The 129,124-nt window shown below is 34.3% G+C and overlaps 7 protein-coding genes across 10 annotated transcripts; 2 read left to right on the top strand and 5 right to left on the bottom strand.

Annotated features, from left to right (window-relative positions):
* The first annotated feature begins 16,745 nt into the window (after nucleotides 1–16,745).
* Nucleotides 16,746–21,462, top strand: LOC112036608 (auxin response factor 18). Its single transcript, XM_024069445.2, is given in 6 exon segments — nucleotides 16,746–16,869; nucleotides 17,148–17,695; nucleotides 17,801–17,966; nucleotides 17,969–18,984; nucleotides 19,854–20,776; nucleotides 20,875–21,462. Coding segments are annotated over 4 exon segments (2,133 nt in total). The 5' UTR covers nucleotides 16,746–16,869; nucleotides 17,148–17,695; nucleotides 17,801–17,842; the 3' UTR covers nucleotides 20,945–21,462.
* Nucleotides 21,463–50,792: 29,330 nt separating this feature from the next.
* LOC112036466 (ubiquitin-like protein 5) lies at nucleotides 50,793–56,548 on the bottom strand. Of its 2 annotated transcripts, XR_010631969.1 has the most exons (3): nucleotides 56,229–56,548; nucleotides 51,018–51,067; nucleotides 50,793–50,968 (listed from the first exon to the last, which is right to left on the bottom strand). XR_010631969.1 is itself a non-coding variant. In XM_065781078.1 (2 exons), the coding sequence occupies exon 1, from the start codon at nucleotides 56,449–56,451 to the stop codon at nucleotides 56,230–56,232; it is 222 nt and encodes a 73-aa protein (XP_065637150.1). In that variant the 5' UTR covers nucleotides 56,452–56,548; the 3' UTR covers nucleotides 50,911–51,067; nucleotide 56,229. The 2 variants fall into 2 exon arrangements, 1 of the variants encoding a protein (XP_065637150.1); XM_065781078.1 differs by having other exon boundaries at nucleotides 50,911–51,067.
* Nucleotides 56,549–61,130: 4,582 nt separating this feature from the next.
* LOC112036465 (wall-associated receptor kinase-like 10) lies at nucleotides 61,131–68,812 on the bottom strand. The gene is made up of 4 exons (XM_024069292.2): nucleotides 68,487–68,812; nucleotides 65,569–66,856; nucleotides 64,716–64,784; nucleotides 61,131–62,451 (listed from the first exon to the last, which is right to left on the bottom strand). The coding sequence occupies exons 2-4, from the start codon at nucleotides 66,458–66,460 to the stop codon at nucleotides 61,373–61,375; spliced, it is 2,040 nt and encodes a 679-aa protein (XP_023925060.1). The 5' UTR covers nucleotides 66,461–66,856; nucleotides 68,487–68,812; the 3' UTR covers nucleotides 61,131–61,372.
* Nucleotides 68,813–85,004: 16,192 nt separating this feature from the next.
* Nucleotides 85,005–85,751, bottom strand: LOC112036480 (ubiquitin-like protein 5). Its single transcript, XM_024069322.2, has one exon. The coding sequence runs from the start codon at nucleotides 85,659–85,661 to the stop codon at nucleotides 85,440–85,442; it is 222 nt and encodes a 73-aa protein (XP_023925090.1). The 5' UTR covers nucleotides 85,662–85,751; the 3' UTR covers nucleotides 85,005–85,439.
* Nucleotides 85,752–95,729: 9,978 nt separating this feature from the next.
* LOC112009392 (wall-associated receptor kinase-like 22) lies at nucleotides 95,730–100,945 on the bottom strand. Its single transcript, XM_065781077.1, is given in 3 exon segments — nucleotides 95,730–97,056; nucleotides 98,996–99,034; nucleotides 100,030–100,945. Coding segments are annotated over 3 exon segments (1,926 nt in total). The 5' UTR covers nucleotides 100,859–100,945; the 3' UTR covers nucleotides 95,730–95,998.
* A 16,291-nt stretch (nucleotides 100,946–117,236) lies between these two features.
* On the bottom strand, nucleotides 117,237–126,908 carry LOC112036470 (ubiquitin-like protein 5). Of its 3 annotated transcripts, none has more exons than XM_065781074.1 (2): nucleotides 126,581–126,905; nucleotides 117,237–117,557 (listed from the first exon to the last, which is right to left on the bottom strand). In XM_065781074.1, the coding sequence occupies exon 1, from the start codon at nucleotides 126,801–126,803 to the stop codon at nucleotides 126,582–126,584; it is 222 nt and encodes a 73-aa protein (XP_065637146.1). In that variant the 5' UTR covers nucleotides 126,804–126,905; the 3' UTR covers nucleotides 117,237–117,557; nucleotide 126,581. The 3 variants fall into 3 exon arrangements, with proteins under 3 accessions (XP_065637146.1, XP_065637147.1, XP_065637148.1); XM_065781075.1 differs by lacking the exon at nucleotides 117,237–117,557 and adding an exon at nucleotides 119,858–120,342 and having other exon boundaries at nucleotides 126,581–126,908; XM_065781076.1 differs by lacking the exon at nucleotides 117,237–117,557 and adding an exon at nucleotides 122,532–123,738 and having other exon boundaries at nucleotides 126,581–126,908.
* Nucleotides 117,647–126,265, top strand: LOC136070727 (uncharacterized). Its single transcript, XM_065781060.1, has 3 exons — nucleotides 117,647–117,836; nucleotides 123,843–125,167; nucleotides 125,243–126,265. The coding sequence occupies exons 1-3, from the start codon at nucleotides 117,647–117,649 to the stop codon at nucleotides 126,263–126,265; spliced, it is 2,538 nt and encodes an 845-aa protein (XP_065637132.1).
* Nucleotides 126,909–129,124: the final 2,216 nt, after the last annotated feature.

Genomic DNA, 129,124 nt, shown 5'->3' with positions numbered 1-129,124 from the left:
TTTAAAACAGGTGGGAATCTAGATTCCCAAGCTTAAAGGAAATTGTATTTTTTATAAATTGACAATTTTAACCATTTTTTTTAAATGACTTGGTAGTTCACATTCAAATCTAAGGATAGAATGGGAAAAATAAATAATTTATTTAAGATTCTTAGGAATAAACCAAACATAGGAATAGCTACATTCTTAGGAATGTGATTCCTAGGAATCACATTCCTAGGAATCACATTCCTAGGAATCTGGATGCCAAGAGTAATGTGGATTCCCCCGTACCAAACGCCACCTAAATGCAGTGGAGTCATAGCCTAGGTAAACCAAATGAGACATGGCCCACTAAGTCTTTTAATTTTAAAATGCTACTTAGCCCCTCATAAATTCTAAATGTTTAAATTCTTATTAGCATAAGTATATTTTAGATAATACCAAAAAAATTAATTCATAATTTTCCTAATATATATTTTAAGCAATGATGCATACAAGGGCATTGCCAAGTACATTAATTTTATTTTTATTTTTGTTTTGACCGCAAAAAAAAAAAAAAAAAAAAAAAAAAAAAAAAAACACCTTGATCCTAATTTCTTTTTTAAAGTTTAACTAAAATTAGCTTGAATATGATCCTCTTAACAATACTTTGGTCTTTTTAAGCACCAAAAAAAAAAAAAAAAAAACACAAAACAAAACAAAACAAATTTGATATAAAATTTATTAAAAAAATTTTAATAATCCCAACAAGAAAAGTAAAAATTTGTTGACTTAAACTTATAAAATAAGATAAAAAAACTCATTTACATCTTAACAAATTTGAAAAAAATGTAGTTTGTAAGATTAATAACAAGGTTATATTGCAACAATATCAAAATATGAATAAGGCAATTGGAACATTTTTATAGATTTTTTTTTTGTATAATTTATTTTTTTATTGACCATCCAGGACAAAATCTTGGAGTGACATATGTATATGTGTGTGTGTGTTTTTTTTAACATAAGTTTTGTTTGTGTTGAGCTATGAGACTCTTTAGTCTTTAAAACTTTTTATCATTTAGACATCGAAAACATACATATCCAAAAAGAGTTTTTTTCCCACCAAATAAAATATTTTTTACTTATTATTACAGGCTGTGTGTGAGGGTTGGGGATAGATATGGAGAGATCTTTGAAAATATGGGGTCGTTTGATAATATTGTTCTAGTAACGTTGTTTGTATTTTTTGAAACTACATATAGGTGAAAAAGTGTATAAAAATACTTGTAATATTATTTAAAATCTGAAAAATATTGCTTAAACTACCCTACCATATAGTCACAACACATGCCCCTCTTCTCTTTAAACTCGAAAGGAGTTTGTTTCTAAAAATAAATAAGAGATTGGTCCAAACCTTCCCTCTCTCTCTCTCTCTCCTGTTTGTGTTGCGTACGTGAATAAATCGGCCCAAGCTCATTATAGGCTATTGGGCTCCTTCCCATTTGGGCTGAAACAGTATCTCCAAATACAGGTCGTGCCACATTTGGTGGGCTAAGCCGTTTGAATCGGATATTGGATCTTTACCAAAAACAAATTAGGATTTAAGGCTTGCTTCTGCAAAAAACACAAAACTAGGATCTGGCTTTCTTGATTCTCAAAAAAAAAAAAGGATCTGGCTTTCTTATTATTATTTATTATTTAACTTGTATTTTTTTATTCTTTTTGTTTCTTAGGAAAACCTTGTATTCCTTAACGAATAAGGAATACTTCATCTCAATCAGGACTTGAATAGGGGGTGGAAATTATTATATTAAATAATGAATGGTTCAAACTGTACATAATTACATACTGAATGAAAATGATCAATTATCAAGTCAGACATAAGATAAGACAAACAATTCAACCCTGTGTGCTTTGCCACGTAAATAACATTGACTCAATATATCAAAATAGCTGTTAATACCATTGTGCAAAATACTGCAAATAACAATAGTCAATTTTCTTTTTTTATTTTTTATTTTTTATTTTTATAACTTTTGCTTCTTTTGGAATTTCTCAACTTACGTGGACTCAATAGATGTTTCCTTAACGAAAGCTATAAAGATATATGTTAACAAAAGCCATTAACTAATACTACATTGTAATTCATATTTACGCAAAAAATATTCAATAATAGTGATAATGACGTGATTTAACTTATGTGAGTAAAATGATCATCTCAACTTTCTCAATATTGAGTGTTATGAATGAATCATTTGACTCTAAGACTAAAAAAAATATTAAATCAAAAATTTGGCGTAAAATCAAACTACATTAGAAGCTAATTTAGATTCTAATTATGCTTCAATTTTAATATATTACAAGATTCTCAAAATGTATATATAATAGTTAGTTTATTAACTATTAATTTAGTTTTTTTTAGATAGTTACAATATGCTGTTAATCTTGTATCTTTAACTTTTTCTCACCTAGATCCTTAAGCACTTTGTTTATGAGTATGTGCCAATTCAGCCACAAGACCCTTAGCAACTATCAACTTAGTTAATGTTCTATATTATTATTATTTATTTAAAATCCATTATTTTTAGCTATCACTTAATTACAACAAAAGTTTATAAACTAATGTAAAAAAAAAAAAAAATGTAATTAGTGACACTTCAACAACAAGAAGAAAATAAATGAGTATTTGAATTACCTATTGAAATCGGTGATATAACAATTTATAAGACTTATATAATCAATTTATAGTATTTTTAACATCTATCAACCCCAAGGGATTGGTTTAATGCTTCCTTAAGCCACATGATATCCATGAGATTCTAAGTTCGAAACCTCTTGCCAACATCTTACGGCCACTCTTATAGGAATCCTCCATATAATAACTTGGTGTGTATGGGTGGAGAGGACTGCATATACTCGAGGGAATAGACAGATACTCAAAGAGGTCTAAACACTCTCGTTTGTCAAAAAAAATCAATCAATTTTTTTTTTTTTTTAGTTTTAAAAATGGAAGGAACAAAAAAAGTACAACTCACTTTTAAGTGGGGGAAAATAATTTATTTCCCATTTTGGGGCCTTTGTCTATTAAGAGGTCTTAAGTTGTGGCTTAAGTGACCTAAACTTAGTACCAACGCTAGTTGAATGAATCTACCGTTATATTGCCAAACTAGATACATATAAAAGCATTTTGATATTCATTGTTTGTAGCCCACTGATTGGGTGTAGTGAGATAGCAAGTGTAGTAGTAGTAGTAGTTTCAAGAAGTGTTGTTTAATGATTTATCTCTAAGCAACCAATCAAGTGGCAGCGCCGCCATCGCCAGCCAAAGAGAAAACGGAGCCGCCTCTTGGCCAAACTGCTGAACACGTGTATGTATATGTGAGATTTAAATGTTCTTCCCATCCATTTCACTATATCCAAAGATTCCAAACCGATATCAGTGGCGTCAATTTTGTTTATTATGTGCATTGTACCCACTACCCACTAAGCATATTCTTTATAAATACATTTTTGTTCTTTTTTCTAAATTAAATGAACCAAGAAGTTCTTTTTTTTTTTAATCAAGATTAAAATAATTTTTATGACAAGATGATAGATATATAACCATTAACCATGATTAAATTTAAACCCTACAACCATATCTCACCTCTATATTATAAAATCAGTCTAATATTATTATTTGATTTTCAAAACTAACAGAAACAATTTATTTATATCATTGGCTTTCAAAATTTATACTTTACACTATGGACCATTAAATGTTGTCATTATCCCTCCAGAAAATGATGTTGATTTGAACAAAGATTTGGCGTCGTTGTAATAATAAGGCATAAATTATAAGTTTTGAAAGTTGAGAGACCAATTCAAAAGTGATCCCAAATTTAGAGGGTGTAAAAAAATATATACCTATCTGTTAAAGCTTCAAAATTTTATTGATAACTTCTTCTTTTTTTTTCTTATGGGAGGTTTTTTTTTTTTTTTTTTTAATTGATAACTTGTTTCGCACATATTTAGTTATTTACATCAATAGTTAAAGGGGATTCTTTTTTTTTTCTTATGGGAGGTTTTTTTTTTTTTTTTTTTAATTGATAACTTGTTTCGCACATATTTAGTTATTTACATCAATAGTTAAAGGGGCAAGAAAACATATTAATTTCTCCAATCACACAACATTGCCGCGGACATTTTTAGCATGAATTGCCAACAGGTTACTGGTACTAGTATCATAAACAAAGCATCAAATTACAATTTATACCCTTAAAGTTTGATATAATTTTAATTTTATCTCTTGAAGTTTCAAATTTTGGATTCAAGTCTTTTCCATCCATGCGCCGTGATGAGATGTCAGTTAAGTGTCATCCCAATTAAAAACGACATAATTTTATGTATCCAAATTTTGAAACTTTTAGAAAAAAGTATATCCCAAACTCTAAGGGTGGAAATTTCAAATTAGCGTGCTTTTGGATTGGGCATTTTGCCCAATTTGCGCGTTCAGCATTTTTTTAGAGAGTCCCATAGGTACTGTTCATGTACCACCAAACTAAGCAAAACATAGATTTCTGATAAATTTGGATACTACAACACTATTCACATCTTTAAAATTTATTTTATTATAGTGTTTTCAGTAATAAGTTTTTAGTTTTCAGCAAATAAGCAGTATCCAAACATACCCTTAATGATTAAAACAATGTATTATATAATTTGAAAAATGACGTCATTTAAAGTTTAGTTGGCATTTAAAGAACACCTCATTACAATAGATCTTAAATCCAAATGATATACAACGTTAAATTACAGAACCAAATTTTACAACTTTAAGGAGCAAAATGGGGAGAGTATGGAAAAGTGAGAGGATAGAAAATATTTTGATTTCCATTTTTTGTGTTTGGTTGGGGGTGGAAAAATTGAGAAATAGAAAACTCTTTTATTTGATTGGAGAGAAAAGCGAGAGAATGAAAAAGATAATTTATATAAATTGACTTATATGCCCTTATTTAAAATTAAAAAGGAAAGAAGAAGTAAACAATCAAAAAAAAAAAAAAAAATCAGGGCAAGTTTATTAAAATAAAAATCATGCCCAAATAATTTTTTTTTTTTTTAAAACCCAATCACACCCAGTTAAATAATAATAATAATAAAATTGAATTAGTAAGATACAAGCATTTATTTACTCCGAGTTAGCAAAAAAGGAAAAAGAAACAACCACCAAAAGAAAAACATAAGGTCACACAGAGTATAGACACACAGTGGAGAAGCTTATGACATGATTATTTTTGTCCAAATATTTTTAGCTCATTTGCTCTCACATTTTATCCCCAATTTTGGGAGATTGTATTTTGGTGGGCTTAGGAAGAAAACTCCTTGGCCCACCAAATAACCACAAACATCATTTTTTTCCTCCTCTATTTTCTATCACTTCTGTAATCACTCCACCAAACCAAATAGGGACCTAAGGATACAAATATTACTAACCACCATGTACAAGAAAGTTTGAGGGGAAGACGAGGGAAATTAAGTGAAATTAAGTCTTTTCTATTGTTTGGATAGCATGAACTAAATTTAATGAAAACCTATTTCTTTGGCTCACATTTTTCTCTTTCCCTATTTTTTTTTAATAAAGTTTCTCTCCAAACTTATCATATACCTTTATATTGAGTGTAAATTTTGAAAATCTAACTATTAGATTACATGTCTTATTACATCTTAAATGTTTACAAAATTTCAAGAAGATCAAATCAATTGATATGTTATCAAATAAATGTTATAATTTCAAGTTTTTGTGATCTAAAATTATATATAAAAAATAAGTTAATTAATCGAATAGTAAATAACATTTGATTTGAACAAAATTTGATATGCATGTTAAGAATATAAAAAATATAAAAATTCAATTATTAGACTTTCAAAAATTTACATCTAAAAAAGAGATATATAAAAAATGAGTTCGGTTAACGTGTATTCTTAGGCCACACATTAAGTTATCAATTTTTATAAATATTTTCTCGAAAATTGAAAAAGTTGTCAATACTTTTTTAATTTCTGAAAAAAACTTTTTCAAAAATAAAAAATAATGTGTGTCTTAAAAGCACACATTAACAAAATCCATAAAAAATTTGAAGGGTTGCTCACTAGACTAATTTGTTTCTATTCTTTTTCCCATCTCTTTCGTTACTTTCCCTCCATCCAAACATGTTTTACCACTGGATTCATCAAAAAAACACTTTTTCCCTAATTCCGAGGAGAATTCAGGAAAAGTGAAAGCAACACCTCTGACAAAATATAATACCTGAAATGACTACGCAATGTTTTGGGGACATCACTGCACTGTAATAACTGTGACCACGCAATTCAGTAAAAAATTCAGAAACGTGTAAGTATTGAACAGTAGTAGGCAGTGAGATTTTACGTGATTGATGCCTTCGGCTTTTGCCTTTGGGCGTGCACATCGTACAGAACCCAAATTTTTTTTTTTATAAAAATTGTCCCTGTCTTGTCCTTCGGTTTTTCGGGGACCAGCCTACAATGTCTAAGAACTCGTACACACTTTTTGGGCCCTATCTATTTGGTAATGTGGGGGCCCCATTACTCACAGTTTTAATAGAGCCAGAGCTGAGCCACCACCACCACTTGATGTGACTCTCCCATCACGTCATCAAACGTCGAAATCACGACACGTGGCATACCCTTATTTTTCAGATAATTTTTAATTCAATGGTGTCCCTTCGTACCCTAAGGGTAACTGCCACGTTTTTGCCTGCTGTTATTGTCTTGTAGCTGTCAAATTAACGTGTTCGTTCGATATATATATATATAAATCTCGAGAAATTCTGGTGTCATGCTTAATTTCATAATTTTATTTACAATTTGTTTGTATAACGTGTTGTGATTGGTGGAGAGTGGTCCTCACATAGACCGATTATCACTCCTCTAGTAATCACATGGTACCAGAATTTTTTATAAACCTCAAGTGTTTTTCTTTCTTAAGCCAATTATGTCTTGACACATAATCGTTGAAATTGGAGTGGGACCCACTTGGTGTGTTGGACAGAGCTTTGTGTTAACGGCAGGGGAGAGTTGAGAATGAAGTGAACAGAGATTTGCAATTGGACAACCAGAAAAAAGTAAAGACTGACAGTAACTGATGGATTGCTCGTGACGACAGCCATGTTTTGTCATTTGTCTGCTTTCCCAGCGTACGGGTTTGGGTCCATTTTTAATCAATGGGCTTTATTGGGCTCTCATAATGGGCATGAATGCGAGACATTAGAGGTTAAAAACCCATATAACCCTTTTTTTTTTTTTCTTTTTTCTTTTTTACATATAAAATATTTCTAAAAATAGTTTATAAATTAATATTTTTAAGGCATCCGTTAACTTTTTTTTTTTTTTTTTTAAATTCAATAGTTTGGGAAGAGGATTTGAACCACAAAATACATGACATTTAACTAATTTAGGTGATTTTTAGCTAATTATGCTACTTATCAAGCGTATTCACCTTTCTTACCAATTAAGAGATACACAACTCAAAATTAAAATACAATTTTTATCTAAATCGGTTTCTAAAAAAATCTTCTGACCTATGAGGTAGAGGTTAAAAACCCATTTAACCTTATTTTCTTGTTTTTACTCAAGATAAAGTGAAAGAGCATTCACCTTCTGATTTTCCTCACTTTTCTTTTTTCACTCTTTTTTTTTTTTGTCATGTTAACCGGTGCCCTTACCATTTTAGAAAAATTTTCATACCATTTTAATGGAAAATAAAAAAAGTTGTCAAAAAATTAATTATTTTTTCATTTTTCTATTAAATATTTCTAAAAATAGTTCCGCTAACATTTCTCAAAATTTTTATTTATTTTTTAATAATTCAATAGCTTGAGAAGGATTTGAACCTCAAAACACATGACATTTGACTAAGTTAGATGATTCCTACCTACTTATGCTACTTATCAAGGGTATAAACCTTTCTCACCAATTAAGAGATACATGATTCAAAATTAAATTACAATTTTCATCTAAATTGGTTTCTAAAAATATCTTCCGGCCTATGATGTAGAGGTTTATATCAACTATTTAATAGTCATATAATTTTTTTTCCAATAGCTCAATGGATTAAGTGATTGAAATATACTTGGGTTGTCTTATAAGAATTTTTAGAACTTTCCCCTCAAATTAGTTTAAAGAAAAATTCTATCAATTAGAGAGAGAAGACACAAACACAAACAAATGCACAGAGACGTGGAAGTAACTAGAAATTAAGAACCCTACAAACCCCTTAAAAAAAGAAAAGAAAAAAAAAAGTGAAGGTGGTTGGACCAAATTGTTGTTATCTAAGTAATAAACATAGAGGATTCTAAAAAAAAAACGTAATAAACATAGAGAAGTATGTAATGATATGCTTATTGAAAATCCTTTACCATGTTCTGGTTGTATTCCGTGTGTTTTGACAAATTAAATGACACTATTATGACAGGGAAAGTGATTTTCAGTGGGTGCTTCAAAAGCATAATTTCCTACCAATATCCCTTACATTTAAGCACAATTGACTCAAACACATAGGAAAGTAAATTTAAGAAGATTTTCACAGAAAGTCTTTAATTGCATTTTACCATGGAATGACTGCATATACTGTTTTTGATTCAAACATATTGAATGACTGACAACTGGGAAAGGACTTTCACTTTTCTGTGGGTACTTAAATGCACACTGATACCCCATTATTCCTTTCAATTCCTTCACATTTAAATACAATTAACCTGATTCTCAAAAAAAAAAATAATAATAAAAATAATACAATTAACCCAAACATATATGGATGAAACTTTTAAAAATTTTACGCTGAAAAGCTTAATTGGGTTCTGACGCCCTTTACAATAATTCATTTTAACTATATACACGTTGTGTGCACCAAGATAGCCAGAAGAATAACTTTATATTAAAAGTCGACATTTTTGTTAGAATTGAGCTGGGTGAGGACCTATGGTAATTAAGATCACGAAGATAAGATATTAAAGATGACTTTAAAACTCCCATAAATGAACCAATAAAGAGCTAGACTTTGATCTATATTTAAAATGTGCTACAAATCATGTAAATTCAAAATAAGAAAAAGAAAAAGAAAAATTTTAATTTCTTTTTGACGTTTATGTTTCTAATGACACTTTTTTTTGTGTTGGCGGGTTTAGACAGTTGGCTTGTACTGCATGTTATAAGCAACTGAGGTACAAAAAATCAAGTGTTTTGACATATGATAAATGGGTTTTCAATTTTAATGATGTTTGGGAAGAAAGAAGGGTTTCTCTCTTCTTCTCTAGTCTCCACCCACTGTGGTTCCATCATCTGCTGTAGGGTCTGTCTGTCTGTATGTATGCAGCTTATGTCTTTGGTTAGAATGTCCCTTTCTATAGGGGTTTCAACTTTCAAAGCATTTGTCTTACGTGGCTTTTAACTTGTAAGTTTTAACATTATGGCCAACTAAGCAAACAATAATGTGTCTAGGTTTGGCAATGGTCCTGGCATATATGGCCATAATTGGGAAGGCCAAAAACATTATAGGTCTTAGAAAATTATTCTATAGCTTCAGACCACAGATCACCTAGAGTACTTTTAGGTTATAAATGATAGTGAGTTCTAATTAGCTCAACTAATAAAGTTTTTTGATGTTAAATAAGAAATCTGGAGTTCAAATTTCGCCTATATCATCGAATGGTGTCTTAGCATAATAATAGGAACAATTATCATAAAGTGGACATCATATGTTAAAATCTTATGTAATATATATCATGTTAACTGCTCTACTAAAGTATCTAATAATAAGTTATCCAAGATTCATTCAGTCGTAGGACGAGTATTATCCACCATTGGACTTGGAGAAAGGGTGGAAGGTTTCGTGCAACATAATTGGGGTAAGGACGAAGGACACACAAAAATGGGCCCATAAATCCCAAAGCACAAGTTAAGGATGGTGATGTAAATCAACTTACCTCATGCCATTATTACATTAAAATTATATAAGCTTTTGTCATATGGTCCTAGCTAGCAGTGAGTACTGGTGTCCCTAGATACAGCTAATTACTTAATGAACCGGTGAGGTTTTGGTTGTTGACTTTTCTTTATTACGGTTTTCAAATGGTATAGTGGGGAAAAAAAATCCTTCATTTATAGTAAAATTGTTAAGGGTAGGCCACAAATGGAAAAGGCACTCAAATCAAAAGCATTCATATTAAACTAATTAATACCGAAAGTCTGACCACTATGATCCTATAAATGTCTAATACTGGCACGTTATTCATTGAGAGTAATGTAATTGTTCAGAAATTGTGTTTACCATTATATGGAGGAGTGGGATCATGTTTCAGTACAGACCCAATTTGAATTAAGGCTATATGACCTAACCTGACAAGACATGCCTATTTCATTTTCCTGTAATCAGGTTCATAGATAATTCATGACAGAAAAATTTAAGCTTGATCAGCCGAACTTTAAGAACATAAGTGACATGTATATTTGGCTCGGTTCAAACTGATTTATATCTCTCAGCTTTAAGCTCAATTAAAATTGTCAAGAGTCTCGTAACTTAATTAGTATTTTCAAATAAAACATTTAAAATTCAAATCTCTTTCCAAAAAAACAGATAAAGTTTGGATTGGCATATTATTATAAAGTTGGCTAGGTAAAATCCAAACAAAAAATATTCACAAAAACTGCCATGATTATTTTCTAATATCAGACTTGGTAAAGAGAAATGATAGGGCATTCCAAAGATGCCGAAGAGATAGGGTGTTTCACGGAAAACGGAGACAAAAAGGTATCTCTAGCCAATAGGCATAGTCTTGGCTGATTGGAGGGGAGCTTAGTGCGAAGCAAATTGCCTAATACACGGGTTCTTTAATCTATAGTCTTTCTGGTTACCATCACTGTCAATCTTTATCTGCATTTGAAGAATGCAATTGGCAGAATCAACATCATTTGATCCAAATTTCAAAAATGACATTATAAATAAGTGCGACATAATTATGATCAAACTACCCTATACCTTAGGGGTAATAATCCCCCTAAAAAAAGACCTTAGGGCTAAAAAATCCCCATACAAAAAACCCTAGGGGTAATAAATTCGTGATCCGAAAAGAAAGACAGTTTTTCTCCTAGTCAATACGAAAAGAAAATGTTTCCAAGAGAAAATTTTCAAATTTGGGTTTTGATGATTTTTAGAAGAGAAAGTCATGGTCGTTGCCTTGTAACTTAAAAAAAATAATAATAATAAAAGAAAGAGTCTTTTTGGTCTACACTCGTCAACTCCATGTCACATAACAATAATAAGTAGTGTCACATATACCACCAAGTCTTTGATGAGGCTATTATTATAAAAACTTTGTAACTTAACTTACATTTCTTGATATTTCTAACAAACACGGACATAATTTAAATCTCTTTTTAGCTATCAAATTATCAAAAAGAAAAAGAAAAAGAAAAGTCTAGAGACATGAGCTTTCTATTAATATCACCACGACTTTAAAGTGAAGATTTAATGTAAAAATAATTGTTTGACATTTACCGTCAATCATCATAGTGGTAGTCTTGTAGAAAAATTACTTTAAAAGATGAGGCTATGTTTTTAAATTTTTATTTTTTACAATGTCCCCACCAAATAATATACACATTAAACATGAGTCCTCAAAATTAAATTAATATAAATATCTTGAAAGAGAAAATGCCAGTTACAGCCATGATAACAACAGTGTATCAAAGTGAAAATAAAAACATAATTAGTCATTGATTGGAAGAGCTTGCATTAAATCCTTTCCTTCTATAGTATCCTATGACTTTGAAGCTTAACAGCTATCACACCAATAGCAAAATATAAATTTTTGGTACATGCCACGTCTCTTCTGTTATGATCACATAATAACATATTAGTCTTTCTATAATCAGAAAATCAATTACACAAGCCCACATGTTTGGATGGATTAAAGTTGACCACCACTTGTACATTGATTATAAGCCAGCACTAATTAAATTAATCAATGAACTAATTAATTAAAAGGGGTTAAAAATGAGCTTAATGGGGTGAACCAAACTTTCACTTTCAAAAATGGGCCAAAGTTCAAATTGACATTGTTTGTTTATTAATTTTTACAAGATTCTATATGAGTGCTCTTCCATTTATGGTGCCTGTGAAAAGAGCGTAAAACTGTAGAGAATTCACCAGAAGTGGAAAAATCCATTTGGGCAGGTCCCAGAAGAGGGCTTTGTTTACCATACACGCTCTACAGAAGAGCGTGGCGTGTATACTTTCTAGAGGAAGGTTGCGTAGAAAACCAACACTCAGTTTCATTTTTTCATTTTTTTATTGGGTCAAGAACCTCAACACTGACTCCTCCGTATAAAAAAATTAAAACAGGTCACCCCGACCAAAAGCAGAGGGGATGCAGTGAAATCCACGCGCCAACTCATTGTCAAACTCAATCTTGGTGTGTTTTAGGTTTGACCGTAGATGAGCCTAGCTGATATTAACAGTTGCGAAAAACACAGCTTGAAAAAGTTTGTTTGCAAACAAGTCAAATCTAATCACAAGCTTAAGCTCGATTATTATATGCGTTAAGCTCAAATAAGGTATTGCGTTGGTGAACAAACTCGGAAGGTGATTTGAGTGTGTATATTTGGAGGGGTAAGGTTTACTCACTAGGCACTTCTATAGGTGTTCCTTTCCGAACTAGGATCAGGCTCGAGTGGATTAGCCCCTCCATACCTATTTCTTATCATGATAGTTGGTTCAAATCTATATGATATGATAGAGCTTGTTAGTAACTACCTTTTGCCTCATTGGGAGTCATAACAGTCACGAATCTTTTTAGTCGACTAAAGGTAGAAAAACAATAGACAAAAGCCATCATTCCATTTATGGGGAATAACCTTAAATAATATGTATAAAATACTCCTTCAATCCTCCTAGGTAAGGGTTGAATAATTTTTATTCTTTTAACTATGGGGTTTTGAGTTACACTAATAAACCTAGGATAGTTAAATGTTACCTAATAAATGGTTAAAACATAAAAAATACCACACGAGCTTTAGGTATTATCCTCAAAACCTCAAGATGATCTGTGTTTTTATGAGAAACCACGTAGAGTTTTGTGTATTTTCTCAATATTAAATTTTTTATTTTTAGTTTATTGATTTTATAACTTGTTTATTTTCATTTAAAAATTACATATGGTTTTTAGCAACACAAATTTTATAACTTTGATTTGTAAAAATTCAAAATGAAAATAATCAATCTAGTTAAATCAACTAACAAAATCTTACTTTCTAAAAAAAATAAATAAATAAATAAATAACAACATCTTAAAAGTAATTTAGTTATTAATCATTATCATAGATTGGTGAAAGGGTAAAAACTAATTAAAGTTAAGGTTGCATTCTTTTATTTATATACAGTGTATATATGTGTGTGCGTGTGTGTATATATATGTGTGTGTGTGTGTGTGAGGAGGCAAAAAGTGAAACAAAAGATTAATGATGGTATCCTAATCCAGTTACTATTCGCTTAAACAATGAATTTATAGAGATGAGATGCAAGTTCAACATTTATGTACCCGTTGCAAAGTTAAAGATGTGAGTCCGATCAATACTACATATGTTGAATTTAATGTTCAATTGAGTAAAGCCTAGAAATGGCTAAGTGTTTGTCCTTGGGTTTAATTCGAGGATGGGTTTCTCTCTCCTTTTCTTCTCTCCAAATTAGATCCCTCTCCCTAATACAAGTGTTTCTTGGCTTTATATAACTTAGCAAAAATGCAGTTGGATCTTACATTTGGAGAATCATGATCAGACCTTTTTTTTATACTTGTCCCATCAAGGCCTTACTAGAAAGTTTTTGCACTAGGTGTGGGTTTGGATCCGCATTTCCAAACCCATGTTTGCATTTCTTTCATTAAGTCTGCGTTTTCCCCCCTTTTTTTTTTTTTTTGCTTTAGCCGCAGTTGTTGACCAAGTCAGCAGTGAACAGTGCACCATGCACTGTTCATGGGTCCCACAAACTTCACTTTTCAGCAACTTTTTTCATTAAAAATGGGTCCTACGGCACTATTTACACGTTTAAAAATTATTTTGCTACAATGTTTTCAGTTTTCAGTTTCAACAAAATAAGTTCTATCCAAACGAACCCTAGAATATGAGCTGGGAGAACACTATTTGTGGTCATTTCTCCATTAATGCGATCAACTAAATGGTTGCAGTGCATTTAATGCGGAGGAGATAGCTGTCTTGTCCTTCCTTTTTATTCTCTTCCTTATTCAATACCTAGTTATCTTTGTCACCCTGGGATTGCACCATGCTCCCTTCATTCTTGATTCTCGGCCTTCTGAGATTAAGTAGGAGCCCTTGGCACCCTCATTAACTACAACATTCCAAACTCCTTATTTGTTAAATATGTCCTTTCTAAGGATACTTCGTGAAGTTCTCCTCCTCAAAAATGCCCTTACCTACTTTATTAACTAATTTGGATCCTTGTCCCCCCGCAATATATATATATATATTGAGAATAATTTATATACAATATATGATTGTATTGAAGATGTATTAAGCTCTTAATGTAAGATAAGAAAAGAAAACACTACCATATATAAAATTTCCCTGGTGACAAATAACCTTTTTTTTTGTTGTTGTTGAATTTTCATTAAAAGTTGTCTATTTTTCTACTATGAGAAAATGATTTTTTATAAATAATTTTATAAGAAGAGTAATTATAAGGTTTCCTACTTCCTACTAGAATAAGGTATTTACTATATACCAATCTATACCTTTTTTTTTTCTTAAAAAAAAAAACCATTATATACTTTTCACATTATAGTTATAGAGAATCAGCAATATGATAAGTGTGACTCAACAACTCAACAACCACATCGGTTTATCTATTGTAAAATTTAGTTTATAACACTATTTTTTTTGTTATCATTTTATAACACTGTTATGTAGTACCAGGACATTTTTATTCTAATAAACTATGCAAAAAAAAAAAAAAACTCCAAAACACTTAACAGACATCTCACCCGTGCATCTAGTACATAGAACATGTCACTAGATACACAAATTAAATTTAAAATTTATATAATACTGTAATTAAATTAAAATTTTATTTTATTTTAAAATTATTTAAAATAAAATCATAGTTGGAGCCTAATTTTTTTGAAACTTAACTAATAGAGATTTACTTAAATTGAATTATAGTTGGAATTGAATTTTAAATTTCTTAAAACTTAGCCAAAGTGAAAAATCTTAAATAAAGAGAATTTAATTATTTCTCATAGAGAGAAAATAGTCATTTGGCGCAACTATAATATGTAGGTCCAATTTCTATACACTTGGTTTGTATACACATTCATTGCTTTAAAATAAAATGTAGTTATTTAAAAAAAGAAAAGGTAAAAGATATGAATGATTTACCATAAATGGCTCACTTTTTGCAACATATTATGAATAAATTCATTTTGAAGTGGCACACATGATTATAGAGTTTACTATTATTTTTTTCAACCATATAAATATATATATATATATATATATTTTTTTTTTTATAGGAGAAATATATTTTTAAGTTAATTAAATTACATAATTAATGTTGATTTTACTCATATTAAAATATATTTGTACTTTGACATGATCACACATTTATAATTTCATTTTACCCTATTTTTAATACTTAATATTGTCTTATTTGTCACATAAAAAAAAATTAATTAATGAAATTTATACTTTTTATTTTTATTTTTTTATATACAAGATAGAAATTCTACTTTAACATAATCTAAATGTCTGTGTGTGTCACTTTTAGAGACTTGAACATTGACCTTGCCTCCTACACTCCACAAGTACTTGTACTTGTGGAATGACCATCGCGCCAAGAGTACACAGTGGTAAGTTCAAACTTTCAATTATGTTAACTTGTCATATCTATCCTTCAATAAGAGCATAGTTTTAAATGACTCATACACTAAAAAACAATCATCATAAAGTATAATTCATATTTTCAAATCTTATCGTATTTTTAAAACTTGTCTAGTTAAAGAAACTCTTTACACTAAGTACCCATTTGGATACAGCTAATAAAGGGGTACGTCTGCATTTTGGCATTTTCAGCACTGGGATCGATGCTGTCGGTGGATCCCGTGCATTGTTCACGAGACTCACAACTTGTCTAATTTAGCAAATTTTTCTTCAAAATTGGGTCCCATGGTACTATTCACATATTTAAAAATTATTTTATTACAATATTTTTAATTTTCAGTAATAAATGGTATCTAAATAGACCATAAATTTTTTTTTTTAGATAAAAGAATAAAGATCTTCTTTCAAATAAGATACAACCCCTACAAAGTCTCACCCGAGTTGCGGCTCAACTGACTTGAAGCGTGGTATTCACGCGCCAAATACGAGAGTGAACTAAACAACCAGTCTCTCTTTCCGGGGACCAAACAATTCAACTTAACTAACCCAACATAACAACGTAACCCCAGAGAGTACAAACTAACCATAGTTGACTCAAAAACGCCGTAACACTCAACCACAGTTAACATCTCTAGTTAATTACTGCCTTCGTTTTTAGAGCAGAAAATAAATAAATTAAAAATTAAAAAACCCGCGATAAATTGAATTTATCGCGATACAGTAAGTAAAAAATGAAAGATGAATCTTAAATGAAGACAAAATTAATCTGTTAGATTAATCAGAAAGGGAATAAATAAAACCATTTGTTAATTCGAAAGCAAATAAAATATTAGAGAAATATATATATGAATAAAAAAAATAAAAAAAACCAAAGTGAAAAGAAAATGGATAGGTTCCTTAAAGATCTTTGTTGTTTTGCTGGCTTCTGAAGATACACAGAGAGTTTCTTCAGATCCGAAGAAAAAGGTAAGAAATCTTAAAATCTTATGTTAAAAAAACAAAACATAAAAACTCAAGACTGTGGAAGAGAGAGAGAGAGAGAGAGAAAAGAAAAAAAAAAAAAAAAAGTAGTACTACTCTGTATTACTACAAAAACCAGTACTAACTAGTTTGATATTTTTGAAAAAGCTTGTCTCTGTTGTTATTTTTCTTTTGTCTCTACTTTTTGTACATCCAAAAAGTTTGTATAATAATAAGAAGTGGTGATTTTATTTGTTTTTTAATTTTGCTTTTTGTGTTTTCAGGATTTTTTGTGGCGAAATTTGGCGGTAGGAAGAGCTTTTTATGTTTTTGTGTTTTGTTTTGAGAGTGTGATTGTGTGAATTTTGTAGCAGATCTTTTTTGTGTGTGATTTTGAAGAAGCTGTTTGAAGCTATAGAAACAAAGATTGTGTGGGAATTGTTTGTTTTTGTGACTCTCGGTGAATTTGAAAAAAAACAAACAAAGAGTGCGTAAAAAACTGTATTTTTTTTTTACTTGTTAGCCTCCGAGTCCAAGCGAGAGTAGTTTTGACTAACAGTGATTTCTTTTGATGGTGGAGGTGGAAGCTCCGTACAAATTTAGTATATGATTATTTTGTGTTAGGGTTTTTTTTTGGTTTCTAAAATGGTGGCTACAGAGTTGAGAAGCACTGAATTCAGAGAAAAATGAAGTTGAGATTCTGTAGAAATTGCTGCTTTCAGATTTCGGATTCGGTTCGAATCCAATTCTGATTATGCGTCTCTGGTCTTTCAAGAAGAAGATTCTGAGTACTTCTTTTTCTGATTCACTGTGGCCAAGTGGCTTTCATACGGTAAAAATCCATTATATCCAAATTCAACACTTTTAATCATTGAACTGGTTTTGATTCTTTTTTTATTTTTGACTAATTTATGGTTTTTGTTTTTGGTTGTGACAGAGAGTTTAAACTTTTTGATTAAAATCGGTTGAATTTTGAATAATGATCACATTTATGGATTCGAAAGAGAAGTTGAAGGAAGTGGATAAATGCTTAGATCCTCAGCTATGGCACGCCTGCGCTGGCGGCATGGTTCAAATGCCTAGCGTGAGCGCCAAGGTTTTTTACTTCCACAAGGCCACGCCGAGCACGCTTGCGGCGCCGTCGATTTCCGCAGCTGCCCCGGCGGGCTTCCTCCTTACGTGTTGTGCAGAGTTTCGGCTATAAAGTTCATGGCTGATCCAGACACCGACGAGGTCTTCGCGAAGATTAGGCTCGTTCCGGTGAGTGGCAATGATCGGGAGTTTGATGATAATGGAATTGGAGGAGGAATGAACGGTTCGGAGCCGCAGGAGAAACCGGCTTCGTTTGCGAAGACTTTGACGCAATCGGATGCAAACAACGGTGGGGGGTTCTCTGTTCCGAGGTACTGTGCGGAGACGATTTTTCCGAGGCTGGATTACTCGGCTGATCCGCCCGTGCAAACCATTTTGGCTAAGGACGTTCATGGGGTTACTTGGAAGTTTAGGCATATCTATAGAGGGACGCCAAGGCGGCATTTGTTGACTACCGGGTGGAGTACTTTTGTGAACCATAAGAAGCTTGTGGCAGGGGATTCCATCGTGTTTTTGAGGGCGGAGAATGGTGATCTTTGCGTGGGGATTCGGAGGGCGAAGAGGGGAATTGGGGGTGGGCCGGAGTCGGCTTCTGGGTGGAATCCAGCGGGTGGGAATTGTGGCGTGCCGTATGGAGGGTTTTCGGCTTTTTTGAGAGATGATGAGAGCAAATTAATGAGAAATGGGGGTAATGGGAGCTCAATTGGGATTGGGAATGGGAATGGAAATGGTGGTGTGATGGGGAAAGGGAAAGTGAGGGCTGAATCGGTTATTGAAGCTGCAACACTTGCTGCTAATGGACAGCCATTTGAGGTTGTTTACTATCCTCGTGCCAGCACGCCGGAGTTTTGTGTGAAGGCTGGGATGGTTAAAGCAGCATTTCAGATCCGGTGGTGTTCGGGAATGAGGTTCAAGATGGCTTTTGAAACCGAGGATTCATCGCGGATTAGTTGGTTCATGGGAACCATTTCTTCCGTTCAGGTTGCTGATCCTATCCGCTGGCCTGATTCACCTTGGAGGCTTCTACAGGTACTAGGAAAAATAAAATTAGCTTAATTTGTGTTTGCCTGATTTCGAATTTCTGAACTAGGTACTCAAATTAGATGGTATGCTGATATTGCTCTGGACCATTGGTTACCCAAGAACAATCAATTTGCCAATTTTCTTAATTTGTGATCTGTTCACTTTGCTAGCCTGTAGTTGTTCTGAGGAAAAGATATGAGGGGTTCCCTCGACTAGGTGTGTGAACATTTTCTCAGATTTGCACTGTGACTCATAATATTGGATTTGGAGATGCCCAACATTGCTGGTCAATGTTACTTTCTGCTGTATAGTTTTAGATGTATTTCCCCATGAAATTTCGATGGACATTCCAATGGCTTGAGTACATAATATGTCTGAAAGTAATGATCTATTCTTTTGGGATTCGTTTGTATAAATAAATGAATGTGTAACTCAAGGTTATTGATAAATGTCAATTATTACTTATCAAAAAACAAATCTGAAAGTAATGATGCCATATCCAGCTTTGCTTTCTGGTTGAACTCTTTATTTAGATCAAGTATATTTTGTGTTAAAATGAACTTTACTAAAGCACACATATGCTTTAGGCACTGCACTCTGACTTGATTGAATTTCCTCCGTTTATACTTTCTATTGATTCAATCAAGGAAGACCTGGTTTATGATCTACATGATTTGATGATGTTGATATGCAAAAACTATGAAAATAATCATATTGAATTTGTCTTGTTTTTATTTGTTTATTGTTGGATGAAGAGAAGTAATGTTCTTTCCGCTGGTTACTCTGTAAACCTCTGGTTTTCTACCCACAGTTCAATGCCCAAGTTGATATCTTTTCCTTCAACCAATTCTAATTGCTGAAGTGCTATGTTGTAGGTTACATGGGATGAACCAGATTTACTTCAAAATGTGAAACGAGTAAGTCCATGGCTGGTGGAATTGGTAGCAAACATGCCCACGATGCATTTGCCCTTCTCACCACCGCGGAAGAAGTTGAGAATGCCACAACACCCAGAGTTCCCCCTCGATGGTCAACTTCAATTGCAGACATTTTCCGGCAACCTCCTTGGGCCCAACAACCCCTTTAGTTGTCTACCTGACAACACTCCTGCTGGCATGCAGGGAGCCAGGCATGCTCATTATGGTCTATCTTTATCAGATCTCCACCTCAATAAACTGCAGTCAAGTCTTTTTCCGGCTGGTTTCCCGCCACTAGATCATGCTGCCACACCCCCTAGGGCCCAAAATATTTCAATGTTTCAAAAGCCTAGCATGAGTGAGAATGCTTCTAATGTTTCTTGCTTGCTAACTATGGCACATTCGACGCAGACATCAAAGAAACGTGATGATGTCAAGACACCGCAGTTTGTACTTTTTGGTCAACCAATACTTACAGAGCAGCAGATCTCGTTGAGCTGTTCTGGCGACACAGTCTCACCAGTTCGTACTGGAAATAGTTCATCAGATGGGAATGCTGATAAATTGACATATTTTTCCGATGGTTCTGGATCTGCACTTCATCAACAAGGCATACCCGAGCGCTTATCCTGTGAAGGCTTCCAATGGTATAAGGATAATCGACAAGAAAACGACCCCAATTTGGACACTGGTCACTGTAAAGTCTTTATGGAATCGGAGGATGTAGGTCGAAGTCTTGATCTTTCATTGCTTGGGTCTTATGAAGAATTGCATAGAAAGCTAGCTGACATGTTTGGCATAGAGAATTCTGAGGCGCTGAACCATGTGCTCTACCGGGATGTCACAGGTGCAGTCAAGCACATTGGTGATGAACCATTCAGGTTGGAGTCATTTGCTTTTTTTTTTTTTTTTTTTTTCTTGCATTAGCTCCTGTTACCAAGAGTTGTCTTACATGATGAACCTTTGTTTCTTAATGCAGTGACTTCATGAAAACAGCAAGGAGGTTGACAATTCTAATGGATTCAAGCAGCGACAATGTAAGAAAGTAGAGAAAGCAGTAAATCTTTGTTTCAATTGTACAGCTGGTTGATCACGCCCCTTGTTCTTGTGCTGACCTTTTATCCTTCTTGAAGTTGTGGGAGCCGGGCTGATCCATTTTTTGGTTTTGTCAAGCTTGACCGCTCCAGATTTATGTTTTTCTTCAATTTTTCAAAGAAGGAATCTTTGGATTTTGAAACTTTCTTTCAAGCGTCATAGATTCGGAATTTTTGTTAATATTGTTTCTTTAATTAGATTTCTTTCTCTTTCCTTTCTTTTTGGTTTTCACAAATCCTACAATTAGTAGCGGTTTGTAGGCAATGCCTCAGTCTTTTGAGATTGTCATTGAAAATTGTTTTGAGAATGGAATGTATCCAAGTCTTTCTCACCTTTTGAGAATATGCCAATGAAAAATTTGTATTGAGCATGGAACGGATTTGAAGTCTTCTGAGAAGCACTTTCATTCATCAAGCACAAGTGCAACTTAATTACTTATATGGGTTTTGGGCATAGCCATCTCCAAATTGGATCCCTTGTTTTGCATTTGTAGTTTGGATTTAAGTAAGTGAAATAATGTATGCATGTATGTATTTTCTTGCTACCTAAATCCATGATTGAAATGAACAAAAGAGTACAAGACATTGCAAATTACTATTGAAGACTTTGACGTAGGCCTTAAAAACTAAGTATGAATGGAAAGAAAAGCACAAGAAAGACAAAGTTGAAGATGATTGCTTACAAGTTACAACTTGTGTTATAACTACAACATGTGTTATTTCCTTTGCAATTTTGTCTTTTTAAAAATATTTTTGGAGTATGGGAAAGGGAAATAAGATGACTTTTTTTTTTTTTTTTTCCATCAAAAAGATGACATTTTTTTTTTTCTAGATGTCATAACAGATAACAAAAATTTGTGCCGTGCGTGACCAAAAAAAAATAAAAATAAATAAACACAATAAATTAGAGTTTGGTTAGACGTCTAATCAATTCATAAAACATAGGTCGAGTTGACCTAATCTGCTCTCACAGTGTGTGGGGTAGTTAAAAGAGTATCAGCTGTTTCACACAGCAATTAGATTATCAGAGATTACATATTAGCAATTTAGCATCCAAGCAAGTAATAATGTGCCACATGGAACACCCAAAAAAATAAAAATAAAAATAAAAAAATTAAATGAGGTATTAAGGGCATAAGTCAGAGCTCCACATGGATAAATAAAAAAAAGAAATTAAAAAAAATAGTCCCATCCTGGTGCCGCAAGTGTGGGGATTACTAAGTAATCAAATCAATAAACTACTACATCATTGGGATTGCCAAAACCAAAAGTTGTCAAACACAAAAGTCAATAATTTTGAGAAAAAAAGAAAACAACAAAGAAAGAACAAGTGGAGAGAGATAAAGAGGCGTGTCATGGCTCATGTGCGGCCAAGTTATTATTAGAAGAAGTTATAGAAACAAAGCACAACACATTCTGTCTCTATCTTTATAATCAGCCGCACGTGAGAATGATGGGGTCCCACATGGCAGGTTTCGGTGATTGTGTTGTGGGGGTTTCAATTGGGTGTGGAGAGTAGAAAAAAAAATAAAAATAAATAAACACAATAAATTAGAGTTTGGTTAGACGTCTAATCAATTCATAAAACATAGGTCGAGTTGACCTAATCTGCTCCCACAGTGTGTGGGGTAGTTAAAAGAGTATCAGCTGTTTCACACAGCAATTAGATTATCAGAGATTACATATTAGCAATTTAGCATCCAAGCAAGTAATAATGTGCCACATGGAACACCCAAAAAAATAAAAAAATAAAAAAATTAAATGAGGTATTAAGGGCACAAGTCAGAGCTCCACATGGATAAATAAAAAAAGAAATTAAAAAAAATAGTCCCATCCTGGTGCCGCAAGTGTGGGGATTACTAAGTAATCAAATCAATAAACTACTACATCATTGGGATTGCCAAAACCAAAAGTTGTCAAACACAAAAGTCAATAATTTTGAGAAAAAAAGAAAACAACAAAGAAAGAACAAGTGGAGAGAGATAAAGAGGCGTGTCATGGCTCATGTGCGGCCAAGTTATTATTAGAAGAAGTTATAGAAACAAAGCACAACACATTCTGTCTCTATCTTTATAATCAGCCGCACGTGAGAATGATGGGGTCCCACATGGCAGGTTTCGGTGATTGTGTTGTGGGGGTTTCAATTGGGTGTGGAGAGTAGCAATTATAGGTTCACGTGTGGACAACGTCAGCTTTGTGTTTTGCATGTGTTGCGGCGTTTCGATGACTGGGCTGCTTGTTTTTTGTTTCTTTCTTTGCTTTTTTTTTTATTTTATGTAAGAATTTTCTACAACCTCGTTGCTTTTTTTGCATTGTGAGCTCTGAATAACAACACAAACAAAAACCCACCTGTCGGATCCTACCCACTTTTGCTCTCTCTCTCTTTCTTAATTTCAACGATTGTGATTTCATTATACAGTGAAATTTTATATATAATTATTTTGTTTTCTTTTTACGTACATTTTAGGACAAATACCCAATAATTCTCATTTGATGTGTACGTGTTCCCGCGTGATAGAGCAAGTTGTGTAATTTATTTAAAAAGAAAAAGACAATTTAATAAACCAACAAGTTTTTGTTTAATTGGATTTTTTGTCTTGTGATATGGTCAAGTTCTTAATCTAATTTGATTATTATCGTGAGATTTTGGTTTTTTGTTTTTTAGCATTATTATACATAGAAAATGCATGTACAGAAACTGTATGTACGACTGTGTGCAATAATAATTAACCTACGAAAAAAGGCAAAAGGTAGGTTTAAGTCCTATGATTGTTTTGAAACCTACCATTGATTAGTATGTCTTGAAGGAAAAGAAAAACATAAAACCCACATCATCAAAGTAGCGTTCACATCAGAACCTGTCCAACCACTTTCTTATTGTTTTATTCTAACATTTTCCATGACCTTAACACAGTTATAACTCTCTCCCTATTGGAAATCCGAAAACAAAAACACATGGACATGGTGCACCAAAGTAAACAAAAAATAATAAATAAAAACCCTTTGATGACCAAAAACACAACCCGAAACACAAGCATCCTTTGATGACCAGATCCTAAGTTGGATCGTGTGAAATTTTGCAGAAACCGTTTGATCAACGGTTTTTCTTTCCCCTGGTTTCCTTTTATATATATATTTTTAAGTTAATATTACTACTCTTACCGACATCTTTCTCTTACCTTTTTTTTTTCTTTATAGTAACTTGTAACTACATCAACTTGATTTGCTTTTGAACAAAATTTTTTGTTAATATCTACCTATTATACTGTTCAAGCTAATTATTGTTGATAATATGATAATTTTTCCTTATAATCTAATCATAAAGTACCCATCATTTAATAATTGTGGCTACGGTGCAATTTTATAATTTGGAAAAAGTTAACAAAAACGTCACCAACATTGTATGGATGTTGAAGTAGAATAAATGATACCAAAATTAATTGATCTAACTAGCTTTTATATATGTATATATGTAAGGACTCCATCCCCAAAGTTGGCAAAACAGTAGTACTAGAAAAACAAAAAATGAAAACCCATTAAAGTTGGCAATTGACTTGTTGTGCAAAATAGAGATAAAGGGGCCAAAAGATTAGTTGGAAAACATAATAATAATCCTGTACCTTTTTCTTTTCTTTTCTTTTCTTTGCAATTAAAAACAATCTCTATCTCCTTGCTTTCTTCAATTTTTTGCAAGTGGGGTTTGTTCAATTTTGACACCCCAATACCAAATTAGGAGGAAACAAACTAGAGCTATAGGAGCTAGTCAAAGAACCAGTGGTCAAATCAGCACACGGGGAAAAGAGAAGCAAAAAAAAACCATTTCCCAAAGCATTGTTTTTTAAAGTTTGGTTTACTTTGTTTTCAGTTCCCACCACCATGTATGGCATAGTTTCTACCTAGAAAGATTAAACAATAGCAAATAAAATATACATTTATAGCATTATTATGGGTGTGTCTTGCAAAGGAGTACTTACTTTTCTAATAAGGGTTTAACTTTTGGCTTGAGAAAAACGTAAAGCAAGAAAAAAAAAAATGTGAGTTATGAAACACAGAGATAAAATGGAGTGATGGACTTGTTTGAGAGATCCAAGTCACGTAAAAAAGGGCGGGGTACATGGAACAGCACAGCAGGTACGTCATCCACAATGAATGAGTATGGTTAATTTGTCTGCTCCATTATTATCAAACCATTGTTATTAGCACCCTCACTATTTGATTCGTGCACCACTCTCTACCACATTTTCTCCTTCTTTTTCTCCATACTCTGTGGAATCATTTGACACCAGACAATTACGAAGCATCCTTTGCTTTTTCTAGGTCAAAATTACACTTTCCCCTTATATATGTGTGTGTGTGAGAGGTCAAAATTACACTTTCCCCTTATATATGTGTGTGTGTGTGTGTGTGTGTGTGTGAGAGAGAGAGAGAGAGAGAGAGAGAGAGATGTAATCATAATTTGTAATGTTTCTTAAAAGGTTGGATTTTGTTAACATTCTCTTAAAAACATTTGTTTAGAAATTTTTTATAGAAATTTTTTATAAAAAAAAATAAAAAATAATTGAATTTTTGACATTTTTTTTTATATTTTTTGCAAAAGTGATATTAAAATTTTTCTAAAATAGTTTATTAACAAATGATTAAGGGTACCCATTAACAGGACATTTATAAGTTAGGTAATAGTTTTGTTTCTATAAAAATGAAAGTTAGGCAATATTTCTTCAAATTTATTTGAAATAAATATTGTGTGTGGGGGGAACCAACATTACCACCTCGTGGACCATGGGCCGAAGAAAGAATGCCATAAACATTTCCAAAATGTGAAGACGATCCAAGATCTCAACATCGAGAGCCCAAGCCTATGGAGTAGTAGGACGACCTAGACAGCCCACCATGGTAATTAGAGAAGTGCCTAACCGAGGAGAGAATCCAACTGGATTGACGAGGACATTATCTTGGTCCTCTTTTCTCAAGGAACATGAAGAGAATGGCGTAGAACCCAAAGTAATAGCCACCTCCACATTAACTAGGTGTTCTTACCTAATATCAGCTACATTAAATGATGAATGACTGGCCTAAACAATAAAAACACCCTAAAAGTCTTTCTTTATAATCAAGAAATGGTAGGAGGAGTGACTGATGAGACAAGTATCTTTTGTCATCCATCTAGAAAATGCACAAGAATGGAGGAATGAGGAAAGAAAGAATAGAGGGAAGAGTTAGCCCACAGAGTTGGGGATCTAGAATAATTGAGGAGAATGAGAGAAATAACAAGAGTTTGTAATCCTTTTTGATTTATACCAGTGGCGGCTCCATGATTTTTTTTTTCTTGGGGGTCAATAGTGTTGGAGTTAGGAATTTGTTGTGGGAGGAGTAAAATATATATATATATATATATTTGTATATACAATAATCTAAAATAGTATTATTAATACAATTTAGTATACAATACAACTATATTGTACAATAGTCTAAAAAAATTATTAATAGTTTAAAGATCAACCATTGAATGCATAAATAAATAAAATTAAATAACTAATTGAACATTTTTTTGTCAAATTAATAATAATTAATTATATTTATATCTACTATTGATTAAATAAAAATAATGTAATGCACATAGGATTTGGTCTAGGAGTAAATGTGAAACTAAGAAAAAAAATTGTAATTAATATAATTTTTTGCTTTTGAAGTATCTGATTTTTAACCATACACATGGTCATTCTCTTAGAATTGGAGCAAGTACTAAAAGACTTCTCGGACTTGGAAACTTACAGAGCACTGATCAAACTACTTGATTAAACAGGAAAAAAAATATAGAATAGAGAAAGAGAGATAGAGAGAATGAGGAAAAAATCACAAATATAGATATAGATTGGTTTGTTGTAGAGGTGGTGTAATTTTTTTTTTTTTTTTTTTTTTTGTTGTTGCTAAAAGTGGTGTAATTTTTTGTCGATGAAGAAGAAAAAATGCAAGGAAAAATAGTTTCATTTCATCGTCAATAGTAAAGTATGCTAGAGTTTGAAGACAAGGTTTATTCATTTATTTATTTAATTATTTTGAGAAATAATTACAACATGCTACTAACCCTGCAGTTCAAACCATTTTCCCCGTAGACCCCCGAGCACTTTGTACATGGAGAGGTACCAATTCAGCTACAAAGCCTTTGGCAGGTTTATTTATTTATTTATTTTGAAAAAATGAGCAATTTTAAGAGTTGTGCTGCTAACACAACATTTTTACAACAAAATTTAGGTGACAAGTTGTTAAAAATATGTAAAAAAAGTAACGTCAATTGTAATAAAAACCAGTTACAACATAACATTTATTATAAAATTATTGTGAAAATATTGTGAAACTAGCACTAAATTGAGCATATTCAAGATTTTTTCAGCTAGGTTTAAGTAAAATTTATGCTTAGGGTGTTCAAAATTTTATTTAGGGGTAAAAAAAAAAATTAAAAATTTTATATAAAATTTCTTTTTTGCCCAAGTCAGGGGGTTCATTTGAACCCCATGGGCTAGCCCTAGAGCCGCCCCTAATTTATACTTTGTATATCGGGAGAAAGGTTTTCTTAATCTAATTTGTTTTGTACTTCAATTCTTGTCCAATCTTTCTATTGTGGATTTTTTAAAATCCATTCTTAGAAATTATTTGTGTTGATCAAGAATTTTTGGCCTATTCATCACAACCCGTGTTTTTGACCCCCACAATAATCAACTTTGGTGTGTATTTTTCTAATTTCAACTTAACAAAACTTGAAATTATTCATTGCACATATGATTTATTACATCTTCTCATATAAAGATAAGTTTTACATGTGGATCTAAAAGTCACATTTATGCGAGACTTGGTGCATCTGATGCCATTTTGTTTTTGACAATATCTCATAAATGAATATCATGTTTCTTTTATGTGAAGGAAAAGTTAGTCAATGACTCAATGTTAATTAGAAGCTTCTATGAAGTTCTCTTCAATACACCAGATTAGGTGCATTAAATGGTCTGACTCATTGTTTTGCTTATTTTCCTCTGGGATATTTTCCCATTCTTTCTAATTATGCTAGCTCAAATAAATCCTCGATTATACAAAAAATATAGATTATTAAAAAATGATGAATTTAATCATTTTACTATCATTCTAACACTCTCATTTAAGTGTAGATTTATATTCTTTCTTGATAAGTAGGTAGTCTAATATATGAGACTTTTAAATTTTAAAATAGGAGATGAAGTTAACGCTCTCATTCATGTACTATTAAATAGAAGATAAAGTAAATATTTATTTTGAATTTAAGACCATGATAAATTATCTATTGTTCTAGAAGTTTAATTTATTAAAATAATTAATTATTTAAAATTTTTTAACAAGCACCTATACTTGCTCAGCATCAAATACCAAGCATAAATGCATAACTCAGAAAATGGTTGGCTTGCCTGGGTCTTTGATCCTCATCCAATTATCAAATCCATGGATCTCAAAAAGGAATTTCAAAATTGAATTGCACGTATCTTAAATTTGGTTTGTCATTGAACATAATAATGTAATAGAAATTGTTCCCGATATTTAAGGTGAAGTTTTAAGATTCCACTAGAACATTTAGCAACAAGTTATGGGTTAGGTTTTGCGATAGATCTCACTTAAAGCATAATTGACCAAGTTTTGGTTAAGTAGGTAGCTGAAGTCCATCCGAGGACTAATAAGATAAGTTAAATAGTTTTAAGGGTATAATTTAAACACTTAATAAAGCTAATAATAAACTAGCTCTTAGATGAACAAATTATTTCTCTGCATATGACCATCGGTATCTCTATCCAATCAGACTTAATTTATATTTTTCACAAAAAACAAAGACTTAATTTAATTGTACTATGATAAAGAGAGTAGAATTCAACCAAAAAAAAAAAATTCTCTTAATAAAAGTATGTGATCATGGTTGTCAAGAAAGTCATTGTTAAAATTTGCAGTTCAAAAAAATCCTTAAATTTAGAGAAAAAAAAAAGAAGAAGAAGAAGAAGGAGACAAATATGAGTGATAGAGAGGTGGCAGTCTCTTGAAATCAATTAATTTTATAATTGTGGTAATAACACAAAAATAAACTTTTTCTTATTGGAAAAGATTGTGCAAAAAATACACACAAAAAATTGTGCAAAAAATAAAAACTATTAAAAAATTAGTGTCACCAACTGGGTGTAAACTACAAACCAATTGATGTTTAGCAGAAACATAAACAAAAAGAAGTCTAATTTTGTGTGCGTTTAGCTCCAAATTAAAAAATCAGCTTATTTTGCTATTCAACTTATTTTTACTACTATTCATAAGCTCCACTGTATTTTTTGGTACTATTCATATATTTCATTGTACTATTTTAACTAATTTTTACATTTATTTACAGTACTTTTAGCAAAAAAAAAAAGTTTCAACAAGGATTTCAAACCGAACCTTATTTAAAATACAAACAAGAAGTTGAAATTACTGTTGAAATAGTGACATTAGAATTGAGTAATGTTGGACAAACAAAGAGGACCCATCAATATGACACAATCAGCTCATATAGTCATATGCATTTATCATCTTTATTGTCTGTTTTGGGGGAGTTTTATTTTTATTTTTTTTGTTAGTTTCAATTTTTTTTTCTCTTCGATGATGCCACATTATCAAAGAAAAAATTGCAGTGGCACTTTTAAAATCTTCAATACGTCAAAATAGCCACTTTCCACAAGGGTGAGAAAAGTCAGAAGTGATGAGATGAGATGATAGAAGTGAAAAAAAGCAAAGCAAAAGTGGGCAGTGGGTACAGCCCAAACCCAACAACACCCGTGTGCGTGAGTGTATGTAAATTTCTCTTTCTTTCAGTCTCTGTCAAAAAGTCAGTGTTTTTTTTAACCAAAACAAACAAAAAATAAGAGAAAGAGAGAGACAGACAGAGATTCTAATGAGGTGGCAGTTGTGTGGGCCCCCACAAAGGCCCACTAAAACCATGATCATCACGACCGACATTCAATTGTACGACTGCTAAACGTCACTCACTGACTGTGACTTGACAGTGACATCTCACTGTTTTTTTTCAAACGTACCCGCTACAGTTTCGTATTCCCCTATTTCTCTTCAAACTTCTCGATTATTAGATGTAAATTTTGAAAATTTAATTGTTAAATTGTATATTTTTATTATATCGTTCATTTTTGTAAAATTTCAAGAAAATCAAAAATCAATAAACAGTAACTATATTATTAATCAAATATTTAAATTTTAAATTTTTGTAATATAAAATTATGCATAAAAAATAACATTTGATTTGAATGAAATTTGAAATATTTGTTAAAAATATAAAGAACATGCAATTTGATAGATAGATTTTCAAAATTCACATATAATAAAAAAAAAAATAGTATGGATTTGAAAGATTTATTTCTAGACAACTTTCTTTCTTGTTGGAAGTTAAAGCTCAAAGGGAATTTTACTTGATAATTTGATAGCTTTTTAAATTGTTTTTATTGAAATAATAATTATATATGTAAGCAAAGCTATCAGGCTAAGCCTACTTAGAATAGAGAGTTTAGGTAAGATAGCCCAATACAATTAATTTGTTAAATAATGGGTTTCTGAGGTCAACTTTAATGCACTTGTACAGTTAAGCTTTTAAGTTAATGGAGAAAACATTAGGTGATTCATAAGAGAGGAATAGATCTAGGGATTAATACTTCCTCAGGTTTAGCCTAGGAGCAGTTGTTCATATAATATTCAAGTCTCAATTATATGATAATGTTACACAGTGTATGTATTTTCTTTCAGGTTTTTGTCCCCTATTTTGGGAGAAATTATACAGTTCTTATGATGGACCACGTCACTTGTCCACTATTCCACTAAAAAACTCTCAAAATTGTTGAGTCAGTAATCAGTTTCAGTTTTAAAAAAAAAAATTGACTCAACAATTTTAAATAGATGTAAGTTTTTCAGTGGAATTGTGGATCATGTCATTTGTCCACCATGAGGATTTTATAATTTCTCCTATTTTGGAGGGGCTTCATTTCTTTATATAGCCAGTTGAATTGCACACTAGCCCTCCACTTGTATAGTTACTAACCTGCCTTTAGATGTTTGTCACATCATGGTTTTGCTGGAGGTGGTAAAATGTGTTACAAGTTGTGAGGATATTGTTTAGGGGTCATTCCTCCATTAATGCGATAAGTTGAATTGATGTTGTGTATTGAATGCAGAGATGATGGCTACTTTATTTGGATATTTCCCTTCTTCTTTGCTTGTACGTTTCTATTGTCTTCTTCGGTATTTAGTATTTTGGTTTAAGTGGCCTGCTCAACGCTTCTCGAGGAATGCTCACTATTCGGGCTCCTTGGGGAGTCTGCCTCTTTGTCTTTCCTCCTTAGATTCTCATCCGTGTATTAGGTCAAGATTGATGTGTGGGTGGGCCCTTCCATCTCATCGGATTGGGCCCACAAGTTCTATTATGTACTTGAATCTTACCCCTCCCACAATATACTTTAATACACTTTATTTTTGAAATTAAATAAACCCATAAAAATAAGGTCATCCTAACAAAATTTTTCATCAGTTGAGCTACCTTTATCTCTTGAAATAGACCCCCAAAAAAAAAATCCTTAATACTTTAACATTGAACTAACTTATAATCCATCTGGGACATCTAGAGTTTTTCCCATATAATAGGATTTAAAATATACAGTGTCTTTTGACATGGTTATTATTCTTTATTATGGATTTCTTTTGGATTAGACAGGATTGAAACTTGGAAGATTAGATCATTTATTTAACAAAAAAAGACTATCAATTCAGCTTTTTGAAACCTACGTTAATACATCTAAAGTTGCGGTGAGGGAAACATAGCTAAAAAGGAAATGGGCCTTCAAGCTCAGGTAGCAATTCTGTTGGGTTTGAAGGAAATGGACACGTTTGAAAATCCAGAAACCATTGGGCTTTGGGTTGGGCTCCCCACTTCATCCAATCGCTTTAACACGGGCCAGAGGCATCTGTATCATTGTTGTCTATTTCTTTTAGAGGTATCTGTATTTTGTTAAAATAAAAATAAAAATAATAAGAGAGACATCTGTATTGATGCGTTAGAAAATGACAAACATATAGGGTTTGTGATTTTATTTAGTAATATATCAAATTACATAACCTTTTTTTTTTTAGAAATAAAAAAGGGGCTTGCGTGTGTAATCATTTTTCCACAACTTATATGACGTCAAAATAGCCACTTTCCACAAGGGTGAGAAAAGTCAGAAGTGATGAGATGAGATGATAGAAGTGAAAAAAAGCAAAGCAAAAGTGGGCAGTGGGTACAGCCCAAACCCAACAACACCCAACAACACCCGTGTGCGTGAGTGTATGTAAATTTCTCTTTCTTTCAGTCTCTGTCAAAAAGTCAGTGTTTTTTTTAACCAAAACAAACAAAAAATAAGAGAAAGAGAGAGACAGACAGAGATTCTAATGAGGTGGCAGTTGTGTGGGCCCCCACAAAGGCCCACTAAAACCATGATCATCACGACCGACATTCAATTGTACGACTGCTAAACGTCACTCACTGACTGTGACTTGACAGTGACATCTCACTGTTTTTTTTCAAACGTACCCGCTACAGTTTCGTATTCCCCTATTTCTCTTCAAACTTCTCGTACAAATTTTTATTTTTATTTTTTATTTATGGTCTTATTAATTATTTATTTTAGAAACTTTTTTATAAAAAATTTAAAAAACTATTTAAAAAGTTAGTTATTTTTTCATTTCTCAATAAAAATTTTCTCAGATTTGTTTTTTTATTGATACCCTAAAGGCATATTAGTAAAATTTATCTTTTTTATTAGATGTAAATTTTTAAAATTTAACTGTTAAATTGCATATTTTTATTATATCGTTCATTTTTGTAAAATTTCAAGAAAATCAAAGATCAATAAACAATAACTATATTATTAATCAAATATTTAAATTTTAAATTTTTGTAATATAAAATTATGCATAAAAAATAACATTTGATTTGAATGAAATTTGAAATCTTTGTTAAAAATATAAAGAACATACAATTTGATAGATAAATTTTCAAAATTCACATATAATAAAAAAAAAATAGTATGGATTTGAAAGATTTATTTCTAAACAACTTTCTTTCTTGTTGGAAGTTAAAGCTCAAAGGGAATTTTACTTGATAATTTGATAGCTTTTTAAATTGTTTTTATTTAAATAATAGTTATATATGTAAGCAGAGCTATCAGGCTAAGCTTACTTAGAATAGAGAGTTTAGGTAAGACAGCCCAATACAATTAATTTGTTAGAGAATGGGTTTCTTAGGTCAACTTTAATGCACTTGTACAGTTAAGCTTTTAAGTTAATGGAGAAAAAATTAGGTGATTCATAAGAGAGAAATAGATCTAGGGATTAATACTTCCTCAGGTTTAGCCTAGGAGCAGTTGTTCATATAATATTCAAGTCTCAATTATATGATAATGTTACACAGTGTATGTATTTTCTTTCAGGTTTTTGTCCCCTATTTTGGGAGAAATTATACAGTTCTCATTATGGACCACGTTACTTGTCCACTATTCCACTAAAAAACTCTCAAAATTGCTAAGTCAGTAATCAGTTTCAGTTTTTAAAAAAAATTTCTGACTCAACAATTTTAAATAGATGTAAGTTTTTCAGTGGAATTGTGGATCATGTCATTTGTCCATCATGAGGATTTTATAATTTCTCCTATTTTGGAGGGGCTTCATTTCTTTATATAGCCAGTTGAATTGCACACTAGCCCTCCACTTGTATAGTTACTAACCTGCCTTTAGATGTTTGTCACATCAAGGTTTTGCTGGAGGTGGTAAAATGTGTTACAAGCTGTGAGGATATTGTTCAGGGGTCATTCCTCCATTAATGCGATCAGTTGAATTGATGTTGTGCATTGAATGCAGAGATGATGACTACTTTATTTAGATATTTCCCTTCTTCTTTGCTTGTACGTTTCTATTGTCTTCTTTGGTATTTAGTATTTTGGTTTAAGTGGCCTGCTCAACGCTTCTCGAGGAACGCTTGCTATTCGGGCTCCTCGGGGAGTCTGCCTCTTTGTCTTTCCTCCTTAGATTCTCATCCGTGTATTAGGTCAGGATTGATGTGTGGGTGGGCCCTTCCATCTCATCGGATTGGGCCCACAAGTTCTATTCTATACTTGAATCTTACCCCTCCCACAATATACTTTAATACACTTTATTTTTGAAATTAAATAAACCCATAAAAATAAGGTCATCCTAACAAAATTTTTCATCAGTTGAGCTACCTTTATCTCTTGAAATAGACCCCCAAAAAAAAAATCCTTAATACTTTAACATTGAACTAACTTATAATCCATCTGGGACATCTAGAGTTTTTCCCATATAATAGGATTTAAAATATACAGTGTCTTTTGACATGGTTATTATTCTTTATTATGGATTTCTTTTGGATTAGACAGGATTGAAACTTGGAAGATTAGATCATTTATTTAACAAAAAAAGACTATCAATTCAGCTTTTTGAAACCTACGTTGATACATCTAAAGTTGTGGTGAGGGAAACATGGCTAAAAAGGAAATGGGCCTTCAAGCTCAGATAGCAATTCTGTTGGGTTTGAAGGAAATGGACACGTTTGAAAATCCAGAAACCATTGGGCTTTGGGTTGGGTCCAATCGCTTTAACACGGGCCAGAGGCATCTGTATCATTGTTATCTATTTCTTTTAGAGGTATCTGTATTTTGTTAAAGTAAAAATAAAAATAATAAGAGAGACATCTGTATTGATGCGTTAGAAAATGACAAACATATAGGGTTTGTGATTTTATTTAGTAATATATCAAATTACATAACCTTTTTTTTTTTTTTTAAATAAAAAAGGGACTCGCATGTGTAATCATTTTTCCACAACTTATATAGTACATTCTCACTTAAGCTTTTTGGTAAACCCATGAATATCACTTTGCGCACAACATAATATGTTAAAAACTACTCGAACCTACGACTTCTTGGCATTTTGTTCTTTTTGAGGACTTTCTACCACTACACCACATTTGCCAGTGGTTGCATAACCAAATGATGGTAACGCTAAACTTAAAATTAAATCGGTGAGCTCACAATAATTAGTAACATGGCGTTTCTCTTATATATTTGACTTGGTAACCAATTTACACCTAATCTATGCTTCAAATTCCAATGAAGTCATATTCATATCATAGTCGAGATAGTTGAAAATACTGGGTTTAATGTCTAGTTAATTAGGAACTTGAATATTATAACACAACTTGTCTCCCATCATGAAAGCTCTTCATGACAATTGAAACCACGGAATTGAATTCTCTCATTTTTGCCACAATTACCGGTGCCATATATGCACACCAGTGTCCAATTAAGATGATGATGGCTTTTAAGAGATTGTCAAAGTATAAATCCGATTCAGTTTTTTGACAATTTACAGTTTATCAAGTGAAATTGTCCAGAAACTTTTGCCACGCATTTCTTCTCCTTGGAGGAAAAAGTCATCATACATTATCACATTTCAATTTCTTTAGTGGAATTCCATTATGTTTTACTTGACCAGTGCTCTTTGATCAATTGCTCTAACCACAGCAACGGGTGAGCTTGGGAACTGTGTAATCCAAATCTACAAGGCTCATTCTAGTATTCAATAAAAAGCCAAAGGAGAAAAAGGAAACTTTAACTAGTGGATAATCATTTTGAGAAGCTAAATCATGACAATAAGAATAGGGACACTAATATTTTTCATAATTACTGACTTGATCTGATGTGATTAGTGTATAATAAAGGTGGTTGTAGTGGTTTACTCAAGTAAAATCGATATTGCTCAATCATAACAAAGCCATAATAAGAATCACTATAAACAACTACTTCTCAGCACGCGCTTTTAAAGCTCCAGATCATTCCAACAGGAACATAATTTCTTGGCATCAGCGTAATCTTGCCACATTAATGGTGGCAGGACAGTTCTCATCTTCAAAACTTCACTTTTTTAATAAGTAGTTATTTTCCCAAAATAGTTGCTTATACACAAATGATTGAACTGATATCATCATGCTTAAGCATCCCAACTCCCAAGAGTAGTATGCCATCATTGCCATCATAATCAATCACTTTGAGAATTTATTAATGACATAGGCGTGAAGATACAATCAAAGAAACAAGCTGCTTTATCCCAAGTGATGATTTGGCTCCAGCTTAATTTTTTTTAATTTATTCAGTAAGGTAGCAGTAAGTATATATAAATGGCACGAGGTTAATGAGTACACATTTGAAGACTCTTTTTTTATTTAGAAAAAAGAAAAAGAAAAAAGAAGAAGAAGAAGGTAACTAGTATACATATCCCACAACTTCTTCAGGTCAAGTGAATAGCTAGTTTAGACATACATGATACATGCCACACCATTATTGGTCCAGGAGAAAAGCAAATCACATAGAATGTCTCTTCTAAATATTAAAACACTTCGACACCCTTAGATAGAACACCTGAAAAACAACTTATCAGTAAGCTAGAGTGAGAATCCAAAAGAGCAAACAATGAAACTTCCATAAACCAGGTATACAGATGGTACTAGTATTTAGGCTAAGTCACAAATTTTGGGGAGAACAGATTGCCAAGTCTTATTAATAATGTTGAAGTTTCCAAGGCTTTTATAGTCTTTTCATTGGAGTACTATTATTGTTGTGAAAAATGCAGCCTGAGCGATAAAATAGCAAGCACCACAAGATAACATGGTTAGGCTAACTCACAAATTTTGGAGAGAATGGATTGCCGAGTCTTATTAATAACATTGAAGTTTCCAGAGTCTTTACAATCATTTCATTGGAGTACTATTATTGGTGTAAAAAATACACCCAAAACAATAAAATAGCAAGCACTACAAGATAATGTGTTTGGGCTAACTCACAATTTTGGGGAGAACGAATTGCTGAGTCTTATTAATAATGTTGAAATTTCTAGGGCTTTTATAGTCTTTTCATTGGAGTACTATAATTGTTGTGAAAAATATACCCCGAACAATAAAATAGCAAGCACCACAAGATAACATGGTTAGACAATGTGAACTAACTCACAAAATTTTGGGAGAATTTGGATTGCCGATTCTTATTAATAATGTCAAAGTTTCCAGGGCCTTTATAGTCTTTTCATTAGAGAACCCCAAACAATAAAATAGCAAGCACCACAAGATAACGTGATTAGGCAAATATTTAGGCTAACTTACAAATTTTGGGAAGAACAGATCATTGAGTCTTATTAATAATGTCAAAGTTGCCGGGCCTTTAAAGTCTTTTCATTGGAATACTATTATTGTTGTGGAAAATACACCCCAAATAATAAAATAGAGAGCACGACAAGACTAAATAATACGTGCAAATTTATCTTTCTTTTAGTCCTTGTATCATGTGAAGCAATATAAGAACTCCTATTTCTCTCTAGACCAAAATTATACTTTCCCTTTAGATATGATGGAATTCTAATAATTTGTAATATCTTCCTACTTTTTGAAGTAAGGCAATATTTGTCTCTATTAAAATAAAAAAGAAAGTTGGGCAAAATTTCTTCTAATTTATTGTTAGAATTTTTGTCAAATTTCATGGAAAATTCAAATTCCTATTAGATAGTGCTTCAATTAACTCCTTTGCTAAAGATAATCAACCTTAATGTGTATTTTTCTAGTTCTAAGTTCTAACTCAACAAAAGGTGAAATTATGCATTGCACCAAATGTGATCTATTACACTGTCTTCTCACATAAAAATAGGTTCTACATATGGATCTCACACATAAAACTCACATTTATGTGAGACATGTAGTGCATTAGATGCAATTTTGTTTTTGACCATATCTCATAAAAGAATATTGGGTTTCTTTTATGTGAAGGAAAAGTTGGTCAATGTTAATTATAAACTTCTAGGAAAATTTCTTCAATTCACCAAATTAGGTGCATTAAATTGGTAAACTCATTGTTTTGCTACTAAAATTACATAGTCATAATTCAATAGTCTTTACCTACTGGTTTTTTCCCCTGCTTTCTAATTTTTAGTAGTACAAATAAATCATCAATTATTCCAAAATTTTAAATTAAAAATTAAAAATTTAATCATTTTACTATTATTCTAATACTCCCATTTAAGTGTAGATCCATACTCTCCCTAAATAAGTGGGTAGTCCAACATGTCAAGACTTTTAAATTTTTAAATATGACATAAAGTTAACACTCCCATTCATGTATTAAACGGAAGGTAAAGTAGAAATTTATTTTGCATTCAAAACTATGATAAATTATTTATTGTTCTAAAAGTTTAAACTATTAAAAAATAGAATATTGAATTATTTAATCATTAATCTAACAAACACCAATATTGGCTCTCGTTAAGACTTGAGAGCATGAAATACCGAGCATGAAATATCAATCATGACTTTAAAAATGGTTGGTGTGGGGCCCAAGAATCTAGCAGCCCTAGCCCACTTTATATTAAGCCCAAGGCCCAAGCCGAGGATGAAGAAACGTCCGAACATGAACGTAGAAAGTCCAAGTTGCCAAGAAGCATCGCCGAGGACGATCCTATCCTTGGCTAGCCGAGATCATAGAAGGGAAGAGCAGCACGCCATCGAAGGCAGCCGCCCTAAGCACCCCAAGAAAAAGACAAGTACGATGGGTCATCCATGGAAGCATGGTGGAGGAGCAATTCAAGGAGAAACTGTCACCATCACATTAAATGCCCACAACTAACGTCCTGACCGTATTAATGAGGAAATGACCTCTGAACAGTGCTGCCTTGGTTGCTGCAACTCACAGGAAGTTTGGTAAGGTGGCTGATGGGACGGGCAGTCAGGTATAGGCTTGGATGATCAACAATTGGAAGGCAAAGATCATTTAAAAAGGACTATATAATAGGAGAAACCGACCATAGAGAAAGGGGAGAACAATCTGAAGAATTCTTGTAACCACTCTCATTCAATAATTATTAGAACAAAGCTCATCGGATTGTGCTGAGGACAAACTTTCTTAAATAATCTCAGTTTATCTCTGTTTGATTGTCATGAATGCCATATTGACTGTTGTCCATGCACTAAAGTCTAGTTCTTTGGCCTACTCTCTACAAATTCATTGTATTGAGTTAGTTGGGTCTGAGTCTACTCATTCAAAAGCAGTAGTGCTCAAACCTAGTCCTTACAATTGGCTTTCCATGGTTCTTTGACTCTCATCCAATTATCAAGTCTATGGATGTCAAAAGCCTTGTAACTGAATTGGTATCTCTCTATGCACAAAGTGTTTGGGGGGAAAGGGTTCAAGCTACGGGATTAACAGCATGCTGTAATTATCTCTCAAAAAAAAAAAAAGTCTATGGATGTCAACTTTCTCAACAAAAAAGAAAAAAAAGAAAAAAAGAAAAAGAAAAAGGTCTATGGATGTTTGTGGGGACTCAACTTGGATTGGACCCAGAGTATGAATGGGTTTTCAGCCTAACAAGCCCAAACAATAAATTTTTAGAGAGTGGATCGAAGGTTTAGGCGATGGTCGGCGTTCAGGGAGCATGAACTCTTTTCTCTTATTAAAAAAAAAAAAAATACTTAGAACCATTTACAACTGAGGGATGCTCTTCGGCCCATGGCCGAGGAGGCCTCCTTTTTCCCCCCCTCTCTTACTTTACTCGCTCCTCTTTATATAGTCTTCATTGTCCTATCTCGTTCTTCCATCTGTTAGTCATCCATTCGCCTTTCCTCTGACCGTCCGTCCCATCAGAGGCCTTATCAATATTCAAGTGGTTCACCCTGATCAACGTTGCCCTGCTAAGGGGTTGCATCCCCATTAATGCGGCCAGAGGGGTTAGGTAAATGCATTAATTGTGGAGGTGATAGCTTGCTCTGGGCTTGTCCCTTCCCAAAATTATCCTTAGTATGCCGAGGACGAAGAGGTCCTCGGCGTGGATCCAAAAAAGAGTCTCTCCCTAATTTAGCCTTGGATGGTCATCCTTCCTCGGCGTGGGCCTTGGGCCTACTACACGATGGGTTGAGGCTATCAAGCCCACAGGCCCCACAATAGCCCCTCAAAATCCTGCTGCACGTTCCCTCGGACGGGGAGGAGGGTTTTGGTATCTACAGGCCCTTTAGATGAATTGCCCCACTTCGGTTCGCGTTAATGCTGGCGACTTTTCGACTGCCCGATGTACGTTTTGGCGTTTCAAGACTCAGTGTGCGCCCACATTAAATTTTGGCAGCTCCACGTTTCCCACTTTCAACGGTGTGATGGTAATTGTTCGGTGGGGATCTCCTGCTTCTATGGGCAGGCGGTTACATTTAGGGAACCTAAGGGGGAGTATAAGTACTTGTTTTGAACCGCTTGGTTTCCTCATTTTCGCGCTTACGACCATTGATGCGTATAATTTGAATCTGGTTCAACTTACACACTGCCCGAAGAGGATCTTCATATTTCTGTAAGTCTTCTTCTCCCGATAACACCAAATTTTCTTTGATTCTACTCCTTCTTTTCTTCTTCTGGAATCTTTAGTCGTCCTTGGGGATGGGCAAGTTTAAGAAGTTGGTTGAGTCCGACGAGATGATGAACAAATTCATTGTTGACTATGGGATACCCAATAATGTGAGTTTAAGGTACTGTGAAGAAGGGGAGTGGTACATTAAGAGGAGAGAGGGTGAAGTCGTGATCCCGATAGTAACCTTGCCAGGTGCTTATCCATAGTGTGAATTTAAATTTGAACGGGGAAGTGAAAGTTTTTTTTTTTTTTTTTTTTGTCCGGAAGAAGTGAAGAGTCTTTGTTTTTTGAGTGGAAATAAGTGAAGAGTTAGGAGAGAGGAAGAAGTGAATTGATTTTTGATAAAGCAATAAGTGCTAAACATAAAAGCTGCATTGTTTTAATTTTTGAGGTTAGAAAACATCGTTTCATAATAAAGAGGATTGCAAAGAACTCATATAGAATGCCACATGGCAGAACCTTATGCACTCTCGCATGAGGCCTCTGCTTTTATATATATATATATATATATATGTGTGTGTGTGTGTGTGTGTAGGGTCTGATTTGGCAGCCCAAGCCCAAGAGGGATGGGTTACAAGCCCGATGAACTCAAGACAATGAATTTGTAAAGAGTGGGCGAAAGAGCTAGGCTAGGTGTGAATCAAACAGAGGTTAATTATAGCGTTTGAGGATTCATTAACATAAGATTATATTCATCATCCTTTACAAATGTCTGTCCGAAGAGGCTTATTATTGAAATGTGAGGTGGTTACAATTCTTGGAACTACAATGAAATTGTCTAATTCCTCTCTCCCCCCTTTTTCTCGATCCCCTTTATCAGAGACCTCTCTTACTTATATAGCACCCATTTCTCTCATCTCCATCGTCCATTTGTTTTTCATCTAAGCATCCACTTAAGTGCATGTCCCATCAGGTACTCTCTTTGCCCCTCCGTGAGTGGTAGTAGCTAAGATTACATTGTTCAGGGGTCTTCTCCACATTAATGCGGCCAGAAAAGCAGCTACAGTGCATTTAATACGGTGATGGCAGCTTTTCCTTAAGATATTTTCTTGTCCCAATCATCCTCAGATACGCCCAGAGCTTATCTTTGTCGTTGGGATTGCCCGAGAGTACATTCGGACCTTCTATTCACTAGTTGGGTCAAGACTATTTACGTCCGAGGAGTGTAGACTCTTCGGACAAAATGTGATCTCTTCGGACGTTACTCTTCCTTTACTTCTGGGTTGGCTGCGTTCAGATGAATTCTACCCCGACCTGCTATTACTCTTCGAACGTACAGTATTCCTTAGAACAGGGCCCACAGCCCAATAAGTATGTCTGGGCTTTCACCCCCCACAATATATATTTGCAAAGTTACATTAGATTTATACCGTTATTGTAGTTTTATATATCATTTTTATTTTCACTTGTCTCATCAAACTCTCTCTCTCTCCTCTCAAAATAATACTTATTAAACAAAGAATAGAAAAATGATTATTTTAATAAAATAAAATTGAGAATAAATAATTTGATCTAGGTAATTTTGAGAAATAGTTGTATAAAATAGAAAAAATAAGTTATTATACTAAATAGACAAGATTTTTCACACAAACTAGTGCGAATACTCTTGTATCATTATCACATCACATCAACCCATTTGTTACTTTGTTAAATTTTTTTTAATTAGTTCAACTTTTCCCATTTCTGTTGGTTCCCTTTTTACCTTTTTTTTTCCAATAATTTATTTAATTTGTTTAGGTATATTTTTATTAGTTATCCTTTTAGAATAATTTACTTTGTATTATTAGTACTAATTTCTTGAGCTATGTGATGAGTAAATTATTATTTATGCAAATTTAGAATATAAAATGATCACATCGTTTAGTAAAGTTGCAATTTTGTTTTTGATAAATCATGTTCAATTGTTGTATAATTTCAATTTTATTTTATTTAAATTATAATTTTTTATTATAAATTGTAGGGACTCAATTTGAATTGGACCCAGAGTATGAATGGGTTTTCAGCCCAACAAGCCCAAACAATAAATTTTTAGAGAATGGATCAAAGGTTTAGGCACTGGCCAGCGTTCCATGAGCATGAACTCTCTTCTTTTATTAGAAAATACTTAGAACTATTTACAACTAGGAGATGCTCCTCGGTCCATGGCCGAGGAGCCCTTTTTTCTTTTTTTCTTTTTTTTCACCCCCCTTTTACTTTAACCGCTCCTCTTTATATAGTCTTCATTGTCCTATCTCGTTCTTCCATCTGTTGATCATCCATTCACCTTTCTTCTGACCGTCCGTCATATCAGAGGCTTTATCAACACTCAAGTGGTTCACACTGATCAACGTCGCCCTGCTAAGGGGTTGCATCCCCATTAATGTGGCCAGAGGGGTTAGGTAAATGCATTAAGTGTGGAGGTGACAGCTTGCTCTGGGCTTGTCCCTTCCTAAAATTATCCTTAGTATGCCAAGGATGAAGAGGTCCTCGGTGTGGATCCAGAAAAGAGTCTCTCCCTAATTTAGCCTTGGATGGTCATCCTTCCTCGGCGCGGGCCTTGGGCCTACTACACGATGGGCTGAGGCTATCAGGCCCACGGGCCCCACAATAGCCCCTCAAAACCCTGCTTCACGTTCCCCCGGACGGGGAGGAGGGTTTTGATATCTACGGGCCCTCTAGACGAACAGCCCCACTTCGGTCCGCGCTAATGTTGGCGACTTTTCGACTGCCCGATGTACGTTTTGGCGTTTCAAGACTCAGTGTGTGCCCACATTAAATTTTGGCGGCACCACGTTTCCCACTTTCAACGGTGTGATGGTAATTGTTCAGTGGGGATCTCCTACTTTTATGGGTAGGCGTTTACATTTGGGGAGCCTAAGGGAGAGTATAAGTACTTGTTTGAACTGCCTGGTTTCCTCATTTTTGCGCTTACGACCATTGATGCGTATAGTTTGAATCTGATTCAACTTGCACACTACCTGAAGAGGATCGTCATATTTCTGTAAGTCTTCTTCTTCCGGTGACCCCAAATTTTCCTTGATTCTACTCCTTCTTTTCTTCTTCTGGAACCTTTAGTCGTTCTTGGGGGATGGGTAAGTTTAAGAAGTTGGTTGAGTCCAACGAGATGATGAACAAATTCATTATTGACTATGGGATACCCAACAATGTGAGTTTAAGGTACTGTGAAGAAGGGGAGTGGTACATTAAGAGGAGAGAGGGGGTGAAGTCGTGATCCCGATAGTTGCTTTCGTAGAGGGAGGGATGAGAATCCCTATGAGGCCAGTGACTCTCGGTTACCTTAGGCATTTCCGTCTGGCTCCTACCAAGTGCGCCGTGAATGTATTTAGGATGTTAGGGTGTGTAGATACCTTGAATGAGAAAATGAGGATGAGACTGACTCACCACGATGTGAACTGGTGCTACAACCTTCATCACCAGAGGGGTAAGACGTACTATATGAAGACGAGGGACGATAGGGTCCGACTCATCCAGTGTCTTCCTGATTCTAATAAGGGGTTGACTCAAGATTTCCTCATAGTGTCGGGCGAGTGGCACAACGATTTTCACTGCCCAACAGTTGAGGGGGAGCCAAGTAGGGTATCCGAAGTAGGAGACGATCTAGGTTTCAATATATTTTTTTTTTTTTATAGCTGTATATCCGCTTTGATTGATTAACCACAGGAGTTTTGCTTTTCTTTTCGCAGATCCGTACGCCTTCGCACGTCATTTCCACCTGGTCAACAAAGCGGATTTGAAAACCGTTCTTAGGTCAGAACTTTTTCTAAACGAAACTGATAACCAGGTTAGAGCTGTTCACAAAATTCTCGGATGCGACCCAGCTCAAGAATCATTCCCAGTCCCGAGATACGTAATTAGAGCTCGTAATCCTCGGCTTACGCAGATTACCGTGGTGGAGGACGGTTTTGCATTTTCCGAGGGATCTCACATACCTGAAGGTATTCCGCTAGCAGGTCCCTCATCATCCCACCAAGTAACGGTGGCCGAGGAAGGACAATCTAAGAAGGCAGGGGAGGTGGTTGAACTGAGCTCTTCTGAGGACGAATATAGTGTGTTCAACCTAGCTGATCAGTCCGAGGATCCTCCTGGTGATCTAGGAGACCCTCATCTGTCCGAAACCGACCTCCGGTCCCTAAGAGTTGGTACTCAGGCTGAGATGGGTTTAAAAAGACAACCCCAAATCAATCTTCTTGACCTGCTTGAAGGCGGCTCCAGGAAGGGTGCACCGGAAGAGTCGCAGCCCATACCCTCAACACATCCGCCCCAAATTTCAACTGTGCAAACCAGGTCATCCTCTGTCCCTACAGTATCAGACCCTCAGACCGAGTCTCATGACCCAAAAAGGAAGAGACTTTCCAAGGGTAAGGAGCCAATGGATAGGAGCAAATCCCACTCCTCGCCCGAGGAGGGTGGATTTCGCAGACTTTCGAAGCAACTGAAGCTCGGTGGTCAACGGAAGGGTAGGAAGATCATCCAGCAGTCCGAGGCCCAAGCTTGGCTGCCTGCTGCCATGCTCCATGATCAACCCCTGATGGATGACGCATCGATACGGGAATCTCAAGGAGTTGAGGGGGCTCTCGTAGCCGATGCCCTGGAGAAGTCTCTTCTCCTTCCCACTAACATGGCCGAGCTAAGAAATATGAATGGGACAAAAGTTGTCCTTAACCTTAAGAAATATCTAGGCACTGTGGGTCCCTTGGTACCTATTTACTTTATTTGAACTTTGTTGCTTCGTACCTTCCCTTCTCTTTACGGAGTTACTTGTTTTTATTGGCAGGCTATCCAGGCTCTTTTCAGGTTAGACGAGGAGGTTGATGGCCAAAGCAGTGCCTTAGCACAAGAGCGTGACAAGTTCTTGAAAGCTGCCAGTACTCTCAAGAAATCTGAGGCCAACCTAAAAACAGCGACCGAAAATCTAGAGGAGATGACAAAGGCCAGGGACATTGCTGCCTCCAACTTAGCCGCGGCTAGGAAGCAAGCTGAGGATCAAACCAATCGATTGCAAGACGTTGAGGGCCAACTACAGACTGCCAAAGGGGACATTGCCTACCTGAAGAAAAAGTTGGCCGAGGCAATCCATGAGAAAGGTATTGTCGAGTATGCCCGGGACGAGTCTGTGAGAGCCAAAGATGAGGCGATATTTGCAAAAATAGACGCTGAGCGCTCTGTAGAACAGGCGGAGGAGGAGGCTTTTGCAGATGGGGTTGCTAAGACTGAAGCCACCCTTCGGGCTCATGTTCTTGCAGTATGCAGGCATTATTGTTCTGCGACCTGGCATGAAACCCTCAACCAAGCAGGGGTTGATGCCTCATCTGACCTTAAGAGGGAGGAGAGGGTATATTACCCTATTGCAATTCGCGAGACTGCCCCTGCTGCTCCCGAAGAGGGGTCCGCATTACCAGCGAGTAAGAGCCACAATAAGACCGCCGAGGCTACGTCTTCAGCTGACCAACCCCCTGAGGGGGTTGAACCCCAGAGAACGTTGGGGGGAGTTAGAACCGAGGGTCAGGAAATGCCACAAGACGTGGCGAGGCCTCCTGCGGACCCTCCGGGACAAAGCCCTTAGACCTTGGCCAAAGCCTTTTGATCTGCTTATCGAATTAATTTGCCTACTAAGTTGGGGAGACTGGTGTATGACATAGGATAATTCTGTTTATTTTCTTTTTTATTTCATTTTGTTTTTTGCCTCGGTGGCGTTGTAAGGAGACTGTATATTTTCTGTTTGAACTGAATACTCAATACTTTGCTTCCAACTATAGATATTTTCTTTTACTTGCTTTACTCTAATATTATACTCAATACTTGTATTCTATTCTGGAGTTAGTCTCCTGAGATCACCTGTTATCCTTTAAATATAAATCTAAGGATCGTATTATAGCTTGACTCTAGGTAACACTCTGGTTTTTCTACAGATAGTTATTTTCTCCATAGGTTCGAGTCCTTAGACCATGCAATAACTTGGTTCTGTCTAGCACTTCTATTTTTCTGTAAGTATCTAGTTTCCCCATAGGTTTGAGTCCGAGGACCATGCAATACCTTAGTTCTGTCTAGTACCTAGGTATAATGGTGTGATTAGTTTTCCCATAGGCTTGGGTCCGAGGACCGTGCAATGCCTTGGTTCTGTCTATCACTTCTATTTTTCTGTAAGTATCTAGTTTCCCCATAAGTTTAAGTCCGAGGACCATGCAATACCTTGGTTCTGTCTAGTACCCAGGTATAATGGTGTGATTAGTTTTCCCATAGGCTTGGGTCCGAGGACCATGCAATGCCTTGGTTCTGTCTATCATTTCTATTTTTCTGTAAGTATCTAGTTTCCCCATAGGTTTGAGTCCGAGAACCATGCAATACCTTGGTTCTGTCTAGTACCCAGGTATAATGGTGTGATTAGTTTTCCCATAGGCTTGGGTCCGAGGACCATGCAATGCCTTGGTTCTGTCTATTACTTCTATTTTTCTGTAAGTAGGGGTTTATCCTAGGACCGCTTTACTGGAGACGATTCCTCCTTGGGTCGGATTATGATCTTTACACGTGGCGTTGATCTCGCCTCCAGCTCGAGCCCCCATCTTTTTCATTTACGAAGCGTCCCTTGGCCGTTCGTATTCCGCGCTTGATGCTTCAGTGCATGAGACGCGCCTTCATTAATGTCCTCATGAATTAACACGAGTCCAACGGTCTACGGCCCCCTTGGAATTTGGTAGCTTCATTATTAGCCCTGCTGATAACTCTCTTTTCGAATTCTGTGTGAATTAATTCTCACCAACCCTCATCCTCTATATAAGGCTTTTCGGGGGGATGGTTTCTCCATACTCTATGAACCTCCCAACACAAACAGAAAGAACACACCCTTTCAGCTCCCCAAGCCCCTTTAATAACCCCGCCGGAATTGTGACCGGAGTTGGTAGCTATGGGGCGGCTTTGGGCGGGTGCGAGGACATCCGTGCCAAGAGCCGTTGTGGCCGCAGCCCCCACTGGGCTTCCGGTGCGGCAGAATCTAGGCGTAACCCAGAGGGATGTCGTTGAAGTACCTAATGTCTCTCCTCGGAGCGCACCCCCGATGAAGGAGACGTGCGAACTCATGTCATGGGTGGTGCTCGAGTGTTGCCGTCCCCAACGGCCAACGCTCATGAGGATTGGAGAGAATCAAGGGAACATCACGGGGGAGGGCGTCCCGGAGCCCTTACATCTGCTCCTCGCTTTGTTCAAGCTCCGTCGCTCCGAGAAAGGAGTTGTTGGTGGCTTTGAAGCGAGCCAGCCTCAGCCCCCTTCCGCCCTCTTATTGTCAAGTTCTCCCATTCTCTTGGTGCCAATAAGGGAACGGGTTGACACTTCCCTCTAGCTAGTTCTAGGACGGGTCCACCTGGGCCTCTGATTGTAGAATTAGCTTGTAAATTTGTTTGTAAAGCACGCCTGCCTGAGCCTCTGATTATATTTTGTACTTTTCTATTTATGAAATAATATCAAGTTTTCTCTTTTTGCTGTCGAATCTTCCACTTTCCTGTGATTTTTTTTTTATACGTCGCCAACCTACTGTAAAACGACCACTTAGAACAATCGCCTGGTGCGCCGTCCAGCGCACTAATCCTCCCCACAGACGGCGCCAATTGTAGGGACTCAACTTGGATTGGACCCAGAGTATGAATGAGTTTTCAGCCCAACAAGCCCAAACAATAAATTTTTAGAGAGTGGATCGAAGGTTTAGGCGCTGGCCGACGTTCAGGGAGCATGAACTCTTTTATCTTATTAAAAAAAAAAAAATACTTAGAACCATTTACAACTGAGGGATGCTCCTCGGCCCATGGCCGAGGAGGCCTCCTTTTCCCCCACCCCCTCTCTTACTTTACTCGCTCCTCTTTATATAGTCTTCATTGTCCTATCTCGTTCTTCCATCTGTTGATCATCCATTCTCCTTTCCTCTGACCGTCCGTCCCATCAGAGGCCTTATCAACACTCAAGTGGTTCACCCTGATCAACGTTGCCCTGCTAAGGGGTTGCATCCCCATTAATGCGGCCAGAGGGGTTAGGTGAATGCAATAAGTGTGGAGGTGACAGCTTGCTCTGGGCTTATCCCTTCCCAAAATTATCCTTAGTATGCCGAGGACGAAGAGGTCCTCGGCGTGGATCCAAAAAAGAGTCTCTCCCTAATTTAGCCTTGGATGGTCATCCTTCCTCGGCGTGGGCCTTGGGCCTACTACACGATGGGCTGAGGCTATCAGGACCACAGGCCCCACAATGTTAAAAAGGGATTAATTTTAATTTCAAAATTGAATTACATGTATCTTAAATTAGGTTTGTCATTGACCAAAATAATGTAATAGCAATTGTTTCCGATATTTAAGGTGAAGATTTAAGATTCCATTATAACATTAGCAAGAAGTTACTAGGTAATGAGATTTAAGACCTTCTCCCATCTCCCTGTGTGTGTGTTAAAAATATTTAGTATTATAAAAAAAAAAAAAAAAGAGGTCCATCTGAGGACTAATAAGATAATTTAAACAAATTTTAAGGATATAATTTAGGCACTTAATAAAGCTATAAACTAACTCTTAGATGAACATATTATTTATCTGCATATGATAATCGGTATCTCTATCGAATAAAAATTAATTTATATTTTTCACACTTTTTTTTTTTTTTTTTTTTGTTTGACTTAATTTGATCGTACTATGATAATGAGAGTAAAATTCGGCTATCTTTATTCTCTTAATAAAAGTATGTGATCATGGTTGTCAAAAAGGTCATTATTAAACAAAAATATGGGTGATAGAGAGGTGGTAGTCTCTTGAAACCAAATGATTTTATAACTACAAATATAATTCAAATAGATTTGAGGAGAATTATAGTAACTACACAAAATAAAAAATTTCTTATGAGAAAAGAATAAAGAGTCCCCAACATACACAAAAATTGTGCAAAAAACAAAACTAGTAAAAAAATAGTAATACAAAATTAGAGTCACCAACTGGGTATAAACATCTTCTTAAAAAAAAAAGAAGGTATAAACCAATTTATTAGCACAAACAGAAACAAAACAAAGTTGATTTGATCGCAATCAAGAAGTTGAAAGAATGACAATAGGATTGTGTTTGGTTTGACGGGAAATATTTTTTGAAAAAAAAAATAAAGTATTTTATTGTGTTTCTAAAAATATTCCGAAAAACATTTTCGAGTGTTTAGTTGCATTTCATGAAAATGCTATGAAAAACATATTTTCTACTACTTTTCTATAATTTCTCACTTTCCAAGCACATATATAATAAAAAAATGTAAAATTTTTAATTAAAAAAACTTGATTAGGGACTAGTGGTGGCAACAGCCACCATAGACTAGGGTCGTTAGTATGGGGCAATGGTTGGGTGGCAGACTATGGGGGGTAGGAATAAAGGTTTAGTTGATGACTTTTTGGTGAAGTGGAAAATGGTTTGCCACAATTACCAGTGTCATATATGCACACCAATGTCCAATTAAGATGATGATGGTTTTTAATTGTCCGTTCGGATTAAGATAGAGTAGAGCATAGGTGACCCAAAATAAACCTATTTTCAGTTACCTCTACTCTACTCCCCCCATTCCCCCTTCAATTAACATCCGATTATGTTTTTTGACAATTCACAATTTATCAAGTGGAATCATCCAGAATCATCCAGAAACTTTTGACATGCACCTCTTCTTCTTCGAGGAAAATGTCATCATATGTTATAACAATTCAAATTCTTTAATGGAATTCCATTATGTTTTACTTGACTAGTGCTATTTGATCAAATTGCTCTAACCACAACGATGGGTTAGCTTGGGAACAGTGTAATCCAAATGTAGGCTCATTCAAGTATTCAAAATGTTTTACAATCATTTTGAGAAGCTAAATAATGACAATAAGTATAGGGCCACTAATATTTTTCACAATTACTAACATAATCTACCATGATTAGTGCATGATAAAAATGGCTTTAGCAGTGAACTCAAGTAAAAAAGATATTGCTAAATAATAACAAAGCCATATCAAGAATCGCTAAAAACAACTGCTTCTCAGCATGCCCTTTTAGAGTTCCAGATGATGGCAGAACAGGTCTTATCTTCAACTCCGCCTTCCCCCCAACTCTCAAATGTAGATTTCACTTTTTTAAGTAGTTATTTTTCTCAAAATAATTGCTTATGCACAAATGATTCAACTAATATCATGCTTAAGCAACCCAACAGTAGTATGCCATTACCATCATAATCAATCATTTTAAAAATTTACTAATGACATAGGTGTGAAGATACAAGCAAAGAAACAATCTGCTCCCAAGTGATGATTTGCCTACAGCGCAATTTTTTATTTATTCAATGAGGCAACAGTAATTAGATATGCATATCCCACACCACCATATCAAGTGAATAGCTGTTTTAGACATACATACGTGATACATGCCACACCATCATTGGTCCAGGTGAAAAGAAAATCACATAGAATGTCTCTTCTAGATACCTTTTTTTTTTTTTTTTTTTTTTTTTGGACAAGTGTTTCTTCTAGATACCATAACACTCAGACACACTTCCAGTGCATTTTTTCTAAGAAATAGAACACCTGAAAAACAAATATATCAGTAAGAGTTAGAATCAGAAAGAGCAAACAATGAAACTTCCATAAAATTAGTTTTAGTTATTTAGAGTTAAAATGTTTCAGAGATAGAAACAGGAGTTAACAAGAGAAAATGCAACATTGAATTTTTCAAACGGGAAAACCAACATAAAAATATGTGGTTACACCAATTGCCCTACTGCGTATTTAACTGAGTCAAATTTGGAAAGAGGTTCACAGAAAGAACATACTTGTTTCCGTTCTGCACAGCAAATAATTCAAATGGTACACTGCCCCACTAAATCAGTTAGTCTTGGTAACTTTCGGTGTAACACTATCAAGTAACCTATGCTTATGACTTTAACCGCAGATTGTGTATTTTACTAAATTCATTTTTAAGGTGAACTTGATTTTCTTCTGGATATCCCTAACAAGAACCACAATGATATTCTGTTTGACCAGAGGAGTTGGGGACTACAAAAAAGAACCTCTCCATTGTTTTAATTTGTACTAACAGATGTCACACCAAAAACTTCTCAAACTTCTAATTATAGGAGATAGTCCATTGTTGCTAATTCAGCAAGAGTCCGGCTTAAATATTGCCCAACAGAACCAATGAAGTACTAGATCCCCAATCTCCCCCACACCCCCCCCCCCCCACCCTCCACAACCCAAAAAAAAAAAAAACAAAAAAAAACAAAACAAAACAAAAACAACAGAGCATCACCTCACATATAGGATCAGATCTGCTAGTAATGATTATTGCATAAACAATCAACTTGCACCAATTTGAATCTCATCACCTTAATAATTTGCTGGGATTAATCTCTACTATGAAAACAAGAACTTGGCATGTAAACGTTCTTCTAGCCTACAGAAAAGGTAACATTGAACTTTAACCCCCTTCTTGGAGAACTGAAAAAATTATTGGAACAGCAAAAGCAGAAGGTTGGGAGGAGAGAGTTATGGGGTAAAAGCGGCTTTCAAATCAAAGGAGAACTATTGGTAACATAGCACAGTAACCACCTGGTCAAACTGTTGAGTTTGTGATTTCGACAAATGATTGTATGTGGATTTTTTTTTTTTTTTATATAGATATTACATAGCAGTACCATAAAAAAAAAGTAGCAAAGGGCTTGGAGGTTAACAATTATGAAGTTTTTTTACTTAAGGTGGAACAAACAAATTGATTCAGCACTTAACAAAGTCAAATTTTGACAAGTCAGAGAGTCTGATTCAGTGTTCATTGTTCTACTGCCAAGGACCTCCACAATTAAGAGCATCTTGAAAAACTCTCATTGACAGAATGGAAATACAGAAACAGTCTTGACTACTGTGAAATACATCAAAAAATTGGAAGAGCAAGTACCACAACATCCAAAATTTAATGTGGTTCGGTAAACACTATGCCTTCATCCACAAGCAACCAACCAAAATCCACTATCAATAATAAAGATTACAATCATCAATCACATCTCACTAAATCTCACAAATATAAACTAGCCCAAATCAACAATACAAAAAAGGCAGCCTCACATTCATACATAAGTGAAGATTTTTCCTTCTAATTCTCACACATAACAAAAATTACGACGCCCCTCTATTTATAGGGAATATCACACCTCAATGCTTTTTTTCTTATCACCATGAGATTAATGCTCTTAATAGAAATAAAGTATCACCTTGTTATTCTTCTAAACCATGTGGGATTCTAAAATTAACAAGAAAACCTCAGAACTTATCCCCTTATGGGCTGGACTTAACAAATCCCAACCTCCAATTCATGAGGTGTTTTTACTAGTACGTATATATAAATAAATAAATTAACATATCTTCACTAGTAGCCACTTGGGTATTTCCCTTTACACCCCCCCCCCCCCCCCTCCTCTTTCCCTCCCTTGGGGGTGGACTTGTGGGAAGCAGTACTCCTCCACATCCTCAACAGAGGATGCAATCACTAGAATTTAGCTTTGCAACCATATTAATTACATTCTTCACAAATCTCACTTTCTTCTATTCATTAGTGCCCTTTCCCTATGGCATTTTAACGAATGAAAGGATCCTCCCTACCTTTTGCTCCATTATATGCTCCACTTTTAACTGTCTCTCCAATCAACTTATACAAAATCTCGAAAGTTGAAAGTTGACCCTTCATTGCCACCAAAATATCTTTATTGACTTTCATAACTACATCTCTTAGATAATATCCATAGTCTTAAGTATCTAGCTGACCTAAAAAAATCAAATTGCTTCCAAGTTGGAGTATATGTCTCAATTACTAAAGTTTTCACATTCAGAACAAACATATTAAAATTTACCGTACCTATTCCCACATTACACATTATTATTAACCTAGCAGAACCTACATCACAAGCTTTGTACATGTCAAATCAATCTTTATTCGAACACATATGAAAGGAGTAAGTAGAATATAAAACCCACAAAATTTAATGGAACCTTTTTACTAACAATTAGAACATCACCACTCTCTTCATCCTCACTATCTTTCATAACAATTAATGCATTTACAGGATATGCAACAAGCTTTTGTTTACTACAAATTTAACTCGGCTCAGTATTTCTTACGTTAATATTGATAATGTCCCAACTAATGACAATAAATACATTCCATGTCATTAATATCCATTTTGGGTCTAGACTATGATTTTGATTTCTTTCTATTAAAATTCCTCCTACACAATACACTCCCACCATGACTTGATTCAAACTTTACCACAAATGCCCCAATTTCAAAATCATTCATTGACTTATTGAGCTTCTCTTTCTCCAATGAAGTTATTATCATAGTATAGTTACAAGGGTATCATATGAAAGAGGGAGTGAGGTTAAGAGCAACAAGCCTTACTCCTACTTGATCCAAATGACCCCTGATGTCAATACCCTACCTCCATGTGCAATTGATACAACTCATCTGCAAAAATGAATGTTTCTAAGTGATTTTGACATTTGTATCTTCTTTAACATTAATCTTAGGTATAAGTTTCATTCAATACACTATCGTTTACCTATGGGAAGATATTCAAACAGAGAGTATTCATTACATTCATCTCAAGCTATTCCCATTCATCATCAAACACAATGGCCAGTTTTGTCAACTTTCTATACAATGCCTTAATTAATATTTGCTTCTTTAATCAACCCTTCCTGCTGTAGGATATTGTTGATAATAATTTGCCAAATACTAAAATTTGGGTTGTACATGGATTGGATTTGGGATTGGGGTATTCCCAGCATCCTTGGATTGAGAAATTCCTAAATCAACCCAACACATGAATCATGATAATGCTAACAACCAACCCCATCCAATCTAACTTGAGGGATTGGGTTGGGTTGGGATGTAAGTCTCAAAATTCAAAATAAATCACAATATATAAATATATATATATATATATATAGATTAATCTATTAATCGTGTGGGTTAGGTTGGGTTACTTGGGTTGAAATTTTGCTAACCTAAATCTGAGCCAACGCAAGCTTTGGGGGGAACAAAATTTAGAACCCAACTTAACCCATCAACCCATGAAAACCCAACATGAGGTAGTGGATTGGTTCCCTCAAGTCGGTAAGTCGAATGCATGCCCTTAACTAAAATTATAATTATCAACAAAAGGCTCTACCTCAAAGTTTGTCCTCACCATCTTCAATAACTTGAAATATTCTTATACTTATTTGTTGTAAGAAACACTCAAAACAAGAAAATAATAAGCACCATAACACACCAAATTTAACATGATTTGGCCAATTCTATGCCTACATCCGCAAGCAATGCCAACCAAAATCCACTATCAATGAAGGATTACAGCCACATTCAATAATCTTATAACACTCATAAATATAAACTAACCCAAATCCCTATTTACATCCAAAGGTGCTCTCGCACAAACACACATGGTAACACTTTGTCTTCTAAATCTCCTATACACAATAAAACTAAACCACCAATCCATCCATAGGGTATACCATTCATTTCTACTTCTTTTCTTATCAGTGTGGGATTATAACTATTCACAAGAATTTTTTTTTGATAAGTAACTATTCACAAGAATTAGTGCAGCTCTTTGTTATTCTTCTGCATAGCGCTGTGAGATTCCAAACCAAGAAAACCTTTAAACTTCTATCCTCATGAATTGAACTTCACACCGACAAACAAGCATCAAAAGAAAATATTGGGGTTAAATTTCATCTAGTCACTTTTGGGAGGTACCACATAAACCTATCGGAAGAACTGAATGCATAAGATTAAACTATGATTGCTCAGCTCTTCACAATATCATGAAGATTAATATCACAAATTTCCTTTTAAAATAGATGATGAAAAGTTATACTTTGTCTATGGGGTTTTTTATATGGTCATATATCTTCCAAAATATTTTCTTTTCTTACTTTTCCAAAATCTTATTTTCCCACAGTTTCTTTTTCTATGCTAAAAGCCTGCACTAACAATAGTTCTTCCCCTCAGTGATGAAATTACCACCCCCAATTTCCCAATTGAACATAGATCAGCCTACTCCATATGAAAAACGGGAATAGAATAAACTGAGATATATTATCAATTTAAATAACACAGAAGTAAACAACCAACCCAACAGAATGGAAATGCTCGCATTATAATAAAAAGTATAACCAAAAAGTCACTCATGTATATTGTAAATGAAATGTACAAACTCACTCCATCATTAAGCAAAACTAAATATAAATTAGTCGTGGGGTTTTTAGCATAATCAATGTGCAAGGAAACATCCAAGGTTTTATTCAATAGTGCAAAGAAATTCACAATTCCTCTGTTCAAAATGAAACTCACACATCCCTCACTAAAAATTCACCAATCTATCCATCACAATAAACCAAACAGTATAAACAAGCACCTGCAATTTGCATACAGACACACGCGCAAACATAATATATAAGAAGGTCTATCAGGTAAAAGAGCAACACAAAATCCCAGAATCAAAGCAGTATATCCCAATTTCAGACAAAATTAAGCACGACCCAGAACTTCGAATCCCTCATATAACATAGCTATGTGTCCCAGTTGTCTAAATTGGATAGACAGTAATAGTTATCAAAGAGAAAAAACAAGAAGACAGGACAGCACAGTGTTTTTTGTTTTTGAAGAAGTAGAGGAAACAAAGACTGGGAATTTAACCTTAGTTGTAGTAGAGCTCGAGGCCCATGCCATCGTGAATCTCGTAATCCTTGAGAGTGATGTGGTTTTTGTAGATGTTGTACCACTTCTGGATCCTAATCTTGTCGGCCCTCGTACCAGTCTGAGCCGCCACAAGCTTCTTCAGATCGCCTATGGTGTCATCCTCGTTGCACTTCACACGTACCTTCTTCCCCAACCGATCGTTGAGCACCACCTCTATCATCTTCACACTTCACAAATCAACAACCCCTTCTTTAGTCACTCACACAAATTTTGGGGAGGACGATTGACGAGTCTTGTTAACAATGTCGAAGTTTTCAGGTCCTTTATAGTCTTTTCATTAATTATTAGTTTATTGGAGTGTACTATTCTATTATTATGCAATATTGTATTTTTATTTTTTAAGTCCTTTCTTAAAAGTGTAATAAATTATTAAAGCTTGAAAGTCAAAAAAATAAAATAAAATAAACGAAATCTTGAGTTTCAAATTTTCAATAACATTTTTTTCTTCATAATGAAATTTTCAATAACATTTATGCTATGTTTGGAAGTTTAGAGAGGAAGGAGAGTAGAGGGGAGTAGAGGGAAGAGGAGTAGTGGGGAGGAGAGTAGAGGAGAATGATTCACCTCCACCTTATTTGGATGTTTTTAAAATTAGTAAGGGGGAAGGGAGTAATTAGCCCTTTCCATTGTGTAATTTTGTTAATATAATAAGGGTAAATTAGGTAATTTACTTGGTCAATAGTTTATGTACTCTACTCTCCCTCCAAATCTCTCCAATTTGAGGGAATTAAAATTGGGGGGCTAGAGGGAGTCCAAACCCCTCCAAACTCCTCCAAACTCCTCCCCCTCATTTTTTAAAAAACTTCCAAATAAGGTAATTGCATTACTCTCCCTCCCTCTACTCTACTCCCCCTCCTTTTTTAAACATCCAAACATGCCATTAAGGAAGTAAGGGGGAAGATAGTAGTAGAAAAAAGAGTAGAGAGAAATGGTTATCCTCCAACTTATTTGGATGTTTTTAAAATTAAGTAAATGGAGGGGAATAATAGTCTCTTCATAATTTGTAATTTTCTTAATATAGTAAAGATAAATTTGGTAATTCATTTGATCAAGCATTTCTATGTTCTACTCTCTCTCTAAATCTCTCTAATTTTGGGGAATTAAAAATGAGGATTAGAAGTAATTAGAACTCCTCCAAATTGCTCCAAATCCCTCCCCTCGTCCCTTAAAAAACATCCAAATAAGATAATTTAATTTACTCTTCCTCGCTTTACTCTACTCCTCTCTACTCCCCACCCATCCAAATAAGCTATTAGATTTGGAAATTTGTTGTATTTGGTTAAAGGAATTGTTTAAATATTGTGATTTTCAAGTAAAAGTGAAAAATGCTATGTTTTTTCTACATTACTTAAGATTTATTGTGAAAATATTGTTGATGCATCACTTCAAATGTATTAAATATAGTGTATTTATAAAAGGAAACCCAGCATCCATAAATATGGATTTTACTTATTTTTTATAATGTGATTTAACTTTTTTTATTTGATTAATGGAATTTTATAATATTGAACATTAACACGTTTTGGAATGAATATTTAAGATAGTAGTATTTTTTTAAAAATAAGTATTTAACATAAGAGTAGTTAATTGGCAAAATCTCTTATTTTTAAGAATTCAAACCAGGATAAAGAACAATCATCATGAAGTGGATACCTTAGGTTGCTACTAGCTTTCATTTACAGTATGTTTGGATCGGTTAAAAATAGGGATAATGGAAAAGATAGAAAAGAAAATTGAGGAGAAAATATCATTTATTCTTATTTGGTTGAGTTGAAAACATGAAGGAAAGAAAATAATGGAGCTCGGTATTTTTCATATGAGCTTACCAAAATGTATCTCTCCGAATTTGAGAGAAAACCAGGTAGAAAATGAAAGAAAAATTCCAAATGACTTTTTTACCCCTGTTCCCTGTTGTCTTTCCGTTGCCAAAGTTGTGTTTTTCTTTTGGATGCCAAGAACTTTCCTTCTTCTTAACACAGCTGCAGATATGAAAAGAGAATTTGGGAAGCTGCTGCGCAGAACTGCTAATGGCGAATTAGTGAGATTAATGAATAGTGAAATAGAAAAAGAATAAATTGCTCAAAGACAAAATAAATAGGCCAAAAAAAAAAAAATGCTAAAACGTGGAGGCCATGCAAGGCTCCACGTATGAGAAATTCAACACAAAACTTATGAGAGCAGAATATCCTTTGTATTTTGTGGAGGAGTAATGCTACATATACAAACTATTTTACAACATTTTTACAAATTGTTAATATGACAAATTCTTACTATTCTAATATGGGCCCATATTAGAACTAATATGTGATGTTAGTGATGGCCCATATTAAAACTAGTAAAAATTCGCCACATCAGCAATTTGTAAAAATATTGTAAAATAGTTTGTGTATTTAGCATTATTCTTCTGTGGATAGATCATAGATGAATTGATTTGAAAATTTACATTTGCTTAATTCTAATATAGTGTGCGCTTGGTTTCAAATTAAAAAACTAGCTTATTTTATTATTCAACTTATTTTTGCTACATACATAGGCGTCACTGCACTTTTTGGTAATATTCATAGATCTTACTATACTATTTCAACTAACTTTTACATTTATCTATAGTATTTTCAACAAAAAGTTTTTAGTTTCAACAAAATAAACGGATCCCAAATAGACCCATAAATTGTCTTTTTTGGGTATTTGTATCCAATTCAATAAACCTTTGTATCTTATTTATTGTATCCATTTCAATAAACCTTTGTATCCTATTTATTTTTTCTTGCATTAGTTTTAACATTGTCAATAATATTGATTCAGATAGTTGTAGAATCACTCTGAATCATCCCAAATCAAACACGAAAATCCCTATGGAAGAAATCACTAACAGATCAGTAGTAGGATTATCACAATAGTTCATGTTGTTTGAACTCAAAACCAGCATTAACATCAAACGTATTCAGGTCATGCAGCAGCCTCTGCTGGTTTCTAATGCTATTGTAAATGGGGTAAAACAAACAGTTGATACGAAATTGCTAGCACCGAACAAAGGCCATGCCTGAAACAGTTACAAATTTCACATATACAACGCCTACCCAATTACTAGAACATGTAATTGAAAAAGACTTTCTGGCTATTGTGAAAATTACTAAGACTCCATGATGATTTAGTTACAACTGATACTAATTTGTTGTTTTTGTTCTTATTTTGTTGGTAGATTGATTGAAGTGACACGTGGTGGGTGCAAAAATTAATATTAAATTTAGTCTTTTTAAGAGTTAAATGAATTGTCTATATATTAAAATTAGAATTAATTTCTAACCTTGCATATACTTTCTCATAATGTTTCTCAGATCCACTTGAAGAAATCAGTGAATCAATATTGCTAAGAAGGGAAGATCTGAAAAAAAGAAAAAGATAAATCTTCCATGGGTTACTTGATAAGTCTTATGGTTTATTTCATTCCAGATTTGCCACTAACATTGTTTCCTAGAAAGGTTTCATGTTTTTGATAAGTAAAAAGGAGTTTCATTTTTTTGTTGTTGATAATCTTAAAAAAAGAAAAAAAAAAAAAAAGAGGGGGTGTGGGAATGTGCCAAAAATTATTAGGACTGATTGTGATAATAATGTGGTTGACTAACATATAAGTCATCTAATTCCTATTATGACTTCAAAATTCTACGAGAACTTAGTGGTTGAATGCATCTTTAAGGTTTTAATTCCTTTGAGGGGTGATTATTTTTACGTGAGTAATGATTATTATACCATTATGCAAAATTTTCCCATGCATCACTAGAGTCAGGCGACTATTCCTAGAAAATTGAGATCAAATTACAACACATGAGAAAATCATATATTGAAGTTAATGTATATTCAAAATCCAAATTAGCTTATAAATATAGTTTAATTTTGTGTCCAGTGACCTATTTATATTACTCAGTAAGAAAGCTAAAATTACCTTCATTATTACTATTATTCAATATTTTTGTGTAGAAGTACAGGTTACAAGCTAGTTAGTATAGTGTGTACTATGTAACAACATAAGAGTAACCTTACTTAACTTGAAAATGTCCAAAATTCATCAAAACAAAGAGCTTCTAATGCATTACCAAACTCTATAATTTAATGTTCGTGCTTTATAAATCCAAGCCTTTTTTCTTTTTTTTTTGTAGATAATTTGATAGTTATAACAATGAGGGATGAGATATTTGAACTCTAGATATCTTCTTTGGAAACATCAAGATATTCTAATTAAATTACAAGGCTCTTGCCTTAAATATACACAAATTTAAAGAGCAAAACACTCAAATGCTAGAGAATTGTCAATTGAAATTCTAACATAAAGCAAAAATCTACTAATAAAGCTTTACAATTGAAACTCTACTTACTACACCAAGGCCAAAAGGAACATAGGGGTTCCTTAAAGGCTAAAAATAGTTTTGGCTAATGAAGTAAAATGTTTAAATGTTAGTACTAAATTTCTTAAGTGCGCTATTCCATTTTTTTTTTAAAATAAAAATAATGTGTTGGCATAACTGTCCATTCTTTTTCTTTTTTCTTTTAAGATACTCAATGACTACTAATTTTTAAGAGAGAGAGAGTGAGAGCAAAATAATAAGAATAACAATAAAAATTATTATTATTATTGAATTAATTAGGTTTAAGTACTAATATATAAAACATCTTTTGTCATCTTTTGTCATTTCTCGCATCTAAAAAGCTTTTTATCAATTTGGTTTCCAGCTGTGTAAAATAGTTTCAAAACACTTTACAACCAAAGTTTGCTAAACCCTCTAAACACTAAAATTATACTATTAAAATTATTTTAAAAGCTAACAATTAAAATTATACTTCCCATGCCAAACAAAGATATAATATCATTATTGCAACTCTAGTAGTAGGAGTTTAAAAATAGGAATATGATTTGATAATAGTTTACAACATGAAACAAAGATGAATAAGTACATAGTTTTTAATCAATCCGATTGGATGGATAAAAGTGGTAGGACGTTCGATGATGAAGCTGAACCAGATTCTAAGCATGAACTTGTTGAAATTGAAACATCATTCCGTGGCCCCATTTTTTCATTTCTAACATATTAAATTTCTTCCAAATTTGGTTGATGAGGAGAAACTTTTTGAACTCCCTCTAATTCCATCATGATCTCCATCATTGTAGGTCGTTTCTTTCCATTCAAGTGCAAACATCTTTTTGCAAGGTTAGCAATTGTTATGACTTCATCTTTATTACAGACCTTACTTACTTGAGTATCAAGTATATCAAAGAGGCGGTTTTCTTTTAATGAATGAACAAAATATGTAGATAGATTCCGACCTTCTTGTGATCTCATCAAAGAAACTGGTTTTTCCCCTGTTAAAAGCTCAATAAGGACTACTCCAAAACTATAAACATCACTCTTTTCTGTATATTGGCTCGTTTGAAAGTATTCTGGATCCAAATACCCATAAGTGCCATATATTAGTGTGGTTACATGAGTTTGGTCAATGGCCACTGATCTTGAAGTGCCAAAGTCTGCCACTTTTGCTCTATATTTCTCATCAAGGAGAATATTCGACGATTTTATGTCTCGATGATAAATGGGTAATGAAGCTGCTGAGTGTAAGTATGATAGAGCTCCCGCGATTTCTATGGCAATTCTTAAGCGCATATCCCATGTTAGCAATGGAAAATCTTCATTTTCTTTGTGGAGATACTGAAAAAGTGTGCCGTTAGGAATAAATTCATAAACTAACAAAGGAACTTCTGTTTCTAGACAACACCCCAGTAGTTTAACCACATTTCTATGATTGATTTGTGAAAGAATGAAAATCTCATTAACGAATTGTTCAAGATTTCCCTCATCCACTCTGTTGCACTTTTTAATTGCCACAATTCTTCCATCAGTTGACATTCCTTTATAAACTGTACCTTGTCCACCTTTACCAAGTATTCTATTTTCATTAAAATGATCAGTTACATTTTCCAACTCCTTTGAATTGAATAATTTTGCCTTCTGAACGTTGTTTTCATTTGAAGACAATTGTTGTTGTAATAACAAACCACCATTCCTTTCGAAGAATTTTTGCTTGAGCTTGATTTTGTTTCTTTTCTTTATCACTTTGGATAACCACCAAATAATAAGGAGTAGAAACAATAGCACAAAACTTGGACAAATAACTGCATACATCAAACAATAAAAATAGAAATATCACATCAATTTTTTTTTTTTTTAAGGTTAGAAACATCTGCCTAAATTTAAGCTATATAAAAATATGAATAAGTATAAATAAGAGTCTGTTTGAATATCGCTTATTGCTGAAAGCTGAAAACTCAAAACACTGTAACAAAATAATTTGTAAATGTATGAATAATACTGTGAAACTCAATTTTAAAATTGATTTTGCTGAAATCCGTACTTGTAGATCCTGTAAACAATACATAGGACCCACACAAAAAAAGGTCAAACGCACTGTGAGACGCTATCCAAACCCAGCCCAAACACGTCGGGAGACACTATCCAAACCCAACCTAGATTTGAACATAATTATGATGATTTGAAAACATCTTTCCTACTAAAAGTTGCCAACTTTTTTTAATTTACATTAATATGTTCTCACAATATGCAGAGTCTAAATTAGCTTTACCTCCTAATTAATTTCTTAAAAAAAGAAAGTTGCTGTTAAGTACTTGATTTTCCAGGAAACAGTTGAATGGTGTAATGCTTTTTTTTATAAAATGGCACGGTAAGGGACTTATGAGATTGGGATATGTTGTCGATTATCTAACTTTTCAACATGTCCCTAGGTCAGTCCTCTGCCATAAATTGATGAATTCTTATAAACTTATTTTCTAAAAACAAATTATTTGTATACTAGTGCTCATCACTAAAATCAACCTTTACAATTTCTTGGGACAAACCAAAGTCCTTCACTCATTTACCCTTTATCCTTTCTTCCAATATTTAATACCACCCATCTTCTCCTTAATCTTTCCTTAACATAACCCTTTTTTAATGAGAAATTATTAGATCTACCAAAAGAACTGTTGACGTAGTCCTCCCAACTAATGAGATAATGTAATTTATACAAATGTATGAGTGAATTTCCTAATCAGCATAAAAAATAAAAAATAAAAATTACCAGGTGATGTCATATTTGCATAAATAATAACATTTTAATGGTTGGAAGATTAGGAAGGACCATATTAGCAATCTTCCTAGTGGATCTAATAATTTCTCTTTTGTAATAAGGTCACATTAAGGGATGTCATTAGGGTAATTGTTAATAAATTATTTTAAGAAAGTCTTGATACCACTTTTATGTAAAATAGAAAAAACTGTTAAAACATTTTTTTTTTCTTTTCCCATAAAAACTTCCCTAAAACATTTCCCTAAAAAATGTTCTTAGGGCATATGCTAATTTTTCCTTTCTTGATACACACTTTAAGATTCATCTCTTTCCCCAATCGCCACCAGTATGCTATGTTTTCAGATATATGTTGACTATTATCAAAACAATAAGGGAAATTTTTTACCCCTTTCTCATGAACAATGAGTGAAAAAGATGAGGCTGTCAAGGATTACTTATGGTGCAGTGCAGCTACTTCATTTTGCATGCAGTTTTAGTTAGTTTGGGTGTGGTGGTGCATTTGAGCAATTTGGTAAACGCCCCTTGTGCTCTCTTATGCAGTAGTAAGGTGTACAATAAAAATCTATATAATAATTAATAGATTCAAAAATCTAAACTAAAATGAGGAATTGTACAACTTTAAAGAGAAAAATTATTTTTTCTAGATAGATTTGTAATTTTCGTGGAAAAATATAGAAGAGTGATGAGTAATGCAATTCAACTAACAGTGTGAAACTATCAAGTTATAGGAGGTAATGCGGTATGCCTGTATCTTTTAGTGATAGATTGCCAAGAGAACAGAAATTTATAGCTAATTGACCTTTTATGTGCTTCATTTTCTAGACGTGCATTTAATTTAGTAAACTAAAAGTGTATGAAATATAGTCTTTAAAAATATATATATATTATTTTTTATTCCATTAACTATCTCGGAAAGTACAATCAAGTCATTCCCTGTCTGTCATGATCTTTTGAGTTAAGAAAAACCAATAAACTAAAAGTAATAATCAGTTGTACCGTCCCGCTTAAATATCATGAATCTTGTGCTATTGGCTATAGCACATCTTAGTAACACATCTTAGTAACATATCAAAGATCTTGTTATTATTTTTGGGTTATGTTAACCAGTCTATAGGATTATTGTTAATAAAGTATTTTAAGAAAGTTTTAACTTTATGAAAAATATAAAAAAATTATTAACAAAATTAATTACTTTATCATTTTTTCATAAAATATTTCAAAAAATGGTTGCTAAACTATTAATCTTAAAGTATTAGTTAACATCTTTCAAATTTAACGGGTATACGAACATACCTATAATGGCTAACATCAGTCGAGATTTGCACCTGAAAATGCCTTCTATACTCTTGTTGTCGCATTCAGCTGATAGGAATAGGATTACACGCAAATTAATAAATTTATTAAAAAATAAGTTTATGAATTGACACAAAATTTGATATGTGCGTTAAAAATATAAATAATATGTAATTTAAGATTTTCAAAATATATAGACATTACGTTTTTTTTATAGTGGAAGTTGTAGCCCAAATTTATAACCAAACTTCACCTATCTTTTAGCATCCACCAGTTGATTATCTTTTATCCCCCTTCTCGACATAACCAAACATGATTTTATTTAACATAATTACTCTTTAGTAACCATTCCAACAAAATATACCAAGCATTGTCTTTTCAAAAGCAAAGGTAATATCCAGAAAATAGCTATTAGGCTTTTTTAATGGTCCATGAGTTAGGCAAGTTATTATGGGGGCGTAAAATGGATTACTATTAAGAAAAAGGGTAAAATATTATTTTTGTTCCTAAATTTTAACAAATTTTTTTTATTCTTAAATTTTAAAAACTTATATTTTTCATCTTTGTATTTTTGTAAATAGTTTTTTCAATAGTTTTGAAATAAAAGTAGGGATTAAAAAAAGCTTTTTTAATAATTTAAGGATAAAAAAAATCTTTTTTAAAGTTTTAAGAATAAAAATATAACATTTTCAATAGTTTATGAATGAAAGAAGAACTTTTTAAAATGGACAAAAAATAAATTTCGTCAAGTTTATGGATGAAAAATAAACTTTTTGTAAAGCTTAGGGCTAAAATAATATTTTATAAAAAAAATTGAAGAAAAAACAAAGAAATATAAAACTGGTTTACTTACCTTGACATCCGCTGGGAAGATAAGGATTTCCTTGGTATTTGTAAGCACACTTGCATGCAAAGCTGTAGAAGTCCTCGTCCTCGTCCTCGAAAGAACACCTGACATGAGGTCGTTTCTTGAGGGATTTAAACATGTCTCGTGAGTCTTTGGTCCGTTTTGATATTGCCCAGTCCAGCACTATGGGAACGGTTTCCCAGTATTGCACGGAAGAGGGATCTGGTTTGTTTGACTGCAACCAATTTTGGTCCACTAGGAAAGCATACTTGCACGCTTTTTCCTCTCCTGCTGGTGATCCATCGATCCTTTTGAATTCTACATGAAATTCTTGCTGGTAAGGGAAATAGGATGACTCGCAGCAGTTGAAACCGGAGGAGCAATTAGTTCTTTCGACAGTCTTGCTTTTATTGCAATGCGTTTCGCACCCAAAAACCACAGGACCAAGTCCGGTTATTTTTGCAAAGTTGTAGCAGCCAACAGAAATGAATGTGTTTTCAATGAAGGAGAAGTTAAAGGGACTTCCTGAAATGTTCAAAGCTGCACCACTTCCCAAGCTCCTACAATTGTTCGAATATATGATTGGCATTTGGACCTGAACCGTAGGTTCAAAATAATAGTAACTATTACTAATATTGATTTGCAGCACCTCCTTGTCAATACTAATTAAGTAGGCTTTAACAGAGCTGCCAGTTCCATTGCAAACAACTTCGAACATCTTGTCCATGTAGCAATGAGGTCCGATTCCAAACGGGTATGGAATGTCAAGATTTCCACAACTACCATTACAATCGGGTTTTGCTACAATTGCTGCTGCTGCTGCTTCTGCCTCTGCTAATTCATATGTCAGCAGAACTAAAATAGTAATTCGCATTACAAATTGCACAGCCATTTTCATTTTTGGGTGTCTAGGTGTTCGGATGGGAAGTATCTGAAAACTCAAAACTTATAACACGAAACACAACTCAAAAACATCACTCATTTCTCAAAACTCTATCTCACTCAAAACCCAAAACTGAAAATTTTTGTTTGGCTCCAATATCTCAAAACCATGCCCCACATCTCAGTACTTGATTTTTTCACTTTTTGGTGGAGCCCACAGCCTGCACAGGTCAGAAGGTTGGTTTTCTCTCGGGCATGTCCTCTTCTCTCTCCTTTCACCCAAAACACTGTTTTTGTCTTCCTATCTCCACAGACACACACACACACACACCGAATGTAAGCGAAAGATTTGTGGTTTTCTTTTCCTTTTCCTTCTCTATACTTCTGCCTCCATATCCTGAAGACCCATCACCTGCAAACAGCATTACTAAAATATCAACATTTTCACAAATGTCACCAAAACTATTTTATAAACTCATCAAATACATAAATAAAGAGGCCTTAATTGCTTTAATATTGATATCTTCACATACACGTTGGATATATATATCAAATACATAAATAACCTGTGCATTATCAACAATGCTTTGACATAAATAAACTAATCAAATACATAAATATCAACATTCTAACATAACCTGTGCATTATCAACAATGCTTTGACATAACCTGTGCATTGTAAACAATCTAATTTGTTTACATATCCAGTAAACAATATATATATATATATACAAAAAATTAAAAAAATAAAAAAAAATAAAAAAAACATTTCTTGTAATTAATAAACTATAGTTTAATCAAGGAAACAATATGTATCATTTCTTGCCTGAATCCAGATCTGCTACCATGCAGCCTTATTTTTCTTTAATCAAATAAACTATAGTTTAATCAAGTAAATGGCAAACATGTTATATTTAATTTAAACACCATGTTAGGGAGTAATGCATAGAAACTAATCCAAGTTAATTGTCATTTATAATCCCAGGTTGTAATTAATACATTCTATCCAGTTCTGAGCTTCAATCAAATTTTCTTTAGAACTATTTTAAGTGGTGGTCTAAACCAACTAGACCCTTATTGGTTCTTCATAGGAAGTGGTCTCTCCACCACTGTCTACTCTCAAAACTACAAAATCTTGCAACTTCAGGAAACAATTTCCACAAAAACCTGTTGCTGTGTATGATAACCTTGGTCAGATTTACGCTAGGAAGTAAACATGACACTTATGCTAAAAACTACAAAAGCAGACACTCTACGAGAGAGAATAAAAATCATTTCCTGACTAAGATAACTTTCTGAAATCTGTGAGGCTACAAAGTGTAACAAATATGTATCATTCAATATTACATGCTCAGATATTTTCTCAGTTGGATAACTTTTAAAATTGCTGCATAACAAATCCAGAGGATGCAACCTCAAGTTTTATAGAATTACAAAACAAAGTTACAAAATAAAAGTGATGACTCAATCTGATCCAAGAGAAAGAATAAACCCAGTTGTACACTTTGTGATTAGAAAGAAAGCAGCCACTCTTGTCAAGAAGAAATGACCATAGACATTGAATTTATAATAAATCACACACAGAGTCCCTTCAAGTGATTATAAAGGAGTGCTTCAAAATATGAAATTTTTGATAAACCATCAATATAAAGAAAAGAAGGGAGCAGGGAGACAGAAGCAACGAAATCTTTATTAAAGACTCAGCACACACAATCGCAAACAAAGTCACAAAAAGATGGGATTTTTAGCATAAACCAGTGCTGACCCATACAATAACCCATAACATATACCCGAATCAAAATTTATCAGTCCACATTTCATCACAGACAAAGTCGATTATTTTACAAAACCCATCAGACACAAATTTCATTATTTTACAAAAGCCCATCAAGGTTTAGAGAAATTGAAAAAAACATTGAAACACAAACAAAATCAAAACAGAGCACCTGAACAAAAACTTTGAAATACAAACATTGAAATTTAGAGGAACACAAAATAGAGCAAGGTGGGTTTACGGAGGGAGAGAGAGAAAACGTGGTCACCTGGGCAGAGGTCGGAGCTGATGAACTGACTGATGTCGGCGCCGGTGAGAGATGAGGGTGTCGGTGGTGCTAGGTCTTTGCTTGGATGGGTTCTTCTATCAACCGTGCCCCACGCGTGAGATTATAAGATGAACAACACCACTGGAGTTTGATATAAAGGCTGGGTCTCAGAAAAAGTCAAGGAAGTGATTTTATGTTGGTTCAGAGGGGTGTGTGAGATGAGATGAGTGAATGGGGAGGTTGGGTTATGGGTAATGTCATCTGAAGGAAGAGATCAAAAAATGAGGGAAAAGGTAGAGTTAAACTCTTGCTTGCCAGAGAGAAGCCAAAAAAAAATAAAGAGTTCCAACGGTCTGAAATTTGATGTGATTATACACTGCACCGGGTCCCACAAGTTGAAGGTAATAACCAAAATGCCATCCTTCTCTGTTTTTGAAACTGAAAACACCGTGGAGCTGTCGGCAAAAGTTGCCAAATAGTAGATTTTTTGAAAAATTTTTGCAAAAATGCTTGCTGATGAAATATTTTAGTAAGTTTGACTCTTTTTTTTTTTTTAAGTAGAAATCAAGTTTTTTAGACTCGAATTCCAAATTATACACAAGGAACTCGAGTTTAAAAAACTCAAGTTCTGTTCAAATGGAACTCGAGTTTCTTAGACTCGAGTTCCATGTTTTTTTTTTTTTGGGTCCATGTCAAACTTCACGCAAGAGGAAATTGAGTTTGAATGGGTTGGAACTCGAATTTGTTAAACTCGATTTCCAAAAATAGTCCAGCTTACTAAAATGTTTTATCCGCATGCCGTGCACCAAAAAATTTTCTAAAAATCTACTATTTGGCAAATTTTGCCGAAAACTGTCCTCAGTTTTCATTCCTATATCTCAAATTTTTGAGGAACAAGTTTTGGAATCAAGGAAAAGTCTTGTGCCACTAGGACTCTGGAAATAATGACGGAAAATAACGCCAAACAAAATGCAACTCAGTGGGGCCACGAAATTTGAGTTTTGAGTTATATAACTCAAAACAACCCAATCCAAACACCCTCTCAGAGCATCACCATCAGGTGTGCTAAATGCCAAATATTTAACATTTGGCACACCAAACACCAAAAATAAAGCATCATAAGGTGTGTTAAATGTGTCAAAATTTTGAAACATACTACAGTACCATCTCAACTTTGACACGATACAGAACAAAACGGTGTATGGTTTTATTATTTTTTATTCTCTTTTCTCTTTTCTCTCTCCTCTCTCATCACTTTATTCCTTTTTTTCCTCTCCTCTCTCATTCTTCCTAAGACATTCGGATGTGACCTATCACGCCACCCGATGCCGATCAGTGTTGCTGTGGGTTTTTTTTTTTTGGCAGTAATTTGATGGGTGGGTTCGGTAGTGAATGTGTTCAGATGGTGATGGGTAGATCGGTTGGGTTATGGGTGCAAATTCGGTGATGGATGGGCCGGTCTATGGATGGGTCGACGGTGGGTGGATGCAAATTTGATTGTGTTTTTTGTTTTTGTTTTTGTTTTTCTATGGTGGTTCTGGTGTGAGACAGTGGTGGGGTGGGATGTGGGGTGTTGATGGGTGGGTGAGTCAACGACCGGGGGGGGGGGGGGGAGGGGGGTTAGCGACAGCAGTGGGTGGGTCGGCCTCGCCATGGAGTTTAACTCTTTTTTCTCATTTCTCTCTGTATATTGGCAGCTAATGGATTTTTGTTGGTGGTGGTGGGTTGTACCTATGGGTGGTGGTGGCAAGCTGTGCTGTGTAAGGTGGTGGGTTTGTCACTAGTTGTGTTTGGGTATGTAAGGGGTTTTTATTTTGTATTTTTTTATATTATGGTTTTTTAATGTTATTTTAATATTGGTATATATTATTTTAATGTATAGAATTGAAGAATAGAAGATGTGATAAATGGTTAATTGTAAAATTGTGTGTTAAAATAATAAAGTAAGCTTTTAGCGTGTCAAAATGACATTTTAAAAAAAAAAAAAAAAAAAACGGATGGTGATGGTGATGCTCTTAGAGTTCAACAAATTAAACATGTTGTAATTATCTCAAAAAAAATGCATAATAAAATTCCAACTTGCACGCATTAATTACTATCGATGGAATTTGTTGGGTCCCAAAATTTATATTATTACAAAAATTATCAATTCAAAATAGCAATCACACACCAGAACACAAATATTTACATGGAAAATCATTTATCTTTGAAGAGAAAAACTACAAGACAAACTTCAAATCAATTTACTATTTATCAAATTAATTACAATAATTATTGTGTATATCTCATGGCTAAAGAAAAATGTCTCTTATTTTTCTTTACTCTCATACATACTAGTTGTCTCTCTCAAAGGCGGCAACACTTTGTTCTCTCCTTTCTATTTTTTTCTCCACACATAACTCTCTCTTGACTGTCTTTTTTTCTCTAAGCGGTTGTACTCTTGGCTGTTCTCTCACCTTTTTCTTGTGTGGCTTCCTCTTTTTTTGTTCTTGCACATACTCTCTTTGTGTTTTCTTAAAGAGCAGTAAGTGAAAAGAAAATGAGAGTTTTTTGGGCTTAAGTTGTATCTCTAAGTGTTGTTGTCATGCCTTGAACCCAACAATATAGATAGGCACGTGACAATGGCCGCACGCTCATAAAGTTTTCACTCTATAAGTGTGCAAGGCCTTTTTAACAACTAAAAATTATCCCAAAAGAAAATTTCATCAATAAAGCCACAATCATCCTCAATAATGCAATTGTCACAAGATCTCCAAAGTACCAATTGTAACAACAATGCAAACCTCGTGATCGTTAAACAAAATATATACTAATTATTACAAGATCATCTTATTTCAAAAATTCATAATCTCCTTTCAAGCGTACACCATTAGCAAAAGTCTCAAAACTTGTTATTCTTCATAATTTGAAATTGGAGGGGAAAAGGGGGGGGGGGGGTGAGTTGGCAACTCAATGAGTAACTAAAGTCCTAATAAGTTATATCAAGCAAATAGATCTGTAAAATAATAAGTTGTACATAGATCGAATATTTTAATTTTATAAATATATCATAGATGGATTAGAAAATAATCAGTTTCCCATATATTAAAAAGCTGTAATTTACAATAGGTTCCAAAAACACATAAACAATTTCAAGGATTCAAAATAGTTCAAATACTCAAATATAATTCATATTCTTAGCAATCTTTTATGACTATGGTCACGTTATATCCTCATGACTAAGCATCAGATTCAGAAGAAACTAGTTCCATGCTAATATATATCCCACATTAATTAGGTCCAGAAACATGATGAGCTTGTGATGCCCCAAATAGAATTAGTTTCGGTAATAATGAATAACCCTCATTGGCTGGGTATCAGAGTCAAAATATAATCAGATTGTCCAAAATCATATATATATCAAAAATATATCTCATTCAAATATATATATATATATATAACCATATATTTAGTAATAAAATATATTTGTGATAAATTCTTTATTCTTCACTTTAAATCAACAATAAAATTGAAATAAAAAATGTAACAATTATAAACAATATTTAGTAGTTAAAATACAGTAGTATAAGCAAAATGAATCCAATTAAGATAAGATTACTTATCTCAACTAACTTACTACAAAAGAATTTATCTCTAACACTTCCTCTAAAATTCTTAAATATCAACCAATATTTTTTTTAAGTACTATTTACTCAATAATTAAATAATTTTAAAAAAAACTTATAAAAATAACCGACCAAGAGAAAAACTACAAAAAATATCTAATAATGTTTCATTATTAACCCTCCTCATAAATGACAAAAATAGCATCACAAGAGACTTTTTTTTTTTTTTTTTTCAAAACTAACATTAATTTATATATATAAATTCTTTCTCCTTGAATGTTGAGATGTTATCGAGCCAACCTCGATCGATCGAATAGCTATTGAGAAGCTATCGAGGGGACAAGAGGTTTCTCGATCGATCCACCTAGTTATGGAGAGGTATTGAGATTGCGATAAAAATTAACTGAAGAGCTCGATAAATAAGTCAGGTGTCGAGGAGGTGTCAAGATTGCTTAAAAACAATTTTTCAAGAAGAGAAAAACACAGATATGAATGTAATCAAGCATGCAACTCAACCAATGATCTAATCAATATATATAAAAGTTAAGCACAATGTATGTAATCATGGTCACAAGATCGGTGTACAAGAAGAAGGAGGGAAGCACTCCCTTTAACAAGGGCATGTATTTCTCCCCCTAATATGTAGAATCTAAAAAAGAAACTATATATTCTCCACAATTTCTCCCCCTTTTTGTCATGATTGACAAAGGGTATAAGAATCTAGAAAGCTTCACATGAGAAACATAAAGATGATTAAAGATGATTGAGGGGGCAAAGAAATCCATATAAATGCGTGAATGTAATGAAATAAGATGCTATGGATGACAAGATAATAAAAAATATGCAAAACATGTGAAAAAAAATGCATGCAAGAGGATCTCGATCGATTGAGAGATGTTGAGATGTTATCGAGCCAACCTCGATCGATCGAATAACTATCGAGAAGCTATCGAAGGGACAAGAGGTTTCTCGATCGATCCACCTAACTATGGAGAGGTATCGAGATTGCGATAAAAATTAACTGAAGAGCTCGATAAATAAGTCAGGTGTCGAGGAGATGTCAAGATTGCTTAAAAATAATTTTTCAAGAAGAGAAAAACACAGATATGAATGCAATCAAGCATGCCAACTCAACCAATGATCCAATCAACATATTTAGCTCTCAAAATCATCTCTCAACAACAATTTTAAGCATATGGATCCCAAAAACACACAACTCAACAAATCTAACTAATTTTAAATTTCAAAAATAAGTCAAGACAATTTAGTGAGCATACAATAACACATGTAAACCTTGTGATGGCCAAATCACATTGTACCTGCACATGTATCAAGAGTAGCAAAGAATATTGCGTGTTATGTGTGACAAACATCGCAAGATTGCATAAGTGTATACATGTTATGATGATTTGAGATATGAGAAAATCACTTTAACTCACACACAATCATAACTGTTTAATGGGTACTATCACATTTGAGGTACATCCTATAACTCTCACATCTCCTAAAATACAGGCTTGCATTCATTTTTAAAAGTATTTTTATTCTTTTTGCTTTTTATTTTTCTTTTTTTAATGAGCATATCATGCATGGAATATAAGAGAGAGAGAAAAATACCCNACACTTCCTCTAAAATTCTTAAATATCAACCAATATTTTTTTTAAGTACTATTTACTCAATAATTAAATAATTTTAAAAAAAACTTATAAAAATAACCGACCAAGAGAAAAACTACAAAAAATATCTAATAATGTTTCATTATTAACCCTCCTCATAAATGACAAAAATAGCATCACAAGAGACTTTTTTTTTTTTTTTTTTCAAAACTAACATTAATTTATATATATAAATTCTGTCTCCTCACCAGTGTACTGTTTCTCACACTAAAAATCCGCAGTCATAATATTATTATTATTTTTTCTTTACTTTCTGCCACTAATAATTCCCAGTAATAAAGCTTATAAAATAAATGATGTAAAGGACAACCAGCTGCACCAATCTTCTTCTAGACGTGTGTTCCTCTTCTTCTTTTTTTCTTTCTTTTTTCCCCACCAATGATTTTCTTGAGATGGGGTCAAACAAGTACTGTATCATAAAAAATTAAAGCACCTGACACTTACGAATGCACCATTTTTTTCTCTTTTTTTTTTACGAATTATGCTGGTGTCGGCACGAGTTGTGCCACAACGCGTAACACTTTTTTTACATGTGATAATTGATGACTTGTCAGACTTCAGGCCTAGACTAGACTTTTTTTGAATTCCCAACCTCCCCTACTCCATCACTTCAGTACTATTTCTTAAAGAAAGGAATTTGCAGAAACTTAACGCAAAAACAAGGTAGTCATTAGAACCGGCTCGTACCAGTAGGGATGTACCTACTAATATGTATACCGATATTAAAATATTAATATTTTGTACTAAATTAAATATTGGCCGTATCGGTTATATACTGGCCGATTTGAGTAATATCAAGCGTACCAGTTGGTATAATTTTTTTTTTTTTTTTAAGTTTTGTAATTTTTAAATTTTTGTTATGGTAAAATAGTAATTTATTTGTATTAATTCATTAGTATTATTTGTTTTTTAGTATGTAATGGTAACTTTTAAACTTTCTATTTTTTATAATGTGTTTTTTTTTTTTCTTTTAATTGATACTAAAGTCTAATATTATGAATAATTAGTTCTGAATTGAGGAAATGTTTTATAGTAAACTTTTATATTTATTATAATATATATACACACAAACATACATACATACATACATATATATATATATATATATAAAATAGCGGTAAACCTAAAACGGTACACCGGTATTGACCGGTATTCGAAATATATCGTACTGCTGGCCAAACCGGTATAGCCTCCGATACGAAATTGACTCCCTTACACCAAAATCATATATAGTCCAATCGTTTAAAATCATATATATATATATATATCAAATTCTAAGTCAAATAAAAATATATTTTATTCAAATATATATATATATATATAATCATATATTTAGTAATAAAATATATTTGTGATAAATTCTTTATTCTTTGCTTTAAATCAGTAATAAAATTGAAATAAAAAATGTAACAATTATAAACAATATTTAGTAGTTAAAATACAGTAGTATAAACGAAATGAAACCAACTAAGATAAGGTTACTTATCTTAACTAGCTTACCACAAAAGAATTTCTTCCTAACATTTCTTCTAAAATTCTTAAATATCACCTAAAATAAGTTTTTTTTTTTTTCAAATACCATTTACTTAATAATTAAATAATTTAAGAAAAACTTATAAAGGTACCCGATCAGAAGAAAACCTACTAAAATATCTAATAATTTTTTATTATTAACTCTCCTCATAAATGACAAATATAGCATCACTGGAGACTTATCTTATATTTCAAAACTATCATTAATTTATATATATAAATTATGTCTCCTCGCCAAGCCTAACAAGTAATGCACTGTTTCTCACACTAAGAATCTGCAGTCATAATATTATTATTATTTTTTTCTTTACTTTTTGCCACTGATAGTTCCTAGTAGGAAATTCTAGTCTTTTGTCCTTAATTTTTAAAAAATTTAGCAATATACCTCTGTGGGGTCAGAGAATTTAGCAACCCCGGCCCATTTTATACTGAACCCAAGGCCCACGCCGAAAAAGAAAGAATATCCGAGGACGAACGAAAAAGGCCCAAATGGCCGAGGAACATCGTCGAGGACAAACCTGTCCTCGATCAACCAAGATCATAGAAGGGAAGAGCAGCGCGCCATCAAAGGCAGCCTCCCAAAGCATTCCAAAAAGAATGACAAGTACAAAGGGCCAGCCGTGGGAGCATGATGGAGGAGCAGTTCAAGGAGAAACTGTCACCTCTGCATTAAATGCCCCAAACTAATGTCCTTACTGCATTAATAAGGAAATAACCTCTGAACAACGTTACCTCGGTTGTCGCGACTCACAGAACGCTAGAGAGAATGTCTGATGGGACAAGCACTCAAGTATAGGCTTAGATGATCAATAAGTGGAATGCCAAGATCATTTAAAGAGGGATATATAATAGGAGAAGCCCACCATAAAGAAAGGGAGAAAGAAAACGGGAAAAAGAGAAAAAGGGATGCACGATAGCGATCTCAAGAACTCTTGTAACCACTGTCATTCTGTACATACAAGAGCAAGAGCTCCACGGATGGCGCCGAGGACGAATTTTCCTTGATGAGCTCAATTCATTTCTGTTTGATCGTCATGAACCCCCACGCTAACCGTTGTCCATGCACCAAAACTTAGCTCTTTGGCCCACTCTCTACAAATTTATTGTATTGGGCTCACTGGGGCCAAGATCCCACACATTTTGGGTTTGGTCAAAAAATCGTGACCCTACAGCCTTTATTTCGAAACTATATAGGGATATACCCATATTTCGATACTCAATTACTTTAAAATTGAGTTTCAATGAAATACTCGATTCGTAGAAAATCAAGTTATACCCGATCAAACTAAAAAAAAAAAGGAAAACATTTGCATGGAACTCGAGTTCCAAAACGCCACTATAGGGCTTAAAAACGCTACTATAGGGCTCCCTGAACCTGGTATGGGGTGATCACACTTATAAATTTTTTTTATTTTTATTTTTTGCAGAAAAACGCCTCTATAGGGTTTTAAAACGTCACTATAGGGCCTAAAAACACCACTATAAAGCTCCCTAAACTTGGTATAGATCACATTTATAAAAAAAAAAAATGAGTTCCATGCATTTTTTTTTTTTAAAGTTTGATCAGGCATAACTTGATTTTTTACAAATCGAATATTTAATTGAAACTCGATTTTAAGGTAATCGAGCATCAAAACGAAGGCACGCCCCAATATAATTTGCAAATAGGGGTATATTGCCAATTTTAAAAAAATTAAATGTAAAATGCTAGAATCTTCGTTTCTAGTAATAAAGCTTATAAAATAAATGATATAGTGTGCGACCAGGAAGCACGTTTGCACTTTCCAAACACTCGTTTTGCGTTTCAGTAGTTTTTTTTTTTTTTTTTTCTTTTTGAGCTGAAATCTTTGATTTTTCTTGTGAATAGTATATGGTGTGTAATGTTTATAGACTTATAAATTTCACTTTTCAATTACTTTTTTATTAAAAATAAATCTTATAATATTATTTACATATTTAAAAATTATTTTACTATAATATTTTTAATTTTAATTTTTAACAATATCCAAATGAACCAGTAAAAAACAACAGGCTGAACCAATATTCTTCTATACGTGTGCTCCTCTTCTTCATTTTTTTTTCTTTTTTTTTTTTCCGCCACCATTGATTTTCTTGAGATGGGGACAAACAAGTACTGTATCATAAAAAATCGAAGCACCTGACACTTACGAATGCGCCATTTTTTTCTCTTTTTTTTTTTACGAATTATACCGGTGTCGGCACAGAGTGGCACAAGGCATAACACTTTTTTTACATGTGATAGTTGATGACTTGTCAGACTTCAGGCCTAGACTAGCTACTAGACTTTTTTTGCATTCCCAACTTCCCCTACTCCATCACTTCGGTACTACTTCTTGAAGAAAGGCATTTGCAGAAACTTGACACCAACATCATATATAGTGATCGTCTAAAATTATATTGGAGAATGTTAACCCAATTACATATATATATATATATAAAGTCTGATTAATATGTGTTCAAAAGACACATATTAGAGGGTGTTTAGTAGAGTAATTTGAAAATTGTTGTTTATTATTTTTTGAAATACGTGTGGGTAAAAAAGTGTGTTGAAATGCGTGAAATGCTGTTTAAAAACTAAAAAATGTTGTTTAAAATGGCAAACCAAACGGGGCCTAAGTCTTTTATTTTTGAAAACTTTTTCTCGAGAATTGAAAAATTGTTAATATTTTTTCAATTCTCAAGAAAACTTTTTCTAAAAATGAAAATTAATATGTGCTCTTAGGGCACATATTAGTAAAATTCATATATAAAATTATAGGTCAAACAAAATATACCTCATTTAAATATATATATATATATTTATATTTAATTATATATTTAGTAATAAAATATATTTGTGTTAAATTTTTTATTCCTCACTTTAAATTAGTAATAAAATTAAAATAAAAAATGTAACAATTATAAATAATATTTAGTAGTTAAAATACATTAATATAAATGAAATGAAATCAATTAAAATAAAGTTACTTATCTTAACTAGTTTACACAAAAGAATTCCTATCTAACACTTTTTCTAAAATTCTTAAATATCACTTAAAATAATTATTTTTTTAAGTACTATTTATTCAATAATTAAATAATTTAAAAAAAACTTATAAAAGTACCGACAAGAAGAAAAACTACTAAAAAAATATCTAATAATTTTTCATTATTAACTCTCCTCATAAATGACAAAAATAGCATCACAGGAGACTTGTCTCATATTTCAAAACTATCATTAATTTATATATATAAATTATCTTCTCACCAAGCCTAACAAATATTGCACTGTTTCTCACACTAAAAATCCGCAGTCATAATATTATTATTATTTTTTCTTTACTCTCTGCCGCTAATAGTTCCTAGTAATAAAGCTTATAAAATAAATGACGTAATGGACAACCAGCTGGACCAATCTTCTCCCATACGTGTGTTCCTCTTCTTCTTCTTCTTCTTCTTCTTTTTTTAATTTTTTTTCCCGCCACCATTGATTCTCGTGAGATGGGGACAAACAAGTACTGAATCATAAAAAATCAAAGCACCTGACACTTACGAATGCACTATCTTTATCTTTTTCCTTTTTTTTTCTTTTTTTTTTTTTACGAATTATGCTGGTGGTGTCAGCACAAGTTGTGCCACACGGCATAAGTGCATCCACAATGAAACTAAAAATTTAGTTATTTAATTTGACCAAAAATTATTTTATTTATTTTATTTACATATATATTGCAGTAGTTGATCTATTTTAGCTTTTAACACAATAAAATAATATAAAAATCGTAATAAAATAATATAATCACTACAATAAAATAATATATCTCATTACCCGAAAAACATCTACAGCACCAACCACAACCATAACCACAACCACAGCCATAGCCACAACCACCACGACCAGTCCACCAAAAAAAAAAAAAAGTGCCACAGCCACCACCAACACAGCATCACCAACAAACTCACAGCCACCACAAAACAAACTCACAGCACATCACAAAACAACTCACAGCCACAAATTACAAATCGAATCCACGCCGATACGACCCACCACCACCATCATCTCCACCGTAACTCCTGAAATCTAGCAACCCAAACGCCGAAACCCACCAAACCCAAATGTCAAAACCACACACCGATCTCAACCCTGATACCAACGCACACTGATCTCACCGTTTGCTTGAAAGAGTTTTGACATCGATCTCATTGTTTGCTTGAGAGAGTTTTGAGAGATGAGATGAGAGCTTTCGAATGGAGAGAGAGAGAGAGAGAGAGAGAGAGAGAGAGAGAGAGAGAGAGAGAGAGAGAGAGAGAGAGAGAGAGAGCGCACGGCAACGTGGGTGAGATGGGTTGACAGCGTGGGATGGCAATGTGGGTGATGACGATGAAGATTAGCGATGATGAAGATCCAGAATAGATTGGCGAAGCAAAGAGTAGATGAGAGAGAGAAAAAAAAATGAGAAGAAAAGAGAAGAAAGAAGAGAAGCTGGAGAGAGAGAGAGAGAGAGAGAGAGAGAGAGAGAGAGAGAGAGAGAGAGAGAGAGAATATTTTTTTAATGGAAGAGAAGAGAGAAATTTAATAAAATAATATTTTTTTAGCTCTTATGAACAGTGCACATCTATCTATAGATGTGTACTGTAGCAATAGAGCTAAAAAAAAATAGATTTAGCTCCACTACTAGGTGCTGATTTTGGGGTTTGAGGAGTTAAAATATAGCAATATAGCACCACTGTTGTGAGTGCTCTAACACTTTTTTTACATGTGATAATTGATGACTTGTCAGACTTTAGGCTTAGACTAGCTACTAGATTTTTTTTTTGCATTCCTAACCTCCCCCACTCCATCACTTCGGTACTATTTCTTAAAGAAAGGCATTTGTAGAAACTTGACACCAAGCACAACAAATCTTGACACAAACATAGTAACCTGTAATTTCCATCGCAGTTAACGCAATAAAGGGCATAGAAAAGATTAACAACTATTTTTAGCGTCCAAAATACCAAAAATATAAATCTAAACTCTTCTTCAATTATGTCATAAAACTTATTGGATATTTAGATAGTGTTATTATTGACAAAAATACTTATATAAAAATATTTTAATTTCATATAAAGTTTAGATTTTGTTGAAAAATTTAGACCCCGGTTATAGAATTAAAAGGTTTTAAATCCAATTGTTAATTAGATTATAATAAATAAAGATAAACAATGATATTTGACATTCAAATTTTGCTATGCCGAAGCACACAAATGTCATTGGCATTGCACTTTTACTATGCCGAAGCATACAGATATCATTTCATGATTGGTGGGCAACAGTGGTGAGATGGTTATTTATACATTTCTCTTAGGATTTTCTAGTCATTCTCCTAAAAAAGAGTGATATGAGTGTTAAGTATAAGAGATTACTTAATTTTACTCATCACAAACACAAGCCATAAAACTCACTTACTTAGTTATGCATAGAGATGCTCATCTAAGCTACAAACGATATAAAGTTTAGAAAATTTTGTTTCAATGGCCATTCAAGGTGCATAAGTACCAATGTAGATAAACACACACTGTTTTTGTATTTTTATGATATTTCATTTTTATTTTTATTTTGAAAACAAAATAAAATAAAAACTAAACAACCAAACAAAAACAGACAAACAACATGAAAGTATGAAAGAAAGATGCATATGCATGAAGGCATGATAGAAGGGTGTAGATGCATGAAAGTATAATTCCAAAAATAGATAAGAAATCAAACAAAGAGAGCCCTGCTCTAGATAGACAGAATTAAAGCAAAGGACAAACAGAAAAGATAATTAAGTCTTAGGCTCCTTTCTCACCCACACAGCACAAGTCTTTGACCATGAAGATGAAAAGGCATGTGTCCTAGTATGTCTACTAAAGGACATAGAAGAATTAGAATTCTCCTAAAATTGAGTTAAAAAGCTCAAAAATTTTAATAGCTCTCCAAACAAAAGTGTAGGTCATTGAGAGGAAACCTGTGACCGTTTGGACACTTGTTTTTGAAGATACAACTTAAAGCAATTAAGACGAATGTGTCCAGGCACACCACAATGGTGACAAACATGAGGTCTAACAAAGGATTTAGAATTAGCCAAAACAATTTTGGATTTTATACCTTTATCACCTTTTTCAGATTGGGACACAAAGATAGTCCTTGATCCAGAAGCCGTGAAAGAAGAGGGGCTGGAGGAAACAGCATATCCTAAGTCAGTCTTATCAAAACTAGGCTTTTGAGCACTCAAGACCTCATCAAATTTTGCACTAGACATCCTTTCCATTTGAGTCCTAGCTTGACTAAGCTCAACTTCAAGATTCTTGACATTCTTTTCTAATGAGGTGTTCTCCCCAACAAGAGTCTTAACTGATCTGTTAGTCAAGTCTTAACTAAGCTTGTAGTCTCATCTAGTTTGACTAACAGATCAGTTTTTTTAGTTTTTACCTCGTTAAGCTATTTTCTACAAAGATGAGAAGTCTTTTCATATTTTATGAATTCAGTGCATAGCTTATCATAGGCTTCTTGAAGGGTCAACTTCTTGGGTACTTCATCATCAGAAGAATCCTCACTGTCACTAGCACTCTTCATAATCACCATATCGGTTGAGGCAGCAAAGGTCATAACGTGACTACATTCATCCACATACTCATCAGAAGAGTCATTCTCAGTATCACTCCAATTAGCAACCAACCCTTTATCTTTTAACTCTTTGGTCTTTTCTTTCATGAGGTAGTTTGGACACTCTATCCTCATATGACCAAAACCTTTGCACTCATGGCATTGGACGAGGGGTTTCTTATTCTTGCCATTCTTTGAGGATTTAGATTTTCTAGGAGGTTTGCTTTTATTCTTTTTCCTAAATTGAAGAAGCTTAATAATCTCATCAGTTATGAAAGTTAGATCCTCATCCTCATCTTCATCATCATCTTTATCATCATCTTCATAGTCCTCAATCTCTTCCTCTATACCTTTAAGAGCCAAGTTTCTAATCTTTCCACATTTTCCCATTAAACTTAATCACATCTCATAGGTTTGAAGGTTCCCTATAAGCTCAGTCAAAGGAATTTCATCAATGTCCTTTACTTTTTCAATGATAGTGATCTTGGCATAGAATTTTTCAGGTAAGGACCTAAGGATTTTCCTAACAATTTTGGATTCTGCTATAGATTCTTCAAGGTTGAAGGCAGAATTCACAATATCCTTGGGTTTAGCATAGAACTCATCAAATATCTCATCCTCTTCCATTCTTATTTCTTCAAAACTACTAGTGAGTCTTTGAAGTTTCACAGTCTTTACTGCCTTAGTACCTTCATAGGTGGTCTCAAGAATGGTCCATGCTTCCTTGGCAACTTCCGTTGATGATACTTTCTTGAATTCCTCATTGATCACCCCACAAAACAAAGCATTCAAGGCCCTACTATTGAAATTTGCCGCTATGATTGTTGCATCATCCCAATCCACCAACGCTTTCTTTGGCTTAATCTAGCCAACTTCAATAGCTTGTCATACCTGTTCACCTAGAGCTTGCAAAAAAATTTTCATACGAATTTTCCAGTACGCATAATTAGTTTCATCAAATAAATGAGGAATCAAAAGAGATTGTCCACGATCCATGACAACGGGGGTCAATGATCACATTTAAGAAATTAATCCAATCAGAGTGTACTTGCTCTGATACCATTTGTTGAGAAATTTAGACACCGGTTGATAGAATTAATAGGTTTTAAATCCAAATTGTTAATTAGATTTATTACAAATAAACATTGTTAAAACAAATAAACATTGTTAAAACAAACAAACATCAATATCATGTCAAAATCATGCAATGGAAAAATAAATAAGACAAGATATGATGACCCAGGAATACCAATGAAACAAACTAGTTTCACATTAAAAAATCTGGAGGGAAACCTTCCAGAAAAGCAATCTACTATAGTAAAGAGAAGTTTCAGATCTAATACAAAACCTTTGACCCTAGACTCTATAATTCCCGTAAATGAACTTACAGCAAAAACTTTCTACTGCTTCAGAATCTTTGAACTCTTCAACATATGAACGCCACCCGTATTGCATGGATCCCAGTACGTGACTAACCAATGATGCACGACTCCTAGTACGTGACTAACACACCAACTTGAAGAAGATTGTTGACTACAAAGTTTTTCACTTTATCAACAATAAAAATCAAGAAGCACTTGTTTACAAAATCCTAAGGCGCAAAGACGCAGTAACTTCTTTTAGAGAAAATAAAGCATCGGTCGCCTTTTACATATGTTCTTTGTATTCTCTTATATAACGGCCTCTAAAATAAGCCTTATATATGTATAGGATTGTGAGAAAAGAAACCCTACATAAATACATAAATATGGGCCGAAAATCAGATCTGGAAATCTGAATTCTAGTGACCTCGATAGATACCCTGATAGATAGTATTTGTCAAGCCTCATTAAACCTCGATAGATAACTATCTGTCGAGCAGCTGTCGAACTATATGTCTGTAAGTGTCGAGCTATTTGTCCAGCTTTAGTGAACAGCTTTTCTTCACTTGTTTTTTGGTCCAATTTTCATGACTCTAATACTAGACTTGAACAACATGTTTCTTGAAGTATTAAACACATTCTAGATCTACCCAAATACAAGTAAAGTGCGTTTTGTCAAAGGATTAGCCAATTACATAAAATATGTCCTTAACAGATTTAACGAAGAATGAGATTTCTTAAGCTCTTACCTTAAGTATGCCGTCAGGCTTTTTCTACTTGAATATTCTAAGTAATCTGCTTCAAAAAATATCTATAATTATAAAGTGATTTAATTAGTTTATATATAACTATGGTTTCAACCTAATTTTTTAAAAACTCCCTTAATAATACTTGATGTGTCTAAATTAAATTTAGTTCGTCTATGGTAGTCGTCCATGACCAGATCACGTCCAAAGATGTTTTACAAGGAAGGAAGCTCAACATAAGCACCACAAACATGAATAGGATTCGTTCATGAATATCGTGATCGTCCAAATTAGGATGGTCGTCCATGGCATGCAAGGGTATGGACGACCATACAACATTTAGCCAATTTTAAAGGAGCTCTCTACAAGCTCTATGCAATCATACCACGATCTGTCATTCCAGAACATGGTGAGGATTTTCTGAAATTTGCTCCATTTTCTCCATTAACTCCACACATCCCTCATGATGATGGTGGATCCGAATAAGTAGACTCACTCGTAAGTCTTTATAAACCAAGGTAAGTTCTAATACACTAATTCACAATCCTTGTGTTCTAGTGAGAAAATTGACTTAACTATCGGAGGGTCCTTGGCCGGTTCACACTGGTTACCCTTGTCGTCTTTTTTTTTTTCTCTCTTTAGGCCATCAAGCTATTACCGTGACCTGGAGCATTTAGCCTACTAATTCTTGTACATCATCAATATTAATTATAAAATTGAACCCACAAAGAGATTTACTTAAATACCCCCACCTTTGTAGTCTTTTTCTCTTTTTGTGAGTATTACAACTGTAATTTCTATTTAATATAGTGAAATTATTCAGAGTTTGTCCCGTAATTTTTACCTTCAAGAAGAAAGAGTTTTCTATGAAATTTTTTGTGTTTTTGTGTTGTTGTGCTTCAACTGTGCCTTTTGAAATTTATTGACAATTATATAAAATTTTTCCCAACAAGAGAGCATTTCTCTATTGAAAGAAGACGGTGTTATATTGCTTAACTTACAAAATGATCATGATTTGTACAATATATACTAGCAGAAAACAAAAACGGAAAAGATCAAGAATCAATTACACAATCTGAGATATTTCTAGAAGATGTTAATAACCACCTCTCCCACGTGCACACGAATGAACACTAATAGGTTTAATATACAAGTCCTTAAAAACGACATCGTTGCACTTATAAGAAACGGCATCGTTTCCTTTTAATCAAGACACGCATTTGGCTTTCTTCTTAGACGACACCGTTTTCGGTGTTATCGTTGGAACAGTGTCTTCATCTTCAATTTCTTCAATGCTGCAGCTTGGGCTTTCAAGTAGTTATCAAAGAGGCAAAACAAGAAGACAGAACAGCACAGTGTTTTTTGTTTTTGAAGAAGTAGAGGAAACAAAGAATGGGAATTTAACTTTAGTTGTAGTAAAGCTCGAGGCCCATGCCATCGTGAATCTCGTAATCCTTGAGAGTGATGTGGTCTTCGTAGATGTTGTACCACTTCTGGATCCTAATCTTGTCGGCCCTTGTACCAGTCTGAGCCGTCACAAGCTTCTTCGGGTCACCTATGGTGTCATCCTCGCTGCACTTCGCACGAACCTTCTTCCCCAACCGATCGTTCAGCACCACCTCTGTCATCTTCACACTTCACAAATCAACAACCCCTTCTTTAGTCACTCACACAAATTTTGGGGAGGACGATTGACGAGTCTTGTTAACAATGTCAAAGTTTTCAGGTCCTTTATAGTCATTTCATTATTAGTTTATTGGAGTGTACTATTATTATGCAATATTGTATTTTAAGTCCTTTCTTAAAAGTGTAATAAATTATTAAAACTTGAAAGTTAAAACAATAAAATTAAATAAAATAAACAAAATCATGAGTTTCAAATTTTCAATAACATTTAGGTTTGGAAATTTGTTGAATTTGAATAAAGGAATTGTTTAAATATTGTGATTTCACATAAAAGTGAAAAATGCTACTCTAATGTTTTTTTTTTACATTATTTAAAATTTGTTGTAAAAATATTATTGACGCTTCACTTCAAATATATTAACTTTATATATACAGTGTATTTATAAAAGAAAACCCGGTAAGTATGGATTTTCCTTTTTTATTTTTAATGTGATTTATTTTTTTTTATTTGATTAATGGAATTTGTTATAATATTGAACATTAACATTGTAGGGTTGGTATTTGTGGCCCAAGTCCAAACACAATTAATTTGTAGAGTATGGGTGAAAGAGCTAGGTTAAGTATGAGATTGATAACAATGGATCACAGCTTTCAAACACAAGCCAGCATTAATTTGCATGTAAAATTTGATAATCCGAAGAGCTACACTATTTGTTTTTCTGATGAACAAAAATCTTAGGGTTACAATCAAGTTCTCTCCCTCCCCCTCTCTTGTTAGGAGCTTCCTTCCTTTATATAGTCACTCTTCTCCTCATCTCCATCGTCCACGTATTCCTCATCCATGAGTTTGCTGAAGTACATGTCACGTCAAGCATCTTCTTTTAGCTCCGTGTGAGTGCCGGTAGGTTAGGATGCACTGTTCAGGGGTCTTCTTCACATAAATGCGGCCAGAAAAGTTGCTGCAGTGTATTAAATACGGTGGCAGTAGCTTTCCCCTTAGATATTTCTCCATCTTTATCATTCCGTAGCATACTCAGAGCTTATCTTGATCAGGTGGAGTCCTCGGAATGTCATTCTGGCCTTTCACACATTCAATTGATTTATGATATTGCATCAGAGGATTACAACCTCTTCGGACAGGAGACATCCTCTTTGGATTGTGATAATTCTTCCTTTTGAGGGTCCCACTTCCAGCCGGGCCCTGCCTTTCCCATTTCCTTCTTCTCGGTCGCAAAATAGCCCTCCTATGGGCCTTGGGCCCATTACGTTGGGCTAGACCATTTTTCCCCCCACAAACACGTTTTGGAATGAATATTTAAGGTAGTAGTATTTTTTTAAATAAGTACTTAACATAGGAGCAGTTAACTAGTAAAACCTCTTATTTTTAATAATTCAAATGATGATAAAGAGTAATTATCATGAAGTGGATATCTTATATTACTGCTAGTTTTCATTTACAGTATGTATGGATCGAATTAAAATAAGGAGAATGAAAAAAATAGAGAAGAAAACTGATGAAAAAATTGTTTGGGTGAGTTGAAAACACAAAGGAAAGAAAATGGTGAGGCCTGGTATCTTCCATCTGAGCCTACCAAAATACATCCCTCTGAATTAGAGAGAAAACCAAATAGAAAATGAGAGAAAAAAAATCCAAATGACTTTTTTACCCTTTTTCCCTGTTATCTTTCCCTTGGTAAAGTTGTGTTTTTCTTTTGGATGCCAAGAACTTTCTTTCTTCTTAACACAAGTGCAGATATGAAAAGAGAGTTCGAGCATTGGGAAGCTGCGGTGCAGTACTGCTAATGGCGAATTAGTGAGATTAGTGAATAATGGAATAGAAAAAGAATAAATTGCTCAAAGACAAAATAAATAGGCCAAAAAAAAAAAAACATGAATTTCTAAAACGTGGAGTATTTATTTCAATAAACCTTTGTATCTTATATATTTTTTCTTGCATTAGTTTTAACATTGTCAATAATATTGATTCGGATAGTTGTAGAATACTCTGAATCATCCCAAAATAAACAAGAAAATCCCTATGGAAGAAATCACTAACAGATCAGTAGTAGGATTATCACAATAGTTCATGTTGTTTGAACTCAAAACCAGCATTAACATCAAACGTATTCAGGTCATGCAGCAGCCTCTGCTGGTTTGAAATGCAGTTGTAAATGGGGTAAACAAACAGTTGATATGAAATTGCTAGCACCGAACAAAGGCCATGCCTAAAACAGTTACAAATTTCACAAATACAACGCCTACCCAATTACTAGAATGTAATTGAAAAAGACTTTCTTGCTATTGTGAAAATTACTAAAACTCCATGATGATTTAGTTACAACTGATACTGATTTGTTGTTTTTGTTCTTATTTTGTTGGTAGATTGATTGAAGTGACAAGTGGTGGGTGCAAAAATTAATATTAAATTTAGTCTTTTTAAGAGTTAAATGAATTGTCTATATACTAAAGTTAGAATTAATTTCTAGTTAACCTTGCATATACTTTCTCATAATGTTTCTCAGATCCTCTTGAAGAAATCAGTGAGTCAATATTGCTAAGAAGGGAAGATTTGAAAAAAAGAAAAAGATGAACCTTCCATGGGTTACTTGACAATCTTATGGTTTATTTCATTCTAAATTTGCCACTAACATTGTTTTCTAGAAAGGTTTCATGTTTTTTATAAGTAAAAATGAGTTTCATTTTGTTGTTGTTGATAATCTTAAAAAAAGGAGTTTCATGTTTGTATGTATTTGTCTTCTTTATTTGGTTATTGATCATTCTCAACATTTCAAGTGGTTAAATTGCTATTACTTTATAATTAATGTTGTATATAAAACTTTGAGGTTGAAATTGATTTTGTGTAATGGCTTATTTGCAAGAGTATAGTCTACCTTCCAGAATATTGGGTGCCAAAAATTAATAGGACTGATTGTAATAATAATGTGGTTGACTAACATAATGCATGACAAGGGGTAAGTCATCTAATTCCTATTATGACTTCAAAATTCTACGAGAACTTAGTGGTTGAATGCATCTTTAAGCTTTTAATTCCTTTGAGGGGTGATTATTTTTACGTGAGTAATGATTATTATACCTGTGGGGGGAGAAAAACCCAGCCCAGCTTATTCGGCCCAAGGCCCTAAAAGAGGAACATTCTTCATCCGAGGAGATGAAGCCTTCAGTCGGAAGCCCACGCCAATGGGGGATGCCTGGAGACGAACACGTATACCATCCGAGGAGATGCTCATACGTCCGAGCAGTCATGAGTCCTCGGATCCGAAGAGGTTTGATCAAACGCGAGTATGGGAGGTTCAAGTGATCTATTTGACAAGTGTAAGGAGGGAGAGGAACCTCGAACACACATGAAGATAACAGCAACAGGGGACTACTCTAATGTTTTTTTTTTTTTATATATATATTATTTAAAATTTGTTGTAAAAATATTGTTGACGCTTTATTTCAAATATATTAACTTTATATATACAGTGTATTTATAAAAGGAAACCCGGTAAGTATGAATTTTTATTTTTTTATTTTTAATGTGATTTAATTTTTTTTATTTGATTAATGGAATTTGTTATAATATTGAACATTAACACGTTTTGGAATGAATATTTAAGGTAGTAGTATTTTTTTAAATAAGTACTTAACATAGGAGCAGTTAACTAGTAAAACCTCTTATTTTTAATAATTCAAATGATGATAAAGAGTAATTATCATGAATTAGATATCTTATATTACTACTAGTTTTCATTTACAGTATGTTTGGATCGATTAAAAATAAGGAGAATGAAAAAAATAGAGAAGAAAACTGATGAAAAAATTGTTTGGGTGAGTTGAAAACACAAAGGAAAGAAAATGGTGAGGCCTAGTATCTTCCATCTGAGTCTACCAAAATACATCTCTCTGAATTAGAGAGAAAACCAAATAGAAAATGAGAGAAAAAAAATCCAAATGACTTTTTTACCCTTTTTCCCTGTTATCTTTCCCTTGGTAAAGTTGTGTTTTTCTTTTGGATGCCAAGAACTTTCTTTCTTCTTAACACAAGTGCAGATATGAAAAGAGAGTTCGAGCATTGGGAAGCTGCTGTGCAGTACTGCTAATGGCGAATTAGTGAGATTAGTGAATAATGGAATAGAAAAAGAATAAATTGCTCAAAGACAAAATAAATAGGCCAAAAAAAAAAAACATGAATTTCTAAAACGTGGAGTATTTATTTCAATAAACCTCTGTATCTTATATATTTTTTCTTGCATTAGTTTTAACATTGTCAATAATATTGATTCGGATAGTTGTAGAATCACTCTGAATCATCCCAAAATAAACAAGAAAATCCCTATTGGAGAAATCACTAACAGATCAGTAGTAGGATTATCACAATAGTTCATGTTGTTTGAACTCAAAACCAGCATTAACATCAAACGTATTCAGGTCATGCAGTAGCCTCTGCTGGTTTGAAATGCAGTTGTAAATGGGGTAAACAAACAATTGATATGAAATTGCTATCACCGAACAAAGGCCATGCCTAAAACAGTTACAAATTTCACAAATACAACGCCTACCCAATTACTAGAACATGTAATTGAAAAAGACTTTCTTGCTATTGTGAAAATTACTAAAACTCCATGATGATTTAGTTACAACTGATACTGATTTGTTGTTTTTGTTCTTATTTTGTTGGTAGATTGATTGAAGTGACACGTGGTGGGTGCAAAAATTAATATTACATTTAGTCTTTTTAAGAGTTAAATGAATTGTCTATATACTAAAGTTAGAATTAATTTCTAATTAACCTTGCATATACTTTCTCATAATGTTTCTCAGATCCTCTTGAAGAAATCAGTGAGTCAATATTGCTAAGAAGGGAAGATTTGAAAAAAAGAAAAAGATGAACCTTCCATGGGTTACTTGACAATCTTATGGTTTATTTCATTCTAAATTTGCCACTAACATTGTTTCCTAGAAAGGTTTCATGTTTTTTATAAGTAAAAATGAGTTTCATTTTGTTGTTGTTGATAATCTTAAAAAAAGGAGTTTCATGTTTGTATGTATTTGTCTTCTTTATTTGGTTATTGATCATTCTCAACATTTCAAGTGGTTAAATTGCTATTACTTTATAATTAATGTTGTATATAAAACTTTGAGGTTGAAATTGATTTTGTGTACGTAATGGCTTATTTGCAAGAGTATAGTCTACCTTCCAGAATATTGGGTGCCAAAAATTAATAGGACTGATTGTAATAATAATGTGGTTGACTAACATATTGCATGACAAGGGGTAAGTCATCTAATTCCTATTATGACTTCAAAATTCTACGAGAACTTAGTGGTTGAATGCATCTTTAAGGTTTTAATTCCTTTGAGGGGTGATTATTTTTACGTGAGTAATGATTATTATACCATTATGCAAAATTTTCCCATGCATCACTAGATTCGGCGACTATTCCTAGAAAATTGAGATCAAATCACAACACATGAGAAAATCAATGATATATTAAAGTCAATGCATATTCAAAATCCAAATTAGCTTATAAATATAGTCTAATTTTGTGTCAAGTGACCTATTTATAATACTCAGTAAAAAAGCTAAGATTGCCTTCATTATTACTATTATTTAATATTTTTGTGTAGAAGCATAGGTTACAAGCTAGTTAGTATAGTGTGTATTGTGTAGCAACATAAGAGTAACCTTACTTAAATTGAGAAGGTCCAAAATTCATCAAAACAAAGAGCTTGTAATGCATTACCACAAAAGGAAAAAAAAAAAAAAAATTTAAGACTCTTAGATTCATTTAGCAAAAAAATTTCAATCTTTTGCAATTTTTTCAAAGTGAATTTAAAGGTGGGAAAAGAAGGGGGGGGGGTGTTCTTTGAACGTGAAAATAGGTTTAAGAACTTTTCTATAGTTTAATGTTCATACTTTATAAATCCAGACCTTTTCTTGTAGATAATTTGATAGTTATAACAATGGGGGATGAGATATTTGAACCCTAGATATATTCTTTGGAAACATCAAGATGTTCTAATTAAATTACAAGGCTCTTGCCTTAAAAATACACAAATTTAAAGAGCTAAACACTCAAATGCTAAAGAGTTGTCAATTGAAATTCTAACATAAAGCAAAAATCTACTATTAAAGCTTTACAATTGAAACTCTACTTACTAATGCCAAAAGGAACATAGGGGCTCCTTAAAAGCTGAAAATAGTTTTGGCTAATGAAGCAGAATATTTAAATGTTAGTACTAAAGTTCTTAAGTGCGCTATTCCATTTTTTTTAAAAATAAAGATAATGTATTGCCATAACTGTCCATTCTTTTCTTTTCTTTTTCTTTTTTTCTTTTAAGATACTCAATGACCACTAATTTTTAAGAGAGCGAGAGCGAGAACAAAATAATAAGAAAAAAAAATTATTATTATTATTGAATTAATTAGGTTCAAGTACTAATATAAAAAACATTTTTTGACAATTTGATAGTTACAACTTACAATAGGAAAGGAAAAATTAAACTTTAGCTGTCTTTATAGAAAAAAGCAAGAGGTGCCATTTAAGCTAAAAAAACTCTTTACATCTTGTTATGCCATCTTTTGTCATTTTCTCTCATCTAAAAAGCTTTTATTCAATTTGGTTACCAGTTGTGCAAAATAGTTTCAAAACACTTTACAATCGACGTTTGCTATTCCCTCTAAACACTAAAATTATACTTTTATTAAAATAATCGTAAAAGGTAACAATTAAAATTGTACTTCCCATGTCATTACCAAAAGGACATAAACAAAACCAAACAAGGATATGATATCATTATTGCAACTCTAGTTGTAGGAGTTTAAAAATAGGAATATGATTTGATAATAGTTTACTACATGAAACAAAGATGAATAAGTACATAGTTTTTAATCAATCTGATTAGATGGATAAAAGTGGCAGGACGTCTGATGATGAAGCTGAACCTGACTCTAAGCAATAGGCATGAACTTGCTGAAATTGAAACGTCATTTTGTGGCCCCATTTCTTCATTTCTAACATATTCAAGTTCTTCAAAATTTGGTTGAGCAAGAGAAACTTTTTGAACTCCCTCTAATTCCACCATGATCTCCATCATTGTAGGTTGTTTCTTTCCATTCAGGTGCACACATCTTTTTGCAAGGTTAGCAATTGCTATGACTTCATCTTTATTACAAACCTTACTTACTTGAGTGTCAAGTATATCAAAGAGTTGGTTCTCTTTTAATGAATGAACAAAATATGTAGATAGATTCCGACCTTCTTGTGATCTTGTTGAAGAAACTGGTTTTTCTCTTGTCAAAAGCTCAATGAGGACTACTCCAAAACTATAAATATCACTCTTTTCTATAAATTGGCTTGTTTGAAAGTATTCTGGATCCAAATACCCAAAAGTGTCATATACTAGTGTGGTTACATGAGTTTGGTCAATGGTCACTGATCTTGAAGTGCCAAAGTCTGCTACTTTTGCTCTATATTTCTCATCAAGGAGTATGTTTGAAGATTTCCCTTGCCAAAGTTGTGTTTTCCTTTTGGATGCCGAGAACTTTCCTTCTTCTTAACACAGCTGCAGATATGAAGAGAGAATTCGAGCATATGGGAAGCTGCTGCGCAGTACTGCTAATGGCGAATTAGTGAGATTAGTGAATAGTGGAATAGAAAAAGAATAAATTGCTCAAAGACAAAATAAATAGGCCAAAAAAATAAAACATGAATTGCTAAAACGTGGAGGCCATGCAAGACTCCACGTATCAGAAATTCATTACAAAACTTATGACACAAAACTTATGAGAGCAGAATATCCTTTGTATTCTGTGGATAGATGACTTGATTCGAAAATTTACATTCGCTTAATTCTAATATAGAATGTCCTTTTTTGGCTTATTGTATCCATTTCAATAAACCTTTGTATCTTATTTATTTTTTCTTGCCTTAGTTTTAACATTGTCAATAGTATTGATTTGGATAGTTGTAGAATCACTCTGAATCATCCCTCACCAAACAAGAAAATCCCAATGGAAGAAATCACTAACAGATCAGTAATAGGATTATCACATTCATGTTGTTTGAACCTAAAACCAGCATTAACATCAAACATATTCAGGTCATGCAGCAGACTCTACTGGTTTGAAATGCTATTGTAAATGGGGTAAAACAAATAGTTGATATGAAATTGCTAGCACCGAACAAAGGCCATGCCTGAAACAGTTACAAATTTCACAAATACAATGCCTACCCAATTACTAGAACATGTAATTGAAATAAACTTTCTTGCTATTGTGAAAATTACTAAAACTCCATGATGATTTAGTTACAACTGATACTAATTTGTTGTTTTTGTTCTTATTATGTTGGTAGATTGATTGAAGTGACACGTGGTAGGTGCAAAATTTAATATTAAATTTAGTCTTTTAAGAGTTAAATGAATTGTCTATACATTAAAATTAGAATTAATTTCTAATTAACCTTGCATATACTTTCTCATAATGTTTCTCAGATCCACTTGAAGAAATCAGTGAATCAATATTGCTAAGAAGGGAAGATTTGAAAAAAAGAAAAACATGAATCTTCCATGGTGACAAGTCTTATGGTTTATTTCATTCCAAATTTGCCACTAACATTGTTTCCTAGAAAGGTTTCATGTTTTTCATAAGTAAAAAGGAGTTTCATTTTGTTGTTGTTGATAATCTTTAAAAAAGAAAAAAAAGAAAAAAAAAAGGAGTTTCATATTTGTATGTATTTGTCTTCTTTATTTGGTTATTGATCATAACAACGTCATAGAAATTTCTGTAAGGTCTAAGGTGGTCCATTCTCATCACAACACATGAGAAAATCGATGATATATTAAAGTCAATGCATATTCAAAATCCAAATTAGCTTATAAATATAGTCAAATTTTGTGTCAAGTGACCTATTTATATTACTCAGTAAGAAAGCTTATAAGATTGCCTTCATTATTACTATTATTCAATATTTTTGTGTAGAAAGCACAGGTTACAAGCTAGTTAGTATAGTGTGTAGCGTGTAGCAACATAAGAGTAACCTTACTAAACTTGAGAAGGTCCAAAATTCATCAAAACAAAGAGCTTGTAATGCATTACCACCAAAAAAAAAAGAGACTCTTAGATTCATTTAGCAAAAAATTTCAACCTTTGCAATTTTTTCAAAGAGACTTAAAGGTGGGAAAAAGAGGAGGGGGGGGGGGGTGTTCTTTGAACGTGAAAATAGGTTTAAGAACTTTTGGTTATTTTAAGACAATTAAACTCTATAATTTAACTTTCATACTTTATAAATCCAAGCCTCTTTTGTAGATAATTTGATAGTTAAAATAATGGGGATGAGATATTTGAACCATAGATATTTTCTTTGGAAACATCAAGATGTTTTAATTAAATTACAAGGCTCTTGCCTTAAAAATACACAAATTTAAAGAGCTATACGCTCAAATGCTAAAGAGTTGACAATTGAAATTCTAACATAAAGCAAAAATCTACTAATAATTAAAGCTTAACAATTGAAACTCTACTTACTACACCAATGCCAAAAGGAACATAGGGGTTCCTTAAAAGCTAAAAATAGTTTTGGCTAATGAAGTACGATGTTTAAATGTTAGTACTAAAGTTCTTAAGTGTGCTATTCCATTTTTTTTTTAATAAAAATAATTTATTGGCATAACTGTCCTTTTTTTTTTCTTTTAAGATACTCAATGACCACTAATTTTTAAGAGAGAGAGCGAGAGCAAAATAATAACAATAAATTATTATTATTATTGAATTAATTAGGTTCAAGTACTAATATATAAAACATTTTTTTTTTGACAATTTGATAGTTGCAACTTGCAATAGGAAGGGGGAATTTAACCTTAGCTGTCTTTATAGAAAAAACTAGGAGGTGCCATTTGAGCTAAAAAACTCTTTACATCTTGTTATGCCATCTTTTGTCATTTCTCGCATCTAAAAAGCTTTTTATCAGTTTGGTTACCAGCTGTGCAAAATAGTTTCAGAACACTTTGAAGTTTGCTAAACCCTCTAAACACTAAAGTTATACTATTAAAATTATCGTAAAAGATAACAATTAAAATTATACTTCCCATATCATTATTGCAACTCTAGTAGTAGGAGTTTAAAAAAAGGAATATGATTTGATAATAGTTTACAACATGAAACAAATATGAATAAGTACATAGTTTTTAATCAAACCGATTAGATGGATAAAAGTGGCAGGACATTCGATGATGAAGTTGATCCTGATTCTAAGCATGAACTTGCTGAAATTGAAACGTCATTCGGTGGCCCCATTTCTTCATTTCTAACTTATTCAAGTTCTTCAAAATTTGGTTAAGCAGGAGAAACTTTTTGAACTCCCTCTAATTCCATCATGATCTCCATCATTGTAGGTCGTTTCTTTCCATTCAAGTGCACACATCTTTTTGCAAGGTTAGCGATTGCTATGACTTCATCTTTATTACAAACCTTATTTACTTGAGTATCAAGTATATCAAAGAGGCAGTTCTCTTTTAATGAATGAACAAAATATGCAGATAGATTCCGACCTTCTTGTGATCTCGTCAAAGAAACTGGTTTTTCTCCTGTTAAAAGCTCAATAAGGACCACTCCAAAACTATAAACATCACTCTTTTCTGTAAATTGGCTTGTTTGAAAGTATTCTGGATCCAAATACCCAAAAGTGCCATATACTAGTGTGGTTACATGAGTTTGGTCAATGGTCACCGATCTTGAAGTACCAAAGTCTGCTACTTTTGCTCTATATTTCTCATCAAGGAGTATGTTTGCAGATTTTATGTCTCGATGGTAAATGGGTAGTGAAGCTGCTGAGTGTAAGTATGATAGAGCTCCCGCGATTTCTGTGGCAATTCTTAAGCGCATGTCCCATGTTAGCAATGGAAAATCTTCATTTTCTTCGTGGAGATACTGAAAAAGTGTGCCGTTGGGAATGAATTCATAAACTAACAAAGGAACTTCTGTCTCTAGACAACACCCGAGTAGTTTAACCACGTTTCTATGATTGATTTGTGAAAGAATGATAATCTCATTAATGAATTGTTCAAGATTTCCCTCATCCACTGTGTTGCACTTTTTAATTGCCACAATTCTTCCATCAATTAACATTCCTTTATAAACTGTACCTTGTCCACCCTTACCAAGTATTCTATTTTCATTAAAACAATCAGTTGCATTTTTCAACTCTTTTGAATTGAATAATTTTGCCTTTTGAACATTGTTTTCATTTGAAGATAACTGTTGTTGTAATAACAAACCACCATTCCTTTTGAAGAATTTTTGCTTGAGCTTGATTTTGTTTCTTTTCTTTATCACTTTGTATAACCACCAAATAATAAGGACTAGAAACAATAGCCCTAAGCTTGGACAAATAACTGCATACATCAGACAAATAAAATAGAAATATCACATCAACCTAATTTTTATTTTTATTTTTAAGGTTAGAAACATCGGCCTAAATTTAGGCCATATAAAAATATGAATAAGTGTAAATAGATTTGAACATAATTACGATGATTTGAAAACATCTTTCCTACTAAAAGTTGCCAACTTTATTTTTTTTTTTTTTTTTAAATGGCACAGTAAGGGACTTGTGAGATTGGGATATTTTATCGATTATCTAACTTTTCAACATGTCCCTAGGTCAGTCCTGCCTTAAATTGATGAATTCTTATAAAATTAATTTCTAAAAAAAAATTATTTGTATACTAGTGCTCATCACTAAAATCAACCTTTACTATTTCTTAGGACCAACCAAAATCCTTCACTCATTTATCATTTATACTTTCTTCCAATATTTAATACCTCCCATCTTCTCCTTAATCTTTATCTTCTCCTTAATCTTTTCTTAACATGACTCTTTTTTAATAGAGTTATGTTAATGGGTGTTATTAGAGTAATTGTTAATTAACTAATTTAAAAAAGTTTTAATACTATTTTTATGAAAAATAGAAAAAGCTATTAAAACATTCATTTTTTTTTTTAAATTTTCCCATAAAAACTTCCCTAAAACATTTCCCTAAAAAGTATCCTTAGGGCATCTGCTAATTTTTCCTTTCTTGATACACTCTTTAAGATTCATCTCTTTCCCAAATTGCCACTAATATGCTATGTTTTCTGATACATGTTTTTTTTTTATAACCCGATTTCTGATACATGTTGACTATTATCAAAACAATAAGTGAAATTCTTGACCCCTTTCTCGTGAACAAGAACAATGAGTGAAAAAGATGAGGTTGTCAAGGATCAATTGAGGTGCAGTGTACAGCTTGAAATGAGGAATTGTACGGCTTTAAAGAGAAAATTTATTTTTTCTAGATATATTTGTAATTTCGTGGAAAAATATAGAAGAGTGATGAGTAATGCAATTCAATTAATGTTTTGTTTGTTTTGATGGAAAACATTGTGCAAAGATAGTTTTTTCAATTTTTTAATGTTTGGTAGCATTAGAATAAATGAGTCAAATGAAAATTATTTTTAGTCAACATAATAAGTATGACTTATTTTAAGAGATTTTTTTCCACTAATTTTTTTTTTTTTTTGGAAAACAACTCTGTCTCATAATAAACTAAATAAAGAAAGTTATGAGATTGTTTTTATCCACTAATTTTTTTTTTTTTTTGGAAAACAACTCTGTCTCATAATAAACTAAATAAAGAAAGTTATGAGATTGTTTTTCAACTCATATAAGTTTGCTACCAAACTTAAAAAAATAATATAATTTTATGAGGAATATTTTATGAAAAAATGACTCATATTTTCTAAAAAAGTCATTGCTAAAACAAACTGGGTGTAATAGTTTAAAACTATCAAGTTATAGGAGGTATGCTTATATCTTTTAGTGATAGATTGCCAAGAGAACAGAAATTTAAAGCTAATTGACTTTTTACGTGCTTCATTTTCTACACGTGTATTTAATTTAGTAAACTAAAGGTGTATGAAATATAGTTTTTTTTTTAATTATTTTTTATTCCGTGAATTATCTCAGAAAGTGGAATCAAGTCATTTCCTGTCTGTCATGATCTTTTGAGTTAAGAAAAACCAATAAACTAAAAGTACAAATCAGTTGTACCGTCCATTTTAAATGTCATGAATCTTGTGCCATAGGCTATAGCACATTTTACATAGAGTAATTATTAGTAAATTATATTAACAAAATTTTAATATCATTTTTATGAGAAATATAAAAAGTTGACAATAAAATTAATTGCTTTATCATTTTTTCATAAAATATATTTCTAAAAATAGTTACTAAACCAATACATTTAAAGTATCCATTAACATTTTCCAAATTTAACGAGAATATGAACATACCTATCATGGCTAGCTTCAGTAGAGATTTTCGCTTGATCACTACAAGAAAAAAGACACAATACAACAAGTATTATTGCAACGACAAAAATAATGGAGGTAATACTACCCACCCCTTAGCACACCCTTTTTTTTTCCTTACCTAGATCTATCTTTCTCTCTTTCTCCCTCTTTAGTCTCAATTATCAATGGGTTAGGCAACAGGCTAGTGTGGTTTCTATTCTTGTTGTTCTTCAAATGGGGAGGGACGAGTCGTTTGCTATTTTAATTTCTGATTTTTTAATTAATGTTTTTAAAATTAATAAATAAATAATATAATTAAAAATAAATATTAAATTAAGGGCAGGTTAATGGCAAGAATAAATGGAATGTTAACAGTGGACTAAATTAAGGATGATTGAAGCTTAGAGGACTGAAATGACAAAATGCAAACTTAGAAGATTAAAATGAAAAGTGGTGAAATTTAGAAGCTGTGTTTTGCATTTTGGCCTCAATATAATTACTCTTTAGTAATCATTCCAATAAAATACCAAGCATTATTTCTCAAAAGCAAAGTTACAGTAATATACAAAAAATAGCTGTTAGGCTTTTTTTATGGTCCATGAGTTAGGCAAGCTATTATGTGGGGGTAAAATGGATGACTATTAAAAAAAGGATAAAATATTATTTTGTCCATAAATTTTACCAAAAATTTATTTTTTATTTATAAACTTTAAAAAATTCTTTTTTCATCTGTGTATTTTTTAAATAATTTTTTCAATAGTTTAGGGATGAAAAAAGAAATATTTTTTTAAAGTTTGAAGACAAAAACAAATTATTTTCAATAATTTAAGAATAAAAAAAGATGAGTTTTTTAATAGTTTAAAGACGAAAAATGAACTTTCTAAAATTAAAATTTAAGAATGAAAGACAAACTTTTTATAAAGGTTAAGAATTAAAATAGTATTTTACAAAAATAAATAAATATAAAGGTTAAGAAACAAAATAGTATTTTTTTTATAAAAAAAATAAAGAAATATAAAATTGGTTTTACTTACCCTGACATCCCCCGGGAAGATAAGGATTTCCATGGTATCCGGGAGCACAGACGCAAGCAAAGCTGTCGAAGTCCTCGGCCTCGTCTAAGAAGGAACACCTGACATCGCGTCGTTTCTTGAGGGATTCAAACATGGTCCGTGAGTTATTGATCTGCTTTGATATTGACCATTCCAGCACTATGGGAACGGTTTCCCAGTATTGCACAGAAGATGGATCTGGTTTGTTTGACTCTAACCAGTTTTGGTCCACTAGGAAAGCATACTTGCACGTTTCTTCCTCTCTTGCATTAGTTGCTTAGCAGCATTTGAAACCGGAGCATCTAGTTCTTTCGGCATTCTTGCTTTTATTGCAATGCGATTTGCATCCAAAAACCACAGGACCAAGTCCGGTTATTGTTGCAAAGTTGTCGCAGCCAACAGAAATGAATGTGTTATAAAGGAAGGAGAAGTTAAAGGGACTTCCTGAAATGTTCAAAGCTGCATCACTTCCCGAGCTCCTACAATTGTTCGAATATATGATTGGCATTTGGACCTGAACCGTAGGATCTATAGAAGAGTAACGTTTACTAATATTGATTTGCCGCACCTCCTTGTCAATATTAGTTAAGAAGGCTTTAGCAGAGCTGCCAGTTCCATTGCAACGAACTTCGAACAACTTGTCCATGTAGCAATCAGGTCCGATTCCAAACGGGTATGGAATTTCAAGATTTCCACAACTACTATTATAACAATTGGGTTTTGCTATAGGTGGTGCTGCTGCTTCTGCTTCTGCTAATTCATATGTCAGCAGAACTAAAATGGTAATTCGCATTACAAATTGCACAGCCATTTTTATTTTTGGGTGTCTTAGAGTTCAACAAATTAAACATACCCATGTATTTATGTAGACTCACAGGAAAAATATAGGTAGGTTGAGATATTTCTCCGCACCTTCCGTCTTTGTTCCTTCGTTTACCTGGACTACATAAAAAGGACAGAACCAATGCATTTTAACCACATAATAACATTCCAACTTGCACGCCGAAATTGCTGTCAATGGAATTTTTTGAAGTGTTGAATAATCAGCCAGGAATTTTCTTAAGTGTTGAATAATCAGCCATGAAACAAAACCATATTATTCAACTTCATGTAAGCTTCAAGGATAAAAATCCCTTTTAATATGTATTTTTCAACTAATTTTTACCTTTATTTAGTATACTTTCAGTAAAAAGTTTTTATTTTCAGCTACGTAAACCATTCCCAAACAGACACTGAATATAAGATTTAAAAAAAATATTCATTAAACTCCATACCACAAAAATATAAATTGACCAAAGCTGCACATCCCAAAATCAAAGCAGTATATCCCAATTTCAGAGAAAATTAAGCACGAGCCAGAACTTCAAATTCCTCATATAACATAGCTATGTGTCCCAGTTTTCTAAATTGGATAGATAGTAGTAGTGTAAGAACACAAAGAGAAAGAAAGAGAGAGATGTTGGGTGCATTGCACCACGTGAGTCCAGCCCACATTTTGGCTTTAGCTCATTAAGGATCTGTTTGGTTGGAGGAGTGGAAAAGTGGAAGGATAGAAAATTAGTAAGAGGATGGAAAAGTGGAAGATAGAAAAGATTTAGTTTTCCCTCGTGTGTGTTTGGTTAGAGGGGTGGAAAAGAGGGAGAGTGGAAATCTCTTTTGTTTGGTTGAAAGAAAAGTGAGAGGATAGAAAATGTAATTTATATAAATTAACTATTATACCCTTGTTACATAATATGTAAGAAATAAATTTATTTATACTTATTAAATAATATAAAATTTATTACATCATACATATAAATTTATATTATTATTTTTATTATTATAATGTAAAAATTACAACAGTGTACATATAAATTTAACTAGGCAAAAGATTTTTATAACCAGGGTATTCTTATATTCACTGTTCAACTAGTGAATATAACGTGGGCAACAAATAAGCTAAGCAATTTAACTAGGCAAAACTTATAAATCAAAACTTGCACTAATAATTTAATTGGGCAAATCAACTTGCACTGATTTATATAAATAAAAACTTGTACTAATAATTTAACTGGGCAAATCAATTTGCACTAAAACTTGTATAAATCAAAACTTGTAGCAATAATTTAACTGGGCAATTGGGCAATAAAAACATGGTCAACAAATTTACACTCATTAAATAAAATGAATAAAGTGAGGGGTAGGTGAGATGAATAAGCTAAGCAATTTAACTAGGAAAAACTTATAAATCAAAACTCGCACTAATAATTTAATTGGGCAACTGGGCAAATCAACTTGCACTGATTTATATAAATCAAAACTTGCACTAATAATTTAACTTGGCAAATCAACTTGCACTAAAACTTGTATAAATCAAAACTTGAACTAATAACCTAATTGGGCAATTGGGCGACAAAAACGTGGGCAGAAAAAATGTGGTCAACAAGTTTACACTCATTAAATAAGATAAATAAAGTGAGGGGTAGGTGAGATGAATAAAGTGAGGGTATTTGTATAAAGTATACCATTCAACACTTTTTCCTCCCCATTTTCCTCCCAAATTGAGAGGATAAAAAAAGTGGGTCCGGAGGGAAAATTTTCTTCCCCATTTTTTGTCTCTCTTGTTTTTTCTCTTGAAACAAACAATGAAAAATGTCATTTTTCACCCTATTTTTCTCTCCCTATTTTTCATTTTTATCCCAACCAAACATACTCTAAATGGAGCTAGTATATGGTGTACCTGGCATATGCCAGGTACAAGATATAATTTTCACATTAAATGAGCTTGTTGAACAAGCTGTCAAGAAGTCAGCAAATTTAAGGAAGCTTCCTGGAGAAACTTGCCAAAAAGGAAGAAAGAAAGTCATCTTTGTTGTGTACAAAAGTCAAGGAGGTTGGCTTGTATTTATTGTGAATTGAAGACAAACGTGTGGAAGGAAGAAAAGAAGAAAAAGATGAAGAAATAAAAGGAGAGGCCATTTGGCTTGTGAGCAAGAGGAGTGGAGAGAAGTCCAAGAGTGTGAGGACCGGTGTAGTCTTGGAGAACTGCATGAGTGAGGGCAAGCATAAGAGAAGAGAAAATTTTGAGAGATACACGGTGAGAAAGAGAGCAGTTGGTAAAAAGAAAAAGAAAGTTTTTTTTTTTTTTGGCTTAAGTTGTATTTCTAAGTGTTGTTGTCACGCCCTGAACCCAACAATACAGATAGGCACGTGACAATGGCCGCATGCTCATAAAGTTTTCACTCTATAAGTGTGCAAGGCCTTCTTAGCAACTAAAAATTATCCTTAAAAGAAAATTTCATTAATAAATCCACAATCATCCTTAATAATGCAATCGTCAAAAGATCTCCAAAGTACCAATTGTAACAACTGATAGTCCCAAAAATATAATCGTTCATACAATAAGGACAATCTGTAAGCACGACCCCACTGTCGACGCAGTCTAAGGGGATTGCCTGACAATGACCTGGCCATTGTCCTTCAATCAAGACAAGCCGTTACAAAAATAGCTATGAATATCGATGCCGTTGAAGGTGTATCTGTCAACTTAACACCTGGCACAAGCATTACAGATTCTGCAATAACGCCATCATTATTATAGAACCAACAGCTAGAAGGAAAAAGAAACCACCTATATATATTCATAAACAAGAGTCCAGAAAGGTACAAAAAAAACACTTACTAGAGATTTCATTTTACTAAAATTATATCATCTTCCTTTGCTTCAAGGCTTTTTCTAACTTTGGCATCGGAGGCTCTGTGGCTGGAGCCATACCGGTGACCACATTCTTCGTAGTTTGAAGTGTTTCAGGGTCTTGAACGATTGTGGACAATCCCGGTCTGGACAAACATCTCTACTGACGGTCCTAGCATGTGGCGCTGTTTGTGGGGACATTATTCTTAAGCGTTCAGTTCAAGGACATTGTTCTATTCTAATGAGATGGAGTCCAGTTCTAACCCAAATCCTGCTGCATTGGCCCTACAAATTCAAGCACTCGCAGCCACGGTGGAAGAACTCACCAAGCAAAATCAAGAGATGAGACAACGACTACAATAGGGAGATAACCACATAGAAGTCAACAGAGATGAGAACGGAGACAGTCATAGGAGATGAGCAAGCACTCCGGAAGAACCAAACTCGAATTTCCTCAAGGAAATGAGGAAAGAGATGGACGAGCTGAGAAACGCTATTAGGGGAAAGATGGATCAAGGATTGGACAGAATCGTTAGGAAGACTGACTCTCCTTTCACTGCAGCCGTCCAAGAATGCCTGGTGCCTTTTAAGTTCCTCTTACCCTAGCTCGAACCCTTTGACGGATTAAAAGATTTGTTGGATCATCTGAATACTTTCAAGATGACTTTGGGACTTCAACAGCCCCCTAACGAGATTCTATGTCGATCCTTCCCCACTACCTTAAAAGGGGCAGCCCCGGAATGGTTCACCAAATTGCCCACATCGTCCATTGATAATTTTGAGCAATTAAGTAGTTCGTTTGTTCGTCACTTTGTTGGCGGACAACGTCCAAAAAGGACAATTGATCACTTGCTCACAATTAAACAAGGAGAAAAAAGAAACTTTGAGGTCCTATGTAACGCACTTCACACGAGGAATGCTGGAAGTAGATGAGTCAGACGATAAGGTACAACTTACAACCTTTAAAGCTGGATTGAAGTCCAGAGACTTTATGGTTTCTTTGGCGAAGAATCCTCTCAAGACGATGGCAGAAGCGCTCCTAAAGGCGCAGAAATATATGAACGCTAAAGACACCTTGGCAACTATAGATGGGGTAGAAAAGACAAAGGAGAAAAAGAAGGAAAAAGAAGACGATCGGCAGGGGCAGAAGAGAGATCGAGCTGACCGACGTAATGATGACGGGAATAGATGAAGAGATGATAAAAATCCTCGACAAACGAAGTTCACACCATTAGTGATGCGCGTCGATTAGATTTTGACAGAGATTAAAGACGAACAATGTCTTGAATGGCCTAGGCCACTCCAATCACCACCTAGTGTGCGTGATAAGAGGAAGTATTGCCGTTTTCACAAAGACCACGGGCATTACATAGAGGGTTGCCGAGATCTGAAGGAACAGATAGAAGAACTTATCTAGAAAGGGAAACTTCAAAGATATGTGAAAAGGGGAGAAGCCAATAGATATGGTAAGAAGGATCAACACAGACGTTTCCAAAGAAGTGAAAATCAACCACCTCGTCCACAGAATGCAAAAGGAGAGATAAAAACCATCACGGGAGAACCATCCACAGGAGGGTCGTTCAGATCCCTCAAAAAATCACACCAATGGCAAATAAACAGTGTTCATAGCTTACCACCTTCAAAGCAACAACGAACGAACCAAGACATGTACTTCTCAGAGGAAGATGCCAGGGGAGTAAAGCAACCTCAAGACGACTCACTGGTTATCATGGTCATGATCGAAGGTTTCAACACAAGGAAAGTTCTAGTAGATAATGGGAGCTCAGTGGACATTATTTACCTGTCTGCCTTCTAGCAATTGAAGGTAGACCCAAAAAGACTTCGTTCGTTTGAATCACCCCTTGTCAGCTTCAGTGGAGACAAGGTGTACCCCCGTGGAATAGTGACATTGACGGTCACTACCGGCTCATATCCCCTTAAGGTAACCAACAAACACAATTTTTTGGTTGTAGATTCACCTTCGTCTTACAATGTGATCATAGGACGACCTACCCTTAACCGCTGGAAAGTTGCTACTTCCACATACTGCCTGAAGGTAAAGTTTCCAATAGAACAAGGGGTCGGAGAAATAAAAGGAGATCAAGTGTTGGCAAGAGAGTGTTACCAGGCCATCCTAGCCTCAAAAGAAAACCATATGTGGGTAATCGAAGATAAGACACCTGAGATTGTGAAGAAGCTAGAAACAGTAGAGCTGGTCGAAGGGGATCCATCAAAGACGACTCAAGTAGGGACGGATCTAACTCGAGGACGAAGGAAGGAATCATCAATTTCCTGAGAAAAAATCTCGATGTATTTGCTTGGAGCCATGAATATATGCCAGGGATTCCAGCAGACATCATCCAGCACCGCCTAAATGTAGACCTGGAAAAGAAGCCCATCCAACCGAAAAGAAGGGTCTTTGCCCCTGAACGAAACAAAGCGGTGATGGACGAAGTGAGCAAACTACTGGCTGTAAACTTTATTCGAGAAGTTTACTATTCGGAGTGGTTAGCCAATGTCGTCATGGTCAGGAAGGCAAATGGGAAATGGAGGATGTGCGATGACTTCAAGGATCTAAACCAAGCCTGCTCGAAAGATAGCTTCCCCTTGCCCAGACTCTATCGCCGGGCATAAGCTTCTCACTTTCATGGATGCATTTTTGGGGTATAATCAAATACAGATGGCTGAAGAAGATTAAAAAAAAATGCCTTTATCACTAGCCAAGGGCTTTATTACTACAGGGTCATGCCTTTTGGTTTGAAGAACGCAGAGGCTACATACCAAAGATTGGTAAATCAAGTGTTCAGCAAACAAATTGGGAGAAATGTGGAGGTGTACGTCGACGATATGCTCGTTAAGAGCAAAGAGGAAAAGGATCACCTGGATGACCTTCAGGAGACATTCAGCATGCTCAGACAGTACAACATGAAGCTAAACCCCTCCAAATTTGCTTTCAGAGTTTCCTCAGGGAAGTTCCTCGAGTTTATAGTTTCACGAAGGGGAATTGAAGCAAATCCTGAAAAAGTAAGGGCCATCCTCGAGATGTCTTCGCCAAGGACGACTAAAGAGGTACAATCGCTCACAGGAAGAGTAGCAGCCCTCAACAGGTTCGTCTCGAGGGCAACAGACAAGTGCCTCCCTTTCTTCAAGACCTTGAAGAAGGTATTTGCCTGGACGGAGGAATGCGAGATAGCATTCCAAGAGTTGAAGTGATACTTGAGCAATCCCCCACTCTTGAGTCCGTCCAAAGAAGGTGAAGATTTGTTCTTATACTTGGCAGTGTCTGTCACGGTAGTGAGTGCAGCCTTAATCAGGGAAGAAAACAAGATACAACTTCCTGTGTATTACGTCAGCCAGGCCTTCCAGGGAGCTGAGGCTCGATATCCATGAATAGAAAAGATCACCTTCGCCCTAATAGTGGCCTCAAGAAAACTTCGTCCCTACTTCCAGGCTAACCCAATCAAAGTAATGACGGACCAGCCCATCAAGAAAGCAATGAACAATCTCGAGGCAGCTGGACAAATGGTGCAATGGGCAATCGAACTTAGCCAGTTCGATATCGAATACCACTCGCGAACGGCCATAAAAGCTTAAGCATTGGCGGATTTTATAGCAGAATTCACCACCAACGAGCAGGAAGAAGATTGGGAAGAAGTTTGGACAATCAACACAGATGGATCGTCCACACAAAGGGCATGTGGGGCAGGCATCATTATTGTCTCCCCCCAAGAAGATGTTCTCAAATATGGGCTCCAACTGAAATTCCCCGTAACCGATAACGAAACTGAGTATGAAGCTCTACTAATAGGGCTCAGACTAGCTCAGGCACTGGGAGCTGAAAATATTGTGATCAAGAGCGACTCACAGCTCGTCATAGGACAAGCTAGAGGGAATTTTGAAGCAAAGGAGACATGGATGCAAAAATATCTTAAACTGATGAATTAGCTAGTAAGCAACTTTAGTAGTGTGGAGTTCATACAGTTTCCACGGGAACAGAATGCATAAACCGAGGTAGCACAGAAAGCATCAGCAGATGTCCAGGACAAGACAAATGATTGGAAACTAGAAGAAAAAAACCTCCTCAGCGTCAAAGAGTTACAAACCTTCTCTGTGCGTGCTCACCAGGGATGGACGAGTCCAATTTTGTCTTTCCTTAGGGATGGACGACTACCATCAAACATTGAAGAAGCCAAGAAAATTCGAAAACGAGTTGCCCGATTCACAATATTGAATGATCAACTTTATAGAAGAGACTTCTCTCAACCCTACTTGAGATGCATAAAAGAAGAAGAAGCCAAATATGTCCTTGAAGAGGTACACGGAGGAGTTTGTGGAGATCATATGGGGTCGAAGTCCCTCGCCAGAAAGATCATGAAGGCAGGATACTTTTGGCCCACGATGCAGCAATATGCAGCAGACTTTGTGAAGAAATGTGATAGCTGTCAAAGATATGGGAATGTTCAACGAGTCCCAGGAGAAAGAATAACGAGCATTTAATCACCCTGGCCATTCACACAATGGGGGATCGATATCATGGGCCCCCTACCACAAGGAAAGAGACAAATGAAATTCATACTTGTCGCGATTAATTATTTCACAAAGTGGGTCGAAGTAGAAGCTCTTGCAACAATCATGGAAGCTAAGGTACGAAACTTTGTGTGAAAAATATTGTTTGCAGGTTCGGGATTTCAAGGACGATCATCTCAGACAACGGTCGTCAGTTTGACTGCTAGGGGTTTAGGTTATTTTGCTCAAACCTAGGTATCAAGAATAAGTATTCGTCACCAGGACATCCTCAGGCCAATGGACAGACGGAAGTAACAAACCGAACCTTGCTCAAGATTATCAAGTCTCGGTTAGCGGGGGCAAAGGGAGCATGGCCCGAGGAACTACCAGGCGTCTTATGGGCTTACCGGACGACGACAAGAACACCAACAAGAGAAACTCCTTTCAACCTAACGTACAGCACAGAAGCAGTCATCCCAGTTGAAATAGGGCTTACTAGCATCAGGAGAGAGTTTTTTGACGAAGAGATCAATGACAACCAATTAAGGCTGAACCTAGATTGCCTGGACGAAGTTAGAGACCAAGCTTCTCAAAGAATCGCCAAGTACCAGCAGAAGATGGCAGGATACTACAATCACAGAGTAAAATTGAAAAGATTCAGCATCAGTGATCTCGTCCTCTGGAAAGTAACTCCTGCCACAAAGGACCCTGCACAAGGCAAACTGGGCCCAACCTATGAGGAGCCTTACCGAGTCATTCACTATTCACAGCAAGGAAGTTACCACCTGGAAGACCTAGAAGGAAATAAGTTACCTCGTCCATGGAATGCTGAACATCTAAAAAGGTACTACGAGAAAGAATCCATGGTCTAATTGTAAGATAAGTTGATTCCGTACTTTCTATTAACGCAAATTGATTCTATGCTCTCTAATACAAGTTATGTATTGAAGTAAGTTATTATTCAGCAAATTGATTTTATGCTCTCTAATACAAGTTATGGATTGAAATGAGTAATTATTCAGAATTGCATAAGTAATCATTCAGGATCACTCAGCACTTCACTGACATCATTTAGTGGTTTTATGTCCTAATTACGTCTTTTCAAAAATCCAAAAAGGGTCGATCGTCTAGATCAAAAAGACGATAAAAATCCTTCAAAGGATACACATTGTCCAGATCGAAAAGACGATAAGAATTCTTCAGATCGAAAAGACGATAAAATCGTTTTAAGGATGATCATCATCCAGATCGAAAGGACTATAAAATTTCTTCAAACGAGACACATCGTCAAGATAAAAGGATGACAAAAATCCTCAGAGGGCATTGCCCAAAAATGCCTCAGCAAAAAAAAAAAATCATCCAAGTCCACTGAGAGACGCAGAAATAGTTTCAACCCAAGGCTTAACACAAAAATTCTCTAAGTCCACAGAAGGACGAAGAAAAGTGCATCCACAATCAGAACAAGAAAAGAAAAGGCAACAAACACATCATATAAGTTAAACGTGCAAATTGTTCAAAAACCCCTAAACATATAGGGACCAAAAAGAATGTTCATCCAAAAGCCCCAAAACACATAGGGCACATATAAAAAAAAAAATAAATAAATAAAAAACGGTACAATCACGCTGAAGGAACATCATCACCACCTTTGTCCGCTTCAGAAAGGTCCTCGCCAGAAGCCATAGAAGCCTGAGTAGCCAAAGCAGTCTCGTCTGCCTCAATTTCTTTATCTACAGCTTCAAAATCTAGTTCGTCTAGATTAACTCCTTGTCCATGTTTGATCACATATCTTCTTAACAATTCGAAACCCTTGAAGTACCACTGGAACAAGATCGTGTTGTATTCATCTGTTGTCTGGAAGGCGAGGACAGCCTTGGCCACTGCAGCCTTCATCCTTTGGCCTGCTGACTCAAGGAGCTCGTCCTTCTGCTTTATTTCTAGCTTTGCAGCTTCCAGTTGCTCGGTCAGAACTTTGACTTGCTCCTTGGAAGTGTTATACGCGTCCATGGCAGCAATCAGATCATTCTGTAATCTAGAAGCCTCAGCCTCTAGAGCTTCTACTTTTGAGGAGGCTATGACAGCCTTCTCCTCATTTGCCAAAAACTGTGAAGTAAGATGCATCGTTTCCCCCAGAACCTGACGGTAAAAACGTGAATAAAATAAAAAGAAGAATATATATATAATAATAATTTTGATGATTGAAGCAAGAAAAGGTTACCTGCATGAGCTTGTGAACGTGCTGGTTCACCATCTCATGAGAAGGAACGAGGGAAAGCTCATTTCTTTCTTCAGGAGTGAAAAATTCATTTGCTCGAGACACGGCGGCCGCAACACTGTCCCAAACATTGGAACCCACCTTCTCCTTGCCTTTATGTCCCGTTGTCTACTTTTTAAAGGCAGGAACCTCCTCCACGGGGAGTGCAGGAGAAGCTGTTCGTCCTTCATCTAGAGTGGGAGTGGACGAGCCCCTTTCAGTCGTCTCCTTCTCTTTCTCTTTCTCCCTTTCTTTGTCAGTAAACTTCAAAGTCTTCTGACCAATGCTTGAAAGGGGCTCATTCTTCTTCCCCCTGATTTTCGCGTACATATCTTTGTTGAATTTGCTCGTCATTTGTACAGTGAAAAGCAAAAGAAAGAACCCCCGTCAAAATGGGTAAGTAAAAAAGAACAGTTAGGCATATCAAAAACTACTCACGTTTTCGTTGTTCACGATGAAGTAGTCGAAGCACGTAGAGAGAAGGCTCAGGACCCAAACAATGACGGGCCAAAGTATGCGGGTCAACGAGATCGTCAAAATCGTCAATCGTCCTTGCGTATCTAATTGCCTCTTGAACTCTTGCCTCGAATTGGCTATCAAGATCAGGGCACTCCTTCACTGCACAACAAGGAAATCAATTGAGATTAAAAGGACGAGCTAAGAAAATAGCCATTATGCTAGAAAGAAAGGAGACATAATAGGCAAACGCACCAAGACGAGGGGTCTCCCACCGGCGCAGCAACCTAGGGACATTCCCCCAAAAGTTATCTGACAAAGTCTCCCAACCATCGCCTGACACAAAGAAATATCTAGACTTCCAATAACGGAAGGACGAAGGAAGGTCAACTATGAGACGAGATCTCCTATCCCAGGGAACAAGGTCATAATACCCAAATTCCTTGGACTCTTTTAGGCGATAAAGATGGGTAAGCTCATTCATAGTAATCATCTCTCCATCTGCTATGGTCGTCCAGATCACCATACAGCTTATGACAATCCTCCAAGAGTTAGGCATAAGCTGCCCAGGGGCAATCTGTAGGTAATCTAGAAGCTCCATAATAAATGGATGGATGGGAAATCTTAGACTGCTCAAAAAGACTGCCTTATAAAAGCAAACCTCACCATGGGCGAAGGTGCAAGCCTTTTCGCCTTTTCTGGGAAGACGAACCTTAGTTTCCTCGGGAAATTGAAACCTATCCCTAAATTTACTGAAAACGTCTACCTTCAAATCACATTTCTCCTTGAGGGCATGGAAAGGACGAGGAATGGCAATAGAAGTAGAAGGAAGGGTAGACGAAGAAGGAGGCATGGAAGTGGCTGTATCCATAATAGACCCGTCCACGGCCACGCCAGAGGACGAACCCCTCTCCTGCTCATTAGATCTCATAATAGAACCTATGTTTTCCCTCCTAAGGACCCCTCGAATGGATTTGAACCAAGAAAAAGACTGTAGCAGCAATGGGTACAGGTCACCCAACACTAATTCCAAACCACTACCCCCTACCACAAAATCCCCAATTTGTGGATATCGATCACCAGAAGAATCTAATAGTCCTCCTAAGCGGGCAAAAAGAAAGGGGATGGAGGGAGAAATATGTCTAAACTTAGTGTAATCCACCATTAAGAAAAGATATGCATTTCGAAAAAAACAAAATAAGAACAGTATTTCGAAGAAGGAAAGTACAAAGCAAAGAAATGCAAAATGGCAAAGAAAAAAGGAAAGAAAGCATAAAGGAAGGGATACGCACTTGAAAAGAGGAAGAAAATCGTAAATAGCTAGGCAACAGCAACAGTGAACTCAGAAAAATCAAACAACAGAGAAAACAAAAGGAAAAGCTGAAACACAGAGAAGCCAAATATGAGAGGAAGGCAAAGAGATAAAGGGAAAAGAAAAACAAAGTATTGAAGTATGCCTTCGAAATTGCGGGAAACTGAAAGGGTGTTCACCGGGAGCAAAACCTCTTTGCCGATCAGAACTGGACACGTGGCCACAATGTGTGCCACGTCGCCATAAGGCAATTAATGCGGAGAACACATCCCTAAGCGTAAAAAAATAAAAATAAAAAAAATAATTAAAAAAAATAATAATAATAAAAAAAAACTTCTCACATTCCTAAGACTGTTCGAATTATGGACGATCTTGGAATGAGGGGGGGTAGCTGATAGTCCCAAAAATATAATCGTTCATACGATAAGGACGATTTGTAAGCACGACCCCGCTGTCGACGTAGTCTAAGGGGATTGCTTGACAATTACCTGGCCATCGTCCTTCAATCAAGACAAGCCGTTACAAAAATAGCTATTAATATCGATGTCGTTGAAGGTGTATCTGTCAACTTAACACCTGGCACAAGCGTTACAGATTCTGCAATAACGCCATCATTATTATAGAACTTATTATAGAATCAATGGCTAGAAGGGAAAAGAAACCACCTATATATATTCATAAACAAAAGTCTAGAAAGGTACGAAAAAAACACTTACTAGAGATTTCATTTTACTAAAATTATATCATCTTCCTTTGCTTCGAGGCTTTTTCTAACTTTGGTATCAGAGGCTCTGTGGCTGGAGCCACACCGTTGACCACATTCTTCGTAGTTTGAAGTGTTTCAGGGTCTTGAACGATTGTGGACAATCCTGGTCTGGACGAACATCTCTACTGACGATCCTAGTATCATCAACAACAATCCAAACCTCATGATTGTTAAACCAAAGATATACTAATTATTACAAGATCTTCTTATTTCAAAAATTCATAATCTCCTTTCAAGTGTACACCCTTAGTAAAAGTCTTAAAACTTGCTATTCTTTATAATCTGAAACTGGAGGGGAAAAGGTAGTGAATTGACAACTCAATAAGTAACCAAATTCCCAATAAGTTCTATCAAGCAAATAGATCTGTGAAATAATAAGTTGTGCATGGATCGAATATTTTAATCTTATAAATATATCATAGATGGATTAGAAAATAATCAATTTCCCATATATTAAAAAACTGTAATTTACAATAAGTTTTAAAAACACATAAGCAGTTTCAAGCACTCAAAATTGTTCAAATACTCAAACATAATTCATATTCTTAACAATATTTTATAACTATGGTCACTCTATATCCCCAAAACTAGGCATCAGATTCAAAAGAAACTAGTTCCGTACTAATGTATATCCCCTATTAACTGGGTCTAGAAATATGATAGGCTCATGATGCTCTAGATAGAACTAGTTTTGATACCAATGAATAACCCCCATTGGCTAGGTATCAGAGTCAAATCATAGTCAGATTGTCCAAAATCATAGTTTAAACAAAAATATATCTCATTCAAATACATATATATAAAATCATATATTTAGTAATAAAATATATTTGTGATCATTTTTTTATTCTTTACTTTAAATCAGTAATACAATTGAAATAAAAAATGTAACAATTATAAACAATATTCGGTAGTTAAAATATAGTAGTATAAGCAAAATGAATACAATTGGGATAAAGTTACTTACTTCAACTAGCTTACTACAAAAGAATTTATCCATAACACTTCCTCTAAAATTCTTAGATATCACTTAAAACAATTTTTTTCAAGTACTGTTTACTCAATAATCAAATTATTTAAGAAAAACTTATAACGATATTCGCCGATGTCGATGCCGCCTGTCGATGATGTAGATTGTAATGGGTAGAGAGAGAGAGATAGATAAATTGATCTGGGTTGGGTTGGGGTTTGGTTTTTTAATTTAGTATATGGTGTGACAAGTCCTAACTCGTCCTAACTTACGAGTTGGTTTTGGGTTGGGTTTGGTTTTTTAAATTAGTATAGTATACCACCAAAAGAGAGCTTCAATCTTTCTTTCTTTCTTTCTTTTTTTTTTTTTTTTTTTTGGTGAACAGAGAGCTTCAATCTTTAAAACTAAAAAAAGTAATTTTTTTTTTTTGTTGAACAATGGCACTCCATTTGTCACGTAGGAGGTTCCTATTAGTAGGTTGACGGACATGACCAAAATAGAATTGATTTTCTTTTTTTAGGGACTACATTAGTACAAAATCAATTTTAAGACCAAAATGAGAATTGACCTAAAATGTAGGAACCAAAAGTGCATTTTTACTCCTTTTTTTTGGGATAAAATTTCAATTTATGGTGACTGCTCTTTTTTTTTAGAAAATTTCAACTTATGCGTCCGCTCTTAATAATAGCTCTTTATCATCAAACAAGAACTAATCAGTTTTTTTTTATCAATTTTAAGACCAAAATGAGAATTGACAAAAAATGTATGGACCAAAAATGCATTTTTGCCTCTTTTTTTTTAGGGATAAAATTTCAATTTATGGTGACTGCTTTTTTTTTTTGGAGAAAATTTCAACTTATAGCGTCTGCTCTTAATGATAGCTCTTTATCATCAGACCAAGACACTAATCATTTTTTTTTTATACAAAATTTCAACTTATGGCATCCGCTCTCAATAATAACTATTTATCATCAGACCAAGACACTAATTAGTTTTTTTATAGAAAATTTCAACTTATGGCATCCGCTCTTAATGATAATTCTTTATAATCAAACCAAGACATTAATCAGTTTTTAGTGCAAGCAGGAATTGAACCCCAAATCTCTTATATAACAATAAAAACTTTACTAGTTGAGCTAACATTAAAACTTGAGAGCATGAAATACCAAGCATAACTTTGAAAATGGTTGGCTTTCCATGGGTCTTTGACCCTCATCCAATTATCAAGTCTATGGATGTCAACTTTCTCAAAAAAAAAAAAAAAAAAAAAAAAAAAAAGGTCTATGGATGTCAAGTATGGATTAATTTCATAATTGAATTACATGTATCTTAAACTAGGTTTGTCATTGACCAAAATAATGTAATAGTAATTGATCCCAATATTTAAGGTGAAGATTTAAGATACCTTTATAACATTAGCAAGAAGTTACCGGGTAGGTTTTGTGATAGCTCCCACTTAAAGCATAATTGACCATGTTTTGTTTAAGTAGGTTGATTTTTTTTTTTTTGGATAGGGTTAAGTAGGTAGATTATGTCCATCTGAGGAGTTTCTCAAAAAAAAAAAAAAAGTCCATCTGAGGACTAATAACATAATTTAAACAATTTTTAAGGATATAATTTACGCACTTAATAAAGCTATAAACTAACTCTTAGATGAACAAATTATATATGTATCTGCATATGATAATCGGTATTTCTATCCAATTAAACTTAATTTATATTTTTCACCAAAAAATAAAAAAAGACTTAATTTAATTGTACTATGATAATAAGAGTAAAATTCGGCTTAATAAAAGTATGTGATCATGGTTGTCAAAAAGGTCATTATTAAACAAAAAATATGGGTGATAGAGAGGTGGTAGTCTCTTGAAACCAATTGATTTTATAACTACAAATATAATTCAAATAGATTTGAGGATAATTATAGTAACTACACAAAATAAACATCTTCTTATGAGAAAAGAATAACGAGTCCCCAACATACACAAAAATTATGCAAAAAACAAAACTAGTTAGAAAATATTAATACAAAATTAGAGTCACCAACTGGGTATAAACATCTTCTTAAAAAAAAAAGGTATAAACCAATTTATTAGCACAAACGTAAACAAAACAAAGAAGTTGAAAGAATGATATTAGGGTTGTGTTTGGTTTGACAGGAAATTTTTTTTTTTTTTTGAAGTATTTGATTGTGTTCCTAAAAATATTCTGAAAAATATTTTCAAGTGTTTGATTGCGCTTCATAAAAATGCTATGGAAAACATATTTTCTACTACTCTTCTACAGTTTCTCATTTTCCAAGCACATATATAATTATTAAAAAAAAAGGATTAGTGGTGGCGACAGCCACCGTAGACTAACGGTGGCTAGGGTCGTTAGTGGGGGGTAATGGTTGGGTGGCAAACTGTGGGGGGCAAGGATAGAGGTTCGGTTGATGACATTTTGGTGAAGTGGAAAATTGTTTGACACAATTACCCGTGTCATATGTGCACACCAATGTCCAATTAAGATGATGATGGTTTTTAATTGCCCATTTGGATTGAGAGGGAGTACATTAACCTATTTTCAATTACTTCTACTCTACTCCCCCCCACTCCTCCTTTAATCCAAACGGGTCTTAAGAGATCATCATTATACATTCAATTTGTTTTTTTTTTTTTTTACAATTCACAGTTTATCAAGTGGAATCATCTAGAAACTTTTACCATGCACCTCTTCTTCTTCGAGGAAAGTGTCCTCATATGTTATAACATTTCAAATTCTTTAATGGAATTCCATTATGTTTTACTTGACTAGTGCTATTTGATTAAATTGCTCTAACCACAACGATGGGTTAGCTTGGGAACAGTATAATCCAAATGTAGGCTTATTCAAGTATTCAATAAAAAGCCGAAGGCAAAAGGAAACTTTAACTGGTAGACAATCATTTTGAGAAGCTAAATAATGACAATAAGTAAAGGGACACAAACATTTTTTACAGTTACTGACATGATCTACTATGATTAGTGCATGATAAAAATGGCTTTAGCAGTTAAGTAAAAATGATATTGCTAAATCATAACAAAGCCATATCAAGAATCGCTAAAAACAACTGCTTCTCAGCATGCCCTTTTAGAGCTCCAGATGATGGCAGAACAGGTCTCATCTTCAACTCCACCTTCCCCCCAACACTCAAATGTAAATTTCACCTTTTTAAGTAGTTATTTTCTCAAAATAGTTGCTTATGCACAAATGATTCAACTAATACCATGCTTAAGCAACCCAACAGTAGTATGCCATTACCATCATAATCAATCATTTTAAGAATTTACTAATGACATAGGTGTGAAGATACAAGCAAAGAATCAATCTGCTCCCAAGTGATGATTTGCCTACAGCGCAATTTTTTATTTATTCAATGATATGCATATCCCACACCTCCATATCAAGTGAATAGCTGTTTTAGACGTACATACGTAATACATGCCACACCATCATTGGTCCAGGTGAAAAGCAAATCACATAGAATGTCTCTTCTAGATACCATAACACTCACACACACTTCCAGTGCATTTTTTCTAAGAAATAGAACACCTGAAAACAAATATATCAATAAGAGTAAGAATCCAAAAGAGCAAACAATGAAACTTCCATAAAATTAGTTTTAGTTTTTTAGAGTTAAAATGTTTCAGATATCGAAACAAGAGTTGACAAGAGAAAATGCTACATTGAATTTATCAAACGGGAAAACCAACATAAAAATCTGTGGTTACACCTATGGCCCTACTGCGTATTTGACTGAGTCAAAATTTGGAAAGACGTTCACAGAAAGAACATACTTGTCTCCATTCTGCACAGCAAATAATTCAAATGGTACACTGCCCCACTAAATCAGTTACTCTTGGTAACTTTTGGCGGAACACTATCAAGTAACCTATGCTTATCGCAGATTGTGTATTTTACTACATTCATTTTTTAAGGTGAACTTGATTTTCTTCTGGATATCCCTAACAAGAACCACAATGATATTCTGTTTGACCAGAGGAGTTGGGGACAACAAAAAAGAACCTCTCCATTGTTTTAATTGGTACTAACAGATGTCACACCAAAAACTTCTCAAACTTCTAATTAAAGGAGACAGTCCCATTGTTGCTAATTCAGCAAGAGACCAGCTTAAATATTGCCCAACAGAACCAATGAAGTACTAGATCCTCAATCTCCCCCACCACCCCCCCCCCCCCCCAAACCCAAAAAAACCAAAAAACAAAAAACAAAACCAAAAAAAAAACAACAGAGCATCACCTCACATATAGGATTAGATCTATTAAACAAAGTTTCTTTCCAAACTAGTTTGGAGAAAAACTCTTCAAACTTTTCATATATTTCTTTTTTGGGTGTGAATTTTGAAAATCTAACTGTTGAATTTTATGTTTCTTATGTTTTTAACATGTATATCAAATTTCGTTCAAATCGGATATTATTTACTATTTGATCAATTAGATTGCAAAAACTTGAAATTATAACATTTATTTGATGACATAGCAATTTATCTTTGATTTTCTTGAAATTTTGTAAGATTAAGGATGTAATAAGAACATGCAATCTAGCCNTAGTGTTTCCCAAACCACGTTAAATTTTGGATGTTGTGGTGCTTGCTCTTCCAATTTTTTGGTGTTTTTCACAGTAGTCAAGACTGTTTCTGTATTCCCATTCTGTCAATGAGAGTTTTTCAAGATTCTCTTAATCGTGGAGGTCCTTGGCAGTAGAACAATGAACACTGAATCAGACTCTCTGGCTTGTCAAAATTTGAGTTTGTTAAGTGCTGAATCAATTTGTTTGTTCCACCTTTAGTAAAAAAAACTTCATAATTGTTAACCTCCAAGCCCTTTACTACTTTTGTTTGATCTAAAAAAAAAAATCCACATACAATCATTTGTCGAAATCACAAACTCGACAGTTTGACCAGGTGGTTACAGTTCTATGTTACCAATAGTTCTCCTTTGATTTGAAAGCCACTTTTACCTCATAACTCTCTCCTCCCAACCTTCTGCTTTTGTTGTTCTAATAATTTTTTCAGTTCTCCAAGAAAAGAGGAGAGAGAGGGGGGGGGGGGTGGTTAAGTTCAATGTTACCTTTGCTATAGGCTAGATTGCATGTTCTTATTACATCCTTAATCTTACAAAATTTCAAGAAAATCAAAGATAAATTGCTATGTCATCAAATAAATGTTATAATTTCAAGTTTTTGCAATCTAATTGATCAAATAGTAAATAATATTTGATTTGAACGAAATTTGATATACATGTTAAGAATATAAGGAACATAAAATTCAACAGTTAGATTTTCAAAATTCACACCCAAAAAAGAAATATATGAAAAGTTTGAAGAGTTTTTCTCCAAACTAGTTTGGAAAGAAACTTTGTTCAATAGATCTAATCCTATATGTGAGGTGATGCTCTGTTGTTTTTTTTTTTGGTTTTTTTGGGTGGCTATGGCGTTTTAACGAATGAAAGGCTCCTCCCTACCTTTTGCTCCATTACATGCTCCATCTTTAACTGTCTCTCCAATCAACTTATACAGAATCTTGAAAGTTGACCCTTCTTTGCCACTGAAGTATCTTTATTGACTTTCATAACTACATCTCTTAGATAATATCCATAGTCTTAAGTATCTAGCTGACCTAAAAAAATCAAATTGCTTCCAAGTTGGAGTAGTGTCTCAATTAACTAAAGTTTTCACATTCAGATCAAACATATTAAAATTTACCGTACCTATTCCCACATTACACATTATTATTCACCTAGCAAAACCTACATCACAAGCTTTGTACATGTCAAATCAATCTTTATTCCAACACATATGAAAGGAGTAAGTAGAATATAAAACCCACAAAATTTAATGGAACCTTTTTACTAACAATTAGAACATCACCACTATCTTCATCCTCACTACCTGTCGTAACAATTAATGCATTTACAGGATATGCAACAAGCTTTTGTCTACTACAAATTTAACTCGGCTCAGTATTTCTTGCATTAATATTGATAATGTCCCAACTAATGACAATAAACACATTCCATGTCATTAATATCCATTTTGGGTCTAGACTATGATTTTGATTTCTTTCTATTAAAATTTCTCCTAAACAATACACTCCTACCACGACTTGATTCAAACTTTACCACAAATGCCCCAATTTAAAAATCATTCATTGACTTATTGAGCTTCTCTTTCTCCAATGAAATTATTATCATAGTATAGTTACAAGGGTATCATATGAAAGAGAGAGTGAGGTTAAGAGCAACAAGCCTTACTCCTACTTGATTCAAATGACCCCTAATGTCAATACCTTCCTCCATGTGCAATTGATACAACTCATCTGCAAAAATGAATGTTTTCTAAGTGATTTTGACATGTGTATCTTCTTTAACATTAATCTTAGGTAGAAGTTTCATTCAATACACTATCGTTTACCTATGGGAAGAAATTCAAACAGAGAGTAATCATTACATTCATCTCAAGCTATTCCCATTCATCATCAAACACAATGGCCAGTTTTGTCAACTTTCTATACAATGCCTTAATTAATACTTGCTTCTTTAATCAACCCTTCCTGCTGTAGGATATTATTGATAATAATTTGCCAAATACTAAAATTAGGGTTGAGCATGGATTGGGTTTGGGATTGGGGTATTCCCGACGTCCTTAGATTGAGAAATTCCTAAATCAACCCAACACATGAATCATGATAACTCTAACCAACCCTATGAAGCACGGGTGCGTTTTGGGATCCGGATGCAGGTGCAGGTGCGAGACTCGGCAATTTTTGAAAAAGTAGGGTGCGGGTGCGGTGGGGTGCGGCAATTAAAAAATTATTAAAAATATTTTTATTTATATTTTCTATATATTTTTCCTTTTAAAATATTCTTAAAAAACATATTACTATGGCCTTGGTTTACAAAACAAAGAAAGAAGAAAGCAAGAAACACAAAACAAAACATAAAAGAAGCAACAAATATTCAAAATAAAATTGAGGAATAACAGATTTAGGATGTTTTGGCCTCATTCAAAGCTAATTTCGGCCTTTTTCGGCCATTTCGGTCAGTTTTAGCTGCCAGTCAGTACGATCTGATTCGGCCGATACGACTTGATTCTAGCCGAATCGGCCCGGTTCGGCGCAAATTGGTGCAAATTGGAGCCAAATCGGCGCGAATCGGGGCTGAGTTGGCACGAATCCAAAAAAAAAAAAAAAAAAAGGCATCGACGCACGGGCAGCGGTGTTGGTGGCAGGCACGAATCCAAAAAAAAAAAAAAAAAAGGCATCGACGCACGGGCAGCGGTGTTGGTGGCCGCACCCTGCATCGGACTCCGGTGCGCCACCCTCCTAGCCACGTCAGTGCTTCCTAGAACAAACCCCATCCAATCCAACTTGAGGGATTAGGTTGGGTTGGGATGTAAGTCTCAAAATTCAAAATAAATCATAAAAAATTTAAAATAGATATATGTAGATTAAATTATTAATTGAGTGGGTTAGGTCGGATTACTTGGGTTGAAATTTTGCTAACCTAAATCTCAGCCAAAGTGAGCTTCGGAGGAAAAAAAAAATTTAGAACCCAATTTAACCCATCAACCCATGAAAACCCAACACGAGGTAGTGAATTGGTTCCCTCAAGTTGGTAGGTCGAATGCATGCCATTAACTAAAATTATAATTATCAACAAAAGGCTCTACCTCAAAATTTGTCCTCACCATCTTCAATAACTTGAAATATTCTTATTCCGATTAGTTGTAAGAAACACTCAAAACAAGAAAATAATAAACACCATAACACACCAAATCATTCTATGCCTACATCTACAAGCAATGCCAACCAAAATTCACTATCAATGAACAAGGTTTTCAGACCTGGACCGTTCAATGAACCATAAAAGAGAGAGGTTCAAGGTTTTTAAGGTCAGACCGAGATCGAATCGAGGTCAAACCGTGATGACGTCATAATTATTTTAATAATTTATTAATATAAAAAAAATAAAATACATATACAAAATTTAAAAATTTTAATGAAAATAATATATATAAAGAGGTTAAAAAATATTTTAATTAAAGAAATGATGATATTTTTTGAAATTTATTACAAAAATGATAAAATATCTCTTATATTATTTAAAATATCTCAATTTTCTTTCATTTTATCTACCCGGCCCCACTCCCCAATACTTTTTCTTCTCATTCTTATCTGATTCACGTGTTCCCCTTCTTGCCTAATTCTCTCTAGTTTTTATTTTTTATAAATTGTTCTCTCTAGTCTTATCAATTAACAAATCCCAATATTCTCACATTCAAATCTTCATCCTCACCATCAATTCAAAATGATATCTTTACTTCTTCAGCTTTCCTCACCACAAACCAGACAGTTTGACCGGGGTTTGAACGGTTTGTTGCAAATCAAAGAGTTCCGGTTTTTTATGTTTAAAAACCCGGATTGATGACCGGTTCCCGGTTAATCCAGTCCGACCGTACAGTCCGGTCCGGGTTTCAAAACCATGTCAATGAAGGATTGCAGCCACATTCAATAATCTTAATAATGCTCATAAATATAAACTAACCCAAATCCCTATTACATCCAAAGGTGCTCTCACACAAACACACATGGTAACACTTTGTCTTCTAAATCTCCTATACACAATAAAACTAAAACACCACTCCATCTATAGGGTATATCATTCATTTCTACTTCTTTTCTTATCAATGTGGGATTATAACTATTCACAAGAATTAGCGCAGCCCTTTGTTATTCTTCTGCATAGTGCTGTGAGATTCCAAACCAACAAGAAAACCTTTAAACTTCTATCCTCATGAATTGAACTTAACACTGACAAACAAGCATCAAAAGAAAAAATTTGGGTTAAATTTCAACTAGTCACTTTCGGGAGTTACCACACAAACCTATTGGAAGAACTGAATGCATAAGATTAAACTATGATTGCTCAGCTCTTCAGAATATCATGAAGCTGGATATCACAAATTTCCTTTTAAAATAGATGATGAAAAGTTATACTTTGTCTATGGGGTTTTTTATATGGTCATATATCTTCCAAAATATTCTCTTTTCTTCCTTTTCCAAAATCTTATTTTCCCACAGTTTCTTTTTCTATGCTAAAAGCTGGCACTAACAATAGTTCTTCCCCTCAGTGACGAAATTACCACCCCCAATTTCCCAATTGAACATAGATCAGCCTACTCCATATGAAAAACGGGAATAGAATAAACTGAGACATATTATCAATTTAAATAACACAGAAGTAAACAACCAACCCAACAGAATGGAAATGCTCGCATTATAAGAAAATATATAACCAAAAAGTCAGTCATGCATTTTGAAAATGAAATGTACAAACTCACTCCATCATTAAGCAAAACTAAATATGGAATCAATCGTGGGGTTTTTAGCATAAGCTATGTGCAAGGAAACATCCAAGGTCTTATTCAATAGAGCAAAGGAAATCACAATTCCTCTGTTCAAAAAGAAACTTACACATCCCTCGCTAAAAATTCACCAATCCATCTATATCACAATAAACCAAACAGTAGAAACAAGCACCTGAAATTTGCATATAGACACACACACACACACACATAATATATAAGAAGGTCTATCGGGTCAAGAGCAACACAAAATCCCAGAATCAAAGCAGTATATCCCAAATTCAGACAAAATAAAGCACGACCCATAACTTCAAATCCCTTATATAACATAGCTATGTGTCCCAGTTGTCTAAATTTGATAGATAGTAATAGTTATCAAACAGAAAAAAAAAAAAAAAAACAAGAAGACAGGTCAGCACAGTGTTTTTTAGTTCTATAGGCAGCTCTATTCAGAAAATGTGGCTCATAGACCTGTCCTAGATGATGTGGAATTCTCTAGAATTTCGGAGGAAGATGCTATTTGGCTAGAGAGGCCTTTTGATGAGGAAGAGGTGTTTGGGGTGATTAATAGTTTTAATGGCGATAAGGCTCCTGGCCCGGATGGTTATTCCATGGCTTTCTTTCAATCTTGTTGGAGTATTTTGAAGAAAGAAGTTATGGAAGTGTTTCAAAACTTTCATACTCAAGCTGTGTTTGAGAAGAGCCTTAATGCTTCTTTTCTTGCCCTGATTCCTAAAAAGGTAGATGCTGTGGAGATTAAGGATTTCCGTCTAATTAGCTTAGTTGGTGGGATGTACAAGATTATTTCAAAGGTGTTGGCTAATCGGTTTCGAAGGGTAGCACATGGGCTTATTTCAGATTCACAGAATGCTTTTGTGAAAGGTAGACAAATCTTGGATTCAGTGTTAATTGCTTCTGAATGTATTGATAGTAGATTGAAGACTGGGATTCCAGGAGTGTTGTGTAAGTTGGATTTGGAGAAGGCGTATGATCATGTGAATTGGGGTTTTCTTATGTATATGCTGCAGCGCTGTGGGTTTTCTGATAAGTGGAGGAAATGGATTTTGTGCTGCATTTCTACTGTTAAATTTTCCATACTAATTAATGGGAGTCCTTCGGATTTTTTTGGAAGCTCTAGGGGGCTTAGGCAAGGGGATCCCCTATCTCCATTGCTTTTTGATGTTGTTATGGAGGCTTTGAGTCGTATGTTGGATGTGGCTGCAGCTGCTGGGCAGTTTTTGGGCTTCTCTGTAGGTTCGACAACTAGTACATCAATGATGGTGTCTCATCTCCTATTTGCGGATGACACTCTTATTTTTTGTGATGCTGATCCTAATCAATTAGTTACTTTGAGGGAGATTTTGAATAGATTTGAGGAGGTTTCTGGGTTAAAAATTAATTTAGGGAAATCAGAGTTGGTTCCAGTTGGAGAGGTGCATAATCTGGATGTGCTGGTGGGGTTGTTGGGTTGTAGGCATTCTTCCCTTCCTTTGAAATATTTGGGACTTCCTTTGGGCGCCAAATTCAAGGAGGTATCAATATGGAATCCTATTCTAGAGAAGATGGAACGAAGACTAGCAGGTTGGAAAAGGCTTTATTTATCTAAGGGAGGTAGGGTTACTCTTATTAAAAGTGCCTTATCCTCCTTATCTACTTATTTCCTTTCCATTCTTCCTATTCCTGGGAAGGTTGCTACTCGTATGGAGAAATTACAAAGAGATTTTCTTTGGAGTGGTAGTAATGGTGATTCTAAATTTCACTTGGTGAAATGGGCTAAGGTTTGCAAGCCAATGTAGGGTGGGGGGCTTGGTATCAGACAATTGAGAAGCTTTAACACTGCTTTGTTGGGCAAGTGGTTGTGGAGGTATGGTTTAGAGACAGATGCGCTGTGGAGGAGGGTCATAAAGACGAAATATGGGAATGTTTGGGGTGGTTGGTGCACGAAAAAGGTGACTAGTCCGTTTGGTGTTAGCCTTTGGAGGTTTATTCAAAGTGGCTGGCTGAACTTCTCTAAACTATTACGGTATGATGTGGGTGATGGTACTAGAGTGAAGTTTTGGAAGCAAGTGTGGTGTGGGGATTGTTCCCTCAAAGAGGCTTTTCCAGAACTTTACAGCCTTAGCACAGCAAGGGATTCTTCAGTGGCGGAGGTTATGGGCTGGTCTGGTGGGCAGTTGCATTGGAATTTTCTTTTTCGTCGTTCACCACAAGATTGGGAGGAAGAATCTTTTGATCGGTTCATGGACATTGTTTACTCTTCGAAAGTGCGGGGGGTTGGCCCTGATAAGATTTGTTGGAAGCTAGCTAGGAGTAGAGGGTTTGAGGTTAGTAGTTTTTATCTCTACTTTTACCCTCCTTCCCTTTCGTTCCCTTGGAGGATGGTGTGGCACTCAAAGGTTCCCCCAAGGGTGGCTTTCTTCTCATGGTCAGCTTCTTTAGGTAAGATTCTTACAACTGATAACCTTCGCAAAAGGCGTATTGTTGTTCTTGATTGGTGTTACATGTGTAAGAGGAGTGGAGAGTTGGTGGATCATCTTTTGCTTCACTGTCCCTTAGCTTGGGAGTTGTGGTCATTGGTGTTTTGTTTGTTTGGGCTGCATTGGGTTATGCCACTTAAGGTTATTGAGTTGTTTGAATCTTGGCAAGGTAAATTTGGGCGGCATCGCAATATAGATTTTTGGAGACTTGTGCCACACTGCTTGATGTGGTGTATTTGGAAGGAAAGAAATGCTTGCTGTTTTGAGGGATGTGAACGGTCCTTGCTAGAGATTAAGTCTTTCTTCTTACACACTCTCCTTGGTTGGAGTGTGGCTCTGTCGCATTTTTCTTGTATTTCTCTTCCTCTTTTAATTGATCATTGTAACTTGGGTTCTTGATTTTTGCCCCTAAAGTACATCCCCAATGTACTTGGGTTGGCTTTTTTTGTTTCTTAATAAAAAATTTTTAGTTATCTATCAAAAAAAAAGGTCCAGAGCAACACAAAATCCCAGAATCAAAGCAGTATATCCCAATTTCAGACAAAATTAAGCATAACCCAGAAATTCAAATCCCTCATATAACATAGCTATGTGTCCCAGTTGTCTAAATCTGATAGATAGTAATAGTTATCAAAGAGAAAAAACAAGAAGACAGGACAGCACAGTGTTTTTTGTTTTTGAAGAAGTAGAGGAAACAAAGAGTGGGAATTTAACCTTAGTTGTAGTAGAGCTCGAGGCCCATGCCATCGTGAATCTCGTAATCCTTGAGAGTGATGTGGTTTTTGTAGATGTTGTACCACTTCTGGATCCTAATCTTGTCGGCCCTCGTACCAGTCTGAGCCGCCACAAGCTTCTTCAGGTCGCCTATGGTGTCATCCTCGTTGCACTTCACACGAACCTTCTTCCCCAACCGATCGTTCAGCACCACCTCTATCATCTTCACACTTCACAATTCAACAACCCCTTCTTTAGTCACTCACACAAATTTTGGGGAGAACGATTGACGAGTCTTGTTAACAACGTCGAAGTTTTCAGGTCGTTCATAGTCTTTTCATTATTATTAGTTTATTGGAGTGTACTATTATTATGCAATATTGTATTTTAATTTTTAAGTCCTTTCTTAAAAGTGTAATAAATTATTAAAACTTGAAAGTTAAAAAAATAAAATAAAATAAAATAAACAAAATCATTAGTTTCAAAATTTCAATAGCATTTAGGTTTGGAAATTTGTTGTATTTGGTTAAAGGAATTGTTTAAAAATTGTGATTTCAAATAAAAGTGAAAAATGCTATGTTTTTTCTCCATTATTTAAGATTTATTGTGAAATTGTTATTGATGCATCACTTTAAATGTATTAACTTTACCTATTCAGTGTAGTTATAAAAGGAAATCCAATACCAGTAAGTATGGATTTTACTTTTGTTTTTTTTTTTTTAAAAAATGTGATTTAATTCTTTTTATTTGATTAATTTTTTTAAAATGAATATTAAGATAGTAGTATTTTTTTATTAAGTATTTGTGGGGAGAAAATGGCTCAATCCAACATAGTGGACCGAGAGCCCATATGAGGACTACTATGCGACCGAGAAAAAGAGATGGTAAGGGCAAGACCCATTTGGAAAAAGGACCCACAGAGGGAAAAGTGATTACAATCCGAAAATGTCGCATTCTGTCCGAAGAGGTTACATTCCTCTGACGCGAATAGTAGGGATCAATTGAGTGTATAAAAGGTCAAGATGATCTTCCGAGGACTCCTTCTGATCAAGATAAGCTCTAAGTACACTGGGAGACGATAAGGATGAAGAAATATCTAAAAGGAAAACTGCTACCACAGTATTTAATACTCTGCAGCAACTTTTCTGACCGCATTTATGTGAAGAAGACCCTGAACAATGTATCCTCACCTACCGCCACTCACACAGAGCTAAAGGAGATGCTTGACATGACATATACTGAAGTAGACTCACGAATGAGGTACAAGTGGATGATGGAGATGAGGAGAAGGGAGGCTATATAAAGGAAAGAAGCTCCTAACGTAGAAGAGGAAAGAAAAGAAACTTGGCTGTAACCCTAAAATTGTATTCACCAGATAATCAATAATATAGCTCTTCGGATATCCATTCTTTACGTGTAAATTCATGTTGGTTTGCTTGAGGGTTGTGATTCGTTGTTGTTGATCACATACTTAACTTAGTTCTTTTACCCATACTCTACAAATTCATTGTTTTGGGCTTGGGCCACAAATCCTAACCCTACAGTTGGCGCCGTCTGTGGGGAGAGCTTGAGTGTAGGGGGAAGCAGCAGCAGTTGATCATGGCTGAACCAGGGCAACAACCGGCAGAATTGGGGCGTCCCAACATATAGACCTTTTTCTCAATTTGGAGCGGAGACAAGACCGTGAAGGCAGTGTGCATACTACACACACTGAACGAACTCAACCTCGTGGCGGAAGTCATGTTTCTCATGCAGAGAAAAACACATGCAAATAGAGATTGAAAGGTTAAGAAGGGAGCTGCGCCATGCGAAAAGAAAACATGCTGCCTCGCACTCTGATGACGACTCAGGTGACGAACAAGACATCACTTATGAACAAAGGTCTCGAACTCCAATCAGTGAATCTTTTTCATATGAGATGAACACCCTGCAAGAAGCAACCTAAGAGGCCATCACATGGAGGGGTGGGAAATGATGCCATGAGAAGGTTTGAATCAAATCTCCAGGTCACCTTTCACGCCAGGATTGAAGGAGCGAAGCTTCCTCGGCGTTTTAACTAGCCAACCTTACTATTTAAATGGTAAAACTGACCCTGTGGAACATGTGAGCCATTTTAACCAAAGGATGGCTGTCTACTCCAGAGATGAAGCTCTGATGTGCAAGGTATTCCTTCTAGTCTTGGACCTGTGGCAATGAGCGTGGTTTGACAACCTGAAGCAGACTCCATCAATTCCTACCAAAAGCTCACTCAAGCTTTTGGTTCACGTTTCGTCACATGCCGAAGGGTGGCCAGGCCCTTGTCTTCCCTGCTATCCTTGACATCGTGAAGGTGAGTCCCTTAAGGCGTATTCGGATAGATATTGGGAGATGTTTAACGATATGAAGGGCAACTTTGATGCAATGGCCTAGACACGTTTAAGCTGGTCTCCCACTGATCATGGCTTAAGGACATCCTTGTCTGCAAGCCTGTCACTAACATGCGTCAACTTATGGACCGTATTGAAAAATATAAAAGGGTTGAAGAAGATCAGCAGCAAGGGAAGG

Source organism: Quercus suber, unplaced genomic scaffold (genome assembly GCF_002906115.3).
Source record: "Quercus suber isolate HL8 unplaced genomic scaffold, Cork oak 2.0 scaffold_256, whole genome shotgun sequence".
Classification (NCBI taxonomy): Eukaryota; Viridiplantae; Streptophyta; class Magnoliopsida; order Fagales; family Fagaceae; genus Quercus; species Quercus suber.
Note: the sequence above shows the minus strand (reverse complement) of the source record. Positions and strands in the feature narration are given on the sequence as shown.

What these genes read in the sequence shown, in the direction of transcription:
- LOC112036466 (XM_065781078.1), bottom strand. Translation starts at nt 56,451, where the DNA reads ATGATAGAGGTGGTGCTCAACGATCGGTTGGGGAAGAAGGTACGTGTG.
- LOC112036465 (XM_024069292.2), bottom strand. Translation starts at nt 66,460, where the DNA reads ATGAAAATGGCTGTGCAATTTGTAATGCGAATTACTATTTTAGTTCTG. An exon ending in TCTTCCCAGCGGATGTCAAG is followed by an intron (nt 64,785 to 65,568) that starts GTAAGTAAACCA and finishes TATTCCTATCAG; the next exon opens with CTGAATGCGACAACAAGAGT. An exon ending in ACTGATGTTAGCCATTATAG is followed by an intron (nt 62,452 to 64,715) that starts GTATGTTCGTAT and finishes TGATGTATGCAG; the next exon opens with TTATTTGTCCAAGTTTTGTG.
- LOC112036480 (XM_024069322.2), bottom strand. Translation starts at nt 85,661, where the DNA reads ATGACAGAGGTGGTGCTGAACGATCGGTTGGGGAAGAAGGTTCGTGCG.
- LOC136070727 (XM_065781060.1), top strand. Translation starts at nt 117,647, where the DNA reads ATGTTTCAGATATCGAAACAAGAGTTGACAAGAGAAAATGCTACATTG. An exon ending in CACAGCAAATAATTCAAATG is followed by an intron (nt 117,837 to 123,842) that starts GTACACTGCCCC and finishes AGCTCTATTCAG; the next exon opens with AAAATGTGGCTCATAGACCT. An exon ending in ACTTGGTGAAATGGGCTAAG is followed by an intron (nt 125,168 to 125,242) that starts GTTTGCAAGCCA and finishes TTGTTGGGCAAG; the next exon opens with TGGTTGTGGAGGTATGGTTT.
- LOC112036470 (XM_065781075.1), bottom strand. Translation starts at nt 126,803, where the DNA reads ATGATAGAGGTGGTGCTGAACGATCGGTTGGGGAAGAAGGTTCGTGTG.